General features: G+C 47.3%; 1 protein-coding gene across 2 annotated transcripts; it reads left to right on the top strand.

Annotated features, from left to right (window-relative positions):
• The first annotated feature begins 38538 nt into the window (after window positions 1-38538).
• On the top strand, window positions 38539-105688 carry LOC122937812 (C-type lectin domain family 10 member A-like). Of its 2 annotated transcripts, none has more exons than XM_044292896.1 (9): window positions 38539-38628; window positions 46542-46649; window positions 58016-58105; window positions 76095-76416; window positions 82312-82595; window positions 94266-94289; window positions 95338-95504; window positions 101858-101943; window positions 104529-105688. In XM_044292896.1, the coding sequence occupies exons 1-9, from the start codon at window positions 38574-38576 to the stop codon at window positions 104716-104718; spliced, it is 1326 nt and encodes a 441-aa protein (XP_044148831.1). In that variant the 5' UTR covers window positions 38539-38573; the 3' UTR covers window positions 104719-105688. The 2 variants fall into 2 exon arrangements, with proteins under 2 accessions (XP_044148831.1, XP_044148842.1); XM_044292907.1 differs by lacking the exon at window positions 38539-38628 and adding an exon at window positions 45807-46288 and having other exon boundaries at window positions 46341-46649.
• The last annotated feature ends 37691 nt before the right edge of the window (window positions 105689-143379 follow it).

Genomic DNA, 143379 nt, shown 5'->3' on the forward strand with positions numbered 1-143379 from the left:
TTATGTTTCCTGATGATGAGGACATGGGAATACCACCTCAGCACGTCTCTGATGATGACGAAACACAGGTGCCAACTGCTGCGTCTTTCTGCAGTGTGCAGACTGAACAGGAGGTCAGGGATCAAGACTGGGTGGAAGACGATGCAGGGGACGATGAGGTCCTAGACCCCACATGGAATGAAGGTCGTGCCACTGACTTTCACAGTTCGGAGGAAGAGGCAGTGGTGAGACCGAGCCAACAGCGTAGCAAAAGAGGGAGCAGTGGGCAAAAGCAGAACACCCGCCGCCAAGAGACTCCGCCTGCTACTGCCCGCCGCCATCTGGGACCGAGCACCCCAAAGGCAGCTTCAAGGAGTTCTTCAAACAATGTGCTGACGACAAGACCCGAGTGGTTTGCACGCTGTGCCATCAGAGCCTGAAGCGAGGCATTAACGTTCTGAACCTGAGCACAACCTGCATGACCAGGCACCTGCATGCAAAGCATGAACTGCAGTGGAGTAAACACCTTCTAAAACCAAGGAACTCACTCAGGCTCCCCCTGATACCTCTTATGATGCTGCCGCTCGGCCTCTTCTGCTGCTGCGCCTCGGCCTTTCTGCTGCTGCCGCTCGGCCTCTTTGTGCTGCCCGCCTCGGCCTCTTCCTGCGCTGCCGCCGCTCCTCTTTTGCTGCTGCCGCTCGGCCTCTTCTGCTTCTGCCGCCTCGGCCTCTTCTGCTGCTTCCGCCTTGGCCTCTTCCTCCGCCTCTGGATTTCTAAACTACTGGCCTATGAAATGCTGTCATTCAGGCTGGTGGACACAGACAGCTACAAACAGCTCATGTCGCTTGCTGTCCCACAGTATGTTGTTCCGAGCCGCCACTACTTCTCCAAGAGAGCCGTGCCTTCCCTGCACAACCAAGTATCTGATAAAATCAAGTGTGCACTGCGCAACGCCATCTGTAGCAAGGTCCCCCTAACCACAGATACGTGGACCAGTAAGCACGGCCAGGGACGCTATATCTCCCTAACTGCACACTGGGTAAATGTAGTGGCAGCTGGGCCCCAGGCGGAGAGCTGTTTGGCGCACGTCCTTCTGCCGCCAAGGATCGCAGGGCAACATTCTTTGCCTCCTGTTGCCACCTCCTCCTTCTCGGCTTCCTCCTCCTCTTCTTCCACCTGCTCATCCAGTCAGCCACACACCTTCACCACCAACTTCAGCACAGCCCGGGGTAAACGTCAGCAGGCCATTCTGAAACTCATATGTTTGGGGGACAGGCCCCACACCGCACAGGAGTTGTGGCGGGGTATAGAACAACAGACCGACGAGTGGTTGCTGCCGGTGAGCCTCAAGCCCGGCCTGGTGGTGTGTGATAATGGGCGAAATCTCGTTGCAGCTCTGGGACTAGCCAATTTGACGCACATCCCTTGCTTGGCGCATGTGCTGAATTTGGTGGTGCAGAAGTTCATACACAACTACCCCGACATGTCAGAGCTGCTGCATAAAGTGCGGGCCGTCTGATCGCGCTTCCGGCGTTCACATCCTGCCGCTGCTCGCCTGTCTGCGCTACAGCGTAACTTCTGCCTTCCCGCTCACCGCCTCATATGCGACGTGCCCACCAGGTGGAACTCCACCTTGCACGTGCTGGACAGACTGTGCGAGCAGCAGCAGGCCATAGTGGAGTTTCAGCTGCAGCACGCACGGGTCAGTCGCACTGCGGAACAGCACCACTTCACCACCAATGACTGGGCCTCCATGCGAGACCTGTGTGCCCTGTTGCGCTGTTTCGAGTACTCCACCAACATGGCCAGTGGCGATGAAGCCGTTATCAGCGTTTCAATACCACTTCTATGTCTCCTTGAGAAAACACTTAGGGCGATGATGGAAGAGGAGGTGGCCCAGGAGGAGGAGGAGGAGGAGGAGGAAGAGGGGTCATTTTTAGCACTTTCAGGCCAGTCTCTTCGAAGTGACTCAGAGGGAGTTTTTTGCAACAGCAGAGGCCAGGTACAAATGTGGCCAGCCAGGGCCCACTACTGGAGGACGAGGATGAGGAGGAGGTGGAGGAGGATGAGGATGAAGCATGGTCACAGCGGGGTGGCACCCAACGCAGCTCGGGTCCATCACTGGTGCGTGTCTGGGGGGAAAGGCAGGACGATGACGATACGCCTTCCACAGAGGACAGCTTGTCCTTACCCCTGGGCAGCCTGGCACACATGAGCGACTACATGCTGCAGTGCCTGCGCAACGACAGCAGAGTTGCCCACATTTTAACCTGTGCGGACTACTGGGTTGCCACCCTGCTGGATCCACGCTACAAAGACAATGTGCCCACCTTACTTCCTGCACTGGAGCGTGATAGGAAGATGCGCGAGTACAAGCGCACGTTGGTAGACGCGCTACTGAGAGCATTCCCAAATGTCACAGGGGAACAAGTGGAAGCCCAAGGCCAAGGCAGAGAAGGAGCAAGAGGTCGCCAAGGCAGCTGTGTCACGGCCAGCTCCTCTGAGGGCAGGGTTAGCATGGCAGAGATGTGGAAAAGTTTTGTCAACACGCCACAGCTAACTGCACCACCACCTGATACGCAACGTGTTAGCAGGAGGCAACATTTCACTAACATGGTGGAACAGTACGTGTGCACACCCCTCCACGTACTGACTGATGGTTCGGCCCCATTCAACTTCTGGGTCTCTAAATTGTCCACGTGGCCAGAGCTAGCCTTTTATGCCTTGGAGGTGCTGGCCTGCCCGGCGGCCAGCGTTTTGTCTGAACGTGTATTCAGCACGGCAGGGGGCGTCATTACAGACAAACGCAGCCGCCTGTCTACAGCCAATGTGGACAAGCTGACGTTCATAAAAATGAACCAGGCATGGATCCCACAGGACCTGTCCGTCCCTTGTGCAGATTAGACATTAACTACCTCCCCTTAACCATATATTATTGTACTCCAGGGCACTTCCTCATTCAATCCTATTTTTATTTTCATTTTACCATTATATTGCGAGGCTACCCAAAGTTGAATGAACCTCTCCTCTGTCTGGGTGCCGGGGCCTAAATATATGCCAATGGACTGTTGCAGTGGTGGCTGACGTGAAGCCTGATTCTCTGCTATGACATGCAGACTGATTCTCTGCTGACATGAAGCCAGATTGTCTGTTACGGGACCTCTCTCCTCTGCCTGGGTGCTGGGCCTAAATATATGACAATGGACTGTTGCAGTGGTGGCTGACGTGAAGCCTGATTCTCTGCTATGACATGCAGACTGATTCTCTGCTGACATGAAGCCAGATTGTCTGTTACGGGACCTCCCTCCTCTGCCTGGGTGCTGGGCCTAAATATATGCCAATGGACTGTTGCAGTGGTGGCTGACGTGAAGCCTGATTCTCTGATATGACATGAAGACTGATTCTCTGCTGACATGAAGCCAGATTCTCTGTTACGGGACCTCTCTCCTCTGCCTGGGTTCCGGGGCCTAAATATCTGAGAATGGACTGTTCCAGTGGTGGGTGACGGGAAGCCAGATTCTCTGCTATGGGACCTCTCTCCAATTGATTTTGGTTAATTTTTATTTATTTAATTTTTATTTTAATTCATTTCCCTATCCACATTTGTTTGCAGGGGATTTACCTACATGTTGCTGCCTTTTGAAGCCCTCTAGCCCTTTCCTGGGCTGTTTTACAGCCTTTTTAGTGCCGAAAAGTTTGGGTCCCCATTGACTTCAATGGGGTCCGGGTTCGGGACGAAGTTCGGATCGGGTTCGGATCCCGAACCCGAAAATTTCCGGGAAGTTCAGCCGAACTTCTCGAACCCGAACATCCAGGTGTTCGCTCAACTCTAGTTGAGATCTCAACTTGACAAAAGCGTTTTTTTTAAATTAGTACAAATAGAATATATTGTAGAAGTGGTGAGTTTAATACTGAAGCACAACTATTTTGCTTTTAATACAGAATTTTATCTACAGGAATCTCGTACCGCGATGGGCACCAGATTCGCAAATCTGTTTATGGCTAATTGGGAGGATGAATATATTCTGCCAGTACTGGGTGCGGATCTGGTGCTCTGGAAGCGGTACATAGACGATGTTATTTTTGTCTGGAGAGGTACGGATCTGGCATTGGATTCCTTCCTATCAAACATCAATTTGAATGATCAAAACCTTCAGTTTGCGGCAAATGTGAGCAAAACGGGAATCGAATTTTTGTATCTAAAAATTGATGTTGATGGGGATAAAATTAACTGCAGCACTTATTATAAGTCCACAGCAAGGAACAATTTTATTTTACATTCGAGCTGCCACCTCCCGAGGTGGCTGCTGAATGTACCAACAAGCCAATTCAGGCGCCTCAAAAGAAATTGCACAAAAAATGAGACATTTGAGGCTGAAGTATTGAGACAGCAGTTTATCAAAAAAGATTATCCTACTGACTTTATTGAAAAAGCTCTGAATAAGGTGAAGAATTTAGATCGGCAGGATTTTTTTGTAGAGAACCCAGTTGCATCTAGCAGTGATGGTATGACATGTGGGGAATTACAGGTGATTCTGCCCTTTAATACTCAATATAAGAAAATTGAGACCATCATTGCGAAGCACTGGTCATTTCTGCAGAAAGATAAAATTATAGGATCATTGATGTCGACAAAACCAAAAATAATTTATACTCACGCCAACAACCTGGGTCTAAAAATAGCACCTACGACCAAAATATCTAGAAGTAATCCCAAAAAGAAGGATAATCAATGGTTGTGTTTTGAGGGCTTTTTTAGATGTAGAACATGTTCAAATTGTAAAATAACAAATTTCCAGAGAAAAACAATTAAAATTTCCTCGACCAGCAATGACTATATATATGAAATTAAAACCTTTCTGACATGTAACAGTAAGAATGTTATATATCTGTTGACCTGTCCTTGGAGAAGGCAATATATTGGTCGTACGAAGAGGTGCCTTAAGACAAGGATTGCAGAGCATGTAGCAAATATCCGTAAAGCCTATGAAAATCATACCGTCTCAAGGCACTTTAAGTTATGTCACAATAATGACCCAACGGGTCTCACTTACACAGCCCTAACAATGGTGACGCCAGAGTGGAGGGGAGGTGATTTGTTTAAAAAAATGTCAAGGGTGGAATCAAAGTTTATATTTGATTTTGGTTCCCTAGTCCCAAAAGGACTGAATGCTGATTGGGAACTTTTTGGTTTCTTGTGATTCCATGACCCTTGACTTCCCTCCCCCAAATTATTGATGAACTGCGATGTAGTTGTGCTTTTATATGTAATTTTTACTTTTTATACATTTTTAACACTTTTTAAAAATTATATTGTAATAAAAAGTATATGACATATTATTTAATTTATATTAAGGCAGCAAAGGAACATAAAACGCAATTCATCTAAAAAACGCATTCCAAAAACCGCACTTTTAAAAATGGCACAAGAAAACGCATACAATGATTATTCCAGTTTTCCATGTTTTGGTATGATGAAATCCGTGTCCGGAATTTTCCTTTTTCCACGATTTTATATAAAACGATGTGGGGAAGCACTTCAGGGTTACCACTGAGGAAGGGGTCATTCAGAGAACCCCGAAACGCGTATGGTTTAATACCTTGTACCGGCATGCTGGAACAGTAGCTTCCCTGGACCCGTTGAAATTGATTAGCTGAGAGCGACGAACACGAGGAATCCCTGCAAACAAGGCCACAAACATAGTTTTCGTGAGTGGATATCCAGGTGACGTTGTGCCGACAGCATACTCTTTCAGGTCCGGACGCAGGATAAGAAGACACACGCAAGGTAAAGCAACACAGTTGCTCAACTAGGTAGGACGCCACCGTTGTGCACAAATTGCACTTTGCTATTACCGACTCAAGACTGAGGAGTGCCCATAAGACTTTGTTACAAAGTACGGAATTGCGTTTTTTCCTAGACTGGATCAAGGACTATAGTATTTCAAGTTGCATCTGCGATCTCAGAATATATGCCCACTAGTGCTGCTATTAGTGTATTGAAGTGATTTTAGAGTGATTTTAGAATTTATGTCTACTATTGCCGCTATTTGTTTAATGTACTGAAGTGATTTTATTGCATTTTATAGGTATATATTGTATTTTACTATTGTGGGAATAAATACTATTGATCAATTTACTCCATAGTTGAGTGCCTGGTTTATCCTCTATATTAGGTTCTTAGTGATCACCAGTTAGTAAAATAAAATACTAAAACGTTAACTTGTACTGTGAGGTCAAAAAAGGAAAAAAATAACCTAATATGTTCTTTGGAGAGAACCACTCCATACATAAGTGCCAACAATTGAAGGAGAAGTCCCCAGAAGAAAATAAAAAATTTGTGCTGGATAACCAACTGAGTTTCGGATGCCTAAGAAAAGGCCATGTTACTAAGAAGTGTAAGAAAAGGGCCACATGCAGCGTTTGCAAAGGACGCCATCCTACACCACTACATAAAGAACAGCCAAAGAAAGATAAATCCTCAATACGTAAAGATACTGAGAAAGGAAAGAAAGAATCGGTATTCTCTTGCAGAGTGAGGGAAGGAGAAAGCAACGGCACATCAATGGTTGTACCAGTCTGCATATTAATGTCACGGCTGAGGATGGGGAAAACCCTCAGCCGTGCGATGCCAGAAGATGTTATTGGCTGCTCGGCCAGAAGGGGTACAAAAACAGACCTATGGATATGGCAGGTGAACTGCACTAGTTCCACCTAGCTGCCACAGCCTTGCTGACTGGATCCCTGTGCTGACACGCTGATGTCCACACCATACTTAAATGGACACAGCCAACACACATACACACACAGGAACCCAGATCCATAGCTGCATTAAATAACAAAAGTAATACATCAACTGAACATATAAACATCTATGACCACAAGGGTGGCCCTCACTGGCAGATGGTATAAAGTAGGAGGACAACTCCAGCAGACCATGGCTGGAGTACCCCCCTGACTACTGCTCTCAGCAGAGGCTATATAGGCCCAAGTAGCCACACCCACACAGACACACCCAGTGTTCACACACACAGAAGGGAGTTAACCCTTCCTACACCAGGCATGAGAAAACAGCCACATAAAAGGGAAGAGAACAAACACCTATCACACAGCAGCTGTTACCGCCGGCAATGACATGCATGGCAACTATGTCCTGGGAGCCAGCCAAAAGGCCGAGACACTGCCACCACATGTACACAAAGAACACATTGCCGCAGACAACCGCAAGTGACGGAACAACACAGTGCACACACACATATAACACCCCGTGCACACCAAACGGATAAAAGGCACACCTATAAAGAGAGGTTGCCAGGTGCAACCGCATGCACATAGCAGCAAGCAGCCTAGCACAGCTCAGGCTGCTATACTGACAATAACAACATGTTGCCAGCGGCAACCACAAGTGAGGCAACATACTAGCGGCACTCACCTGTGGTTGAACAACAAAACCAGACCGCAGGCAACAGCATGCGGTACAGGAGTCACGACTATGACCATGGTCGTGACAATTAAATCCTAAAAGAAGGACAAAAAGGTATACACCTATGCTCTACTGGATGCCCAGAGTGATGTCATCTTCATTGATCAAGAAATCTGCAAAAAATTACAAGTGTCGACAGAACCAGTGAAGCTCAAACTCACCACAATGACGGGGAGAGACACATTAGTGAACAGTCAAAGGGTCAAAGGACTGAGAGTTAGAGGACTTCATTCAAACTGCACATTAGATCTACCTCCAGCCTATACAAAAGACAATATACCTCTAGATCGAGATTGCATACCTACCTGTGAAACAGCCAATGAATGGGAGCACCTGTCATATCTCATGAAATGTCCCCGCTGAAGGAGTTTGGTGTTGGACTGTTGATAGGCTACGATTGTCCTGAAGCCTTGGTACCACGAAAGGTAATCACAGGAGGAAAGGGCGAACCTTTAAAGGACTCATGCACACGTCTGTTGTTTGGGTGTCACGGAAGGTGTACAGGAAACAAGACAATGCAAAATGAATATATGACTCACTGGATCCAAAACTAAGGAACAAAAGGGAGACCCCTGCACAAGACCTGGCTCTTTCCCTGACTGCTCAGCCTATGCGAAAATCCCAATGGTGGATGATCGCATATCCTCGTACCTCGACTATATACCACCTGAACACCCTACATTAGTGAGGGGACACGACCACCGGCTCCCTACACTAGACACGGAGGGAGTCAGGGTCACCTGGGATCCAGCAAACAGAAAATCACAAATAAATGTACAGCACTTATCTTGAAGACTGGAAAATGGGATCAGCATGCACACACACTCCAGGAAGTTGTATAAGCCGCACACTAATGCATTATGGGGAGGAATTTAAAGGGATGCAATCAGTCCAACTACATGACAGCTGAGAGAGGCTAACGAGATGAGGAACTGAAAACCAAGACAAAAGAAAACTCAAGGAGGAGGTTCTGAAAGGCTTCTGTCAGAGCTTCTCAGCTGTCTGGTTGTGACATTGGGTCCGCATCCGAGCCTCCGTTTTTGCGGCTCGGATGCGGACCCATTCACTTCAATGGGGCCGCAATAGATGCGGACAGCACTCCGTGTGCTGTCCTCATCCGTTGCTCCGTTCCATGGCCCTGCAAAAAAAATAGAACATGTCTTATTCTTGTCCATTTTGCGGACAAGAATAGGCATTTCTACAATGGGCCGCCCGTCCAAATGGCAGAAGGCACACGGACGGCTTCAGTTTTTTGTGGATCCGCGGTTTGCGGACCGCAAAAAACTGAGCGGTCGTGTGCATGAAGCCAAACCAAAGGGCATGACAAGATTCTTGAAATGACCTTTGGGTGTATTGAAGGCCGTTTTCCACTCATCTCCTTCCTTAATTCTGATCAGATTATAAGCTCCTCTTAAATCCAACTTGCAGAACACCTTGGCTCCGACAATTTGATCAAAAAGATCAGAAATCAAAGGAAGGGGATACGGGTCACGGACCGTAATGAGATTCAATTCCCGGAAATCTACACACGGTCTAAGTGATCCGTCTTTCTTTTTTGCGAAAAAGAAGCCGGTGGCCACAGGGGACTGACATTCAGTTAAGGGTGGGTGATTCACATGTTGAGTCCATTTCTTGTTTTGTTATGAAGGGCTTGCCCGCTCCGATGGTTCTAGTTTTACTCTGGTTGATAAAGCATAACCCTACTATTGACTGGCAAACAAGACAAATCAGTAGCTGGAGTGAATTTTGTTCGGACAACTGTCTTTGTGCTTCTATCTCAGGGGTGTCAACTACGGTCTTACCTCAGTTTCTCTCTGATTTTGCGGACGTATTCTCGCAGGGTGGAGCTCATGAGCTGCCTCCCCATCGAGAATATGATTGTTCAGTCAATTATATCCCTGGAGCTAAACTGCCAAAATCTCGACTATACAACCTTTCCCAACCCGAAAGAGAAGCTATACGGAAGTATATTGCAGAGAGTTTGGCAAAAGGACATATTAGGCCATCTAAGTCCCCTGTGGCCGCCGGCTTCTTTTTCGCAAAAAAGATAGACGGATCACTTAGACCGTGTTTAGATTTCGGGGAATTAAATCTCATTACGGTCCGTGATCTGTATCCCCTTCCTTTGATTTCTGATCTATTTGATCAAATTGTCGGAGCCAAGGTGTTCTCCAAGTTGGATTTAAGAGGAGCTTATAATCTGCTCAGAATTAAGGAAGGAGATGAGTGGAAAACGACCTTCAATACACCCGAAGGTCTTTCAGCGATTTGTCAGTGATATTTTCCATCATTTAGTGGGATGGTTCATTGTTATTTACCTTGATGATATACTAATTTACTCACCCGATTTTTAGACCCATCAGGATCACGTGAACCAGGTGTTGTCGATACTTGGAAAAATGTGCATTTGCTGTCCAGGAGCTACCGCTTTTAGGATACCTGCTTTCTGACTCTGGTTTTCGCTCTGATGCTTTTTTGGGGTTTTACCAATTACTACAGAAAATTCATCTTGAATTATTCCACCATTGTAAAACCTTTGACAGATATGACTAAAAAAGGCGCCGACTTTTCTGTCTGGTCGGATGAGGCATTACAGGCATTTTCTGCTATTAAGAAATGTTTTGCATCTGCCCCTATTCTGATGCAACCTGATGTGTCTCAACCGTTCATCTTGGAGGTTGATGCATCAGAAGTGGGTGTCGGAGCAGTTCTGTCGCAGGGTCCATCCCCTAGCAAATGGCGTCTGTGTGCTTTTTTTCTCCAAGAAACTCTCGGCCGCTGAAAGATATTATGATGTAGGAGATAGAGAGTTGCTGGCCATTACATTGGCCTTTGAGGAATGGCGTCATTGGTTGGAAGGGGCTACTCATCCTATTACAGTATATACTGACCCCAAGGATTTGGCTTACCTGCAGTCTGCTAAGCGTCTGAATCCTAGACAGGCTAGATTGTCACAGTTTTTTACTAGGTTCAATTTTGTGGTCACCTTTCGCCCTGGGGTTAAAAACGTCAAGGCAGATGCGTTGTCACGTAGTTTTCCTGGGGGGAGTGATTTGGAGGATCCTGCTCCGATTTTGGCTGATGGGGTGGTGGTAGCCAGGCTGATGGGGCCTGTAGCGGAGTAACAGTATAATCCACGGTATCTCCGCTGGTAGTCCTATTCAACATACAAGATATGGGTAGCGTAAGTATAATCCCATGGTCCCAAGAACTAGCCGACACACAGTCTGGGAGTCAACAACCCTTTTATTGAAATGTAAACGTTTATATACAAGTCCCCATGCAAGGGGTTTCCATAATGGCATTCCAGGAGTTTCCACATGCAAGGAGGTAGGGGAGGGGATGTGTGGCATACACATCTGTTCATGAAGCTAGCCTAGGAATGCCCTTAGTCTTGTAGAGTGTAAAATTAACACATGAACCCAGTCTTTGATATACTGAAGTGGCTAGGTTTGCCACAGGGCCCAGGAGGAGGCTCCTGATTCTTGTCCTCCAGACAAGTTGTTTGTTCCTGCTGAACTGCGATACAAGGTGTTCAAGGAACATCATGATACGGTCCTTGCAGGACATCCTGGAAGCAAATCCACCATAGATCTTATTTCCCGGATATTCTGGTGGCCAGGAATGCGCAAGGGTGTGGAGGGTTATGTGACAGCTTGTGAGACCTGTGCACGTGCGAAGGTGGCTCACACTTGGCCTCAAGGATCCCTTCTTCCTTTATCCATCCGTCTCGTCCTTGGACGCATTTTTCAATGGACTTTATTACCGATTTACCGAGTTCCTCTGGGAAAACTGTCATTTTGGTGGTAGTGGACCGCTTCAGTAAGATGGCCCACTTTGTACCATTGCCTAGCTTGCCCAATGCCAAAACTCTTGCTCAGGTTTTTATCGATAACATTGTGAAACTACATGGCATTCCCTCTGATGTGGTGTCTGATAGGGGGACGCAATTTGTTTCCAGGTTTTGGAGGGCGTTCTGCTCTCGTCTGGGAATTCAACTGTATTTTTCTTTTGCTTTTCATCCCCAGTCGAATGGTCAGACAGGGCGCACTAACCAAAACCTGGAGACCTATTTGAGGTGTTTTGTTGCCGAGAACCAGGATGACTGGTCCTCGTTCTTGTCTTTAGCCAAATTTGCCTTGAATAACCATAGACAGGAGTCCACTGGTAAGTCGCCATTTTTTGGCACATATGGTTTTCACCCACAGTTTGGTACTTTTTTTGGGACTGGATCTTCTGGGATGCCAGAAGAGAAGAGATTCTCTTCCGCCTTGTCATCTATCTGGTGGAAGATCCAAGTTAATTTGGAAAAGATGGGTGAAAGATATAAACGGATGGCTGACGGGAGACGTATGACTGGTCCGTACCTGTGTGTGGGCGATTCGGTGTAGTTGTCCACTAGAAACATTAAGCTGAAGGTACCATCTTGGAAATTGGGTCCAAGATTTATTGGCCCTTACAAAATCTCTGCAATTGTCAACCCGGTGGCGTTTCGTCTGGATCTTCCACAGACCTGGAATATCCATAATGTGTTTCACAGGTCTTTATTAAAGAAATATGTGGAACCTGTGGAACCATCTCAATTGCCACCTCCCCTGTCCTGGTGGATGGCAATTTGGAGTTTGAAATCTCTAAGATTAACCACTCACGTGTTCTTTGGGGTTCCCTCCAGTACCTGGTGCACTGGAAGGGATACGGTCCCGAGGAAAGAATGTGGGTTCCGGCTGCTGATTTCAATGCTAGCCGCCTGGTGAGGGCCTTTCACAGGGCACACCCGGATAAAGTTGGTCCGGGGTGTCCGGAGGTAACCTGTAGAAGGAGGGGGGGGGGGGTACTGTCATGCCTTGCCCTGTGACTGTGCGGAGGTCTGTCAGACTAGCTGCACATGTCTGACTTCTCTGTTTGTTTCGATTTGGGTTTGAGCTGGTCCACCTTCCCTCAGGTGTACTGGGTTTCATTGTTAGCGTGGCTATTTATCCCTCCTTCCCCCAGAGGCCTGTGCGGGTTATAGTTCTTTACTGGGAGCTCTTCATTTGTGGTGCATCGTCTGCTCCAGCTCTGCTCAAGATAAGTCCTCTACTTTATTTACCTTTGTGTGTTTTATCTAGGCCTCTAGGGAGACGCTTGTGTCACATCACTCTGGAAGGAGAGAAAGAGAGCGTGCACCCACTAGTCTGCCACCCACGCCACTGTCCCTGCCTACTTGCACTTACCCATCCTAGGCGACGGAGCGCAACTGGGCGGCGATCCCTAACTTCAGTAAGTGCGGGAGGGACAGAGAAAAGCAGAGACACGCAACGGCGATGTGCTGGGACAGGAGCGTACAGCAGTCGAGAAGGGTCAACAAACTAGCAAAGGTCACAATGAGAGGTCACGTCAAACTACGAGGGAGATGCAAAGACAATACCAATAACAAGCCGGAGATCAAACCTGGAGGTCGCATCAGGGTACAAGGGAGAAGCAGGATTGTGGTCAAATAACTAGCCGTCGGTCAAATTCAAGAGCAATGGAACAGAGTATCAAGAGCCTATATAAACAATATCACAGGCAACCTGTGGCCAGCAGGTTGCCTGCTATATACTGAAGGGCTAAGGTCATGTGACGTGGCCAGCGCCACATGACCTGTCCCAGGAGTGTGCAGCTGGGCGCTCAGCCCAGACATATATCCTGGTAACAGAGGATGCCAGCTGCATATAGAAGGAGCGTGCGGCCGGGCGCGCTCCGCCCTCCATTGCCATGGCAGCGGAAACGCCGAGCGGCTCCCTGCTCTGCGCGGAGGGCGTCTCCTGCAGCTGCCGGAGGGGAACAGGACGTCGGCGGCGCAAGGGGAAGGACGCGCGTCGCCCTGTGACAGTACCCCTCCTCCACGGGGAGTCTCAGGACCACGGGAGCGGTTTCTCCGGATGTTCCCGGTGGAACTTTCTAACCAAAGAGGAGGCATGCATCCAATGCGCCCAGGACCTCTCCTCCGGTCCCAAACCACTCTAGTGCACTAAGTACTGCAAGGAGTTTTGAACCTTCCTGACATTAAGGACCTTAGATATAACAAACTCGTCATGGCTTTCTACTTCCACGGGAGAGGCAGGACCTTGTAAAGGAACCACAGGTGAAATGTACCTCTTTAACAGTGACTTATGAAACACATTGTGGATGTGGAGGGAGTCGGGCAATTTAAGTCTAAAAGACACTGGATTAAGAATCTCGGTAACCTCGTAAGGTCCTAGAAAACGCGGCGCAAACTTCCTGACAACCCCTTTCAGAGACAAATTTTTGGTGGATAACCACACCTTTTCACTCACTACGAAGTCAACCCCCTTGTAGCGCTTCCTATTGGCTTGAACTTTTTGAGCCTCCTGGGTCTTCTCCAGGTTCGGTTGAACCTGGGCCCAGACTATGCACATGTCTGATGTGAAGCTATCAGCCTCCAGGTTGAGAGAGGACACAGAAACATTTGAGCTAAAACGAAGATGATAACCTAGGTTACAGAAAAAAGGGGACACTCCCGTGGAAGAATTTACCCATTATTGATGGCGAACTCCGCCAACAGCAGATATCTCACCCAGCGATGCTGATTATCGGACACATAACTGTCACGGCTGGGTGAGGGGGAAACACCCAGCCGTGCGGTGCCAGGAAGATGTAAGGGTTACCCCTTGGCCGGGACCACAGAGTTAGGGAGCAGGTCACCTCCTATTGCGTCCCTAACGCTGACCCTGTCTCCTATCAGTATGAGCCGACCTTGATGGTAGGAGGACTCATACGCCGGAACCTTACAGTCCCTACGAGCCCTCAAGTCGGCCCTGTACTAGGGGACAGTGTCAGACGCCCTACTCCTCCTAGGCACGGAGGAGCCGGGGTCTCAACGGCCAAGCAACACAGGGGGAACATCAACAGACATATGGAAATGACAGGTAAGTGAGACTAGTCCTGCACTTACCTGCCACAGACACACAAACCTGGAACCCATGAACAAGTGCTGATGTCCACAGCAACATAAAGGACACAGCACACACCAGACATACATGGGAAACCAGGAAACCATAAGCTGCACTAACAAGATAACCCCACACACACCTAGATAACACCGTGAAACATAGTATTAACTGACAATGGTTTTATGACCAGAAGGTTGGTCCTCACCAGGCAGATGGAGGAGACAGGAGGCTGCTCCAGCCAGCATGGCTGAGAGCAACCTACTGAAGCCTGCAGGAGTCTCAGGCTATATAGGCCGAAAGGCCACACCCACCAGTCAACCACACCCAGTGACAACACACACACTGGGAAGGGAGTTAACCCTTCCTACACCACAGAAGGGAAAACACCAACTGAAAGGGGAATAGCACACACACTCCCTCACCTGTCACCGCTGGCAACGGCATGCGTGGCCACCGTGTCCTGCAGAACAACCAGCAGGCAGAGACCCTGCCACCACATGCACAACACCAGACGTTGCCGCGGACAACCGCAGGTGAAGGGAGGTGTCCAAGTGCATACAACCTCGTGCACAACAAACAGACAAGGAAGTGCACACAAACACAGACGAAGGACGTGCACACCAAAACACGTTGCCAAGGGCAACCGCACGCATGCCTGTTATTCGCGGCAACCGCACCTGAGGCAAACCACTAAGTGCCCCCAGCTGCGGTTGCGACAACACCAGACCGCGGATAACTGCATGCGGCTCCCAAGGAGTCACGACCATGACCAGGGGTCGTGACAATAACATTTGAGAAACTGTTTGACTGCCTGGTTTAACCTTTCCTTCTGCCCGTTGGTCTCGGGATGGAAGGCTGACAAAAAGGATAACGAAATATTACACCTTTGACAGAAAGCTCTCCAAAACTTGGATATAAACTGAAAACCCCTGTGATAAACAACATTCTCAGGAACGCCATGCAGCCGTACAATGTGGTCAAAAAATAAGGACGCTAGCATCTTGGCATTGGGTAGTCTAGCCAGCGGGACAAAATGCACCATTTTACTAAAACGGTCGACCACTACCCACACCACTGACTTCCCCTCAGAGACGGGCAAATCGGTGATAAAGTCCATGGAGATATGAGACCATGGCCTGCAGGGAATGGGTAGAGGTTGAAGTTCCCCAGTAGGGCGAGTTTTAGGAGACTTGGATCTCGCACATACCTCACAAGCGGACACATAGGAACGGACATCTCTGGACACGGTTGGCCACCAGAAAGATCTAGACACCAGCTCCATGGTAGCATTGATACCGGGATGGCTGCAAAAAACTGAGTTGTAACACTCACCCAACAGTCAAAGACGGAAGTGCCTAGGGACAAACAACTTATCTGAGGGGGTTCGTGCAGGTGCGAGATGCTGTGCAGAAATAATAATGATATCAGCCGGCAGAATGGATTCAGGAAGGGTGTCAGTAGGCTGGAAAGTGCAAAAACTTTGGGACTAGGCGTCCGCCTTGATGTTCTTACTTCCTGGCCTGAAAGTAATGGAGAAGTTAAAACAAGTGAAGAACAGGGCCCATCTAGCTTGCCTAGGATTAAGGCGTTTGGCAGTTTTAAGAAATACTAGGTTTTTATAGTCAGTAAGAACCGTAATACGGTGTTTGGCCCCCTCTAAAAAAATGTCTCCATTCCTCGAAAGCCCATTTGATAGCGAGTAGTTCCCGGTTTCCTATGTCATAATTCCTCTCGGTGGGAGAGAATTTCCAAGAAAAGAACGCACAGGGTCTTAAATTGGTGAAATTAGAAGACTCCTGGGAAAGAATGGCCCCCACCCCATCCTCCGATGCATCAACCTCAACAACGACTGGTACCTCTGGATCCGGATGAATCAAGACTGGAGCAATCTGAAAACACGTCTTAACGGATTTAAAGGCCTTGAGAGCCTCAGGTGGCCAGTTAACAAGGTCCGCTCCCTTCTTAGTTAAATCGGTCAAGGGCTTGGTGATAACAGAAAAAAATTTAATACATTTTTGATAGTAATTGGAGAACCCCAAAAAGCGTTGTAATGCTTTCAGGGAGGAAGGTCTCACCCAGAGCCTGAACCTTCTTAGGATCCATTTTAAATGAGTGTGGAGTAAAGATATACCCTAAATACTAAATTTCCTGTACTCCAAACACACATTTTTCAAGTTTGACCGACAATTGATTCTCTCTGAGGATACCAAGCACTTGTTTAAGATGGGGGACATGGGATCTCCAATCCGGAGAGAAAATCAAGATATCGTCAAGGTAAACAATAACAAATCTACCAATAAGCTCCCTGAAAATATCATTCATGAAGTTTTGGAAAACTGCCGGGGCGTTGCTAAGGCCAAAAGGCATAACTAAATACTCAAAGTGCCCCTCTGGGGTGTTGAAGGCAATTTTCCATTCATCTCCCTCTTTAATGCGTATAAGATTATAAGCACCTTTTAAGTCAAGCTTGGAAAACCAGGAAGCCCCCAAAACCTGGTTGAACAAGTCAGGTATCAACGGGATAGAATACTGATTCCTAATAGTGATCTTTTTAAATTTCCTGTAATCGATACAGGGCCTGAGACCACCATCTTTCTTTTTGACAAAAAAGAACCCTGCACCCATGGGGGAGATGGAAGGCCTAATATGTTCTTTTTCTAAACTCTCCTTTAAATATTCCTTCATGGCGTTGCGTATGGGGCCAGAAAGGTTGTAAATACGCTCCTTGGGGAACTTAGACCCAGCTTCGAATTCAATGGTGCAGTCATAGGGTCTATGAGGAGGGAGAGTCTGCAATTCAGATGAGGAGAAGACATCTTGGAACTCTTCTAAAAAAGGAGAAATTAACATTACATCAGAAGAAACCCCTGCCTGGACAAGGGTTAGACAGGAACTACAATTGGGACCCCACCTTTCTAACTCTCCTGTGGTCCAGTTTGTCGGGCATATTCATATCTGCATATTAAGGTCTGACAATATTAGAACCAAAATGGAGATTCACATTACCTTTAAGAGGCCAAAAACTCTGCTGGAATAAGCCAGAGAAGGAATGGTCACTGGCATACAATGTATATTGTTTTAAAAGTTATTGCCAACAGATGTGGTATCTTAGAGATTGTAATGGGTCTCACATGAACTGTCTTAACTACCGGGGTCAAGAGAGGTTATTGCTTAAAAACACTGGTTTCTCTAAACATATCAGTCTGAGGAACAATGGGTGTTATATAGCTAAGCCATGATCTAACAAAAGACATCCATAAAACACATCTGGTGTGGAATGGGTATCTTTTCGTATATATATATATATATATATATATATATATATATATTCCTGTGTGCATTTACTTGGCGTTTGAACTTATTAATGGTTCATATATACTATGCAATATTTAAGTATTATAACCAGACATTATTAATGTATCTTTTTGTATTGTATCTCATTGAGGGGATATAGCAAGTTGTTGTTTTTTTCTCTTAAGAAGGGTCTATTCAGAGGAGCTGAGGGTATTTCAAACATCATTATTCAAATAGCTGTGACAATTAGGTGTATACAAACCAGGGCAAAAGCTAGAAGTTTATGGTTCTCTTATCTGACCATAAATAAGGTGGTCTGTTAACTGTCAAAATGGATCCGTGATGTCTGGGAAAGTGATCCTAAAGTGTCAGAAAGAGTACCTCCTAATTGATTTAAGTTGGGAGAGACCAAAGGTTAAGAGGTGTAATAAAGCCGGATATATATGTTAATTCTAAAAATTGCTATATGATACAACAGTGCCATCAAGTGGTAGATGGGCAGAAAGAATGCCAATTAAATGACATCATCCCCATGATTACCATACGTAACACCCACCTTATCTAATTGGAAATCCCTAATCCAAGAGGGGATGGGCATAGATAAGGATGTGGATATCTAAACCAGTTTTTGGGGAGAGAAGAAAAAGAGGAAACTAAGATCACTTGAAAAATCACTTGAGACAAAGAGGACTTGAGCCAAACATCACTTGGAACTTCTTCAGGGAGAACACTTGGGAATTGATACATCAGCATCACTTCACACACCAGGAATATACCACAGGACAGGATAGATCTGAATCTTGGAAAGCTGGGTCCCTTCTAAAAGCTCTTTATCCCAAAGCAAGGGGTAATGTATAATCCATTTTATTTGCAGTAATTATAAATCCCTCCAATTGGCATATAGTTGAGACCCCATTATTAGTGGGTCAATAGTGTTAACATTAATTTTACGGGAAATTTTAATGAACGTGCACATCATTAGAATTCCTGTAATATTGCCATCAGAGTGGAATCTCTGATCGGATTTTATTATCCGTAGTTAGGTCAACGGGCGTATTTATAAGGTGTCTCTTACTGCCATATTCTCTGATTGAGCATAAGGGATTTTCCACAGATTCATTTCTATTGTTTTTTTTTTTGTTGTTGTTGCATTATAATATTTTGATTACCAGTATATTAATCGGTAATAATTTGATAAAAAGGAAAAGTAGTATTGTATTGTACTTAAGTCAGCCTGTAAACGGTGGAGCAGCATCTTATGGTCAATTTTGATATTATCTTTGTATTCATTTGTATGCCATTTGTACTGTTTGTATTTATAATAAATTATATTTTGTATAATTAACTGCACCCTGTTTCATTAGCTGCACAAATTAACTTTAGATCTCATCAATAAAAGAACTGGCGTTTATATGTCCGCCAATTAAATTTCCATTTTTTTTTTTATTTATTTTTTTCATAAAAAAAAATATGAAATCATAATTTTTATAATTTCATATTTTTATATATGATAAATACCCGACATATCTGGAGGCCCCAGCGAGAATGATTGAGATATTTCTATAACCAATTTGTGCAATTAGTGAAAATATTCCTTAATCCTTATTGGCAAGTCACATTGGTGTTGTTATTGATTATTGATCAGGATCATGAGTGTAACAAACAGCGACCCAGGTAATGGCCAGGTTTTAGCAGATAGTCCCTCTGACCCAGACAAGATAATCTCTAAGGTTATCAATTATGTTTATTCCCGTTTGAAGATTGATAAAAATATAGATGAATGGACTAATGAGCTGCAAATGAGAGCCTTTGAAGAACGTTGTGATGTATGGAAGTTAGGTGGCATGGTTGATAGATACCTGACATATATGGAGTTGGCAAATGATAATACCAAGAGGGACCAACACCTCTTATGTGCATTGCCACCTGTTTTGTATGCATTGTTGGCAGTCAGTACTCTTTCTAAAATTAGGTATGAGTCTATAATGGGTACAAAAATATATGTATCCAAAATGGAATCAGAACTAAAATCCGCAGAAGCGAAGATCAAAGATTTAGAGTACAACCTTAGTCTCAGCCTTGACGCATACCAAAAGGCAAAAAGTGATTTAGAGGATTTATATCTCCAATATTCCAAAATTAAACAGACAGATGAATCAGCCCGTAATATAGTCAATGCTGAAAGGGATCCATCTAACACTGTGAGATCTCCTGACCCTCCATTTCTTACTCCCCAATATCCAGACATGCCATCACATGCTTTTACAGCAGACCCCATCCAAAACACTCGGCAACCTGAAAGTGTTAGCATGATTAAACAGGAGGCATTAACCCAATTAGGTCGCGCATTCCAAACTGTAACCACCTTACTAGGTGTTGATATTATGGAAGCCCCTAGAAGTGTCTCTCCTCATACTCCCCTGGATAGACATGTTAGGGTTAGGGTTAAATCACCTGTGCGATATAAGTCTCATGAAAGTTGTGAAAGTGCATGTGAGTCTGACGGTGATGTAGGGAAGCGTGTGACTTATTCCTCGCCACAGAATCACAGGCGACCAACATATGCTGAGGTGGTTTCTAGGAAGAAAAATTCCCAATATTCAGAAAAGGATCAGAGCTCCTCCAGCATAATTAAGTTTTTAAATAGTACAGTATCTAAGTTTTCCAAGAAAGGTTCTTCTCAGATAGCCAATCACTTAGAACTGTATGAATCCACTATGGATTCTTTAAAATTATACTCTGATGCTGACCGGATTAGGTTCCTTCCATGGGCATTTGATGATAGATATCGTCATTATTTTACATCCTTTAAGGAGAGAGGAGTACTAGATTGGCCAAGTGTTTTGCATGAGGTTAAATTGGAATTCGGTCCATACCGAACCACTACTGCTGCAAAACGGGACATATATAGCCTTACGTGTAGACCCAATCAGAGTCCCCGTGAATCCCTCTCTGTCCTCAAAAATGCCTATGGGTTGGCATATAGATCCCCAAATTGGGAATCTGAAGAATTCAAGCAGTTATTCTGTGATGCTATGCCAACCCAGATCAAACTTAACTTAGCCAGAGATCTGGATATTGATGCTCCCTTGGATAGGTTGGTGACGGCTGCCACCATGCTGTATAATATCAGTGAGTGCCATGCAACAGGTGAGAAAAGGTTTAAAAATTCCCCAGAGAAAAAGGTAGCTGAAGCTAAGGTAAACTCTAGCTTGGGATTTGAAAGCCAGCCACGAAGATTCCCTCAATCTACAGGACCTTCTCAACAAGCCCAGCAACAGCAGGTAGGACCGCCCAAACAGACCAAACCCCTAAATAATAATGGATTAGAGGGGAATAATTCAGGTAATGGGAAGTCTAACTACCGTCCCTATTACAATTACGGTCCCCAGGGATATAGGCCCTATAACACTAGAAGTTACCAGGGTTATAGACGTTGGGATAATAGGCCCAGACAACAGAGGGAAGATAGGCAGGAATCCTTGAATTCACCCAGGAGTAGGTCACCTACCAATAACCAGGGTGCCCAACAAAGCCAAAATGTGCCCAAACCAAACAGGTTTGATCAGCTGGTAGAGCAAGTGGACCAGCTGAGCAATATGGTAAGTAAGTTGTCCCAGTTATCCCCAGAAAAACAGCCTAATCCTTTTTTAGGGGCAACTGCCGGTCCCAGCAATGTAACAGCATAAAGCAGATTCGGCCGGGTCAGAACCCAGGCCACTGTAAGGATATTAAATTGATTGTGGTAGAATCTGATGTGATTCCTAATTCTTTATTTCCTTGCAGTACCTCTGACCCTGAAATTAGGGCCAGGGGGGAAATGTCTAATATGTCATTTGTCTTGCAGTCTAAGGATGTCAATTCAGTTGACCAGATGTCTGTTCCAGTGTATAATCACATCGTCCCAGCATCTAGCCATGAGCCAGCTGTGATTTGTGATGTCACACAGCTTGTCCCAAAGGGGGGGGCTAACGCTGCTCCTCCAGCTTGTCCTGGGAGACTCAGGAATGCAGAGGTCACGGAGCTGCAGAGAGGCCAACCTCTCAGACAGGAGATGGGTAAACATCCTAACTTTCTCTGTGATTTGTTGCAGGTGGATGGCCGATACTTTGTGGACATATATCTACAAAATGAACTTATCGGACCAATCAAAGGATTAATAGATACTGGATCACAAGCCACCATTTTATCTTACACCTATTTCAAACAAGTTTCAGATTTAACATCAAAGAAGCCACGATTAAGGTCATTTGATGGCTCTTTGATAAGTGTAGGTGGAAATGCCTTACAGGTAAAAGGAACATCCTGGTTGACATTTAAGATTGGCAAGAAGACAATTAGACATCCCACATTGATTGTGGATCTTCCATATGATCGGATGATCATAGGAATCGATTTATTAAAAAGATTGAGTCCCATAGTTGATTTCATTAATGAAGCAGTATGGACTCAGGTGAAGGCACCCATTGCCTATGAATACTCTTGCAACACACAAGCACAACGCAGTTGTCATGTGATTGAAGAGAAACCTAACTCTATTGAAGTGCATTTCAGGAACAATCAAATACCGGAGGTCACAATCCTGAAGAATGGTAAGCCCGAGGAAGATATCAATGGTGCTGCTCACACCATTACCATCCAGAGGGACAAAATCAAAAAGGTAACTCTGGATGATGATATATTAACCATTTCTCTTGAAAGGGGGAATCAAGAAGTCTTGGACCTGACCAGGCACATTCAATCGATGGTACGGATTGAAAAGGTCAATGACAATTTATTGATTCCCGTACAGGTAAACAATATAGCCCGGGTGAAATATGCCAAATTGGATCTGAAATCCGAAGCGAGTTACATAAGCCTAGGACTTTTAAAACAGATCACCAACCCTAAAATGATTAAAAGTTCCTCTCCACAGGACCAATGGGTTCATGATCTGGATGGAGATTCCCAGAGTCATAATATTGTTGCAAGATGTGTTTTATCTATCTCCATAGGAAGTAAAACTACGGAGCACGTTTTCATCGTGGTAAATGAATCACGGTATCAAATGTATATAGGTAATGACCTTCTGCACCGATTTGCCATACAGATTGACATGGTAAATAACACCTTATGGTCCAGATTGCCGGGAAACCCAGAGGGGTTCCAGGATGAAGAACAAGCCTTACTATGGGGACAACAGATGCCCTATGCCGTAAGTATCATGGTTTCTGAGGAAGTTGAAATTCCTGAAGGATGCAAACCATTTCTTCTCCCCATTAAAGTAAAGAAGGGACAGAAGCTGAAGAACGCAGACGCGTTGATCTGTTTATCCAACAGAATGCAGCAACTCGGCCTAAAGGTAAAACCTACTCCACTGATAAACATCCATCAGGATCAGTTACACATGGTAATTCATAACATGGTTCCCCATAGCATTTCCCTACAAAAGGACACCGTAATTGGTTTAGCTATGGATTCGGAATACTACACGTTTGGATTCCAAAATGATGTTATTGGAATAATTCCTGATGAATACCTGACAGAGGAACAAACAGTGGAACAACATTTTTCCTCAACCCCTGAGGGGTTATTTAACATACACTCTGTTTATCCTTTCAGCTCTGAAGAAGGTACATGCCACATCGAAGAGTCATCATTAGTTTTCAACCATGAGATCGATGAAAAAGAGTATGAATCATACCAGCAAGGAAAGGATAAGGTACGCTACACCCAGAATGATCTAACTAGTGAGCTTGAAGAAGCTTATGAGTTAAGTCAGCCTGAGATTTTCCCAGAATTTCAGGAGCGGGTGGAAGAACAAATCTCCATGGCTGACGCATGCTCCGACGAGTCGAAGCGTCAACGGCTAAAGGAGCTCTTCGCAGAGTTCCAGGAGATGTTTGCCAAGGATTCTTATGACTGTGGGGAAACAAACCTACACGTTACAAGAATCCAAACAGATCCCGATGCACCCCCTGTTTTTGTCAAACAATACCGACTTCCGCTGGCGGCTTACGAGTCACTATCGGAAATCGTCAAGAACTTGGAGGAAAGGGGTATCATCCGTCCAGTACACAGTTCATTCAATCATCCGATACTTGGAGTCCTCAAACCTAACGGTCAATTTCGTCTTTGCTCGGACCTAAGACAGTTGAACAAACGTGTTTATATGTCCGGATGGCCCGTGCCATATATTGACCAAAGTTTGGCACAAATACAAGGATCCAAAATCTTCACTGCCCTTGACTGTGCACAAGGATATTGGACGATTAAGATAGATGAAAGGGATCAGTACAAACTGGCCTTTACATTTGGCAAACGACAGTATGCATGGACCCGATTGCCCTTCGGGTACATAAATGCGGGCCATGAGTTTGCAGTGTTCATGCATAAGGCAATGCCTGATGCCGCTGAACGAGGTACCTTATCCTATGTGGATGACATCCTGATCAAAAGTACAACTTTTGAGGAACATATTCAGGAGTTGAGGCATGTACTAACCCAGCTGAGGAAAGCAGGTGTAAAACTTTCTTTACAGAAGGCTCAATGGTGTCGGACCAAGGTTAATTTCCTAGGTCATGAAGTCACTGCGGATGGAATTAACCCACAGAAAAAGAAGGTGGAAGCAGTGACCAAGACAAAATCTCCTACAAATCTCAAGGAGTTGAGATCATTCCTGGGTATGATGAACTACTCACGTAAGTTCATAGATAATTATGCCGAAATTACAAAACCTCTTTTACAGTTGCTAAAGAAAGGAGTAAAATGGGAATGGAGCGAGCGTCATGAGCAAGCTGTAACTGAGCTCAAGGCCAAACTTATCCAGGCTCCATGCCTTGCTTATCCAGAAGGGGGAAAACCTTTCTTCGTGGAAACAGGTTTCACTGATAAAAGCATAAGTGCAGTTCTTTTCCAAAAACAGGAAAACCGAAACAAGATCATCGCCTATGCCAGCAAGTCATTGTCACCAGTAGAGGTAAAATTCAATAGCTGTGAAAAAGCATTATTGTCAACTGTATGGGCTTTGCAATATTTTAGGAGTTTTATCCAAGGCGAAAGGATCATTGTGGAGACCGCACACCAGCCGCTGCAATACTTGCAGAGTGATCGTATAAGAGATGGAAACTTGTCAAACAGCAGGATAACCGCCTGGACAATGTCCTTAATGGGATGGCCATTGGAGATCAGGTACAAACAAAATAATAAGAACCCAGTTGCTCAGGGATTAGCAGAACTCCATGACTGTACCAATACGGAACGTAAAGGTGAGACAACGGAAAATGATTTCCTGGAGGAACAATCATCATCACCATATAAATCTTATGAAGAAGAGTACTGCAAATCGTTACCATGTGTGTATGTAGACGGCTGTTCCTTCCACGCCGATGAAGGATCCGAACATACATTGGTTGCAGGTATTGGAGTCGTGTGGAATAATACATTCCTAGATGTATCCGTTGGATACAAAATTGGTTCCAAAAGCAGCCAGGTTGCAGAACTTACTGCTGTGTACAAAGCCGTACAAATGGCTATCGAATATAATATTAAGGAGTTTGTAATCATCACAGATTCTGATTATGTTCGTAACAGCTTTGTGGAGTACTTTCCCGGATGGAAAAGATCCGACATGATGAGAAGCAATAACAAGCCAGTAAAGCATGGTAAGATGTTTTGTAAAATTGATGAGATGGTTACCGTCCACAGTCTTATCATTTATTGGAAGAAGGTAAGAGGTCATTCAAAGTATCCAGGCATGGATAAAGAGGGGAATGACCTAGCGGATTCCCTTGCCAAGCAAGCAGCCATTGACGGAGAAGTCTTTAATGTTGACGACCTCATGGGAACTGTCCAAGTAGATGCTATGACAAGGAGTCAGGCCCAAAAGGGAGCTGAAGCCAATGTGGCACAGTGGGGCCAAGATTCCCCTAGTGAAGATCTCATTGCGAGCCAAAAGGGGGATCCGATTATTGGTCTCTTTTATAAGTACATTGAAGATCCACACAACTGTCCCATAACCACAGAAGACTGTAGGGATAAGGAGGAGTTACGAATTTTGATGAAAGGTAAGTCCCAATTCTCATTACAGGATGGATTACTGATAAGGACCTCGAAGAACGGTATCACGCAATGGGTAGTACCTGCAGCATACCGAGGTCTGATGTTGCAACATGCACATGATGCCCCAACCGCTGGTCATCGAGGTGAGAAAATAACGTACGAGTTACTACGGGACTACGCTTACTGGCCACATATGTTACAAGATGTGCGAACATATTGTCACGGATGTCTAATCTGCCCTCAATTCCAGCCACAAGGACCCACTCATCGGGCACCGCTGATGAAAAGGGGGATGTCCATGCCATGGTCAGACATCCAAATTGACTTCATTGGACCAGTAACAACCTCATCAAAAGGAAACAAGTATATGTTAACCATAACTTGCCTGTTCACCAAATGGGTGGAATGTTTGCCGTGCAAAACATGCAGTTCAAGCGTATGTGCATCTCTGCTCATTAACCACGTATTTTCTAGATTTGGTCTTCCCCAGCGCATTGAATCCGATCGTGGAAGTCACTTCACCAGTGAGGTGATGACAAAGATGTGGGAAATCCTGGGGGTAAAGAGGAAGCTCCATATAGCTTATCGACCAGCCTCTAGTGGTGGAGTAGAACGTTACAACCAGTCCATTGTAAACATCCTGAAAAAGTTTGTCAATGAATCTGGTAAGGACTGGGATGTCAAGTTGCCTTTGGTGCTTATGGCCATCAGAGCCACCCCAAGCGCAGCAACTAAGCTTTCTCCCTTCGAGATGATCACGGGAAGGAAGATGGTGTTACCCCAGCATTTACTTTACAGAACAACGGACCATAACTTGATCAATGCTACAACATCGCATCAGTATGTGGAAAATTTACGCAAGCACCTTCAGCATGCTTTTGCGTTCGCACAGAAGAATATAGAGAAAGCCGCAATGAGTGCTAAGACATACTACGATCTGAAGACTACACAGAAGGAGTATCAAATTTCCGATCGGGTATATCTCTATAACTTCGCTCGGGATCAAGTGAAGGAGAGAAAATTCCTACCTTCCTGGAAAGGTCCCTATGTCATCACTGACAAATTATCTCCAGTGGTCTACAAAATCAAAATCCCTAAGGGGGATGAGTTTATTGAAAAATGGGTGCACATTAATCAGCTACGTGTTTGTCACCCTAGTGCACGACTTCGAGAGATTGAAGGAGTTGGATGAAAAGAGGTGAAGAGACTTTATGGTTCCAGCTAAAGACGGAAATAAGGATTGGTATCGTATGAACTAAAAAGTGTTATCTGTTATTGTACATCTTTAACTCATACTAACCCATCCTGATGTATGTTTCCTCTGTAACAAAATGTCTCCTAACTCACCTCTGAAACCAGAACTTACTCTGTCCAAGAAAAGAACTTATGCCAATCAGAGGTATATGGTATTAGTAACTCTTTTCTTGCAGGATAAAGTTGAAAAGTGTATATACTCATATATGTCATACAATATTTTAGGTGCTTAAGATGTCATCAAAGTTGATTGCCATTATCTACGTCGTCCTGATCTTGGGGAAGAAGTTCCACGCTAAGCCGATTGCTGTGACAGGTCCTTCGTCCGGAATCATGCTGCAGGATACGGCGGGGTTCATCTTGACGAACAAGAGGATATTATCCCAGAAGATCTACATCAGCCTGGATCCAGGCGTTTTCATCGAAAGGCAATTCAACATGTCCGAAATCCAGTCACCGGAAATCCAAGCCTGGTACCAGATGCACATCGGATACTCCCAAGAACGGATTACCCAAATCCTGAAGCAAGCAAGGAAGACCTTGACCAGAGAACAGTTTTCTACAGACCAAAGCGATTCATGTTTGCAATCGTAGCCGCCATAATTTTTGGCATAGTGGGCACTGTTATTATTACCGGTGTGACAGTTACCGATTCCATCTCTATCAAGACATTGGAACTTGAAGTTGGTTCATTGAAAAGGAACCTATTAAACATTCATGTGGAGATGGAGATCAAAACAAACCTTTATCGAACTTATATCCCGTTTTGCAGGATCTATAGGATGTTGGAATTTGTGTCCCATCCAAGTCATGCGTTAGATAAGGTTCTCCAGAAGAACTTTAACCAAGCTATGGTTAAAACATCATAAGCAAAGCCTACGCCCAGTGAATCACGAAGAAAATATATGGAAAGCCCTTTATTACATTCCAAATGCATTCACATTTTATGGAATGTTTTGGAATGAAGGGGGATTTGTCGGGCATATTCATATCTGCATATTAAGGTCTGACAATATTAGAACCAAAATGGAGATTCACATTACCTTTAAGAGGCCAAAAACTCTGCTGGAATAAGCCAGAGAAGGAATGGTCACTGGCATACAATGTATATTGTTTTAAAAGTTATTGCCAACAGATGTGGTATCTTAGAGATTGTAATGGGTCTCACATGAACTGTCTTAACTACCGGGGTCAAGAGAGGTTATTGCTTAAAAACACTGGTTTCTCTAAACATATCAGTCTGAGGAACAATGGGTGTTATATAGCTAAGCCATGATCTAACAAAAGACATCCATAAAACACATCTGGTGTGGAATGGGTATCTTTTCGTATATATATATATATATATATATATTCCTGTGTGCATTTATTTGGCGTTTGAACTTATTAATGGTTCATATATACTATGCAATATTTAAGTATTATAACCAGACATTATTAATGTATCTTTTTGTATTGTATCTCATTGAGGGGATATAGCAAGTTGTTGTTTTTTTCTCTTAAGAAGGGTCTATTCAGAGGAGCTGAGGGTATTTCAAACATCATTATTCAAATAGCTGTGACAATTCGGTGTATACAAACCAGGGCAAAAGCTAGAAGTTTATGGTTCTCTTATCTGACCATAAATAAGGTGGTCTGTTAACTGTCAAAATGGATCCATGGTGTCTGGGAAAGTGATCCTAAAGTGTCAGAAAGAATACCTCCTAATTGATTTAAGTTGGGAGAGACCAAAGGTTAAGAGGTGTAATAAAGCCGGATATATATGTTAATTCTAAAAATTGCTATATGATACAACAGTGCCATCAAGTGGTAGATGGGCAGAAGGAATGCCAATTAAATGACATCATCCCCATGATTACCATACGTAACACCCACCTTATCTAATTGGAAATCCCTAATCCAAGAGGGGATGGGCATAGATAAGGATGTGGATATCTAAACCAGTTTTTGGGGAGAGAAGAAAAAGAGGAAACTAAGATCACTTGAAAAATCACTTGAGACAAAGAGGACTTGAGCCAAACATCACTTGGAACTTCTTCAGGGAGAACACTTGGGAATTCATTCATCAGCATCACTTCACACGTCAGGAACGTACCTCAGGACGGGATAGATCTGAATCTTGGAAAGCTGGGTCCCTTCTAAAAGCTCTTTATCCCAAAGCAAGGGGTAATGTATAATCCATTTTATTTGCAGTAATTATAAATCGCTCCAATTGGCATATAGTTGAGACCCCATTATTAGTGGGTCAATAGTGTTAACATTAATTTTACGGGAAATTTTAATGAACGTGCACATCATTAGAATTCCTGTAATATTGTTATCAGAGTGGAATCTCTGATCGGATTTTATTATCCGTAGTTAGGTCAACGGGCGTATTTATAAGGTGTCTCTTACTGCCATATTCTCTGATTGAGCATAAGGGATTTTCCACAGATTCATTTCTATTGTTTTTTTTTTGTTGTTGTTGCATTATAATATTTTGATTACCAGTATATTAATCTGTAATAATTTGATAAAAAGGAAAAGTAGTATTGTATTGTACTTAAGTCAGCCTGTAAACGGTGGAGCACCATCTTATGGTCAATTTTGATATTATCTTTGTATTCATTTGTATGCCATTTGTACTGTTTGTATTTATAATAAATTATATTTTGTATAATTAACTGCACCCTGTTTCATTAGCTGCACAAATTAACTTTAGATCTCATCAATAAAAGAACTGGCGTTTATATGTCCGCCAATTAAATTTCCATTTTTTTTTTTTTTTTTTTTTCATAAAAAAAAATATGAAATCATAATTTTTATAATTTCATATTTTTATATATGATAAATACCCGACAAGTTAATGACCGGGTTGTGGAGCTGCAACCAGGGCATCCCTAACACCATCTCCGCAGGCAAATTCTCGAGAACGAAGAACGAACACCTTTCTGAATGACATACCCCGACAGACAAGGTTAATTCGGGAGTGCAAAATTTGACGGTTCCTCCCAACAAGGGAGTGAAGTCAATGGCCACAATACAGATGGGAGTGGGCAGATTCAAGACCGGAATTCCCACCTGACCCGCGAACCTGAGATCAATAAAACTAAAGGCAGAACTGGAATCAATAAAAGCTCTATCTGATCCCCTGACAGAACCAAAGGTATCAGAAATAGGTAATAACAACTTCTTTCTTACCCCCTCAGGGAGTACCTTGCTTTTGGATCCCTCAAACTTGGGTGGTCTTCCAGAGGGAGGGATCTTTGGACATTAACGAAACCCAATGTTCCGAGTTGCCCCAGTAGAAACAAGCACCCTGTAGTCTGCGTCGTTCTCTTCGAGTCATACCCAGCTGCATAGGCTCGTCCAAGTGAGACTCCTGGCTAGGTCCCACGGGTGCGGGTTCAGGTCTGGCACGTCTGTCTAATCTAATGGCCAAGGTCATGGTCTCCTCTAAGGTTTCTGGACAGGAGTAACCCACAAGCATATCCTTGATATTCTCTGTGAGGCCTGATCTGAACTGACTTTTTAGCGCCGATTTGTTGCAGCCAGAGGGTACGCACCACTTACGGAACTGAGTACAGTAGTCCTCAACTGGTCTGTCACCCTGAGTGAGGGACTTGAGATGGAACTCGGCTACAGAAGCTCTATCCGGTTCGTCGTACAGAACCCCCAGCGCCTGGAAAAATGCCTTGACGGATCGAAGACAAGGAGAGTCCGGGGGCAAGGCGAATGCCCACTCCTGAGGGTCGCCTTGGAGGAGGGAAACAACTATCCCCACCCTCTGCAGGTCGGAACCTGATGAGTGGGGACGCAACCGAAAGTACAACTTGCAGCTCTCCTTAAAGACCAAAAAACACTTGCGATCACCAGAAAAATGGTCAGGCAATTTCACATGAGGCTCAACCTGCGGCGCAGTCGGGGCAGCAAGTGGGAAGGTTTGAGCGGATTCCTGGGCCTGTAATCTTTCCCCAAGCTCCTGAACTATTTGCGCCAGATTCTGCACGTTGTCGGTAAGGCTTTGCAGAGGGTCCATAGTGAATGTAAGGGCCTGTGATTTTGTCACGCCTCCCCGGAAGGAGAGAAGGAGAGCGTGCACCCACTAGTCTGCCACCCACGCCACTTTCCCTGCCTACTTGCACTTACCCATCCTAGGCGACGGAGCGCAACTGGGCGGCGATCCCTAACTTGAGTAAGTGCGGGAGGGACAGAGAAAAGCAGAGACAGGCAACGGGCGGCGTGCAGCGACAGGAGCATACAGCCGTCGAGAAGGGTCAGCAAACTAGCAAAGGTCACAACGAGAGGTCACATCAAACTACGAGGGAGATGCAAAGACAATACCAATAACAAGCCGGAGGTCAAACCTGGAGATCGCGTCAGAGTACAAGGGAGAAGCAGGAGCGTGGTCAAATAACTAGCCGTCGGTCAAATTCAAGAGCAATGGAACAGAGTATCAAGAGACTATATAAACAATATTACAGGCAACCTGTGGCCAGCAGGTTGCCTGCTATATACTGAAGGGCTAAGGTCATGTGACGTGGCCAGCGCCACATGGCCTATCCCAGAACTGATAGCTGAGTGCCGAGTGTGCAGCTCGGTGCTCAACCCACACAGGTATCATGGCAACAGAGGATGCCGGCAGCACATAGAAGGCGCGTGCGGCCGGGCGTGCTCCGCCCTCCGTTGCCATGGCAGCGGAGACGCCGAGCGGCTCCCCGTCCTGCGTGGAGGGCGTCTCCTGCTGCTGCTGGAGAGGAACAGGACATCGGCGGCGCAAGGGGAAAGGCGCTTGTCATCCGCGTCCTGTGACATCTTGCTTCCTCCTGGTTTGAAGAAGCAGGTTGCCTCTTCCCTTTTCCCTGCTGCTTAGGGTTTGCCCAGGGTGTTTAGGTTTAGGCACGAGGGCATGTGCATATCACCCTAAGGGTATGCATATGGGCACAGCAGTTTATGGAAAGCTTTTAGGGATCGCTAGGAGGTGACCCTTTTCTCCCTAGTTTTTGGGCCTAGTCATTTGTTCTGTTTGTTTTCCCGTGTTTGGTTATTTCCCCACTTACCTACCTATCGTGACTTGTTTATGCCATCGGAATTGCGTCACAATGTGTTTGAGGAACATCACTGTATGGTTTTTATGGGACACCCTGGGAGTAGATCCACTGCCGACCTCATCTCTCGTAGATTCTGGTGGCCGGGGTTGCGTAAGGACTATGTGGTCAGTCTGTAGTACCTGTGCACGTGCTTAGATGACACATACTCGTCCTCCCGGATCTTTACTTCCGTTGCCCATCGCGTCCAGACCATGGACTCACTCATCTATGGATTTTATCACTGATCTACCTAATTCTTCAGGAAAAAGAGTTATTCTGGTTGTGGCGAAACCAACCTCGCCACGGTGTTTTGGAGGGGGCTGTTTACCAGCCTCCTGCCCTGGGATTATGGTCCCTTAAGTTATTGGGTCTTAAGGCACTTGGGACGGAGCCCTCTGTCCCTGGATTGCATCCTTTGCCTTACTTGCTTGGATGAAGCACATGGTGAGAACAATAGATAGCGGCCATTTTAGCTCACAGACACTGTTCTGACTTTCCCACACGGGGCTATCTTGCCTGTATTTGGTGCACAGAGACATCATTCAGTAGTTTGAAACTACCAAACAGGGGACACATTTATTAGTGACTATTTTCGGTATAACTTGTATATTTTCAGTGTAACTGTATCTTCCAAACTACTGAACGGATGTGGGTGAATTTTGGACATGTGGTTCACCCAGATCCCCCGGTTCCGAGGATATATTGGTTATGGGGTTATTGCATGTTTTGGGGTTCGTGTGATATGTTTTATAAAACTGTATTTCTCTGCCTTTGATAATTATATTCGCCAGTGTGTTCAATAATCATCATCGACAGAAGGGAGGATTTTGTGTGGGTGTGTTTCTATTGTCCCATTGTGTGTTTAAATGGTGATGTCTGTCCTGTTGTCTCCACATGTGTATTGGTGATCTCCCTTTGTCCTGAGAGATAATTGGATTGTCTTCGGTCGTCTCCGGGACAGAGAGGAGGAAACCATGATGCATTGTGGGGATGTGTTGTATCTGTCCTGTATTTGCAACAACTAATAAAAACCAGGCTGGGTCTGCCAGCACTTGAGACCACTGCTAGACCCTCAAGACGGAGCCTTGTCTTGTTATTGGGGGGATTCCCTGTATGCTGTTAGAGACTGATTGCCAGGAGTGTAAGCTGACTGTATGCTTTTTTCTGTTCGTCTGCCGGCAGCTATTCGCGAGGTTCCAGTTTGGAGTGCTATTTTGTATCCAGTTCGGGAGGTTAGTGTTCTGCAGTAGCTGTGCCTGTCTCTCAGAAAGGGGCATATCGCCTAAACGGATCTTAACCCCTTGTCTGCTGAAACGGTCCGTTACATTGGTGGCAAGCAGCGGGATCGTTCCTACAGCCAGAAGGACAGCTACAGGAGACACCATTTCTGTGGATTCTACAATTTAAGGGCAACGCATGTCTCAGTACAGTGACCCTAAAAGCACCAGGATGGAACCAGCAGTGGAGTACAGATACTCTGTGGAGGAATTTGACCGTATGATGTGGTTGCGGCTGAACTTCTTCGGACCCAATCCAGCTGAGAAATACGTGAAGTTCGTGAGGAGTCTAGTGTCTAAGACCCTACTATACCGGGCAGAAGGTGACGGTCAGCTGCCACGTTGGGTGGACCTCCATCGGAAGTTACTGTTGCGGGACAGTGGGAGCCCAGTCTCCATTCCCCAGTGGCAGTGTGAAGTGCAGGGAGGGGAGAGCAGCGGCCCCCCTCCAAAGCAGCAGGCTGAGTTACAGGGGGCAGAGGTAGTTGTTCCTGCCCCCCAGCAGCAGCATGATTTTTTGGGAATTGGGAGCCTAGTCTCCATTCCCCAGCGGCAGTGTGAAGTGCAGGGAGGGGAGAGCAGCGGCCTCCCTCCCCAGCGGCAGGCTGAGTTACAGGGGGCAGAGGTAGTTGTTCCTGCCCCCCAGCAGCAGCATGATTTTTTGGGAATTGGGAGCCTAGTCTCCATTCCCCAGCGGCAGCGTGAAGTGCAGGGAGGGGAGAGCAGCGGCCTCCCTCCCCAGCGGCAGGCTGAGTTACAGGGGGCAGAGGTAGTTGTTCCTGCCCCCCAGCAGCAGCATGATTTTTTGGGAATTGGGAGCCCAGTCTCCATTCCCCAGCGGCAGGCGGAGTTACAGGGGGCAGAGACAGTCGGTCCTGTCCCCCAGCGGCAGAGTGTCCTACAGGGAATAGAGAGCCCAGTCTCCATTCCCCAGCAGCAGGACACTGTATTGGGAGCGGAGGCGGTCGGTCGCCCTCCCCAGCGGCTGGAAGTATGTATGGGAGAGGAGCACGTTACCCCCTCTTCCCAGCGGCAGCTTAACGCACCAGGGGGAGACAGTAAGCCCCACAACAGTGCAGATGGGACCGTGGTCTCTGCACTTACAGCACAGGGGGTAGGGACAGTCGGTCCTGTCCCCCAGCAACAGGGCTGTTTAGCCAAAGGGGAGACAGTTGGTTTCCCCCTCCAACAACCAGACTCCAACCAGGCTTCTTCCGTGGTAGTGCTGGCACCAGGGCAGAGTACCGCTGATACCTGCCCACAAAGCAACCTCCACTCCAAGCCAGGGAGCAACACAGAGACCGGGAGTACCAGCTACAAATATAACCTTGGTGGATTCACTGGACAGAGACAGGCTACGAAATTCAGCAGGTCCAGTATTGGGTTGTGGGTGGGCTGCCAGACTAACTCAGGTACCGACCGGCGTGAGGTCAGGTATCTGGTTAGTCTTCCCTGGGGGGGGGGAGATGTGTGGCGAAACCAACCTCGCCACGGTGTTTTGGAGGGGGCTGTTTGCCAGCCTCCTGCCCTGGGATTATGGTCCCTTAAGTTATTGGGTCTTAAGGCACTTGGGACGGAGCCCTCTGTCCCTGGATTGCATCCTTTGCCTTACTTGCTTGGATGAAGCACATGGTGAGAACAATAGATAGCGGCCATTGTAGCTCACAGACACTGTTCTGACTTTTCCACACGGGGCTATCTTGCCTGTATTTGGTGCACAGAGACATCATTCAGTAGTTTGAAACTACCAAACAGGGGACACATTTATTAGTGACTATTTTCGGTATAACTTGTATATTTTCAGTGTAACTGTATCTTCCAAACTACTGAACGGATGTGGGTGAATTTTGGACATGTGGTTCACCCAGATCCCCCGGTTCCGAGGATATATTGGTTATGGGGTTATTGCATGTTTTGGGGTTCCTGTGATATGTTTTATAAAACTGTATTTCTCTGCCTTTGATAATTATATTCGCCCTTGTGTTCAAATAATCATCATCGACAGAAGGGAGGATTTTGTGTGGGTGTGTTTCTATTGTCCCATTGTGTGTTTAAATGGTGATGTCTGTCCTGTTGTCTCCACATGTGTATTGGTGATCTCCCTTTGTCCTGAGAGATAATTGGATTGGTCTTGGTTGTCTCCGGGACAGAGAGGAGGAAACCATGATGCATTGTGGGGATGTGTTGTATCTGTCCTGTATTTGCAACAACTAATAAAAACCAGGCTGGGTGTGCCAGCACTTGAGACCACTGCTAGACCCTCAACACGGAGCCTTGTCTCGTCATTGGGGGGATTCTCTGTATGCTGTTGGAGACTGATTGCCAGGAGTGTAAGCTGACTGTACGCTTTTCCTGTTCGTCTGCCGGCAGCTATTTGTGAGGTTCCAGTTTGGAGTGCTATTTTGTATCCAGTTCGGGAGGTTGGTGTTCTGCAGTAGCTGTGCCTGTCTCCCAGAAAGGGGCATATCGCCTAAACGGATTTTAACCCCTTGTCTGCTGAAACGGTCCGTTACACTGGTGGTAGTTGATTGCTTTAGTAAAATGGTGCACTTTATAGCGTTGTCGGGCCTACCTAATGCTAAAACACTTGCTCAAGAGTTTGTTAACAACATTGTGAAACTCCATGGTATTCCCTCTGACGTGGTCTCGGATCAGGGGACTTCGTTTGTTTCCAGATTCTGGAAGGCGTTCTGTACTAGACTACAGATACAACTGTCCTTTTCTTCGGCTTTACATCCTCAGTCGAACGGACAGACCAAACGCTCTAATCAAAGTCTAGAGACTTACTTGAGATGTTTTGTCTCTGAGAACCAGGAAGAGTGGTCTTCATTTTTGTGTTTGGCAGAGTTTGCCATAAACAATCATAGACGGGAGTCTCCGTTTTTTTGAGCATATGGGTTTCACCCGCAGTTTGGCACATTTTCTGGTTCTGATACTGCTGGTATCCCTGTAAGTTGTGTAACGGGGTGGGCTCCCCAGGATACAGTGAAGTGACGAACGAGGAAAGGAACCCCAACACCAGTTTTTGCCAAAACAGAATTTTACTTAAATGTGGCAATAAACACAACCACAAATGTTGAGAACATACAATCAATTTACATACACCCAGTCCGAAGGCTGAGGCCCTTGTGCTGCATAGCACGGCGCCCTCCGACAAATGCAGGAGAAAAAGGCAGTAATTTACCTACTGGTGGGCACAACTAAACTGCCACACCTTACCTGTCACGGCTGTTTAAGGGTAACCAGAGCATACACAGTAAGAAGAGCTACTGACCGGACCCAAACTAGGGAAGAGAAAGGGTGACCCCTGTCAGACCCTCAACACTCTCCCTATGCTGCTAAAGCACATGCCCGGATCCAAATGGTGGAACGAGGCATGCCCGCGTACCTTAGACTGATGAGCCCTGTAACCCCTACAATAGTGGAAGGGGCACGGCCACCGATGCCCTGCTCAGAATATGGAGGGAGCCGTGGCCACCTCAGATCCAGTCAGGAAATCACCAGGTACACAACAAAGTCTGCACACTTAGCTGATGGAGCTGCAGCCGCAGAGAAGACGGATCCAAGGGCCGCTGGCAATATCCGGAGTGCTTGCAGCAACAGAACACAGGTCCAGAGAACTAGTAGCTAAACAAGTGAAGATACTCAAGGCAGAGCTACAACTGAAAAGAGAACTATAATCCACGCCCTGCAATAGGAGGAGGGGTGATTTAAAGGCAGGGAAATCAAACGCAGGAGAGACAGCTGGGAGTAAAGACCTCATCACAGGGGCGGAGAAACAGAACAGTGAGAACACCTCCAAACTCTAAGTGACATCATCACAGGGGTGGAGACACAGAGCTGTGAGAACGTCTCAAAGCTCTGGTAGTGACATTACCTGTATGCCACATGTGATACTGGTGAGGGCCCCCTCGTGTCATACTGGTGAGAAACCCCATGTCATACTGGTGATGGCCCCCTTGTGTCATACTGGTGAGAAACTCCATGTGATATTGGTGAGAGCCCCCTCATGACATACTGGTGAGACCCCCTCATGTCATACTGATTAGAACCCCTTATGTCATACTGGTGAGACCACATCATGTCATACTGATTAGAACCCACCATGTCATACTGGTGAGAAACCCCATGTGATACTGGTGAGGGCCCCCCCATGTGATACTGGTGAGAAACCCCATGTGATACTGGTGAGAGCCCCCTCATGTGATACTGGTGAGAGGCCCCTCATGTGATACTGGTGACAGCCCCCTCATGTCATACTGATTAGAACCTACCATGTCATACTGGTGAGTGCCACTCATGTCATACTGGTGAGGGCCCCCCATGTGATACTGGTGAGAAACTCCATGTGATACTGGTGAGAGGCCCCTCATGTGATACTGGTGACGGCCCCCTCATGTCATACTAGTGTAACCCCCTCATGTCATACTGATTAGAACCCCTCATGTCATACTGGTGAGACCACATCATGTCATACTGATTAGAACCTACCATGTCATACTGGTGAGAAACCCCATGTGTAACCCCTAGTGTAACCCCCTCATGTCATACTGATTAGAACCCCTCATGTCATACTGGTGAGACCACATCATGTCATACTGAGTAGAACCCACCATGTCATACTGGTGAGAAACCCCATGTGATACTGGTGAGAAACTCCATGTGATACTGGTGAGAGCCCCCTCATGTGATACTGGTGAGAGGCCCTTCATGTCATACTGGTGACGGCCCCCTCATGTCATACTGGTGAGAAACCCCATGTGATACTGGTGAGAGCCCCCTCATGTGATACTGGTGAGAGGCCCCTCATGTCATACTGGTGAGGGCCCCCTCATGTCATATTGGTGAGAAACCCCATGTCATACACGTGAGAGCCCCCTCATGTCATACTGGTCAGAGCTCTCTCATGTGATACTGGTGAGAAACCCCATGTCATACTGGTGAGGCCCCCTCATGTCATACTGGTGAGGCCCCCTCATGTCATACTGGTCAGAGCTCTCTCATGTGATACTGGTGAGAAACCCCATGTCATACTGGTGAGGCCCCCTCATGTCATACTGGTGAGGCCCCCTCATGTCATACTGGTGTAACCCCCCCACGATACCAGTGAGCCTCTCTTCTTCACACTTGGCCGCCCATGGCTGCAGTCACGATGTCTCTGCTTCTTCCGTTCTGTGGATTCTTCTTCTTTCCACCATTTACTTCCTCTTCTGAACTGATGAAGACGCGGTTCTGAGCGCTGATGGCCGTCGTCTATGCTGACCTGAGATTTACCAGAGACCCCTGCCGGACCACAGGTAAGTACTTCTCTAGAGACTAGAGGTTGTCAGATCCAGGCCACCGGTTAGTGGTGTCAGAGGAGACCTATAGAGAGGTTGTCAGGGCTAGGCTGCTGGTTAGTGGTGTCAGAGGAGACCTGTACAGAGGTTGTCAGGTACAGGCCACTGGTCAGTGGTGTCAGAGGAGACCTGTACAGAGGTTGTCAGGTACAGGCCACTGGTCAGTGATGTCAGAGGAGACCTGTACAGAGGTTGTCAGGTACAGGCCACTGGTCAGTGATGTCAGAGGAGACCTGTACAGAGGTTGTCAGGTACAGGCCACTGGTCAGTGGTGTCAGAGGAGACCTGTACAGAGGTTGTCAGGTACAGGCCACTGGTCAGTGGTGTCAGAGGAGACCTGTACAGAGGTTGTCAGGTACAGGCCACTGGTCAGTGGTGTCAGAGGAGACCTGTACAGAGGTTGTCAGGTACAGGCCACCGGTCAGTGGTGTCAGAGGAGACCTGTACAGAGGTTGTCAGGTACAGGCCACTGGTCAGTGGTGTCAGAGGAGACCTGTACAGAGGTTGTCAGGTACAGGCCACTGGTCAGTGATGTCAGAGGAGACCTGTACAGAGGTTGTCAGGTACAGGCCACTGGTCAGTGGTGTCAGAGGAGACCTGTACAGAGGTGTCAGGTACAGGCCACTGGTCAGTGGTGTCAGAGGAGACCTGTACAGAGGTTGTCAGGTACAGGCCACTGGTCAGTGGTGTCAGAGGAGACCTATACAGAGGTTGTCAGGTACAGGCCACTGGTCAGTGGTGTCAGAGGAGACCTTTACAGAGGTTGTCAGGTACAGGCCACTGGTCAGTGGTGTCAGAGGAGACCTGTACAGAGGTTGTGTTATGGACTATTGATACAAAATGGATACTTGCTTGTTGAGCTAAGATGGCGGCCAGGCATTCTGCCAACACCTATAAACTAGAATCTTACTTTGTGTTTTTATCATGTGTTTCTTTGTGGTTTCTGTTCAGCTCAAGCAAGCAGCTACAAAGAAAGAAGTAACGGTTTCACCCAGGGGGGAGGGAGAAGGAATTTCCTCTGGCCGTCAAGGTTACAGAAAAGTAGAGAGTTCATAGCCAATAGAAAATATATACTTTATCTTTCACCCCCCTCCCACTCCCTCCTCTCATGAAACCCATGTTGTTTTCAGAAATAAACCAGAGATACTGATTAACTCCATGTAGTGAGTTGTCTGTCTGATCTCTCCGTGCACGTATCTTAATTAATTAATTTGGAGCAGTACATCAAATCAAACTGGCAGCTTTGTCAGAACCAGAACAATTTTGGCGCCCAACGTGGGGCTCGAGGATTGGACCCTCTGTTCCCGTACCCCCAGAGACCAGACGAGGAGAGGCGCACTAACGGACACCGGGGTCGCAACCCGTGATATGAGGTAGGAAAATTTAGTCATCTTGCCTATAAAGTGTCCCCTGGTGTAGCCTCTTGGTGTTCGTCTGAGGGAGGGGTGCGGAAGCAGTCTGGGACGTCCTCGAGGGCATGAAAGTAAGAACCCCATATGTTTTCTTAAAGTCTTGATGTACTGTGTTGTGCCTATAAGTTGTGAAGACCCTGTTGACAAGTATCATTGACTGGAGACACGGAGTTCTCCTGTGTTCCTGTATCGGAGTTCAGCCCGGTGTCTGACTCAAATCTCCATAAAGGGGACGATCACAGATGGGTGGAGAGCGGTTCGCGGTAGCCCAGAGTGTGCTGACCGGAACTCAAAGGTCTTCACGTCCAGTGATTACTCTATGCAGAGGTCTTTAGGCGGCTTCAGTAGGTACGAGAGATAATGGGAAATGAGGAAAGTGTCCCGAAGGGTTACTGTTCACCTGAACAGTACGTGGCGGACAGGAGAGGCAAACGTTTCATAAAAGGATTAAGTAAGTTGGAGAAGAGTTAAAGGTGTCTGTAAAGGAGGCATCCTCATAAAAGGATTAAGTAAGTTGGAGAAGAGTTAAAGGTGTCTGTAAAGGAGGCATCCTATGTAGTGCTACCTGGCAAGTGTTGTTAAACGAGAAGAGAGGGAAGTTAGAAGATGATGAATTGACAGACATGGTCCGTGTGTGGTTGGACTGTAGTAAAGAATTTGAACAGACCGGGGGGGAACTAAATTTTGATGAGAAAAGAGAGATATTTCTGTAAGCCTGGTGTTGCATTGATACATGACTAGCCACCACCCTATAATGGCGCCGGGAAGAAAGCAGGTGGGTGGACCTGCAAAACATGTGGTCAACAGAATCCCTCCTCCCGTGATACGTGCCTTCCCTGTGGGGTTCCCCACCCACAAAACCACACCTTGGTAACTACTCCCCGGCACGTCCCATTACTTCCCGTGTTAGCTACAGCGCCATCTTGTCCCCAGGCAACGCCCATGAACGGACCTTTAATATCATTCGGTCCGGACCCCCCCGTCACTCCTATGTCACCCTTGCCCCTTCCTACTACCTTGTACCCGATGATAAACCCGGACGGTACATTCATGCTACCCCACTCACCTGCCACCCTTACTCCTATAATGGTAGGGGGGCAACCTGATGAAGCAGAACAGGGGGATGCAGACGGTGCTGCAGAATCCACAATGGGCATACAAAATGCACCGGGTAATATGCAGACTCCTTCGCGGGGTACCCCGACAGACTATGGGGATCCGCCAACTTTACCCCTGGCACCACAGTGGACTGTACCCATGACCGTGCGCCCATCACGACGTTCACAAGATCAAATACTGCAGGGTCAGATTACAGAGTTACAAAAGAACTTACAGAAAATTGAGCAGGGAAACCTTGAGACACTGAAAGAAGCCCTAGCACTTAACCGGCCACAGGGACCACCAAAATATGTGTCTTTCACCCCACAACAGTTATTCACCATAGTGAATTTACTGCCTGACCCTGAGACCCATCCCATGCCCTTTTTCAGGAAACTGTCCCAAGTGCATCAAACCTATGGGTGCACATGGTCGGACCTGCAAAGTATAGTGGAAAACAAGACAGGTGAATACTCCTCACTGATAATGGATCAAATCCACATCCCTGAACTTAAAAGGTGCTAACTTTGACCCCCAAGATCATGAGTCTGGAGAATTCTTTATAGAACAACTACAGAAATGGACAAAAGCTAAATTTGCAGATCATTCCAAGCAGATCATTTCACCACACTGCAGGACAGCTGCGGGGGATCAGTTGACCCCCACCTTTTTTTCTTTTCACAGAAATGTTGGTTTCTGCTGTGTTAGTTTAAGCTCCTCTTTCTGATAAGAAACTGTCTTGCTTCTTGGTCTTTGTGGTTTTTACTCAAATTATGTGACACCCACGGCTGCCGGATGTCTGACAATAAAATTCTGCACTGATTTATATGAGCAAGGGGATTCGCTGCAAACCATTTTGCACCTCATCCCCAATACTCTCTGGGCCAGAGGACCCCAGGATATTGGATACCTCAATGTCCCACCAGTCACTGTGACCCTGAAGGACCCCAGAGTCCTACCATACCAAGAGACTGGACCCAGTAGCCAGAGAAGCCCCTTCCTGTGTCAGAGCTATCCATGCTGCCAGCTCTCTTCTAAATGTCACATCTGACGTTGTGCTGGGTCATCCCCTCACTATTCTGGCTCCCCTTGACATTTCTGCCATCCTCCAGCAGACTCAACCTAAACACCTCACTGCACAGCGCCACCTCCGGCTTCCGTGTAGTTTGCTTCTGCCAGATAATGTCACCATTCAGAGGTGCCACATCCTCAATCCTGCTGCACTCCTTCCTCTTCCAAGGGGGGAGTATACTGGAGAATCTGAAGATTTTATTGATCTACAGGCACACTCGAGCTGACACCTCTGAAGCCAGAGGAAAAGCCCTAGCTGACCAAGCGGCCAAGGAAGCAGCAGTGAAAGAGGAAAGAGTCCAGTCAGACCAGATTATGATAACACAGGAAGACCTGGAACAAGAAGAAATCACATGGGACCTCCTGAAACAAATACAGAAACAGGCCACGCCACAAGAAAAATTGGATTGGCTAAAAGAGTCAGCCCAAGAAGAGAAAGAATCTGGACTGTGGACCCAAGGAGAGAGAGCATCTCTGCCCAAAGCTCTCTATCCTCTGATAGCTTCAATAGCTCATGGGCCCACCCACCAACCTAAGACCATCATGAAAGAACTAATAGACAATGGCCCCAGGGATAACCCCTGTCCTGGTGAGGCATACTCAGTCTTGCCTCATCTGTGCGCAGTGCAACCCGGGAAGACCTGAGCCTACACCAACCAAATGTCTCCCCAAAGCCCAGTACCCGTTCCAACGGATTCAAATTGACCACATCCAGATGCCAATGTGCCAAGGGTTTCAATATGTGCTAGTAGTGATAGACTTGTTCTCTGGGTGGCCAGAAGCCTACCCCGTCCGAAACCAGACAGCAACCACTACTGCAAAAAAACTGATGCAGGAGCTTGTCTGTAGGTTCGGAGTACCTGAGGTCATTGAGAGTGATCAGGGCCCAGCATTCACTGCTAGATTAACCCAAGAAGTCTGGAAGATGGTAGGGTCACACTTAGCCTATCACACACCCTACAGACCCCAAAGCGGCGACAAAGTCAAACGACTGAACGGGGTACTGAAGTCCAAGATGCTGAAAATGACTGGGGAGACAGGGCTCAGTTGGGTACAATGCCTGCCAATAGCACTATTTTCAGTTAGACACACCCCTAGGCCTCCACACACAAAATTTTGTTTAGGACACGGCCTAGGATGGGACAGTACTTCCCACAGCAATTGCAAATGCATTATGAATCTGTTGCTAAATATGTGATTGCCCATAGTAAACAATTGTCTAACATATGTGCACAAGTTTTCTCTTCCATTCCAGATCCTGACTCCCTAGAGGGAATACACACTCTCAAACCTGGAGAGTGGGTGGTGGTCAAGAAACACGTCAGAAACACCCTCGAACCACGATACGAGGGACCTTACCAGATGTTGCTGACTACCCCGACCTCTGTGAAACTCGATGGAGGCTTACCTGGATCCACACCTCACATTGTAAAAGAGTAAAGGCTGTCCCGACGATCCTGGAACAATAAGCCATGAGGATTCACATACTGATCATGACTTTGACAGTGGGCATATCAGCAGTGTTCACACCACTGGGTGATGAATGGGACAATTCACTGACACGGCACCATCAAATTCTAGTCCAGGGGTTGAGACACTCAGAGATTGTTGGATCTGTACCCACAGTCCCGTGAGTTCAACCAGTATGCCTTATGTTGCAATTCCCGTGGACCTTTCTGAACTGATTGACCTGTCTAATTCTACCATATTTCTCACTAGCATACACCAAGTTAAATCCAGTACAAACAAGGACAGGGAAGTAGCCTTACCTGTTGCAGGGTGGGCAGATGCCCCATGGCTCATGATAAACAGATCAGGCCCCTCGGTAGATTATAGCTCTACTCCTTGGCAAGATGGAAACTGGGCTAATGTCACATGTTTTCCTAGCTGGACACACTGATATTGTCTCCATGTACAAACCAAAGGGATGACATTTAGTCCACACATACACTCAGGTTGCAATGATTCAAAAACAGACAGCCACGTGCAGTGTATTGGTGTAGATGCTGAGAACGGAAAGGATCTGCCCTGTAACCACCGTACTGTACAGGATCTCCGGACAGGTATATTAGCTAACGACACCGAAAGTCAGTCAAAAGGATATGAGTTGGTGAAAGGGACACAATTAGCCAAACTAATTACCCGATTATTCAATGGCACAGCAGTAGCAGTTCCAGACGACATATACTTAGTTTGTGGACACAAAGTGTACAAATGGTTATCCGAGAATGTCACAGGACTGTGCACCATCGCCAGGCTTACTCCTGCCACCTTTATAGTACCACACTCTGAAATTGGCATAAATGCAGTACCTAAACACACCTTGTATCATAGGGCCAAAGATAACACACCCAGACCAAATGGCAAGCCACATGTAGTAGAGACGAGCATTACCAACAAAATTGTTAGTTCCATCTTCATATATCCCATGATAGCGCAGATGTGGGATCATCTGGTAGTAGCAACAGACCTGGATGACCAAATATGGGAAGAGATGAGACTTATGAATACCTCAAACATTGTGCAAAACCAGTTAATCATTGTCACCAACCAACACACATTAGTTCTAGATTCTGTTGCAGCTAAAGATGGAGGTATGTGCCAGGTTGTGGGACCCTCTTGTTGCCATTACATAGACCCGCAGGGTAATTTGCAAGTTAAGGTGGGTATAGAGAAAATGGCGGATTTAAGAGATAAATGGCTGGATGCACATAAAGCTGATAAAGATACATGGTGGTCTGATACCTTCTCTTCCCTTAACCCCAATAACTGGTTCAAAGGTATTGGGGGTTGGCTCATGGGAATTGTCCAGGTAATATTGCAGGTAGCCCTAATAATACTGGTGATATATGTAGTGATTAAGCTCGTTCTTATTTGTGTGACCCGCTTTTCAAAGAATGAAGAAAACTGATGAACGACCTATTATGCTCCTCTATGATGAAGAAGGACAGAAGGAAACATCGTTCAACACAGCTCCCCCTCCTCACAATGATGCCTGGCTGAGATAGGGTGAGATGAATCCCAGGGTATTACCACAAGTCCGAGCAACCGGGAGCCTACCTATAAGGGGTAGGTTGTCGCCACTGCGGGTGAAGAGGATACGAATGGTATGCCCAGGGGATTCGCTAGGCGAAGGGAAAGTCTACAATCAAGTCTCCAAGGGGGGACTGTTATGGACTATTGATACAAAATGGATACTTGCTTGTTGAGCTAAGATGGCGGCCAGACATTCAGCCAACACCTATAAACTAGAATCTTACTTTGTGTTTTTATCATGTGTTTCTTTGTGGTTTCTGTTCAGCTCAAGCAAGCAGCTACAAAGAAAGAAGTAACGGTTTCACCCAGGGGGGAGGGAGAAGGAATTTCCTCTGGCCGTCAAGGTTACAGAAAAGTAGAGAGTTCATAGCCAATAGAAAATATATACTTTATCTTTCACCCCCCCTCCCACTCCCTCCTCTCATGAAACCCATGTTGTTTTCAGAAATAAACCAGAGATACTGATTAACTCCATGTAGTGAGTTGTCTGTCTGATCTCTCCGTGCACGTATCTTAATTAATTAATTTGGAGCAGTACATCAAATCAAACTGGCAGCTTTGTCAGAACCAGAACAGTTGTCAGGTACAGGCCACTGGTCAGTGGTGTCAGAGGAGACCTGTACAGAGGTTGTCAGGTACAGGCCACCGGTTAGTGGTGTCAGAGGAGACCTGTACAGAGGTTGTCAGATCCAGGCCACCGGTTAGTGGTGTCAGAGGAGACCTATAGAGAGGTTGTCAGGGCTAGGCTGCTGGTTAGTGTTGTCAGAGGAGACCTGTACAGAGGTTGTCAGGTACAGGCCACTGGTCAGTGGTGTCAGAGGAGACCTGTACAGAGGTTGTCAGGTACAGGCCACTGGTCAGTGGTGTCAGAGGAGACCTTTACCTATAACATGCTTCACTACAGACTTTGCACAGAGGTTGTCAGGTCAGGGTTGTCAGGAGACATATGTACCTATAACAGAGACTCTGTACAGACATTGTCAGGTACAAGCTGCACAGAGGTTGTCAGGGCCAGGCCACCGGTTAGTGGTGTCAGAGGAGACCTATAGAGAGGTTGTCAGGGCCAGGCTGCCTTTCTATAATAAGGGTCTAGCTGTGGCTGAGGATGCAAGTGTGAGGTCCTGAGAGTCCTTCAAGGAATTAATAAAACCTAGAAGAGGATGCTTCCTGATCCGCACAGAGTGGCCCCTGCCTGTAAGACCGCACTTAACTACTGGACGTAATAAAGCGTAATATCGTGTATCACAGTCACAGGCGTCACCCAGGAGCCGACGGATGAAGACGGGGACATTATGTACAAAAATGTCATCGACCCGAAACAAAGGGAGAATCAGAACCAGTCACAGAGGACTAGTCCCAGAGGTAAGTGACCACGACACCATAGGTAATAACAGTATAGGGCACAAACTACTGCCCTGAAATTTGTATATAACATACAGCACAATACACCGCCCTGTAATCTGTATATAACATACAGCTCAATACACCACCCTGTAATCTGTATATAACATACAGCACAATATGCCACCCTGTAATCTGTATATAACATACAGCACAATACACCGCCCTGTAATCTGTATATAATACACAGTATAAAGCCCCATTCACTCCTGTACACCACCCTGTAATCTGTATATAATACACAGTATAAAGCCCTGTTCACTCCTGTACATCGCCCTGTAATCTGTATATAATACACTGTATAATACCCTGTTCACTCCTGTACACCGCCCTGTAATCTGTATATAATACACAGTATAAAGCACCGTTCACACCTGTACACCGCCCTGTAATCTGTATATAATACACAGTATAAAGCCCTGTTCACTTCTGTACACCGCCCTGTAATCTGTATATAATACACAGTATAAAGCCCTGTTCACTCCTGTACACCGCCCTGTAATCTGTATGTAATACATAGTATAAAGCCACGTTCACTCCTTTACACCTCCCTGTAATCTGTATATAATACACAGTACAAAGCCTGATTCACTTCTGTACACCGCCCTGTAATCTGTATATAATACACAGTATAAAGCCCTGTTCACTCCTGTACACCGCCCTGTAATCTGTATATAATACACAGTATAAAGCCCCGTTCACTCCTGTACACCGCCCTGTAATCTGTATATAATACACAGTATAAAGCCCTGTTCACTCCTGTACACCGCCCTGTAATCTGTATATAATACACAGTATAAAGCCCCGTTCACTCCTGTACACCGCCCTGTAATCTGTATATAATACACAGTATAAAGCCCTGTTCACTCCTGTACATCGCCCTGTAATCTGTATATAATACACTGTATAATACCCTGTTCACTCCTGTACACCGCCCTGTAATCTGTATATAATACACAGTATAAAGCACCGTTCACACCTGTACACCGCCCTGTAATCTGTATATAATACACAGTATAAAGCCCTGTTCACTCCTGTACACCGCCCTGTAATCTGTATGTAATACATAGTATAAAGCTCCGTTCACTCCTGTACACCACCCTGTAATCTGTATATAATACACAGTATAAAGCTCCGTTCACTCCTGTACACCGCCCTGGAATCTGTATATAATACACAGTATAAAGCCCCGTTCAATCCTGTACACCGCCCTGTAATCTGTATATAATACACACTATAAAGCCCTGTTTACTCCTGTACACCGCTCTGTAATCTGTATATAATACACAGTATAAAGCCCCGTTCACTCCTTTACACCTCCCTGTAATCTGTATATAATACACAGTACAAAGCCTGATTCACTTCTGTACACCGCCCTGTAATCTGTATATAATACACAGTATAAAGCCCTGTTCACTCCTGTACACCGCCCTGTAATCTGTATATAATACACAGTATAAAGCCCCGTTCACTCCTGTACACCGCCCTGTAATCTGTATATAATACACAGTATAAAGCCCCGTTCACTCCTGTACACCGCCCTGTAATCTGTATATAATACACAGTATAAAGCCCTGTTCACTCCTGTACACCACCCTGTAATCTGTATGTAATACACAGTATAAAGCCCCGTTCACTCTTGTACACCGCCCTGTAATCTGTATATAATACACAGTATAAAGCCCCGTTCACTCCTGTACACCGCCCTGTAATCTGTATATAATACACAGTATAATACCCTGTTCACTCCTGTACACCGCCCTGTAATCTGTATATAATACACAGTATAAAGCCCTGTTCACTCCTGTACACCGCCCTGTAATCTGTATATAATACACAGTATAAAGCCCTGTTCACTCCTGTACACCGCCCTGTAATCTGTATGTAATACATAGTATAAAGCCACGTTCACTCCTTTACACCTCCCTGTAATCTGTATATAATACACAGTATAACGCCCTGATTCACTTCTGTACACCGCCCTGTAATCTGTATATAATACACAGTATAAAGCCCTGTTCACTCCTGTACACCGCCCTGTAATCTGTATATAATACACACTATAAAGCCCCGTTCACTCCTGTACACCGCCCTGTAATCTGTATATAATACACAGTATAAAGCCCTGTTCACTCCTGTACACCGCCCTGTAATCTGTATATAATACACAGTATAAAGCCCCGTTCACTCCTGTACACCGCCCTGTAATCTGTATATAATACACAGTATAAAGCCCTGTTCACTCCTGTACATCGCCCTGTAATCTGTATATAATACACTGTATAATACCCTGTTCACTCCTGTACACCGCCCTGTAATCTGTATATAATACACAGTATAAAGCACCGTTCACACCTGTACACCGCCCTGTAATCTGTATATAATACACAGTATAAAGCCCTGTTCACTCCTGTACACCGCCCTGTAATCTGTATGTAATACATAGTATAAAGCTCCGTTCACTCCTGTACACCACCCTGTAATCTGTATATAATACACAGTATAAAGCTCCGTTCACTCCTGTACACCGCCCTGGAATCTGTATATAATACACAGTATAAAGCCCCGTTCAATCCTGTACACCGCCCTGTAATCTGTATATAATACACACTATAAAGCCCTGTTTACTCCTGTACACCGCTCTGTAATCTGTATATAATACACAGTATAAAGCCCCGTTCACTCCTTTACACCTCCCTGTAATCTGTATATAATACACAGTACAAAGCCTGATTCACTTCTGTACACCGCCCTGTAATCTGTATATAATACACAGTATAAAGCCCTGTTCACTCCTGTACACCGCCCTGTAATCTGTATATAATACACAGTATAAAGCCCCGTTCACTCCTGTACACCGCCCTGTAATCTGTATATAATACACAGTATAAAGCCCCGTTCACTCCTGTACACCGCCCTGTAATCTGTATATAATACACAGTATAAAGCCCTGTTCACTCCTGTACACCACCCTGTAATCTGTATGTAATACACAGTATAAAGCCCCGTTCACTCTTGTACACCGCCCTGTAATCTGTATATAATACACAGTATAAAGCCCCGTTCACTCCTGTACACCGCCCTGTAATCTGTATATAATACACAGTATAATACCCTGTTCACTCCTGTACACCGCCCTGTAATCTGTATATAATACACAGTATAAAGCCCTGTTCACTCCTGTACACCGCCCTGTAATCTGTATATAATACACAGTATAAAGCCCTGTTCACTCCTGTACACCGCCCTGTAATCTGTATTAAATACACAGTATAAAGCCCTGTTCACTCCTGTACACCGCCCTGTAATCTGTATATAATACACAGTATAAAGCCCCGTCCACTCCTGTACACCGCCCTGTAATCTGTATATAATACACAGTATAAAGCCTCGTTCACTCCTGTACTCCGTCCTGTAATCTGTATATAATACACAGTATAAAGCCCCGTACACTCCTGTACACCGCCCTGTAATCTGTATATAATACACAGTATAAAGCCCCGTTCACTCCTGTACACCACCCTGTAATCTGTATATAATACATAGTATAAAGCCACGTTCACTCCTGTACACCGACCTGTAATCTGTATATAATACACAGTATAAAGCCCCGTTCACTCCTTTACACTGCCCTGTAATCTGTATATAATACACAGTATAAAGCCCTCTTCACTCCTGTACACCTCCCTGTAATCTGTATATAATACACAGTATAAAGCCCTGTTCACTCCTGTACACCGCCCTGTAATCTGTATATAATACACAGTATAAAGCCTCGTTCACTCCTGTACACCACCCTGTAATCTGTATATAATACACAGTATAAAGCCCCGTTCACTCCTGTACACCGCCCTGTAATCTGTATATAATACACAGTATAAAGCCCCGTTCACTCCTGTACACCGCCCTGTAATCTGTATATAATACACAGTATAAAGCCCTGTTCACTCCTGTACTCCGCCCTGTAATCTGTATATAATACACAGTATAAAGCCCTGTTCACTCCTGTACACCGCCCTGTAATCTGTATATAATACACAGTATAAAGCCCCGTTCACTCCTGTACTCCGCCCTGTAATCTGTATATAATACACAGTATAAAGCCCTGTTCACTCCTGTACACCGCCCTGTAATCTGTATATAATACACAGAATAAAGCCCCGTTCAATCCTGTACACCGCCCTGTAATCTGTATATAATACACAGTATAAAGCTCCGTTCACTCCTGTACACCACCCTGTAATCTGTATATAATACACAGTATAAAGCTCCGTTCACTCCTGTACACCGCCCTGGAATCTGTATATAATACACAGTATAAAGCTTCGTTTACTCCTGTACACCGCCCTGTAATCTGTATATAATATCCCGTATAAATCCCCGTTCACTCCTGTACACCGCCCTGTAATCTGTATATAATACACAGTATAAAGCCTCGTTCACTCCTGTACACCGCGCTGTAATCTGTATATAATACACAGTATATAGCCCTGTTCACTCCTGTACACGACCCTGTAATCTGTATATAATACACAGTATAACACCCTGTTCACTCCTGTACACCGCCCTGTAATCTGTATATAATACACAGTATAAAGCCCTGTTCATTCCTGTACACCGCTCTGTAATCTGTATATAATACACAGTATAAAGCCCTGTTCACTCCTGTACACCGCCCTGTAATCTGTATATAATACACAGTATAAAGCCCTGTTCATTCCTGTACACTGCCCTGTAATCTGTATATAATACACAGTATAAAGCCCTGTTCTCTCCTTTACACCGCCCTGTAATCTGTATAATACACAGTATAAAGCCTGATTCACTCCTGTACACCGCCCTGTAATCTGTATATAATACACAGTATAAAGCCCTGTTCACTCCTATACACCGCTCTGTAATCTGTATATAATACACAGTATAAAGCCCCGTTCACTCCTGTACTCCGCCCTGTAATCTGTATATAATACACAGTATAAAGCTCCGTTCACTCCTGTACACCACCCTGTAATCTGTATATAATACACAGTATAAAGCCACGTTCACTCCTGTACACCGCCCTGTAATCTGTATATAATACACAGTATAAAGCCCTGTTTACTCCTGTACACCGCCCTGTAATCTGTATATAATACACAGTATAAAGCCCAGTTCACTCCTGTACACCGCCCTGTAATCTGTATATAATACACAGTATAAAGCTCCGTTCACTCCTGTACACCGCCCTGTAATCTGTATATAATACACAGTATAAAGCCCTGTTCACTCCTGTACACCGCCCTGTAATCTGTATATAATACACAGTATAAAGCCCCGTTCACTCCTGTACATCGCCCTGTAATCTGTATATAATACACAGTATAAAGCCCCGTTCACTCCTGTACACCGCCCTGTAATCTGTATATAATACACAGTATAAAGCTCCGTTCACTCCTGTACACCGCCCTGGAATCTGTATATAATACACAGTATAAAGCTCCGTTTACTCCTGTACACCGCCCTGTAATCTGTATATAATATCCCGTATAAATCCCCGTTCACTCCTGTACACCGCCCTGTAATCTGTATATAATACACAGTATAAAGCCCCGTTCACTCCTGTACACCGCCCTATAATCTGTATATAATACACAGTATAAAGCCCCGTTCACTCCTGTACACCGCCCTGTAATCTGTATATAATACACAGTATAAAGCCCTGTTCACTCCTGTACACCGCCCTGTAATCTGTATATAATACACAGTATAAAGCCCCGTTCACTCCTGTACACCGCCCTGTAATCTGTATATAATACACAGTATAAAGCTACGTTCACTGCTGTACACCGCCCTGTAATCTGTATATAATACACAGTATAAAGCCCTGTTCATTCCTGTACACCGCTCTGTAATCTGTATATAATACACAGTATAAAGCCCCGTTCACTCCTGTACACCGCCCTGTAATCTGTATATAATACACAGTATAAAGCCCCGTTCACTCCTGTACACCGCCCTGTAATCTGTATATAATACACAGAATAAAGCCCCGTTCAATCCTGTACACCGCCCTGTAATCTGTATATAATACACAGTATAAAGCTCCGTTCACTCCTGTACACCACCCTGTAATCTGTATATAATACACAGTATAAAGCTCCGTTCACTCCTGTACACCGCCCTGGAATCTGTATATAATACACAGTATAAAGCCCCGTTCAATCCTGTACACCGCCCTGTAATCTGTATATAATACACACTATAAAGCCCTGTTTACTCCTGTACACCGCTCTGTAATCTGTATATAATACACAGTATAAAGCCCCGTTCACTCCTGTACTCCGCCCTGTAATCTGTATATAATACACAGTATAAAGCCCTGTTCACTCCTGTACACCGCCCTGTAATCTGTATATAATACACAGTATAAAGCCCTGTTCACTCCTGTACACCTCCCTGTAATCTGTATATAATACACAGTATAAAGCCCCGTTCACTCCTGTACACCGCCCTGTAATCTGTATATAATACACACTATAAAGCCCTGTTTACTCCTGTACACCGCTCTGTAATCTGTATATAATACACAGTATAAAGCCCCGTTCACTCCTGTACTCCGCCCTGTAATCTGTATATAATACACAGTATAAAGCCCTGTACACTCCTGTACACCGCCCTGTAATCTGTATATAATACACAGTATAAAGCCCCGTTCACTCCTGTACACCGCCCTGTAATCTGTATATAATACACAGTATAAAGCACCGTTCACACCTGTACACCGCCCTGTAATCTGTATATAATACACAGTATAAAGCCCTGTTCACTCCTGTACACCGCCCTGTAATCTGTATGTAATACATAGTATAAAGCCACGTTCACTCCTTTACACCTCCCTGTAATCTGTATATAATACACAGTACAAAGCCTGATTCACTTCTGTACACCGCCCTGTAATCTGTATATAATACACACTATAAAGCCCTGTTTACTCCTGTACACCGCCCTGTAATCTGTATATAATACAAAGTATAAAGCCCCGTTCACTCCTGTACACCGCCCTGTAATCTGTATACAATACACAGTATAAAGCCCCGTTCACTCCTGTACACCGCCCTGTAATCTGTATATAATACACAGTATAAAGCCCCGTTCACTCCTGTACACCGCCCTGTAATCTGTATATAATACACAGTATAAAGCCCCGTTCACTCCTGTACACCGCCCTGTAATCTGTATATAATACACAGTATAAAGCCTCGTTCACTCCTGTACTCCGCCCTGTAATCTGTATATAATACACAGTATAAAGCCCTGTTCACTCCTGTACTCCGCTCTGTAATCTGTATATAATACACAGTATAAAGCCCTGTTCACTCCTGTACACCGCCCTGTAATCTGTATACAATACACAGTATAATGCCCTGTTCACTCCTGTACATCGCCCTGTAATCTGCATATAATACACAGTATAAAGCCCTGTTCACTCCTGTACATCGCCCTGTAATCTGCATATAATACACAGTATAAAGCCTCGTTCACTCCTGTACACCGCCCTGTAATCTGTATATAATACACAGTATAAAGCCCTGTTCACTCCTGTACACCACCCTGTAATCTGTATATAATACACAGTATAAAGCCCTGTTCACTCCTGTACACCGCCCTGTAATCTGTATATAATACACAGTATAAAGCCCTGTTCACTCCTGTACACCGCCCTGTAATCTGTATATAATACACAGTATAAAGCCCCGTTCACTCCTGTACACCGCCCTGTAATCTGTATATAATACACAGTATAAAGCCCCGTTCACTCCTGTACACCGCCCTGTAATCTGTATATAATACACAGTATAAAGCACTGTTCACACCTGTACACCGCCCTGTAATCTGTATATAATACACAGTATAAAGCCCTGTTCACTCCTGTACACCGCCCTGTAATCTGTATGTAATACATAGTATAAAGCCACGTTCACTCCTTTACACCTCCCTGTAATCTGTATATAATACACAGTACAAAGCCTGATTCACTTCTGTACACCGCCCTGTAATCTGTATATAATACACACTATAAAGCCCTGTTTACTCCTGTACACCGCCCTGTAATCTGTATATAATACACAGTATAAAGCCCCGTTCACTCCTGTACACCGCCCTGTAATCTGTATACAATACACAGTATAAAGCCCCGTTCACTCCTGTACACCGCCCTGTAATCTGTATATAATACACAGTATAAAGCCCCGTTCACTCCTGTACACCGCCCTGTAATCTGTATATAATACACAGTATAAAGCCCCGTTCACTCCTGTACACCACCCTGTAATCTGTATATAATACACAGTATAAAGCCTCGTTCACTCCTGTACTCCGCCCTGTAATCTGTATATAATACACAGTATAAAGCCCTGTTCACTCCTGTACTCCGCCCTGTAATCTGTATATAATACACAGTATAAAGCCCTGTTCACTCCTGTACACCGCCCTGTAATCTGTATACAATACACAGTATAATGCCCTGTTCACTCCTGTACATCGCCCTGTAATCTGCATATAATACACAGTATAAAGCCCTGTTCACTCCTGTACATCGCCCTGTAATCTGCATATAATACACAGTATAAAGCCTCGTTCACTCCTGTACTCCGCCCTGTAATCTGTATATAATACACAGTATAAAGCCCTGTTCACTCCTGTACACCACCCTGTAATCTGTATATAATACACAGTATAAAGCCCTGTTCACTCCTGTACACCGCCCTGTAATCTGTATATAATACACAGTATAAAGCCCCGTTCACTCCTGTACACCGCCCTGTAATCTGTATATAATACACAGTATAAAGCCTCGTTCACTCCTGTACACCGCCCTGTAATCTGTATATAATACACAGTATAAAGCCCTGTTCACTCCTGTACACCGCCCTGTAATCTGTATATAATACACAGTATAAAGCCCCGTTCACTCCTGTACATCGCCCTGTAATCTGTATATAATACACAGAATAAAGCCCCGTTCACTCCTGTACACCGCCCTGTAATCTGTATATAATACACAGTATAAAGCCCCCTACACTCCTGTACACCGCCCTGTAATCTGTATATAATACACAGTATAAAGCCCCGTTCACTCCTGTACATCGCCCTGTAATCTGTATATAATACACAGAATAAAGCCCTGTTCACTCCTGTACACCGCCCTGTAATCTGTATATAATACACAGTATAAAGCCCTGTTCACTCCTGTACACCGCCCTGTAATCTGTATATAATACACAGTATAAAGCCCCGTTCACTCCTGTACTCCGCCCTGTAATCTGTATATAATACATAGTATAAAGCCTCGTTCACTCTTGTACACCACCCTGTAATCTGTATATAATACACAGTATAAAGCCCTGTTCACTCCTGTACACCGCCCTGTAATCTGTATATAATACACAGTATAAAGCCCCGTTCACTCCTGTACACCGCCCTGTAATCTGTATATAATACACAGTATAAAGCCCTGTTCACTCCTGTACACCGCCCCGTAATCTGTATATAATGCACAGTATAAAGCCCTGTTTACTCCTGTACACCGCCCTGTAATCTGTATATAATACACAGTATAAAGCCCCGTTCACTCCTGTACACCGCCCTGTAATCGGTATATAATACACAGTATAAAGCCCCGTTCACTCCTGTACTCCACCCTGTAATCTGTATATAATACACAGTATAATACCCTGTTCACTCCTGTACACCGCCCTGTAATCTGTATATAATACACAGTATAAAGCCTCGTTCACTCCTGTACACCGCCCTGTAATCTGTATATAATACACAGTATAAAGCCCCGTTCACTCCTGTACACCGCCCTGTAATCTGTATATAATACACAGTATAAAGCCCCGTTCACTCCTGTACACCGCCCTGTAATCTGTATATAATACACAGTATAAAGCCCCGTTCACTCCTGTACACCGCCCTGTAATCTGTATATAATACACAGTATAAAGCCCCGTTCACTCCTGTACACCGCCCTGTAATCTGTATATAATACACAGTATAAAGCCCCGTTCACTCCTGTACACCACCCTGTAATCTGTATATAATACACAGTATAAAGCCCCGTTCACTCCTGTACACCGCCTTGTAATCTGTATATAATACACAGTATAAAGCCCCGTTCACTCCTGTACACCGCCTTGTAATCTGTATATAATACACAGTATAAAGCCCCGTTCACTCCTGTACACCACCCTGTAATCTGTATATAATACACAGTATAAAGCCCCGTTCACTCCTGTACACCGCCTTGTAATCTGTATATAATACACAGTATAAAGCCCTGTTCACTCCTGTACACCACCCTGTAATCTGTATATAATACACAGTATAAAGCCCCGTTCACTCCTGTACACCGCCTTGTAATCTGTATATAATACACAGTATAAAGCCCTGTTTACTCCTGTACACCGCCCTGGAATCTGTATATAATACACAGTATAAAGCCCCGTTCACTCCTGTACTCCGCCCTGTAATCTGTATATAATACATAGTATAAAGCCACGTTCACTCCTGTACACCGCCCTGTAATCTGTATATAATACACAGTATAAAGCCCTGTTCACTTCTGTACACCGCCCTGTAATCTGTATATAATACACAGTATAAAGCCCCGTTCACTCCTGTACACCACCCTGTAATCTGTATATAATACACAGTATAAAGCCCTGTTCACTCCTGTACACCACCCTGTAATCTGTATATAATACACAGTATAAAGCCCCATTCACTCCTGTACACTGCCCTGTAATCTGTATATAATACACAGTATAAAGCCCTGTTCACTCCTGTACACCTCCCTGTAATCTGTATATAATACACAGTATAAAGCCCCGTTCACCCCTGTACACCACCCTGTAATCTGTATATAATACACAGTATAAAGCCCCGTTCACTCCTGTACACCGCCCTGTAATCTGTATATAATACACAGTATAAAGCCCTGTTCACTCCTGTACATCGCCTTGTAATCTGTATATAATACACAGTATAAAGCCCTGTTCACTCCTGTACTTCGCCCTGTAATCTGTATATAATACACAGTGTATATACCCCGTTCACTCCTGTACACCGCCCTGTAATCTGTATATAATACACAGTGTATATACCCCGTTCACTCCTGTACACCGCCCTGTAATCTGTATATAATACACAGTATAAAGCCTGGTTCTCTCCTGTACACCGCCCTGTAATCTGTATATAATACACAGTATAAAGCCCTGTTCACTCCTGTACTCCGCCCTGTAATCTGTATATAATGTAGTAAATTCTTGCATGTGCTTTGTGTTCAGGCTTGCGGACTCTTCCGCCATGTGGTACTATCACTCTCATCCTGCTCTGCTGCGCTCTCCTGGCTGCTGTCATCGGGCTCTCTGTACAGTGTGAGTATTTCTCTAACCTGTCCTCTCAGTTTTCAGACGGATTTAACCCTTTACATTGCAGATACTCTAACTTCCACAAAGATTTTCCTGTTGCATGTGTTGAGTGACCTAGAGAGCACATGGAGAGGATTGGAGTCGTAGTTGTAGTTACAGTGCTCACGGTGGCTGGGCTTTCCTGTCAGTCCTAGGGCCTGTGACGTGAAGGGAATTAGCTTGGCTGATAGGAGTAGTAGTAGGTTCTACTGATTGGTGTGCCATTGGAGTCAGCATGTGACTGGTGGGCAGATATCTACAGATATATCACGGGTTCCTTTTTTGGTGGCAGGTCGTAAACACATCCAGACTAAGGGGAGGCACATGTTGTCACCAGACGGGGCTCATCACTGCAGTGCAGATCTCTATATAGGAAGAATGCTCATGCTATGAGGCCAGGCCGGAAGACTAAGGCTCAGTCCATGCTATGAGGCCAGGCCGGAAGACTAAGGCTCAGTCCAAGCTTTGAGGCCAGGCCGGAAGACTAAGGCTCAGTCCATACTATGAAGCCAGGTCAGAAGACTAAGGTTCAGTCCATGCTATAAAGGCCAGGTCGGAAGACTATGGCTCAGTCCAGGCTATGAGGCCAGGTCAGAAAGACTAAAGCTCTGTCCATGCTATGAGGCCAGGTCAGAGACTAAAGCTCAGTCCATGCTATGAGGCCAGGCCAGAAGTCTAAGGCTCAGTCTATGCTATGAAATCAGGATAGAAGACAAATGCTCAGTTTAAGTTATGAGGCCAGTCCTGAAGACTAAAGCTCAGGCCATGCTATGAGGACAGGCCAGAAGACTAAAGTTCAGTACATGCTATCAGTGTAGGCCAAAAGACTAAGACTCAGTTTATGCTATGAGGCCAGGTCAGAAGACTAAGGTTTTGTCCATGCTATGAGGCCAGGCTAGTAGTCTAAGGCTCAGTCAATGCTATGAGGCCAAGTCAGAAGAGTAAGGCTCAGTCCATGCTTTGAGGCCAGATCAGAAGAGTAAGGCTCAGTCCATGCTATGAGGCCAGATCAGAAGAGTAAGGCTCAGTCCATGCTATGAGGCCAGATCAGAAGAGTAAGGCTCAGTCCATGCTATGAGGCCAGATCAGAAGAGTAAGGCTCAGTCCATGCTATGAGGCCAGATCGGAAGACTAAGGTTCAGTTCATGCTATGAAGTCAGGCCAGAAGTCTAAGGTTCAGTCCATGCTATGAAATCAGGCTAGAAGTCTAAGGCTCAGTCTATGCTATGAGGCCATTTCAGAAGACTAAGGCTCAGTCTATGCTAGAAGGCAGGTCGTAAGACTAAGGCACAGTTCATGCTATGAGACCAGGCCGGAAGACTAAAGTTCAGTCCATGCTATACGTGTAGGCCAGAAGACTAAGGATCAGTCCATGCTAAGAGGCCAGGTTAGAAGACTAAGGCTCAGTCCATGCTATGAAGTCAGGCCAGAAGTCTAAGGTTCAGTCCATGCTATGAAATCAGGCTAGAAGTCTAAGGCTCAGTCCATGCTATGAGGCCAGGCTGGAAGACTAAGGCTCAGTCCATGCTATGAGGCCAGGTCGGAAGACTAAGGCTAAGTCCATGCTATGAGATCAGGCTGTAACACTAATGCTCAGTTCATGCTATGAGACCAGGCCATAAGAATAAGGTTCAGCCTATGCTATCAGGCCAGGCTGTAAAACGAAGGCTATCATCTTGATTGAAATTCTGAGCAACTCCTCCCCCTCCTTGCCCAGTGTCCGTCCTTTATTGACTAAACAAAAAGGTGTAAAAGGGGTTGGCCCAAGACAAGGATACAGGAAGTGATGACACACAGGAAGTGATGACACAGGAAGACAAGACACCATCATTTAGAATAACATAGCCAGCTAACAAACACATGTATACAATAATCTACTATCACCACTGGAGGTAACGTTATCCAGCCTTGCTCAGTGATCAATGCCAGATAAAGTTACTATGATCCACATGCAGATTTATTTACAGGACAGCGTCATTATCTCCAGCGGCTGATCAGGCGCACTAGAGACAACAAACGCACATTCCTTTACAGGACATACACGGGAAGATGTCCACTCCAATGGTTTACCCTGACACTGAGAGACATGATGACAATACACAATATATTAAATACACATCCTAAAGTAAAATGTCCACATAATAAAATTTCCACAACAGTCCCTCCTCTTTGTCATATGCTCCCCAGTGTCCCTTGACGAATCTTGATCTTCTTCTTTAAAAAAAAAAAAACAGTCTTGTCTATGAAAAGTCCTGAATCCATAAAACAAAACAGATGATGGAAAACAGAACGTCAATCTTGACACGTAGCTTCTTTTCTTCGGGAGGTGACTTAGGAGGTGGCGTTTCGCGTTGGTCGCCGGCTGGTTTGGGATCCTCTGCATCTGGTCCATGGTTTGGTCTTCAGGGCGTCTTGTCTGTTCAGGCTTCGGTATATCAGTCGATTAGACATCAGGAACATCTCACTCCGGCGTATAGAAGGAATGGAAACAAAAAAACATAAGTATATGTCCTATTTCCTTTCGCCCGGATCCAATGGAAAACCAGTGAGCCCCAAGACCTCCCAAAGCTTTAAAAAGGATTCCGACTCTCACTAATCATAGCTCCGCCCCTGCCCTGCTCCTGTCAGTATGGGCCTGACCCTTGTCAATGGTGTCTGCTAGCCTGGCATAACCATATACTTTCCTCACAACTGGAGGATCCCACATCTACGGGTCGCCTAGCTGCCCAGACACCCATACAGGATTAACAAGCGAGGAGCAGGAGCCAGAGCTAATATTAATATCGTCTATCAACAAATGCCTCCTTGTAACAAATAAACAAAAGTGATACTCTGCATTCTTTGACTTAGTTGAGCAGCTTCTTGCAGTGACCGGTGTGGATCCAGTTGTCTCGTCCCGCGAACTTCAGAGAGATTGGCGTCATCAGCAGCACCTGGAATGGCCCAAGATATCTTGGCTCTAGTCCTGTCCTCGGATGTTTCTTTAGCATGACCCAATCACCTGGTTGGCTAGAATGAACACTGGTTATTGAGTCTGGGTCCGGGAGCAATTCCCGAACCCGGTGGTGGACATCGGGTGATAACCCGTGGGGCTGCCTGGAGGGATACCTGATGGAATAAAAGGGTTACAGCGGAACATTCAGGCCATGGATCGGCCGAGGTTTTTACCTACTTTGCAAAAATCTGACCCAAGTACCAGCAAAAAAAGGCAGTTGTGTTTGATTGACATTTGAGAGGTTAGAAAGTTTGAAGATCGTTGTTTTCGGCACTACTTTACCCCTTTCTCATCGTCCTTAAAACCAGGACGAAGAGAAGCTGGATTAAACATGGTGCATCGTCTCAAGGTTAGATGGAGAGATGACGGAGGGATGAGAGAAAGAGAAAGAGAAAAGCGCTTCTCTTGGACTCTGCAGACTTAGCGGGGTGGGAGTACATGACAGTGTTAGTTCGCACTGTCTGGGACTTTTGAATGTCCTGAGGCTGGAGATTGATGGATTCGTGCAGCCACAGTTCTGCTTTCTGGAGGGAACCATGGCTTTGGAGTCTAGTGGGGAATTTACGGACAAACGTTTTCCCAATCCAGACCTCAAAGGTCCCTTCTTTGGGGATGGTCCACTCTGAACCTACAGTCCCTTGGTGCCAATCTTTGAGGGGCTTAACAACTCCTCCTCCATAGATGGATTTCATGTACTGCTTGGCTGTCCTATAGTCAGAAGTGGTACCCTTCTGATCCCTAATTTTCCCTAAACCCATGCTCGAGCATAAATTTTCCCGCGACCTACGCTAGGACTGCCCTGCGACCTACGCTGGGCGGCTGGTACCCCCCTCCGTTCGTCTCTGAGTTGCCTTAGGGTTTCTGGTACCGACACACGGACTCCGTTCACCCTAGTTAGACCTCAAGAAAATGAGTAATCAGTGTGAGGAAAAGGGCTCTCGCCGACACACGGTGGCCCTCTGAGTCTCCTAATGAGATATACCAGCCTCGGTTTTGGCTCTGAATAGTGACCTGACCACAGGATAGGGCTTCCAATTGACCTGGAGTGGAAAAAGGGGTGCACAGAGAACACACAGTACCTTCTGTGGGGACGAAGGGTGCACAGAGAACACACAGTACCTTCTGTGGGGACGAGGGGTACACAGAGAACACACAGTACCTTCTGTGGGGACGAGGGGTGCACAGAGAACACACAGTACCTTCTGTGGGGACGAGGGGTACACAGAGAACACAGTACCTTCTGTGTGGACGAGGGGTGCACAGAGAACACACAGTACGTTCTGTGGGGACGAGGGGTACACAGAGAACACACAGTACCTTCTGTGGGGACGAGGGGTGCACAGAGAACACACAGTACCTTCTGTGGGGACGAGGGGTACACAGAGAACACAGTACCTTCTGTGGGGACGAGGGGTGCACAGAGAACACACAGTACCTTCTGTGGGGACGAGGGGTACACAGAGAACACACAGTACCTTCTGTGGGGACGAGGGGTACACAGAGAACACACAGTACCTTCTGTGGGGACGAGGGGTACACAGAGAACACACAGTACCTTCTGTGGGGACGAGGGGTACACAGAGAACACACAGTACCTTCTGTGGGGACGAGGGGTACACAGAGAACACACAGTACCTTCTGTGGGGACGAGGGGTGCACAGAGAACACACAGTACCTTCTGTGGGGATGAGGGGTACACAGAGAACACAGTACCTTCTGTGGGGACGAGGGGTGCACAGAGAACACACAGTACCTTCTGTGGGGACGAGGGGTACACAGAGAACACACAGTACCTTCTGTGGGGACGAGGGGTACACAGAGAACACACAGTACCTTCTGTGGGGACGAGGGGTACACAGAGAACACACAGTACCTTCTGTGGGGACGAGGGGTACACAGAGAACACACAGTACCTTCTGTGGGGACGAGGGGTACGCAGAGAACACACAGTACCTTCTGTGAGGACGAGGGGTGCGCAGAGAACACACAGTACCTTCTGTGGGGACGAGGGGCGCACAGGAAACAAACACACAGTACTCCTGTGGGGACGAGGGGTACACAGAGAACACACAGTACCTTCTGTGGGGAAAGGGGTTACTCACACAGCTATTGGTATGCCCGGGTGATATATATCACCATGCTCATCAACTCACTTTCCTTTGCCGATATGATTCTATATTATAGTCAAGCTGAACAGCACACGAAGCCCTTTTTGCAGTGACTGATCAAAAACCTCTCGCTCAGCAGCAGCCCCTGAATTCAGACAGTAGTTCCCACACAATATCCCGAGACCCCCAGTACTCCCAACCAAATCTACAGAGAAAAGAGAGGGAGCGAGAGAAAAGCACCAAATATGCAATAAAAACCTAAAAAATAAAAATGAGTAAAAGAAGAAAAATGTAAATATAAATTAATCAATCAAAGAAATACCCAAACAAAAATAGACAAAAATAACTGAAAAATAAAAAAGGAGAAAACACTTGATTACATACATTGAGCTTCAGTAAAAAGTTAATTTTACGTTAAAACCCAAAACACATACAAAACCTAAACCCTTAGGAACACATACAATTGTGTAGGACTGAATTAACAAATCAATGTCCTGGAGGTTCCCCTGAAACCGTACAGGAGAACTCCTACCCACCCAGTCATTGAAATGTTAATTTGCCCCCAGCCCCAAACAGCTTCAGATTCATTTGACCAGAGAAGCAGGACTTAACATCACAAGGTCCCAAAACCGGTTTCTTTCACATTTTAACCGTTCATATTGGGATTTAAAATCCGCTTCCTGGATCCATGACCTTGGCTGTCCCTGGGTTCCATGTCTGGGACCATTACCCCACCTTGCTGAATAAACCACTTCACTTCTAGGTGTGGTTCTGGGGTACTTAGCAAACCTGTGTCTGTTGCCATTAGCAACGTCACAATATCGTGTAATGTGCCCGTATTCCCTGCATGCAAAACAACGAAGAGCTCGCCTCCGGGCACAATACATTGTCTGGGCACATGGCGATCTGACTTGGCGCACAACATTAACCATCCTAGCATGAGTAGCTCCCACACTACTATCTGTATTGAGTCCACTTACCACGGACTCATCTGAGGAATCTTCTGGCCTTGTGTTAATACGTCCAACTCCAGGGTCAGACACATTGTCCATCTCCATCCCTGAGTCGGTTCCACCATGCGACCCACAGTCCTCAGACTTCTCCGTGCTTACAGCCCATACATGGCCTCTAACCCCAGACACGTTACTCTCCAACGGTTGTTTCACTGACTCCGGCTGCACTAAGCACTGAGAATGTTCATCCTCTGTCCTCCTGCAAAGAGCAGACAATTCCCTTACAGCACCCTGTGCATGCGTCAGGCTTTCAGATAAACCTTCATTCTCCTTGCACAGCGCAGTATTACACCTCACAGCACATTCATACTCGGGGCTAGCTTCAGCTGCCTGTGCATGCGTCAGGCTTTCAGATAAACCTTCATTCTCCTTGCACAGCGCAGTATTACACCTCACAGCACATTCATACTCGGGGCTAGCTTCAGCTGCCTGTGCATGCGTCAGGCTTTCAGATAAACCTTCATTCTCCTTGCACAGCGCAGTATTACACCTCACAGCACATTCATACTCGGGGCTAGCTTCAGCTGCCTGCTGGACAAGAGATCTCAATTTAACAATTTCCACTTTTAAATCTTCCACTTCTCCTTCCAAACTCAGCTTCAGCCTACAAGACTCCTGATATTTATCCGCTATCCACCCAGCAGCAAACATCCGAGCAAACTTGCCTTTCCTTTTGCGCCATTTTCTGGTACCGATCAGGTTTGCTACACAATTCTGGGCCTGCAGCCATGGATCAGTAGATCCCTGCATAGCCTGAAGAATGGCCGCCGTGTCCTTCAACTTTGCTACTTTGCTACTTCTTTAAAAATACTTTCCATTGCACAAGAAACAAACACCACAATGGTTGCTACAAAATACACCATACTGGTACCGATCTCTAGGAGTTGTCCCAATACTTTTGGCACAGAACCTTTCTACACTGTAGTACCCGTAGTAAATATGCCAAACAAGTCTACAATTCAGTGTAACAGCCACAGATATACAAACATTAAGCAGAATCATCAACTACAGGACGATTTCACCACTAAACTGCCACTAACGCTCACACGATGGTTCCTGTATCAGACTGGTCACTGCGCTATAGCATAACCGAACACTCAACCGATATCAGCACAAAACTTATCAAAACAGAATCAAACTGTACATAGAAAGGTTACAAAAAGACAAGATACCTATCCGACAAAACTAACATTTCAGGCAAAAACAATCAAATCGACTCCATAGCAAACTAACTAAGATGGCCGACAAACTTAAAGATGGCCGACAAGCATGGTCAAGATGGCCGACAAGCACATGGTCATAAAGATGGCCGACAAGCACACAGTCGTACACACACTAAAACCAATTGCTGCCTTTATAAACCTCTATAAAATCACCTCTTACAAAATCACAGTAACATAAAAGTTAAGAAGTTACAAGAAAACACAATACTCTGTCCTGCTCATCATACAATCTCTGTACAATCAACACAACGGAAAAACACTCACCTTATCCCTACACCCCCCGATGCGGCGGACAACAACCACACAGGTTGTTTGAATAGATTTTTCCTGATAGCAGCAGATTGGAGGACACAGATTTCAGTTCACAAAGAGCAAAACTTTCTCAAAAATGAGAGTAAGGGAAAGGATATTACCTTATGTCGGCCTTTTTTGCTTTTTGAAAATTAAATTGTCTCCTTTTAAGTTCTGCTGATAACAGGGGAAAAAATGATTTCCTTCCTGAGCTCGCCATCTGTTGTAGAAAATATCAATAGTTGTAATCAGCTCGCATCAAAGTTTGTGTAAGGAAAAAGGTAAGTCCATCTTCCATCAGCTGCAGCTAGAGAACCACCCAAGTGCTACCATCTTGATTGAAATTCTAAGCAACTCCCCCCCGCCCTGCTCAGTGTCCGTTCTTTATTGACTAAACAAAAAGGTGTAAAAGGGGCTGGCCCAAGACAAGGATAGAGGAAGTGATGACATACAGGAAGTGATGACATACAGGAAGTGATGACATAGGAAGACAAGCATTTAGACTAACATAGCCAGCTAACAAACACATGTATACAATAATCTACCATTACCACTGGAGGTAACGTTATCCAGCCTTGCTCAGTGATCGATGCCAGATAAAGTTACTATGATCCTCATGCAGGTTTATTTACAGGACAGCGTCATTATCTCCAGCGGCTGATCAGGCGCACTAGAGACAACAAACGCACGTTCCTTTACAGGACATACACGGGAAGATGTCCACTCCAATGGTTTACCCTGACACTGAGAGACATGATGACAATACACAATATATTAAATACACATCCTAAAGTAAAATGTCCACATAATAAAATTTCCACAACAATACTATGAGGCCAGGCCAGAAGACTAAGTTTAAGTCCATGCTATGAGGTCAGGCTAGAAGACTAAGGCTTAGCCCATGCTATGAATCCAGACTAGAAGACCAAGGCTTGGCCCATGCTGTGAAGCCAGGCCAGAAGACTAAAGCTCAGTCCATGCTATGAGGCCAGGCCATAAGAAATTTGCTCAGTTCATACTATGAGGTCAGGCTGTATGGCTAAGGCTCAGTCCATGCTATGAGGTCAGGCCAAAAGACTAAGGCTCAGTCCATGCTATAAAATAAGGCCATAAGAAAATTGCTTAGTCCATGTTATGGGGCCAGGCCAGAAGACTATGGCTCAGTACATGCTATGAGGCCAGGATGGAAGACTTAGGCTCAGTCCATGCTATGAGGTCAGGCTGTAACACTAATGCTCAGTCCATGCTATGAGACCAGGCCGTAAGAATAAGGCTCAGCCTAGGCTATCAGGCCAGGCTGTAAAACGAAGGCTCAGTTCATGCTATGAAGCTAGGCCACAAGACTAAGGTTCAGGCCAGGCTGTAAAACAAAAGCTCAGTCCATGCTATAAGACCAGGCCGGAAGACAATGGCTCAATCTATGCTATGCGGCCCATATCTGAGAAGTTCTTCTCTCAGTCCGTAACTTGAGTCCTCTTTAGGCTGGTCCCTCTGATTAGGTCAGTTACATACTGTGAATGGCTAGGCTGGGAGACTAAGACATTGTCCTGGGCCATGAGGCCTGTGACCTCTATCCTCTACTTACAGATGTATCACTGGACTGACTGAACTAAACTGGACACAAAGCAGAAGCTCAACTCATTTAACCTCGATCCTCCTTCCAGATTTTTTTGTGTAGATCCAATAAGACAGAGAATCAGTGAGAAAGAGGGGATCATGACTCCGTCCTGCGACACACACCCAACACATTTCTAAAGACACATCACAGCTTCTTTCTGCTAGTACATATAAACAATGGGGCATTCTGCTGCAAGGGTAGAAATACACTACTCACAAAAAGATAGGGATATTTGGCTTTTCGGTAAATTTTATGGAAAACATAAAAAGTTCCGGCTCCAGTGATATTACATCATGAAAGTCGGGCATTTAAATGGAAGCAGCAATGGTGATTTCCTCATCTCAAACAATTTATTGACTCAGAAGCCGACCCCAGTGCTGGGTACACCGCCACAAAAAGTTAGTGTCTCAGGAGCTTGTCATGTGGCCTTGAGCATCAATTCAAGATTGACAACAATGTCTCCTGCTGTTCACAAGTCACCTTATTGTCTGCTGAGGCATAGCATCCCACTCTTCTTGGAGGGCGGCCTTCAGGTCATTGAGGTTCTGAAGTACAGAGTTACGCGCCTCTACACGGTGACTCCATTTGAGAAAGTGCAGGCCACTCCATGTGAGGTCCCCCAGTCTCCAGCAGCCGTTCCCTAATGATAAAACCTCCATGAGCTAGCGCATAGTCCTCCATGAAGATGACATTAGGCCTGTGTTGTTCAAGCAGAGGCATAATGACTGAATTAATGATGTTCTTCAAGTAGTCTGGGCTTGTCACTGGACCAGTCACACAATGTAGGGCAGTTCTGTACTGACTAGACACCCCTGTCCACACCTCACCACCACCAAAGGCTCGTCTGGTGACCATAGTGGCTGATACAGAGCGCTCTCCTTGACGTCTCCAACATCATTGGTGGCCATCATTTCTGCTCAGCGTGAATCGACTTTCATCAGTGAACAGCACTGAGGCCTACTGGTCCCTCAACCAGCGTATATGCTCCCTGGTCTATACAAGATGCCTGTGCCTGGTGGTGCGGTCAGGTACCCTTGCAGGTTGTCTAGCACGCAGAGCATGCTGATGTAAATGGTTTCCAATGGTCTGATGTGACACTTGGGTGCCTCTCACCTCCCTTACATGTGCCTGGAGTTGTGTGGCATTCATCATCCGGTTCTGCAGGGCATTCTTACATAGAAACCTAGAACGTGTCGGCAGATAAGAACCATTTGGCCCATCTAGTCTGCCCCATATACTGAGTACTATAGATAGCCCCTGGCCCTATCTTATATGGAGGATGGCCTTATGCCTATCCCATGCATGCTTAAACTCCTCCACTGTATCTGCAGCTACCACTTCTGCAGGAAGGCTATTCCCTGCATCCACTACTCTCTCAGTAAAGTAATACTTCCTGATATTACTGTTAACCCTTTGCCCCTCTAATGTAACACTCTGTCCTCTTGTAGCAGTTTTCCTTCTTGTAAATCTTCTCTCCTCTTTTACCTTGTTGATTCCCTTTATGTATTTAGCCGTCTCTCTCATCTCCCCTCTGTCTCGTCTTTCTTCCAAGCTCTACATGTTAAGGTCCTTTCATCTTTCCTGGTAAGTTTTATCCTGCAATCCATGGACCAGTTTAGTAGCTCTTCTCTGAACTCTCTCCAAAGTATCAGTATCCTTCTGGAGATATGGTCTCCAGTACTGCGCACAATACTCCAGATGAGGTCTCACTAGTGCTCTGTAGAGTGGCATGAGCGCCCCCCTCTGTCTACTGGTAATGCCTCTCCCTATACACCCCAGCATTCTGCTAGCATCTCCTGCTGCTCTATGACATGGTCTGCCTACCTTTAAGTCTTCTGAAATAATGACCCCTAAATCCCTTTCCTCAGATACTGAGGTTAGGACTGTATCACTGGTTGTATATTCTGCTCTTGGGTTTTTACGCCCCAGGTGCATTATCTTGCACTTATCAACATTACATTTTAGTTGCCAGATTTTTGACCATTCCTCTAGTTTTCCTAAATCCTGAAGTGGTCATCAGTGTGGGATGTGTCAAAGAACGTCCACTTCTCTGCCTTTCTGTGACTCTTCCTGTAACAGCGGCTGCTGTGCGCCGCTGTTCTGCTTACCACCGCGGTCCCGGGGCGCCGTGTTCAGCGGTGATCTGCTGCTCGTGCTTTCCCATTTACCGCTGCAGTCCTGGGCTCTGTCCTTGCAGTTACTGTTTGTTCTGGGATCCGCTCCACAGTTTCCTCTAAGCCCTGCCACAGCATGCTTGCTCTTTGTTTCTTGCAGCACTTCCTTAAGGGCCCGACACTCGTCACTTCCTGTGCTTTATGGGTTAGATCATGTGACCTCGCTGACCAATCCTAGCCCTCCTGCACATATATAAGTAGCTCAGCCCCCTTCCCAGATGCCTGAGCGTCAACGTCCTTGTGTCCTGCTAGGTTGCTGTTATCTCTGCTTGTGTTCCTGTGTACCTGACCCTTGCTTGTGTTTCTGGACTCTGCTACCTGTTAGATCCCTGCCGGCTTGCCTTGACTCTCCTGTTGCCGACCCGGACTGCCTGACCTGTACCTGTGCCACCTGCCCTGATCTATTGCCTGTCTGACTTTACCTCTGCCTCATCCTTCGGTCCTACACTATTGCTCCTGGTTACAACTTGGCTTGCTGACTACATCTGTACCTCTGATACCTCCTGGTCTGCCTGGACCAACTGCCTTGTGTGCCAACCCTCCTTAAGAGGCAGCGACCTGGTGTTCCCCTCAGGAAAGTCTATCCAGGGCTTGGGGGGGGCAAACTTGGCAATTGCCCAGGGCCCCCATCGTCTAAAGGGCCCCCTACTTCAGTGCTGCTGTTCAGCAGAGCGTCCGTGGAAGCAAACGGGCGGACAGCTGCTCTTTACAATGCAGTGTAAGGTCTCCTCCCTCACATATAAGAGAAATCATTACCACAGCGCTGACAGCTCCGGACACCAGCAGCGCCTTCTACTGGAGCTGTAGGATCTGCCATGACGTCACGTGCAGGAGGTGGAGCTCAGCACAGAAGAGGGGATGAAGGACCTGTGATGACCTCACCATGTGACCAGAACAGGAGGCGGAGCTCAGCACAGAAGAGGGGATGAAGGAACTGCCATGACCTCACCATCATGTGGTCAGCAATGAAGTAAAGAAGAAGACCAGTGATGCATGGGAAGAAGTGAAGGATTCAATGTAAGAGCCAGGGAAATGCTGAGAGCTGTAGTCCTGTCCTCTTATATAATATCAGAGTACATTACAAGATGAGGTATGAGGAGAGGACTACAACTCCCAGCATGTCCAGGCCATTATTATGTAATATCAGGGTACATTACAACAGGCCAAGGAGGTGAGCTGGATAATACTACTTTATATACAATACAACACTCTGGATATGCTGGGAGTTGTAGTTCCATCCTCTTATAAGTCCCCCTGTAACTATGCTATGATATTAAATAATATGGCTTAGACATGCTGGGAGTTGTAGTCCTCTCCTGTTATACCTCCTGCGGTAATGTGCTCTGAATTAGGGCTGGGATAATGGATAGGTGAGGGTCGTCGTCCATCTAGGGCTCCACTTTGCTACACATAAAGGGGGGCGCACTCATGGCCAACCTCACGAGTCTCAAGCCTGTGAGGCCTCAGAACAGCGCAAGAAGCCGCAATGACATCACTGCAACCTCCTGCGCTGGGTCTTGCATTATGACGTGGTCACGTGAGACCCGAAGCAGGAGCGGTGATGTAATTGGGACCACATGCATCGGGACAAGCCACAGATAATACTGTGGTCTGCATCGCAGAGAGCAGCGGGGGGGACGGAAGGGAGGTGTCCGCACTGCCGGGGGCACCAGGGAAGGAGATCATTATATATACCGGGCACTACTGGATACAATATATATATATACTGCCACTACGGGGTACATTATATATCACTGAAAATAGAGCACTACAATGGTAAATGCTATTGACAATATATGGCTAAAGCCTCACGCTGATATTAGACTTCCGCCAATATATTCTTATATCAAGAACATACATTATACAAACTGTATATATACTGGCACTACGGGGTACATTATATATATATACTGGCACTATGGGGAGAATTATATACTGGCACTACGGGGTACATTATATATATATACTGCCACTATGGGGGGAGCATTATATACTGGCACTACGGGGTACATTATATATACACTCACCTAAAGAATTATTAGGAACACCTGTTCTATTTCTCATTAATGCGATTATCTAGTCAACCAATCACATGGCAGTGGCTTCGATGCATGTCGGGTTGTGGTCCTGGTCAAGACAATCTCCTGGACTCCAAACTGAATGTCAGAATGGGAAAGAAAGGGGATTTAAGCAGTTTTGAGCGTGGCCTGGTTGTTGGTGCCAGACGGGCCGGTCTGAGTATTTCACAATCTCAAAGAACGGTGTGAAAAGGGAGAAACCTCCAGTATGCGGCCGTCCTGTGGCTTGTTGATGCGAGAGGTCAGAGGAGAATGGGCCGACTGATTCAAGCTGATAGAAGAGCAACGTTGACTGAAATAACCACTCGTTACAACCAAGGTCTGCAGCAAAGCATTTGTGAAGCCACAACATGCACAACCTTGAGGCGGATGGGCTACAACAGCAGAAGACCCCACCGGGTACCACTCATCTCCACTACAAATAGGAAGAAGAGGCTACAATTTGCATGAGCTCACCAAAATTGGACTGTTAAAGACTGGAAAAATGTTGCCTGGTCTGATGAGTCTCGATTTCTGTTGAGACATTCAAATGGTAGAGTCCGAATTTGGCGTAAACAGAATGAGAACATGTATCCATCATGCCTTGTTACCTCTGTGCAGGCTGGTGGTGGTGGTGTAATGGTGTGGGGGATGTTTTCTGGGCACACTTTAGGCCCCTTAGTGCCAATTGGCCATCGTTTAAATGCCATGGGCTACCTGAGCATTGTTTCTGACCATGTCCATCCCTTCATGACCACCATGTACCCATCCTCTGATGGCTACTTCCAGCAGGATAATGCACCAGATCACAAAGCTCCAATCATTTCAAATTGGTTTCTTGAACATGACAATGAGGTCACTGTCCTAAAATGGCCCCCACAGTCACCAGATCTCAACCCAATAGAGCATCTTTGGGATGTGGTGGAATGGGAGCTTCGTGCCCTGGATGTGCATCCCTCAAATCTCCATCAACTGCAAGATGCTATCCTATCAATATGGGCCAACATTTCTAAAGAATGCTATCAGCACCTTGTGGAATCAATGCCACGTAGAATTAAGGCAGTTCTGAAGGCAAAAGGGGGTCCAACACCGTATTAGTATGGTGGTCCTAATAATTCTTTAGGTGAGTGTATATACTGGCACTATGGGGGAGCATTATATACTGGCACTACGGGGTACATTATATATATATACTGGCACTATGGGGGAGCATTATATACTGGCACTACGGGGTACATTATATATATATACTGGCACTATGGTGGGAGCATTATATATTGGAACTAGTGGGGGGCACTACAGGCGGACATTAGAGCCACTGGGCGCATTATGGTTGTATTATTACTACTAAAGTACTGTAGGGGCGTTATTATTATTTGACACAATATGGAGGGCATTGCTACTAATGGGGGCTGTTTTGGGGAGTATTATCACTATTGGGGGAACCATTACTAATGAGGGCAGTGGGGGTGTATAGTATAGTGTTTGTAGGCATGGGGGGAGCACAGCAGGCACAGTATTAGGAGTATTAGGAGTCACTTCAAGAGGTTCTCTGGTTTTCCATATTGATGACCTGTCTCAGGATCGGTCATCGGTATCAGATTGGCAGGGGTCTGACACCCAGCGCCCCTCTGAACAGCTGTATGAGGAGCCGGTGCGTGCTGTACGCACGTGTCGTCTCTCTTCCTGCGCGCTGCTGTATGTCTGTGGGACAGCAGCAGTGAACAGCACGCTCCGTCTCCTCAAACAGCTGATCGGCTGGGCTGCTGGGTGTCCAACGTCGGACTGTGTTTTTAGCACATTATTACAAGATTTGGGGCCCTACTTTTGATTTTGACCAGGGCCACATTTTGTCTAAAACCGGCCCTGAGTCTATCCCCACCATCATGGGTACTGTGAAGAACGAAGGGTTCACTTAGATAAGACAACGCCCTTAGAGGAGGTAGGACACGTGGCAAGGTGGGTTCACAACCACCGGTTTGTGACACTTTCAGTCTCTGTATCTCTGACACAACCTGCTGATGACTCTCTGCGACACCCTGAGCTCAGGGGCCACTTCTATCTGAGAACATCCTGCTTGAAGCCTCGCAATGGCAAGGTACTGTTGGGTGTTGTCTTGGTCTCATGATGTCACAATGTGAACAGCATGATGAGAAGGACTGTTTAATGTCAATTCTAATTGAACCAGGATTTTTTTTGGGCGATTTATGGATCAAACACCTGTTGTGAATTTTGCTGTTAAGGGTACTTTCACACTAGCGTCACTGGATTCCGGCAGGCAGTTCCGTCGCTGGCAATCTGTATGCAAGCGGATAGCATTTGTAGACAGATCCGGATGCGGATCCGTCTCATAAATGCATTGCAATACCAGATCCGTCTCTCCGGTTGTCATCCAGAAAAACTGATCCGGTATTTATCTTTTTCACATTTTTAAAGGTCTGCGCATGCGCTGACCGCAAAACCGGATCCGTTTTTCCAGAACACTTAGGGCCGGATCCGGCATTAATGCATTTCAATGTAAAATGGCAAGTGGTATTTTCTCCGTCCAAAAACCGTACGGTGACTGAACTGATGCATCCTGATGCAAACTGAGCGGATCGCTCTCCATTCAGAAAGCATTAGGATAAAACTGATCAGTTTTTTTCCGGTATTGAGCCCCTAGGACGGAACTCAATACTGGAAAAGAAAAACGCTAGTGTGAAAGTACCCTAAGCTCCTTGTTGTGCAAAAAGTCCTGACACATTGAGCAGTTGGACATGTGCCTTCAGAAGGTTAGAGAAGGTCACATTAAGTTCTCCTGTAAAGGTTAGAGGGCATTTTTGGTTCATCCTGAAATTTCACCCACAAGCCAAATATGCCGAACTTTTTGTGAGTAGTGTACCTTAAGATATGTCAAACAGCACAAATCTTTAACCCTTGCCTTCTAGTGTGACCCTGCGTGTGGATGAGTTTTCTGACCCTCATTTGCTTTATGCTGTAAATTGTTGCAAATTTTTTCCACTAGAAATAGGCAAAGTGTAAACCGAACTTTATAATATGAATCCATCAGCAGATTCTTACGCAATTAGTCCTCATCCTGTGTCATGCTGGTATCTCAGTTGTCCAGATGTCTCTTCAGCACAGTATTTCCTCTCTTGTACGATGTTCTCATATTGTGTCATGCAGGGCCATCTTTACCAAGGGGCAAAAGGGGCAGCTGCCCCGGGCCAAGTTGCTCCTGGGGGGCCCAAGGCAGCTGCCTCTTGAGCCCTGCTAGCTACTGCCCCGGGTGTCAGGCTGTCAGCTACACAGGCATCGTACTGTGTTAAAGTTGTGATCTAGGACCTTAATGACATCATCACCATGTGACCAGTAACCTAGCAATTACTGGTCACATGGCTATGAGGTCATCACAGGTCCTAGCAGGAGTGTTGCAGAAGTTAACTGTGGAGCTTTTTTGTGTGAAGATTACATCATCAGAAAAAGGTGACAGGGGCTGTTATGTTAATATACTGTAAACTACTGTATAGTGGGGTGCTGTATACTGTGTGGGGGGCTGTATATTGTGTGGGACTGTATACTGTGTGGGGCCTGTATAGTGTGTGGGGGGTGTAAAGTGTGGGGGGCCTGTATAGTGTGGGGGGCCTGTATAGTGTGTGGGGGGCTGTATACTGTGTGGGGGCCTGTATACTGTGTGGGGGCCTGTATACTGTGTGGGGGCCTGTATACTGTGTGGGGGCCTGTATACTGTGTGGGGGCCTGTATACTGTGGGGGTCTGTATACTGTGGGAGCGGTATAGTGTGGAGTGCTATACTGCTCTACTGTATAGTGGGGGGGCTGTATCGTGTATATTTTGGGGTGCTGTATACAGTGAGGTGTTGTATACTGTGAGGTGTTGTATACTGTGGGGTGCTGTATACTGTGGGCTGCTATACTGCTCTACTATATACTGTGGGGTACTGTATAGTGTGGGGTGCTATACTGCATACTGTGTGGTGCTGTATACTATAGGGTGCTATACTGCATACTGTGGGGTGCTGGGGTGCACTGTAACACTAGGGTGAGCCGAGCCCTGGTCTCCTTCCTGCTGAGCGGTGCCCACTTCCAGCCCAGAGCACTGATCCTGAGCCGCTGGAGTCTTCAGAACTGGAAGTATTTACAGTCATTCACTGTACTCTACCAGGTGTGTGGATTTTTTGTGTGTGTTGTGGTGGAGGCCGTGATTGCCTGCTAAGGTGTGGGAAGGCGGGATCCAGGGGCCCAAGTACATTTTTGCCCAGGGTACAATCAATATTAAAGACGGCCCTGGTGTTATGTCAGTATCTGGAAGTCTCCTCAGCACAGTATGTCGTCTCTTGTGTGATGTCCTTTATTGTGACCAGTCCTAATCCTGTGTCATGTCAGTTTCTCAGCTTTCCTGAAGCCTCCACCGCACACTATGTCATCTCTTGTATGATGCTGTTTATTGTGACCAGACTTCATCCTGTACCATGTCAGTATCTCAGGTGTCCGGACGTCTCCTTAGCACAGCAGCCACATTACAAGAACTACAGGGAGATCATGAAGACCTCGGCTCCAGATTCACCGAGAATAACCAGAGAACAGACTCCATGCTCCAAATGCTTCAGAAGAACCAGAGAGAACTGGAGAAGACCAAGGCTGAGCTGCATGAGGTGCAGGAGAAGTGGAAGACCTCCACACAGGAGTTACAGAGAATGAGAAGGGAGAAGGAAGACACAGAGACCACACGGAACTCCTTGCAAAATCTTCTCCTGATAGCCAAAAATGAGCTGAGAGGGAAACAGGAGGAGCTCACACAGTAAGTGAAGCCACTCACATTGCGCAGATTGTTGTTACAGGCAGTGGGTATAGAACCACTGTGTAAACCAACCGGTTTGATTTTAGGCTAAACCTAAGGATGTTATCCTGCCAGTCCCATGGTATTCAAACTTCAACCCCTATACAGGGATCTGTACTTCACTGCGGGTGAGCCACCAGGCCGGTACTGCACTGGCCGAGTTTGAGATGGCCCCAATGCTAAGCTGGGTCTCCCGGACACCGTCAAGGTGTCACCACGTGCTGCTGCTCCCGGAATGAGATAGTAAGGCGTGGCGCAAGCCAATGGGAAATAAGTCCAGAGAGTCAGGGTCTGCAGTAACCAGGGGACTTCTTTACTGGAAGAATTCAGGTGCAAAACAATACAGACAAGGCATAGGGCTAGCTTCTTCAGTCTCCTCCCTGAGATGAGGCATAGGGCTGGCTTCTCCAGTCTTCTCCCTGAGGTGAGGCATAGGACCGGCTTCTCCAGTCTCCTCCCTGAGGTGAGGCATAGGACCGGCTTCTCCAGTCTTCTCCCTGAGGTGAGGCATAGGGCCGGCTTCTCCAGTCTCCTCCCTGAGGTGAGGCAAAGGGGGCTGGCTTCTCCAGTCTCCTCCCTGAGGCGAGGCATAGGGCTGGCTTCTCCAGTCTCCTCCCTGAGACGAGGCATAGGGCCGGCTTCTCCAGTCTCCTCCCTGGCAGAAGATGAGTTAGTTGCTGAGGAAAGGCCTGAGCTGGTTGTCCCTCTCTCTCTCTCTCTCTCTCTCTCTCTCTATCTCCTCTCAGAAGGCTGGTACCCTAGTCCAAGGCTGGTGATCCAGGGTCTATGGCTGAGCATCCCCATCTCAGCATCTTCTTCTGGTCACTCATGCAGACTGGCAGAGTCTTCCCCTCCAAGCACTTTTGCCAAACTGCAGCACACTAGGGGCTCTGACTGCTCTCCTCATATACAGTTTTAGCTAGACTGGAACCTTCTAGTGGGAGGGGTGGAGTGGAGAAACTCAGCACAAAAGATACATTGTTTCAGCTCCCGTCTGATATAGACTTACATTAAAGCTTCAATGATACTCAATGGTAATGATGCAGCAGTTTTTCCAGACAAAAACAAGTTTCCAGACATAACGACCTAAACCAGACATTCACAAGGTCAGTCTGTCTGGTTTGGGTGGTAAATGTCTGGCTTTTTCCCTCTAAAATAGAATCTTCTTTAAACTCTATGACAGCTGTGGAAAATTACCAGCTTCTCATTCAAAGTCCCCAAAGTATTTCAGTATTCATTAACCCTTTCCACAGTGCCTTGAAAATACAGAGCGAATGAACAGGATATATATCACAACATATAAAATGCAGTTGCACAGTAGTAAACCATGCACATTAACCCTTTCAAGTGAAATAACGTAAGAAGATTATAATTTTGCATAGGGTAACAAGGGAAAATGTCTATAAATGTCCAGATTTCACAGTACCACTGCTCAAGGACACTACACTACTTGCTGTAGTCCTCCCTGTGTGGTTGATAACTGACCCATGGCCACTGGTGTGAAGCACCAAGAGTAAGGCAAAACAAAATCACTAACAGGCAGAGGTCAGGGTAGCAAAAGTTCATGCAAATCCGTAAAATAAGTCCAAGGTCAGGGCAGGCAGCAGAGTGAGAAAAATGCAGAGGGGTACACGGGCAGAAAAACAGAAAAAAGCACATCTTTACAAAAAACTAGCAATCTAGACAACCTATGACTCAGGCTTGTTTCCCTATGAAAGTTACCTAGGTACCCCCAAGTGTCTATCCATTGAGTGGTGGAGATTAGTACAAGAGTGCACTGGCCCTTTAAGAGATGGAAAGCGCATGCACACATTATGGGACAGAGAAGGAGGACTAGCTGCCAGGTGCCAGCTGCGGCCCTTCAGCAGGGGACATAGAACTCCACTGGTCCAGAAAATGAGCAGCAAGACAAGCCCGCTCTGCAACCATCATCTTCTCTTTCTCACCATTCTTGATGAAATTGACCCTTCGTTCGGTCGGTTAATTCCTCTCCAATTTTCCGGAGGTAGAACTAATTTCACCTTCAGCATAGAGGACACTTACCCCGAAATCTGCAGGTGTAGTTATCATATAATCTGTCCCCTAAATCATTGGTAATTAGTAAGAATAATAATCTGGGAAAGAATCTGCTCCATATGGAGCTGTAATCAGAAAGACAGATCAGATGCCCCCACTAGGTCTCCCGCGATTCTCCTCTTCCAGAATAAATATATAGAGGTAAGTTACATCAAAAGTTCCAGTCAGTAAGAAAGTCACTGCTTGCAGCACCTTCAGTGGACTACTGAAGACTGGAGGAAGGTCTTTTGGACTGCCGACTCAAAACTGGATGCACCTGTTACACCACACAGGGCTGTTGTACACCGGGGATGCCCAACCTGTGGCCCTCCAGCTGTTGCAAAACTACAACATCCATCATGCCTGGACAGCCTACAGCTATCGTGGCATGCTGGGAGTTGTAGTTTTGCAACAGCTGGAGAGCCACAGGTTGGGCATCCCTGTTGTACAGTATAGAGTAGGTGAAAGGATGGTTCTTCAGTGTGACACCACTGTCAAACATGGAGTAGGGAGGATGAGGATGGTCTGGGGCTTTTCTGCTGGATCCAAAGTTGGCATCTTGCACATGGTGACTGGCACACTGGACTAAAAGGGCTACCACAGCGTTTTGAAGCTCTATGCAATACTCTCTGGTGTATGTCTAGGTGGTCAAGGCAATGACCCAAAAAAAATTTCTAGGTCAGTAATGGCCAACCTCTGGCACTCCATCTGTGGTGAAACTAGGAACATGCTCAATTCATTTCTATAGAGTTCTGAGAACAGCCAAGCAAGTGTACATCTTGGGAGTCGTAGTTTTACCTCAGCTGGAGTTACGGAGGTTAGCCATCAAAGTTCTAGGTTATGTCAGATCTACCATGGAAGACAAGAGCAAGGAGGTTGGCTTCAAGGAATGGAACAGCCTCACTGTTTCCAGACTCCTGGAGTGACCAGGAATGGGTAAGCTGACCCCACTTTAATGCAGTTGCCGGGTCAGGTGGGTAATAGTCTGTATTTGTTTGTGACGCCAATTGCAGCGTGCGCAGGGTACAATCACAGGGCCCTCCAAGATGTTATAATGCACGTCCCAGATTAGGAATGCCAGAGTAGTGTAATGGCCTATAATGTCTCTATAGGGTGGTGATAATGGTGTCCTACCTGGGTACGGCTGGACTCCTGACTTACTTGCAATAGATTTGAGTGTAGTGATAGGAGGAGTAATAGAGGAATTTTGCAGCAGAAATGATGTCCAGACCTTTAGATGAAGTTCAAACGTTTCTTTACTGAAGATAACTTGTATCCAAGCAGTATACAGCTTTGGTCTCTGGTCCCAGCAGGTTGTAGCAATGATTGGCAGGAATGAATGCTTCTGCTTTAAAGGTGCGGAGCTTGCAGGATAAGTTGTCTGCTTGGTAGCTCTGTAATTGTGGCAGGGATTAATCTTTTGCACTTTTCTATAACTTCTGCTGTATTGGGACAGACTAGCTGAGGAGGAAGTGACTTCTTCTAGGTCTCTGGACTTGACTCACAGATTCTCAGGGGATGCTTTCTTCCTGGAACTCTGGAGGTTGTACTTTATGCTTTCTTCTTCCAGCTGAGGCTGAAGGTGCTCAGTCTGGGAATGTGATCAGGTCTCAGCCGAGACAAGATCCTTGCTGTCTTTCCTATGCAGGGGATCTCCTCACACACACACCCTACCCCTAGCAGGGGGTGGGCAACACTAACTCTAACTTCCTTCTCCACCCATGCTGCAGGATGTGGTCACAGCCCACTTCGAGAGGGGGAACTAAGCTGGAATAATCCATTCCAGCCTAGATTCACTAAACTGGGACTTGTACCTGGCCAATGTGTTGCTGCCACCTGCTGGTAACCTGGAAAATTACAAGAAACAATTATATTTAACATGGCTTTAGATGCACAGTTGTAGAGGACATAAGCTAAATCACATCTGATGACAGTGTAAAAGCTCTTAGAAGATAGTAGCGGGGTAGAGGCATGTAGTAACACAACTCTGGGGTGTTACACTTACACAAAAAGCTAGAGTCAATTTTGTCAAGCAAAATTATTCCATGATTTACTTTCATCTTACATTCTTTATTTGTGCTACGCTTTTTTTTCCCCAACGACCTTATTTACCTTTCCCTCTATAAGACTTGGTCTGACCCTGGCCAGAGGCTCTACGAAAGGGCTGCGTTTTTTTAATTTTTCTTCAGGAAAGCCTTTTTTGTTAGCAGCCACGGTTTGGAGGATGGAGTCCAAGACTGGGCCGAACATAAAGGAGCCAGAAAAGGGTATAGAGAAGAGTCTGTTTTTAGATGCTACATCTCCAGACCAGGACTTAAGCCAGAGGGCACGTCTAGTAGTGTTAGTCTGTGACTGCGACTTAGCTGCAAATCTAATAGATTCCGCTCAGGCGTCAGCCAGGAAACTTGAGGCCATCTTTAGAAAAGGGAGTGACTCTAGGATCTCTTCCCTGGATGTCTTAGCCCTGAGGTGATTCTCCAGTTGATTTATCCATAGGACTAAGGCTCTGGAAGCTGAAGTGGCAGCGATGTTAGTATTAATTGCAGCCGCCCCTGACTCCCAGGATTTTTTCCGTAAACCATCCAACCTCCGATCCATGGGATCCCTTAGCTGCGATGAATCCTCAAACGGGATTGAGGTTTTCTTTACTACTTTGGACTACTTTCGGGCCCTCGTCCCAGAGTTTAGTGTCCATCAGATCAAAGCGCAGCCTGTTTATAAATTCTCTGGGAATGAAGAGTTTCTTTTCTCCATCTGCCCATTCTTGTGTAATGAGGACTTTTAAGTTTTTATTTACCGGGAAGACCTTTCTTTTCCTGACTTTTAGGCCGCCAAAAATCTCGTCCTCAACAGAGCGCGCCTGTTCCTCCTCCTCAATAGCAATGGTTTGTCTTATAGCGCTGAGTAGGGGTCTAGATCCTCGGACGAAAATAAATATCTTCTCTGTTCTTCCTGAGGATAGGACACTGAGCCCTCATCTTCCATTTCATCTGAACCACATAATCCCTCTTCCTCTGAATCAGAGTCTAACTGGATCCTGGTTCTTTTGGAGGCGGGGAAGATGGTACTGGGTCTGGGTTCTGGTCTGAGGTTGCCGCCTGTACCTCCTCTCTTACAATAGCTCTCAAATCCGAGAGTAGAGATGACCACTCGTCCTTAAGAATTTTGGAAAGGCATTCTGGACATAAAGGTTTTTTATATGGCTCCAGAAGCCTTGTTTGGCAGGTCGCACACATTCTTCCCTTCTTTTTCGGGTCTCCATGAGATTTGAGCCCCGACTCTTTTGTGGTCTAGGTTGAAACGAAATAGAGACTATCTTTAGTGTCGTAGTTTCCCATAAACCCCTGCTTAAGCCCATAAAGAAGCTACTTACAGGGGCCTGGACGGGGGAGTCTAAGCAAGTCTCCTGCTTGTTAGACGCCTGGACCTCCATGATGCAACCTCACCAGGTTGCCAGACAATTAAATAGGGTCTTACTTACCGGTCCGCCCGTCACAGCCTGGCTCCGCCATCTCCTGCTCGCATGTCTAGGGGGTCGACTCTTCCTAGGCTGCAGAGGAAGGGACCAGAGGCACGACCGTTTACTGCCGGCACAGCGAAGAAGACGCCCCACGTGCTGGCAATGAACGGCCGTGCCTCTGGTCTCTTCCTCTTCAGCCTCAAAGACTTGCCAAAGGGGTCCATAGAACCCCAAAACGCGTTGTCTTCCATTAAACTTCATGACATTTTACATCTGGTTGTGATCCTGCGCCTTACAATGGATTATTTTAGGCTGGTCTCATATCTTGCTTTCTTCTCTAGATGTGAGGACAACCTCAGATCAGTCCGTACAGAGAAGACGACATTAGAGAGGACGCTGACTCAGACAAAAACCTCTCTCGCAGAAACCAAGAGGAAACTCTACTCAACAACAATGACATTAAACCAAAAGATTACAGAACTAAACAATGTAAGACAATCCCTCCAAGAGACAGAGAGGAACCTGGACAACAACAGAAGAGGATATTCAGAGCAGCAGAAGAAGAGGCAAGAAGACCTGGAGCAGAGACTGAGCGAGGCTGGAAGATGCTTAACCAGTAGAGCCTGTAAGTGTGAGGGGCGGAGGTGTACCTACAGTGACCGTGTGAGGGGCGGAGGTGTACCTACAGTGACCGTGTGAGGGGCGGAGGTGTACCTACAGTGACCGTGTGAGGGGCAGAGGTGTACCTACAGTGACCGTGTGAGGGGCGGAGGTGTACCTACAGTGACCGTGTGAGGGGCGGAGGTGTACCTACAGTGACCGTGTGAGGGGCGGAGGTGTACCTACAGTGACCGTGTGAGGGGCGGAGGTGTACCTACAGTGACCGTGTGAGGGGCGGAGGTGTACCTACAGTGACCGTGTGAGGGGCGGAGGTGTACTTACAGTGACCGTGTAAGGGGCGGAGGTGTACGTACAGTGACCATGTGAAGGGCGGAGGTGTACCTACAGTGACCGTGTGAAGGGCGGAGGTGTACCTACAGTGACCGTGTGAGGGGCGGAGGTGTACCTACAGTGACCGTGTGAGGGGCGGAGGTGTACCTACAGTGACCGTGTGAGGGGCGGAGGTGTACCTACAGTGACCGTGTGAGGAGCGAGGTGTACGTACAGTGACCGTGTGAGGGGTGAGGTGTACCTACAGTGACCGTGTTAGGGGTGGAGGTGTAATTACAGTGACCGTGTGAGGGGCGGAGGTGTACCTACAGTGACCGTGTGAGGGGCGGAGGTGTACGTACAGTGACCGTGTGAGGGGCGGAGGTGTACCTACAGTGACCGTGTGAGGGGCCGAGGTGTACATACAGTGACCGTTGTGGGGATTCTCTTTGGTAGGCAGGGTAAGCGGACGCAGTACAGAGGCAAAAACAAGGTTTAAATCATAGTTCAGTGTTTATTCACACATAGCAAGAAAACAAGCCAAAATAAAGTGTTCAGTTTTGGTGCCTGTTCACACCACACAAAGTTCACAGTGCAAAAAAGACGTCACCTGGTCAGCAGATGATTTTCACCCAGGGTCCGCAGCAGTCTTTAGTGGCCTGTTTCCCCAGCCTATGGCTCACACAAACAGACAACTCAGTGTCTCCAAACCACAGACTCCTCAGCTCCTCTGTCATGGAGGATAATCCACCACCTGAACATGCTGGCTGGGTTTTTTATATTCCAGCCAAAACCCGGCCTGGAACCGTGGGGAACAGCCACCCACCCTGCTCTTTGGCTGCTCCCAATAAGAACCGGCCCGGATTGGCTTTACAGCCATTCTAACAGTTGAAGTGTCAGATTGCACTACAGACCTGACACTTCAGGAAAAAACCCGGTTCTTACCTCACCGAGGCCAGGAACCTCGGTGACACGTATCTTCCGTCAAAGACGGCTCCTTGTTCCTTCTTACATACCCCCCCCCTTTGTTAAACCCTGAGGGAGTGAACACTTGCCAGACAGTGTACGCGGGATAGGGCATCCGCGTTTTCCTGTAACCTGCCTGCCCTGTGTTCCACGGAAAACTTAAAATTCTGCAAAGATAAGAACCACCTGGTGACCCGAGCATTCCTCTCTTTGGCCTGGCTCATCCATTTCAAAGGGGAGTGAACCTTCTCCCCAAAAGGTAGTAGCGGAGAGACTCGAGTGCCCACTTGATGGCCAGGCACTCTCTCTCCACTATACTGTACCTAGTCTCGGCTGGGGTGAGATTCCGGCTGAGGAAGACAACGGGATGCTCCTCCCCGTCAAGATCTTGAGATAGTACAGCACCGAGACCTACCTCAGAGGCATCGGTCTGCACTATAAACTCCCTTTTGAATTCGGGCGTCACCAAAACCGGGGACCCACACAGGGCCGACTTCAAAGCGGAGAAAGCCTTTTCCGCCTGCTCATTCCAGTGGACCGTCACTGACTTGCGTCCCTTCAAAAGGCCTGTCAATGGTGCGGCGACTGTAGCAAAATTGGGGACAAACCTCATATAGTACCCCACCATACCCAGGAACGATTTTACTTACAGGTCGGGGCCAATTCCTAATTGCCTCAATTTTGTTCACCTGAGGTTTGATCACTCCGCGCCCAATGACATACCCCAGGTACTTGGTCTCTTCTAACCCTATCGAGCACTTTTTTGGGTTAGCGGTTAAGCCAGCCTTCCTAAGGGAGTCCACTACAGCCTGGACTTTAGGTAAATGACTTTCCCAGTCGTTGCTATGGACAACGATATCGTCCAGGTACGCTGAAGCGTATCGACGATGTAGACGGAGTACAATATCCATTAACCTTTGAAACGTGGCGGGAGCGCCATGTAGACCAAAGGGTAATACCTTGTACTGATACAGCCCCTCTGGCGTGACGAAAGCCGTTTTTTCTTTGGCAGCCTCCGTCATGGGTACCTGCCAGTACCCTTTGGTGAGGTCCAACACAGAAAAATACCGGGCTTGGCCCAACTTTTCAATAAGCTCATCCACTCGGGGCATGGGATACGCGTCAAACTTGGACACCTCATTAAGTTTGCGGAAGTCATTACAAAACCGCAATGTCCCGTCTGGCTTGGGTATTAATACTATCGGACTGGCCCACTCACTTTTTGACTCCTCGATGACACCCAGCTGGAGCATTAGCTGCACTTCCTCCGTGATGGCTTGTCACCTAGCCTCGGGTACCCGGTAAGGTTTTAACCGGACTTTCGCCTGAGGCTCAGTGACAATGTCATGCCGGATTACGGACGTGCGTCCAGGGAGGTCTGAGAACACATCCGTATTCCGACTAATGAACTCCCTGGCTTCCTGAGCCTGTTTAGAGGAGAGGCTGTCAGCAATTTTCACTGTGACAGCCGCTTCCCCTGCTTCAGACTGAGGGGCCAAAACCGCTTACCCTAGGAACCCTGGTCGTGGGCTGTCTTCCGTACAGGTTTCCCTTTCCTTCCACGGCTTGAGCAGATTCACATGGTACACCTGCTCCGGCTTTCGCCTCCCTGGCTGGTGTACTTTGTAATCTACTGGTCCAATTTTTTCTAGTACCTCGTAGGGCCCCTGCCACCTAGCTAGGAACTTACTATCTACCGTTGGTACCAAAACCAACACCCGATCACCCGGGTTAAAGTTTCGGACCCGAGCCTGCCGATTATAGACCCTACTCTGGGCTCGCTGCGCTGCCTCCATAAGCTCCCTAACCAGAGGTAACACTGTTTCCATCCGTCCCTGCATCTGGGTGACATACTCAACTACACTTTTGTGCAGTGTGGTTTGTTGTTCCCACACCTCTTTGGCGACGTCTAATAAACCACGAGGGTGTCTGCCGTATAGTAGTTCGAAGGGCGAGAACCCAGTAGAGGCCTGGGGCACTTCTCGCACTGCGAACATGAGATAGGGCAGAAGAAGGTCCCAGTCCCTCCCATCCTTAGACACCACTCTTTTCAGCATATTTTTTAACGTCTGGTTAAACCTCTCTACCAGGCCATCCGTTTGCGGATGATACACGGATGTCCGTAACTGTTTTATTTGGAGCAACTTACAGAGTTCCCTCATGACCTTGGACATAAATGGGGTCCCTTGGTCAGTCAGAACCTCCTTAGGCAGACCCACTCTAGAAAAAATTTCCATTAACTCATTAGCTATGAGTTTGGCTGACGTATGACGCAGTGGCACCGCCTCCGGGTACCGCAAAACTCTTCTACCTCTCTGAACACACTGGGCCAGTAAAACCGCTGTAAAATCCGGTCCTGCGTTTTCTGCTGGCCCAGGTGTCCCCCAAGAACATGTTGGTGGGCTAATTTCAACACGAGCTTGCGATATGCCTGGGGCACCACCAGCTGTTCAATATGTTCACCCCATAGTTTATTTACCCGGTACAGCATCTCCTGTTGAACCACAAAACGGGGGAACATAGATTCGGCCCCCGGTTGTTGCAGCTCACCCTCAACTACTACCACATTTTCCCAGGCTCGAGATAGAGTCGGATCCTGGTGTTGTGCTGTACCGAAATTATCCCTAGAGACATTGAGGTCTGCCAGCTCAGGACCCGGCGGCAAATCCTCTATGTCTCCCACCATCAAACTTAACGGGGTTGTCTCCCCCTCTTCCACCGAAGTGGCGGTCACCCCTACAGCTGGTCCTTCTGACTCCGGTTCCCAAGGTTCTGGCCTCCCCCTTGAGTCAGGCCACTCTGCTAGGGGTACATCTGTCTCCCGGGTAACTTTCGTATCCGGCCAGAGTGCCGGGAACCCGGGGAAGTCTCTCCCAATGATCAATTCATATGGTAGCTTTGTGGCGACGGCCACCTCATGCATCCACCTGCCGGCCACCATTGACAGAGAGACCAGGGCGGTGGGATACTCCTTTAAGTCCCCATGTATGCAAACAACACCGACTCTTCGGCCAGTATACTCAGCCGGCCGCACCAGGGCAGCTCTTACCAGGGACACCAGGCTCCCTGAATCCAGCAGAGCCACCGCCAGAGTGCCCCCCACTTCCACCTGGCACAGGTGGCTATTGTCCATAGTCTCTGAAGTTCCTGTGGCACACAACATCCTGGCATATAATGAGTGGCGGAAGCCATAGTTGGTGTCCATGGGTTCCCCCCGATAGGGACAGTCAGCCCTTATGTGTCCAGGCTCCTGACAACGCCAGCAGACCACCGGGTTGGGGTCGGCAGGGGGTACATCCCGGGCGGGTCTAGCTGGCACCGGCCGCCTGGTCTGGGGTGGAGTTTTCCGGGGTTTGACTGGCCCCTTCCCAAAAGAACCCCCCTGTAGATTTCTGGTGGCCTCATAGCGCTCCACCAGGTCGACCATCTCCAGGGCATTATTCGGAGACACCTGGCCGATCCAGTGCTGGAGAGGGTACGGCAAAGCCCTCCAAAACACATCCGCCAACAGCCGATCCAACATAGCAGTGGGAGTCAACATGTCCGGCTGCAGCCATTTTTGCAAACGGTGCAGCAGATCATAATATTGTGGTCTAGCGGGTTCAGCCGGGTTAAATTCCCACTGATGCACCCTCTGGGCCCGGACCAATACATTCACCCCAAGTCTCGCCAGGATCTCACCTTTTACTGTCGGGTAGTCGGCCGCCTGATCATCGGGGAGATCAAACAATACTTGCTGGGGACCGGACGCCAGGAACGGAGCAACAACCTCAGCCCACTGGTCTCGGGGTAACTTTTCCCTCATGGCCACTTTTTCGAAGACCGCCAGATAGGTCTCGACGTCATCCGAGGGAGTCATCTTCGGAATCGCCACGCGGACAGCTTTCCAGGCATCGTGGACATTCTGGGACGCTCCTGACGTCTGCAACGCCATCACATGTTGCAATAGCAGCTGGTTCGTTTCTTGTTGCTGCTTGTTAGTCTCCCGCTGCTGCAAGTTAGCCTCCACGAGGGCCTTCACGACCGCCTCCATTTTGTCAGGGGATACGGGTCGTAACCTTGCCGGCTTAATGTAGGACATGCACTTGTGCCCGGATAAACAAAAACTTTTCGGCCTTCAGGCCTGCCTCACTGCGTTTGCCCGCATCCGACACCAATTGTGGGGATTCGCTTTGGTAGGCAGGGTAAGTGGACGCAGTACAGAGGCAAAAAACAAGGTTTAAATCAAAGTTCAGTGTTTATTCACACATAGCCAGAAAACAAGCCAAAAGAAAGTGTTCAGTCTTGGTGCCGGTTCACTCCACACAAAGTTCACCGTGCAAAAAGACGTCACCTGGTCAGCAGATGATTTTCACCCCGAGTCCGCAGCAGTCTTTAGTGGCCTGTTTCCCCAGCCTATGGCTCACACAAACAGATCCCTCCGTGTCTCAAACCACAGACTCCTCAGCTCCTCTGTCATGGAGGATAATCCACACCTGAACATGCTGGCTGGGTTTTTTATATTCCAGCCAAAATCCGGCCTGGAACCGTGGGGAACAGCCACCCACCCTGCTCTTTGGCTGCTCCCAATAAGAACCGGCCCGGATTGGCTTTACAGCCATTCTAACAGTTGAAGTGTCAGATTGCACTACAGACCTGACACTTCAGGAAAAAACCTGGTTCTTACCTCACCGAGGCCAGGAACCTCGGTGACACGTATCTTCCGTCAAAGACGGCTCCTTGTTCCTTCTTACACCGTGTGAGGGGCGAGGTGTACCTACAGTGACCGTGTGAGGCACGGAGGTGTACATACAGTGACCGTGTTAGGGGTGGAGGTGTAATTACAGTGACCGTGTGAGGGGCGGAGGTGTACCTACAGTGACCGTGTGAGGCACGGAGGTGTACATACAGTGACCGTGTTAGGGGTGGAGGTGTAATTACAGTGACCGTGTGAGGGGCAGAGGTGTACCTACAGTGACCGTGTGAGGGGCGGAGGTGTACATACAGTGACCGTGTGAAGGGCGGAGGTGTACCTACAGTGACCATGTGAGGGGCCGAGGTGTACCTACAGTGATGGTGTGAGTGGCGGAGGTGTACGTACAGTGACCGTGTGAGGGGCGGAGGTGTACGTACAGTGACGGTGTGAGGGGCAGAGGTGTGCCTACAGTGACGGTGTGAGGGGCGGAGGTGTACCTACAGTGACCGTGTGAGGGGCGGAGGTGTACCTACAGTGACCGTGTGAGGGGCGGAGGTGTACCTACAGTGACCGTGTGAGGGGCGGAGGAGTACCTACAGTGACCATGTGAGGGGCCGAGGTGTACCTACAGTGATGGTGTGAGTGGCGGAGGTGTACGTACAGTGACCGTGTGAGGGGCGGAGGTGTACGTACAGTGACGGTGTGAGGGGCGGAGGTGTACGTACAGTGACCGTGTGAGGGGCGGAGGTGTACGTACAGTGACCGTGTGAGGGGCGGAGGTGTACCTACAGTGACCGTGTGAGGGGCGGAGGTGTACCTACAGTGACCGTGTGAGGGGCGGAGGTGTACATACAGTGACCGTGTTAGGGGTGGAGGTGTAATTAAAGTGACCGTGTGAGGGGCGGAGGTGTACGTACAGTGACGGTGTGAGGGGCGGAGGTGTACCTACAGTGACCGTGTGAGGGGCGGAGGTGTACGTACAGTGACGGTGTGAGGGGCGGAGGTGTACCTACAGTGACCGTGTGAGGGGCGGAGGTGTACGTACAGTGACCGTGTGAGGGGCGAGGTGTACCTACAGTGACCGTGTTAGGGGCGAGGTGTACCTACAGTGACCGTGTTAGGGGCGGAGGTGTACCTACAGTGACCGTGTGAGGGGCGGAGGTGTACGTACAGTGACGGTGTGAGGGGCGAGGTGCATGTACAGTGACCGTGTGAGGGGCGGAGGTGTACCTACAGTGACCGTGTGAGGGGCGGAGGTGAACATACAGTGACCGTGTGAGGGGCGAGGTGTACCTACAGTGACCGTGTTAGGGGCGAGGTGTACCTACAGTGACCGTGTTAGGGGCGGAGGTGTACCTACAGTGACCGTGTGAGGGGCGGAGGTGTACCTACAGTGACCGTGTGGGGGGCGGAGGTGTACGTACAGTGACCGTGTGAGGGGCGAGGTGTACCTACAGTGACCGTGTGAGGGGCGGAGGTGTACCTACAGTGACCGTGTTAGGGGCGGAGGTGTACCTACAGTGACCGTGTGAGGGGCGAGGTGCACGTACAGTGACCGTGTGAGGGGCGGAGGTGTACCTACAGTGACCGTGTTAGGGGCGGAGGTGTACCTACAGTGACCGTGTGAGGGGCGGAGGTGTTCCTACAGTGACCCTGTGAGGGGCGGAGGTGTTCCTACAGTGACCCTGTGAGGGGCGGAGGTGTTCCTACAGTGACCCTGTGAGGGGCGGAGGTGTACGTACAGTGACGGTGTGAGGGGCGGAGGTGTACGTACAGTGACCGTGTGAGGGGCGGAGGTGTACTTACAGTGACCGTGTGAGGGGCGGAGGTGTACCTACAGTGACCGTGTGAGGGGCGGAGGTGTACGTACAGTGACCGTGTGAGGGGCGGAGGTGTACCTACAGTGACCGTGTGAGGGGCGGAGGTGTACCTACAGTGACCGTGTGAGGGGCGGAGGTGTACGTACAGTGACCGTGTGAGGGGCGGAGGTGTACCTACAGTGACCGTGTGAGGGGCGGAGGTGTACCTACAGTGATCGTGTGAGGGGCAGAGGTGTACCTACAGTGACCGTGTGAGGGGCGGAGGTGTACGTACAGTGACGGTGTTAGGGGCGGAGGTGTACCTACAGTGACCGTGTGAGGGGCGGAGGTGTACCTACAGTGACCGTGTGAGGGGCGGAGGTGTACCTACAGTGACCGTGTGAGGGGCGGAGGTGTACCTACAGTGACCGTGTGAGGGGCGGAGGTGTACGTACAGTGACCGTGTGAGGGGCGGAGGTGTACCTACAGTGACCGTGTGAGGGGCGGAGGTGTACCTACAGTGATCGTGTGAGGGGCAGAGGTGTACCTACAGTGACCGTGTGAGGGGCGGAGGTGTACGTACAGTGACGGTATGAGGTGTGGAGATGTGTGTAGTGTCCCTCAGCTCTGTATTTCAGGGGGCGCTGTAGTCTACAGGGGTGCCGTACTCCACTGGGCGCTGTAGTCTACAGGGGTGCCGTACTCCACTGGGCAATGTATTCCAGGTGGTGCTGTTCTTCCCGGGGCGCCTTACTCCACTGGGCGCTGTATTTCAGGGGGTGCTGTACTCCACGGAACTCCACACATAGGGCTTTTCTATGGTCCCGTATTTTCCATGTTCCCGTTGGCTCCCCTATAGGACAGGAGACATACACGGCAGGATATTGCTGCAGCGGTTTGTATGTATAGACTTTATACATTGTGTGATTCACAGAGCGCTAGGTAAGTGAGACCCCGCTGGAGATTATAATACTGTCCATTATAACCCAGCACAAAGAAATGGCATAAAAGTGATAAGATCTTCATGACACAGACTGACGCACCACAAAACGAAGAGTAAGGTCCGTAACCACCAGTATGACGGATCACCCCAAGAAGAAGCCAAACATACGTGTGGCCGGGGGTGCCATACTGGTGGGTGTCTAGGCCTAATAGGGCTGCGGGAGTGTGGACTGTTTTAGAGCCCCCATCCTGGGAGCGTGGACTGTATCCCAGCCCCCATCCTGGGAGCGTGGACTGTATCCCAGCCCCCATCCTGGGAGCGTGGACTGTATCCCAGCCCCCATTCTGGGAGCATGGACTGTATCCCAGTCCCCTTCCTGGGAGCGTGGACTGTATCCCAGCCCCCTTCCTGGGAGCGTGGAGTGTATCCCAGCCCCCATCCTGGGAGCGTGGACTGTATCCCAGCCCCCATTCTGGGAGCGTGGACTGTATCCCAGCCCCCTTCCTGGGAGCATGGACTGTATCTGGGCCCCGTTCTGGGAGTGTGGACTGTATCCCAGCCCGCATCCTGGGAGCGTGGACTGTATCTAAGCCCCCTTCCTGGGAGTGCGGACTGTATCTGAGTCCCCATCCTGGGATCATGGACTGTATCCGAGCCCCTGTCCTGGGATCATGGACTGTATTCGAGCCCCCGTCCTGGGATCATGGACTGTATCTGAGCCCCCTTCCTGGGAGTGCGGACTGTATCTGAGCCCCCATCCTGGGATCATGGACTGTATCCGAGCCTCTGTCCTGGGATCATGGACTGTATTCGAGCCCCCGTCCTGGGATCATGGACTGTATCTGAGCCCCCGTCCTGGGATCATGGACTGTATCTGAGCCCCCTTCCTGGGAGTGCGGACTGTATCTGAGCCCCCATCCTGGGATCATGGACTGTATTCGAGCCCCCGTCCTGGGATCATGGACTGTATCCGAGCCCCCGTCCTGGGATCATGGACTGTATCTGAGCCCCCTTCCTGGGAGTGCGGACTGTATCTGAGCCCCCATCCTGGGATCATGGACTGTATCCGAGCCCCCGTCCTGGGATCATGGACTGTATCCGAGCCCCCGTCATATGACCGCCTTATTTATGATTGGTTATTATAATGCAACAAGCCCACTACATGCCGCCTGGGGGATCCCTTAAGAAGTATTTATGATTATATCTCCCTCTGCTAGAGTAAGTAGTCGCGACGCCAGCTGCGATAAAGCAGCGGAAGCGCAAGGCTCCATTTTAAGTGATGTTATGATACCCATAGGTAGGAAGGCCAGAGTGGTGATAAATAGGCCACAATATCCCTGGGGATGTTGTGTCTCACTTGTCACGGTGCTCCTACCTTTGGATATGGTTGGATCCCAGACGAGTGTGGTCCGAAGCAGTGCAAAGGGGGTGGTCAACTTGGATGATGAAGAAATAAAGTTGAGTCCAGACTTGGTAAACGGTTGAACGGTTACTGTACATAATCCTAGGAACTTCTCGTCCTGGCTTTGAGTACCTCAAGCTCTAGCTTGGATTTAGGCAATGGATTTAGCTTGGATTTAGGCAATGCAAGCCCAGGAGGGGACATGCAACCGAAATGCACAACCTCTTGTGATAAGGTTGGCTAGGACAGGCAGAGCCTGTCCTGACAGGACAAAGCCTGCTTCCTTCCCCTAGCAGGATTTGTGTCTGCTGCTAGCTCTCTGAGTGGCATTGACCTGGTCTCTAATCTGAGCTGCTGTTACCCTGCGATTTCTGAGGCTGGTGACTCGGGTGAACTTATCCTCCGCAGCAGAGGTGACTCTTGGTCTTCCTTTCCTGGGGCGGTCCGCATGTGAGCCAGTTTCTTTGTAGCGCTTGATGGTTTTTGTGACTGCACTTGGGGACACTTTCAAAGTTTTCCCAATTTTTCGGACTGACTGACCTTCATGTCTTAAAGTAATGATGGCCGCTCGTTTTTCTTTACTTAGCTGCTTTTTTCTTGCCATAATACAAATTCTAACAGTCTATTCAGTAGGACTATCAGCTGTGTATCCACCTGACTTCTCCACAACACAACTGATGGTCCCAACCCCATTTATAAGGCAAGAAATCCCACTTATTACACCTGACAGGGCACACCTGTGAAGTGAAGACCATTTCAGGTGACTACCTCTTGAAGCTCATCAAGAGAATGCCAAGAGTGTGCAAAGCAGTAATCAAAGCAAAAGGTGGCTGCTGTGAAGAACCTAGAATATGACATATTGTCAGTTGTTTCACACTTTTCTGTTATGTAAATAATTCCACATGTGATAATTCATAGTTTTGATGCCTTCAGTGTGAATCTACAATTGTCATAGTCATGAAAATAAAGAAAACTCTTTGAATGAGAAGGTGCGTCCAAACTTTTGGTCTGTACTGTAAATATTAGCACATAAATCATTGCATTATTGATATTTTAAGGTCCAAATTGCACCAAATGATAAAGTTCTGGTCTAATCTACAGGTAGAAACCATGCGGAGCAATTTAGTAAATGTATTAATGCACGTTTAAGCTTTAATTCCCCAGGTCAAAAAGAGGGACAAAGGGACATGGGTAAAAGGAGGGACACTTAGGAGGCATGTTATTACGTGACACGGCTTAGTAACGATTGTCTCTGCCCATGTTGAAGCACTCTTGGTTTGTGGAGGAGAGCACCCCCGTTATACAGCGCTGGACTGCACAGCCGCCAGATGGCGCCCTGTACTGTACTGGCTGTTAATCACAGATCACTTAAGTGGCCTAATAATGCACTACCACTTTAAGAGAGTGGAGGCTAATGTGTGACCTCCTGCCCACCAGTGGGGCGGTCTGTGGAGGGGGGGGGGTGATTACGGGTAATTACCTCCTTTCCTCCAGGTTTTCACCCTTACACTTTGCTCGGATCTAATCATTCAGTGCATATAACGCTCTCACTCAGGATGTTGTTTTCTGCTCTTTCTCAGGTTCAGACATCGTGAACATTGACGGTGAGTACCACGATCCACCAAACAGACATGTACCATGTAACATATACATACCACCAACCACATGGCAGACACCACAATCCACCAAACAGACATGTACAATGATCCACAAAACAGACATGTACCACATTCCATGTTATCAACATGTGCCACGTTCCATGTAACAGACACGTACCACAATCCACACAGCAGACACTTATCACGACCTACACGACACCACAATCCACGTAACTAACATGTACCACAATCCATGTAGCACATGTACCACGATCCATGTAACAGACATACCATGGTCCACGAAACAGACATATACCACAATCTACACAACAGACATATACCACGTTCCACAGAGCAGAGACGTACCACGAACTACAGAGCAGAGACACACCATGATCCACAGAGCAGACTTACCACGATCCATGTAACAGACATGAACACGTTCAACACAACAGACATATACCATGATCCACATAACTAACATGTACCACGATTAACGTAATACAAGTGTACCACGAAACATGCCACGATCCACACAGCAGACATGCACCACGAGCCACGTGACAGACGTACCGCAATCCACACATCAGACATGCATCACTATCCAGGTAAGAAAAAAGTATCACGATCCACACGTAACAGACATGTACCGCTTACCATGATCCGTGTAACAGAGCATGTAGCATTACAAAAGCCCACTGCGCCAGGCCCACCAAGGAGGCGTGGCTAAGTGTGAAAGAGGCGTGACTTATTTAGAAAGGGGTGTGGTCTACAATGATATATTTTGTGCCAGAATTGTGACGCAAAATTCTGTAGCAAAGAAAGGCGATCAATGGGAAAGGCTAGACAGGAGTACACTGTACATATATATACACTGTATACCACGTTTCATTGGAAGCACCTACCACCAGCGTGGCTATGGCTGGCAGTTTGATGCCCCGCCTGCTTGTGTTACCACCACCTGCAGTCGCTTTAGACCCATCTAAATATTAGGCCATTTTTAGATTTTTTTGCTACCTCTGAATACTCATTCTCCACCTCCTTGTGCTTCCAGAAAATACATCTGACTCCTTTAACTACTGCCCCTTGTGGTGGCATCAGATTGATGAGATGTGTTACTACTTCTCCAGTCAGAAGAAAGCGAGAATTGATGCTGAAGTAGACTGCACAAGCCAATCAGCCTCACTGGCCAGAGTGGAAGATGAGCTCATCGAGCTGCAAGTAAGAGATACTGAAACCCTCCTGAGGAGCATTGTGGGGGGAGGTATCAGTGGAGACAGGAAAGGTGAGGAACATTGTGAGGGTAGATATCAGTGGAGGAAAAAAAGGTGAGGAGCATTGTGGGCTAGATATCAGTGGAGGAAGGAAAGGTGAGGAGCATTGTGGGGGAGATATCAGTGGAGGAAGGAAAGGTGAGGAACATTGTGGGGGGAGATATCAGTGGAGGAAGGAAAGGTGAGGAGCATTGTGGGGGAGATATCAGTGGAGGAAGGAAAGGTGAGGAACATTGTGGGAGGAGATATCAGTGGATGAAGGAAAGGGGAGGAGCATTGTGGGGGGAGATATCAGTGGAGACAGGAAAGGTGAGGAGCATTGTGGGGGGAGGTATCAGTGGAGACAGGAAATGTGAGGAGCATTGTGAGGAGAGATATCAGTGGAGAAAAAAAAGGTGAGGAGCATTGTGGGGTAGATATCAGTGGAGGAAGGAAAGGTGAGGAGCATTGTGGGAGGAGATATCAGTGGATGAAGGAAAGGGGAGGAGCATTGTGGGGTGAGATATCAGTGGAGACAGGAAAGGTGAGGAGCATTGTGGGGGAAGATATCAGTGGAGGAAGGAAAGGTGAGGAGCATTGTGGGGGGAGATATCAGTGAAGATAGGAAAGGTGAGGAGCATTGTGGGGAAGATATCAGTGGAGGAAGGAAAGGTGAGGAGCATTGTGGGGGAGATATCAGTGGAGGAAGGAAAGGTGAGGAGCATTGTGGGGTAGATATCAGTGGACGAAGGAAAGGTGAGGAGCCTTTTGGGGGTAGATATCAGTGGAGGAAGGAAATGTGAGGAGCATTGTGGGGGAGATATCAGTGGATGAAGGAAAGATGAGGAGCCTTTTGGGGGTAGATATCAGTGGAGGAAGGAAAGGTGAGGAGCATTGTGGGGGAGATATCAGTGGAGGAAGGAAAGGTGAGGAGCATTGTGGGGGGAGATATCAGTGGAGGAAGGAAAGGTGAGTAGCATAGGTGAGGAACATTGTGGGAGGAGATATCAGTGGATGGAGGAAAGGGGAGGAGCATTGTGGGGGGAGATATCAGTGGAGACAGAAAAGGTAAGGAGCATTGTGGGGGAAGATATCAGTGGAGGAAGGAAAGGTGAAGAGCATTGTGGGGGGAGATATCAGTGGAGCTAGGAAAGGTGAGGAGCATTGTGGGGAAGATATCAGTGGAGGAAGGAAAGGTGAGGAACATTGTGGGGGGAGATATCAGTGGAGGAAGGAAAGGTGAGTAGCATTGTGGGGGAGATATCAGTGGAGGAAAAAAAGGTGAGGAGCATTGTGAGATAGATATCAGTGGAGGAAGGAAAGGTGAGGAGCATTGTGGGGGAGATATCAGTGGAGGAAGGAAAGGTGAGGAACATTGTGGGGGGAGATATCAGTGGAGGAAGGAAAGGTGAGGAGCATTGTGGGGGAGATATCAGTGGAGGAAGGAAAGGTGAGGAACATTGTGGGAGGAGATATCAGTGGATGAAGGAAAGGGGAGGAGCATTGTGGGGGGAGATATCAGTGGAGACAGGAAAGTTGAGGAGCATTGTGGGGGAAGATATCAGTGGGGGAAGGAAAGGTGAGGAGCATTGTGGGGGGAGATATCAGTGGAGATAGGAAAGGTGAGGAGCATTGTGGGGAAGATATCAGTGGAGGAAGGAAAGGTGAGGAGCATTGTGGGGTAGATATCAGTGGACGAAGGAAAGGTGAGGAGCCTTTTGGGGGTAGATATCAGTGGAGGAAGGAAATGTGAGGAGCATTGTGGGGGGAGATATCAGTGGATGAAGGAAAGATGAGGAGCCTTTTGGGGGTAGATATCAGTGGAGGAAGGAAAGGTGAGGAGCATTGTGGGGGGAGATATCAGTGGAGGAAGGAAAGGTGAGGAGCATTGTGGGGGGAGATATCAGTGGAGGAAGGAAAGGTGAGGAGCATTGTGGGGGGAGATATCAGTGGAGGAAGAAATGGTGAGGAGCATTGTGGGGGGAGATATCAGTGGAGACAGGAAAGGTGAGGAGCATTGTGGGGGGAGATATCAGTGGTGGAAGGAAAGGTGAGGAGCCCTGTGGGGGGAGATATCAGTGGTGGAAGGAAAGGTGAGGAGCATTGTTGGGAGAGATATCAGTGGAGGAATGAAATGTGAGGGGCATTGTGGGAGAAGATACTAATGAAGGAAAGAAAGATGAGGTGAATTGTGGGAGAAGAAATTCACCATCCTCAGTGACAACACAAGGGCAGGGTCCCCATCAGCTTAGCTCTATCAATCAGCAGCGGTGGCACAAATGACTTACAATGTATCAGTCTCGAGTCCATGATGTTTAGCTCACAGAGCATTGTCTAGAGACTGGATAAAAGTGTAGCAAACCCTCAGCTGAGAGCAGGATAAACCAAAAACAAGCCTCAATATTTGAAACTGTAAATCTGGGCAAAAGTTTAGAAGACCAAAATATACCTACAACGTTGTTTACAAACAAACAACGACAAAATGCCCAAAATGATCATAAATAGAATTCATTTTATTACAACAAATTCATAACGTATCATAATGTACACAATAAAATAAAAACAGCGGGGAACACCAGCAGAAAGGCAATGCCAACCTCCACGGCCTCTGCCGCTATCACCCACCAATAGCTGATAAACATGTTGTAACGGCACCGTTTCAGCAGACAAGGGGTTAAAATCCGTTTAGGCGATATGCCCCTTTCCGGGAGACAGGCACAGCTACTGCAGAACACCAACCTCCCAAACTGGATACAAAATAGCACTCCAAACTGGAACCTCACGAATAGCTGTCAGCAGACGAACAGGAAAAGCGTATCAGTCAGCTTACACTCCTGGCAATCAGTCTCCAACAGCATACAAGGAATCCCCCCAATAACGAGACAAGGCTCCGTGTTGAGGGTCAAGCAGTGCTCTGACTGTACTTCAAGTACAGCCTCTTTTATTGATAAAAACCAAACATAGTACTGCCCACAGGGTTTTGAAATCCAACCAATCAGTAATTCACAACACACACAATGTAAATACAGCAACCAATCGTTCCCGCCCCCTAGAGGACCAGAAGGGAGACTGCGACACAGGACAGATACAACATATCCCCACAATGCATCATGGTTTCCTCCTCTCTGCCTGGGAGACGACCGAAGACAATCCAATTATCTCTCAGGACAAAGGGGAGATCACCAATACACACGTGGAGACAACAGGACAGACATCACCATTTAAACACACAATGGGACAATAGAACCACACCCAGCATATTCCTCCCAAGCTGACAAGTTACACTTATTATAAGTTGTTACAACTTTGTGAGGTTACATTGTCCATACATATAACTTACATCAATTTAAACAGTATAACTTGGGGACAAACCTATCCAAAATTCCCTGGAATAGGTTCAGGGGTTTAAAAGTTACTATGGGCCATAATCCTGAGGCAGGAAGCTTTTAAACAGTCCCTTCCAAAACCCAGTGGCGAGGTTGGTTTCGCCACACATCTCCCCCCCCAGGGAAGACTAACCAGATACCTGACCTCACGCCGGTCGGTACCTGAGTTAGTCTGGCAGCCCACCCACAACCAAATACTGGACCTGCTGACTTTCGTAGCCTGTCTCTGTCCAGTGAATCCACCAAGATTATATTTGTAGCTGGTACTCCCGGTCTCTGAGTTGCTCCCTGGCTTGGAGTGGAGGTTGCTTTGTGGGCAGGGATCAGCAGTACTCTGCCCTGGTGCCAGCACTACCACGGAAGAAGCCTGGTTGGAGTCTGGTTGTTGGAGTGGGAAACCGACTGTCTCCCCTTTGGCTAAACAGCCCTGTTGCTGGGGGACAGGACCGACTGTCCCTACCCCCTGTGCTGTAAGTGCAGAGACCACGGTCCCATCTGCACTGTTGTGGGGCTTACTGTCTCCCCCTGGTGCGTTAAGCTGCCGCTGGGAAGAGGGGGTAACGTGCTCCTCTCCCATACATACTTCCAGCCGCTGGGGAGGGCGACCGACCGCATCCGCTCCCAATACAGTGTCCTGCTGCTGGGGAAAGGAGACTGGGCTCTCTATTCCCTGTAGGACACTCTGCCGCTGGGGGACAGGACCGACTGTCTCTGCCCCCTGTAACTCCGCCTGCCGCTGGGGAATGGAGACTCGGCTCCCAATTCCCAAAAAATCATGCTGCTGCTGGGGGGCAGGAACAACTACCTCTGCCCCCTGTAACTCAGCCTGCCGCTGGGGAGGGAGGCCGCTGCTCTCCCCTCCCTGCACTTCACACTGCCGCTGGGGAATGGAGACTGGGCTCCCACTGTCCCGCAACCGTAACTTCCGATGGAGGTCCACCCAACGTGGCAGCTGACCGTCACCTTCTGCCCGGTATAGTAGGGTCTTAGACACTAGACTCCTCACGAACTTCACGTACTTCTCAGCTGGATTGGGTCCGAAGAAGTTCAGCCGCAACCACATCATACGGTCAAATTCCTCAACAGAGTATCTGTACTCCACTGCTGGTTCCATCCTGGTGCTTTTAGGGTCACTGTACTGAGACATGCGTTGCCCTTAAATTGTAGAATCCACAGAAATGGTGTCTCCTGTAGCTGTCCTTCTGGCTGTAGGAATGATCCCGCTGCTTGCCACCAATGTAACGGCACTGTTTCAGCAGACAAGGGGTTAAAATCCGTTTAGGCGATATGCCCCTTTCCGGGAGACAGGCACAGCTACTGCAGAACACCAACCTCTCGAACTGGATACAAAATAGCACTCCAAACTGGAACCTCGCGGATAGCTGCCAGCAGACGAGCAGGAAAAGCATCCAATCGGCTTACACTCCTGGCAATCAGTCTCCAACAGCATACAGGGAATCCCCCCAATAACGAGACAAGGCTCCGTCTTGAGGGTCAAGCAGTGGTCTGACTGTACTTCAAGTACAGCCTCTTTTATTGATAAAAACTAAACATAGTACTGCCCACAGGGTTTTGAAATCCAACCAATCAGTAATTCACAACACACACAATGTAAATACAGCAACCAATCGTTCCCGCCCCCCAGAGGACCAGAAGGGAGACTGCGACACAGAACAGATACAACATATCCCCACAATGCATCATGGTTTCCTCCTCTCTGCCTGGGAGACGACCGAAGACAATCCAATTATCTCTCAGGACAAAGGGGAGATCACCAATACACATGTGGAGACAACAGGACAGACATCACCATTTAAACACACAATGGGACAATAGAACCACACCCAGCATATTCCTCCCAAGCTGACAAGTTACACTTATTATAAGTTGTTACAACTTTGTGAGGTTACATTGTCCATACATATAACTTACATCAATTTAAACAGTATAACTTGGGGACAAACCTATCCAAAATTCCCTGGAATAGGTTCAGGGGTTTAAAAGTTACTATGGGCCATAATCCTGAGGCAAGAGGCTTTTAAACAGTCCCCTCCAAAACCCAGTGGCGAGGTTGGTTTCGCCACACATGTCAAGCACAACTAAGTTATGAACGCAAACATGGTCAAATCAAAAAAGTAATATCAATAATTGTTTGGCCCAGTAGAAGAAGAAGCTAAAAATGTAGCCTATAAGAACATCACACTAAACGTGTACAAATCCCTAAAAAGAACAAAACTCTAAGGTGAAACCTATCACTCAATAGAACCAATATCCAAAGACAGAGGTACAGCAAAGACGAAGCTGAGGCGAAACGCGCGCCGAGGTTCCTATCCTGACCTGCGCTGCTCTTCTCACCCCCATCATGTCCTGGCGTATACATTGATTTGATTACAACTATTTTCTTGGCTCATTTCACCCTGATCAGTCAGAGAAATGCATTGAAATGCCGGATCCGTCTTTCCGGTGTCATCCGGCAAAATGGATCCGGCATTTATTGTATTTCACCTTTTTTTCATGCGCAGACCAGAAGGATGGATCCGGCACTAATACATTCCTATGGAAAAAACTGGCGGTTCCCGCATTCAGGCAAGTCTATAGTTTTTTTTGGCTGGAGACAAAACCGCAGCATGGTGCAGTTTTATCTCTGTCCTAAAACGTCAAAAAGACTGAACTGAAGACGTCCTGATGCTTCCTGAGCGGATCGCTCTCCAGTCAGAATCCATGGGGACAAAACTGATCCGTTCTTTTCCAGTATTGAGCCCCTAGGACGGAACTCAGCGCCGGAAAAGAAAAACGCTAGTGTGAAAGTGCCCTAAGCCATGTCCAGGGTTACTGCCACTAATTAGAAACAAGAGTCTCTAATTCACTGAAACAAGCAGAGATCTTGAAAATTTGAGAAAGTTCTGAAAAGTTCTTGTGATTTCATTGGTTTCAGAATCTGATTGAGAGCACTGGAGAAAGTTACTGGATCGGTCTACATAGAGAGGATGACTCCTGGAAGTGGCCGGACGGATCCATCAAGTGAGTGACGGCGGGAGAGGCAGCAGGGAGAGCCGGGAGTATATATAGTGTTATATCTGACAGTATATACCACACCTGGTACTATATATATATATATATCACTGCTCATCCCCGGTACATTATAGGAGCCTCATACATACAGTATATACAGTGTTATATCTGACAGTATATACCACACCTGGTACTATATATATATATCACTGCTCATCCCCGGTACATTATAGGAGCCTCATAATACAGTATATACAGTGTAATATCTAACAATATATACCACACCTGGTACTATATATATATATATATATATATATATATATATAATATAGTACCAGGTGTGGTATATACTATCACTGTTCACCACCCCAATACATCATAGGAGCCTCATACATAGTGTATATAGTGTTATATCTGACAGTATAAATTATACCTGGTACTATATATATATATATATATATATATATATATACAGTATATAAATATATATATATATAGTGCTGATGCCAATTTACTGCCCCTAGTAATATTACTGACAGTGCGCCTATCCCTGACTGCCCATATGTGTGTTAGTGATGGTGTCTCTGCCCCCGAGCTTCCCCCTAATAATGTTACTGACAATGCGCCTATCCCTGACTGTCCATATGAGTGTTAGTGATGGTGTCCCTGCCCCCGAGCTTCCCCCTAATAATATTACTGACAGTGCTCCTGTCCCTGACTGCCCATATGTGTGTTAGTGATGGTGTCTCTGCCCCCGAGCTTCCCCCTAATAATATTACTGACAGTGCACCTGTCCCTGACTGTTCATATGAGTGTTAGTGATGGTAGCCCTGCCCCCGAGCTTCCCCCTAATAATATTACTGACAGTGCGCCTGTCTCTGACTGTCCATATGAGTGTTAGTGATGGTGTTTCTGCCCCCAAGCTTCCCCCTAATAATATTACTGACAGTGCGCCTGTCCCTGACTGTTCATATGAGTGTTAGTGATGGTGTCTCTGCCCCCGAGCTTCCTCCTAATAATGTTACTGACAGTGTGCCTGACCCTTACTGTCCATATGATTGTTAGTGATGGTAGCCCTGCCCCCGAGCTTCCCCCTAATAATGTTACTGACAGTGTGCCTGACCCTTACTGTCCATATGAGTGTTAGTGATGGTGTCCCTGCCACGGAGCTTCCCCCTAACAATATTACTGACAGTGCGCCTATCCCTGACTGTCCATATGAGTGTTAGTGATGGTAGCCCTGCCCCCGAGCTTCCCCCTAATAATATTACTGACAGTGCGCCTGTCCCTGACTGTTCATATGAGTGTTAGTGATGGTAGCCCTGCCCCCGAGCTTCCCCCTAATAATATTACTGACAGTGCGCCTGTCCCTGACTGTCCATATGAGTGTTAGTGATGGTAGCCCTGCCCCCGAGCTTCCCCCTAATAATATTACTGACAGTGCGCCTGTCCCTGACTGTTCATATGAGTGTTAGTGATGGTGCCCCTGCCACGGAGCTTCCCCCTAATAATATTACTGACAGTGCGCCTGTCCCTGACTGTCCATATGAGTACTAGTGATGGTGTCTCTGCCCCCAAGCTTCCCCCTAATGATATTACTGACAGTGCACCTGTTCCTGACTGTCCATGAGTGTTAGTGATGGTGGCCCTGCCCCCGAGCTTCCCCCTAATAATATTACTGACAGTGTGCCTGACCCTTACTGTCCATATGAGTGTTAGTGATGGTGGCCCTGACCCAGAGCTTCCCTCTAATAATATTACTGACAGTGCGCCTGACCCTGACTGTTCATATGAGTGTTAGTGATGGTGTCTCTGCCCCCGAGCTTCCCCCTAATGATGTTACTGACAGTGTGCCTGACCCTTACTGTCCATATGAGTACTAGTGATGGTGTCTCTGCCCCCGAGCTTCCCCCTAATAATATTACTGACAGTGCGCCTGACTCTTACTGTCCATGAGTGTTAGTGATGGTGTCCCTGCCCCGAGCTTTCCCCTAATATAACTGACAGTGCACCTGTTCCTGACTGTCCATGAGTGTTAGTGATGGTGGCCCTGACCCAGAGCTTCCCTCTAATAATATTACTGACAGTGCGCCTGTTCCTGACTGTCTATGAGTGTTAGTGATGGTGTCTCTGCCCCCGTGCTTCCCCCTAATAATATTACTGACAGTGCACCTGTCCCTGACTGTCCATATGAGTGTTAGTGATGGTAGCCCTGCCCCCGAGCTTCCCCCTAATAATATTACTGACAGTGCACCTGTCCCTGACTGTCCATGACCCCAACCCTCAGCTGCCCTCTAGGAATGATCTTGAGAGTGCACCCGTCCCTGACTGTATGTCTACAACTACTGATTTCAGCGTTTGCATAGTAAAAAGTGATATCTGGAGACAGATCTGCAGCCAAATGGAAACTTTCCATAATGAAAATCTGCAAGGTGTGAACTATGTGAAAATCGTTCTCTTGTATAGAAGCGAGCGTCCTCTCCTGTGTCATGTTGTGCTCCACTGCATGGGCGAGGCAGAGGTGGGCCCTCCCTGGAGCTGGATTTATCATGGTGTCTTCTCTCTTCTATTTCTATGTTTGTCCCCTCACACAGAGATGATTTCCAGAAGACAGGCAGCCATTATTGTGTGAAAGCAAGTCCCCGGCTGGACCTGGCCACGTGCAGAACTAAGCTGCCCTGGATCTGTGAAATGAGGGCCAAGAGATGCAGCTGCAAGGCTGAGGCGGTGCGCTGTCTGTGGGAGAAGATTGGAGCATTCGGACAGGATCGCCAGGAGCTATAATTCTCTGATAATATACATATTACACAGATGGGTAATAAGTATGTGCCCCCATCCTGATGTCTCCTATTACTCCTATGCTGCCAGGGGCGTAACTAAAGGCTCCTGATGGAAAACTTCAACCACCCCAACTGCACCACCCCAACTGCAGCCCATCCATACTTTGTCAGCAGCATCTCTGGGTCTCTGAAGTGACACCTCGAGGCAGCACTAGCAGAGAGCTTCATGACTAGTCATAAATGATAAAGGGGAATGAGCCTCAAGACATAGGTTTTGACCTTTTTTTCCTCCCAAAGGGCATAACTATGAAACAACTTTTCGAACATAAGACCAATAAAAAATGCCTGCCAGCAGAGGTACTGTTCTGCCCAGCAGGGCTAGAAAATTATCTTGGTTCATTTTCCAGAGTTTAAGAATCATCTCAGATCACGTCTATTTCTTCCCTAATTCATTCTGCCGCAATTCCTGTATTTCTGTAGTTATTAGGTTACAGCACCATCTAGCGGTGGTAAAAATGTACTGCACTTTGTTTTCTTGGTAATAAAGATTATCATATTGTGGGTGGTGCTAGGCATTGTGGGTGGTGCTAGGCATTGTGGGTGGTGCTAGGCATTGTGGGTGGAGCTAGGCATTGTGGGTGGTGCTAGGCATTGTGGGTGGTGCTAGGCATTGTGGGTGGTGCTAGGCATTCTGGGAAAGAGAAGCCCAGTCTCCAAACTTCATGTTGCAGGACATCAGCAGAGCGGTCTCCTGCATATCTCCTTTTCAAACCTCACCATCCTTGTGCAAGCATATCTGGTAAGAGACCTATCTCTGTCTCAGGAAAGAGGTAGTAACTGTTTGTTAGCTATGCAATACTATGTATAGTATTAGGGTTTCTCTGTTAATGTTGTAATGTTATCTATACTTCTACAACTTCCTGTATTGTTTTCGTTTTTCCACACATCAAATGCTCCTGTTTTACCAATAAACGAGTTAGACGACAGAGCACAGTCCTCTTATTTGGAAGACCGGAATGGTTTATACTGAATATCAGACTGCACGCTGTGGGAACGTGTATGAAGACAGAACAGGTGCCATGTTCCAAATTGCTTGATATAAATGGCCGCCCTATATACATGGCAGTGACATAGTACCGTAAGTAGGACTTGCATAAAGCAATACCTATGGCAAAAATAGCTTTATACTAAACCTACAATAAATTGCCAGTCCGCGTAATATATAAAGTGTATGAGATCACTTTATTAAGACATGTATCAAATACAATTAAAAGATAACAGTGCAGGAAAGAAATGGCGACATCACTGGAGGAGATCACATGGGCAGTGACACGTGTGAGGACAATCCACATACAATACCATGAGGAAAGTGCAACTGCAGCATGGTAAACATAGTCCTTCCTGTCGAGATAATTTACCCATAATGTGTCTGCCGTCCAGGATGGCACCAACCCAGACACGCGCTTCGGTGATCCTTCGTCAAACATGGCCGGCTTAGATACAGCGGCTCAGCATTTTGCATGGAGATATAACTCTGTGATGCAGCCACCAGATAATCGTCAGATACCATCTCTACACAAGAGATTACAGTGCTCGCACCTTCTCAGTGTCCTCCGCTACTCTCCGGGCAGCTCAGCAGTCTGTCATACAGACATTGTAACCCTCATAGCCCTTCTCCACAGCCTCCTTTCCTTTTGCCAGTAAAGAGTTAATGATGAGCAGGCTTTATCGATTGCCCTAGCCGTTTTAAAGATAAGAGCAGCACTAAAGACCGCCCATTAGTGCCAGTGACGTCACCGGGCTCACTGCTAGGCGGAAGCCTCCATCTAGCTTACCCTATGGAGACCCACGGATCTCCAGAAAAAGCCCTTTCCCTATGCAATTCAGTGCAGGGCCAAGGCGAGCATCATGTCAGAGGGCCGTGGAGGAAGAAGGGGATATGTCCGGGTCAGCTCTATATCCCACTGTAATGACTTTATTTTGGAGTTTTTGTATTCTCTGTGCTGCTGCAACAATGTGAATTTCCCCTTGGTGGGACTATTAAAGGAATATCTTATCTTATCGCACTTAGTAAATATTTTCATCACTTAGCCTGCCTAAGCCGATTTATTCTCAAATCGTTGAATTCCCTATAGTTTGGCCTCTGCATCTTGACTGCTTACACATAGCCTTGTTCTCAATCAGGTACACTCCAAGTAGAAAAACTGGTTTGTCCCCTTATGAAATCCTCCTTGTGTCTGCCCTTCGTATTTTCCACAAGTATTGGCCATGACACCCAGCTCATTGTCAGAGTATGTGCAGGCCCTGCAGGCACAATTACATAAGGTACATAAACAGGTGTTTGCATCTAGTCCAGATACCAACTGTCTTGAAGAGAGCCACACTTTGGAACCAGGAGACTGGTTGGTCCTGAGGCGACACGTCAGGAAAAGCCTCGATCCCTGGTTTGACGAACCCTTCCAAGTCCTTCTGACAACTACCACTTCAGTGAAATTGCAAGGAAAGACAAACTGGGTCCATGCCAGCCATTGCAAGAAAGTGTTGAGACTGGAAGAAATGATGCCTCTTATCCCCCTTGTGTGGCTATTGATCTTGGTGCAAAGAATGGACTCTTCAAGAGATGCTGAAGGAGGACGGGGACAATACGTTTCTTAAACACTTGAATGAAACTAATCTTAGGAATTGCTGGATTTGTACCCACAGTCCTGTGAGCTCAAGGACTATGCCTTTTCTCGCAATTCCTCTGACTTTTTATGAACTCGCCCATATGTCTTGCTGGCAGTTTGCCTCAAAGAGGAGAGAGGGACAGGATGGCCAAAATGATAACTCTATAGCAGTGCCCCTCCGCGTAGCTGGGTGGGTAAATGTTCCTGCTGCAGCCTACATACTACTATATCATTCGACTTAGAAGTACACTTTGCCCGATGACCTCTTCTTTGTGGAGTCGCAGCCTACAAGCGGATCCCTCCTGGGGACTGTGGAACATGCGCCCTGGTCCGGCTGACACCTGACACTTTCATCTTACCACATGATAACGTAGACATTAATGAGGTCCCCAAGCACACCCTATATAAGAGGGCAGCTGATAATCACCCCAGACCAAGCGGGAGGCCAAATGTAGTAACGATGGGGGCCAAATAGATTTTTTAGTTCACTATTCTTACATCCTATGGTGATGAAGATGTGGGACAAGTTAGTGGAAGCAACAAGTTACTTAGATGATAAAATCTGGGGGGTTTTGGTGATGCCTAATCAGACTAGTACTGTACAGGCTCAGCTTGTATTACTAACTAATCAACACACAATAGCGCTAGAGTATGTGACTGCAAAAGATGGGGGGATCTGCCAAACTATCGGGCCGACCTGCTGCCACAGGGAAATCTCCAGGTGAGGGCCCAAATCAAAGTTGTTAAGGAAATGCGAGAAATGGCTTGAAGAGCATGATGATGCCAAAGATTCCTGGTGGGGGAATACATTTTCATTTCTAAATCCAGCAAACTGGTTTCAAAGCCTTGGTGGGTGGTTTATGGGAATTTTACAGAGTATAGTACAAGTAGTAATACTTATATGTAAGAGAAAAATATTTTTTTTTGGTCATAAGAAAACTGTAGAAAAGGAAAAGGAAAACTGTTACAGTCAGATACTTCTAGCCAAACCACTATGGTTCACAGACAGTATAGTCATCATTTTTAAACTGGTTTTTCCATCAAGCAAGATCTCCCACTGGAAAGATCCAGGATGTGTAATTGTGATGTAATTTGCAGGATGCTCAGGAGGGAATCAGGAGAAGAGGTAGAAAGTCCGGGATGTGTGATCAGCACATGTCAATGTTTCCTTCCGAGCAATACCTGAAATTATTCACAAAAGGGGGGATTTATGAGGGAAAGCATAAAGGCGTCCATTTTGTATACATATTCATTTTATATCTATGTATAACCTGCACTTACGCAAGAGGGGGATTTAGCTTTGGAAGGCAGAAGTACAAACTCCACAGTGGGCCCCTACTCCCCCTATGCTGACCATTTTCTTATCTGAAACCAAACATAGTAACTGGAAGCTGGTCTCCACTAGGACACGGTTACTGCGTTTGTCTGCTCATTATAATAAAGGGGGCATTACCAGCTACACATCTTGTATGAAACCTCGAGCCGGCTCACTCAACTTCAGAACTATTAGGAGACCGAATCACATCAGAAGGTCGGTTTGTGACCACAGGGGCACTAAGAGGCCCTAACTACTGTGTAGGGGCACTAAGGGGGCCTAACTACTGTGTCTGGGTCACTAAAGGGGAATAACTACTGTGTGGGGGCACTAAGGGAGCAAAACTACTGTGTGGGGCACTAATGGGGCATAACTACTGTGTGGAGGCACTAAGGGGGCATAACTACTGTGTGGGGGAACTAAGGGGGTATAGCTGTGGTGTGGAGGCACTAAGGAGGCATAACTACTGTGTGGGGGCATAATTACTGTGTGGGGGCACTTAGGGGGCATAACTACTGTGTGGAGGCACTTAGGGGTCATAACTACTGTGTAGGGGCACTAAGGGGGTCTAACTACTGTGTCTGGGTCACTAAAGGGGAATAAATACTGTGTGGGGGCACTAAGGGAGCAAAACTACTGTGTGGGGCACTAATGGGGCATAACTACTGTGTGGAGGCACTAAGGGGGCATAACTACTGTGTGGGGGCACTAAGGGGGTATAACTGTGGTGTGGAGGCACTAAGGAGGCATAACTACTGTGTGAGGGCATAATTACTGTGTGGGGGCACTTAGGGGGCATAACTACTGTGTGGAGGCACTTAGGGGTCATAACTACTGGGTGGGGGCACTAAGTTGGTATAACTGTGGTGTGGGGGCACTAAGGGGGCATAATTACTGTGTGAGGGCACTAAGGGGGCATAACTATTGTGTGGGAACACTGAGGGGGCATAACTACTGTGTTGAGGCACTAAGGGGGTAGAACTACTGTGTGGGGGCACTAAGGGGACATAACTACTGTGCAGGGGCACTAAGGGGGCATTACTGTGTGGGAGCATAAATTGAGCATAACTACGGAACTGGGCCCTAAGGTTGCATAACTACTGTGTGTGGGCACTAAAGGGGTATATCTACTGTGTGTGGGCACTAAGGGGGCATATCTACTGTATTGGGGAACTAAGGGGGCATATTTACAGTGTGGGATCACTAAAGGGGTATAACTACTGTTTGGGGTCACTAATTGGACATAACTAAAGTGACTGTGGAGGCACTAAGGGGACAAAACTACTCTGTGGGGGCACTAGGAGGGCATAACTACTGTGTGGGGTCACTGAGAGGGCATAAATACTGTGTCGGTCACTAAGGAGGAATAACTGCTGTATAGGGACACTAAGGGGACATAGGTACTGTGTGGGGGCACTAAGAGGGCATATCTACTGTGTGGGGGGCATTGAGGGGAAATAACTACTGTGTGGGGCTCTAAGGGGGCATAACTACTGTGTGGGGCTCTAAGGGGGCATAACTACTGTGTGGGGGCTTTAAGGGGGCATAACTACTGTGTGGGGGCACTAAAGGGGCATAACTGCGGTGTGGGGACACTAAGGGGGCATAACTACGGTATGGGGCACTAAGGGGCATAACTACTATGTGGGTCACTAAGGGGGCATAACTACTGTGTGGGGGCACTAAAGGGTCATAACTATTGTTTGGGATCACTAAGGGGACATAACTACTTTGTGGAGGCACTAAGTGGGCATAGCTACTGTGTGGGGGCATTGAGGAGGAAATAACTACTGTGTGGGGGCACTAAGGGGGCATAACTGCGGTGTGGGAACACTAAGGGGGCATAACTACTGTATGGGGGCACTAAGGGGCATAATTACTGTGTGGGTCACTAAGGGGCATAATTACTGTGTGGGGTCACTAAGGGGGCATAACTACTGTGTAGGGGCACTAAGGGGTCATAACTATTGTTTGGGATCACTAAGGGGACATAACTACTGTGTGGAGGCACTAAGGGGGCATAGCTACTCTGCGGGGGCACTAAGTGGGCATAGCTATTGTGTGGGGGCACTAAGGGGGTATATCTACTGTGTGGGGGGCACTGAGGGGACATAACTACTGTGTGAGATCACTAAGGGGGCATGAGTGCTGTGTGGGGTCACTAAGGGGGTATGACTACTGTTATGGCTCTAAGGGGGCATAACTACTATGTGGGGGCACTAAGGGGACATAACTACTGTATGGGGGCACTAAGGGGGAATAACTACTGTGTGGGGGCACCAAGGGAACATAACTACTGTGGGGGCAGTAAGGGAACATAACTACTGTGTGTGGGCACTAAGGTGGCAAAACTGCAGTGTGTGGCCCTAAGGGGGCATAACTATGTGGGATCACTAACATGGCGTAACTACTGTGTGGGGGCACTAAGAGGACATAACTACTGTGTGGGGGCACTAATGGGGCATAACTACTGTGTGGGGGCACTAATGGGGCATAACTACTGTGTGGGGGCACTAATGGGGCATAACTACTGTGTGGGGGCCTAAGGGGGCATCACTACTGTATTGGGCAATAAGTAGCAGAATGACAACGACAAACATTTGTAATGCACTTTTTCTCGCAGGGACTCAAAGCACAGGGATCGTTACGTGTTCGGGAAGTCAGTGGCTGCCATACAGGCGCTCGAGCCCAACCCACACTAGGACCCCAGAGCTGGTGCTAACCACTGAGCCACTGTGCTGCCCGTGAAGCTGCAGCCAATACAGTTTGGGGAAGGCTCCTTTCTTCTCCTCCATGACTGCGCCCCAATGCATAAGCTCCATGACGTCTGGTTGGGGGAGTCTGGAAGAACAAAGCCCCAAACTCAACACCATCCGAAACCAGAATAAAGAGTGCGAGCCTCATAGTGGGCTGACTATTCCCATAGCCTCGTGGACTCCCCTGAACTCCTCAGTGTACACGATACCTGGACAGGCCTGCACCGGTCACCACTTTCTGACCTTCAATGGCTATTTCTCATGGGTTACCAGGTCATGACCCAATCCAGCAAACCACGTGGTATCCTACATACCGTACTATTGATGGGCTCCCCTGTGTCCTGGAGGATTGGTACTAGAATCTTCCTAGACAGAGTAAGGTGTGTCCATTAATACTGTCCTCCAACTCTGAGCCTCCACACATTCATGCACATATACACAGCGCACTGCAGCCATGCTCCAGGCCACCTCTACAGTAGGACATGCAGTATTGTCTGTAGGGAAGGTTCACCCTCTGGGTGTCCTAATCCTGGGACTGCTGTCGTCATCCTACTTCTGGCTCACGTATGTTTCCCCTCGAGGCAACAAGTTCTGGAAAGACTTCTTACCTCAGAGGACACCTGCAGACTTGGCAGAGGGTAATATTTGACTTCAGTGTTTCTAAGTGTTTGTTACTGAACCTGAGACGTTGCACAGAAGTTATTTCTGAGATGAAGGCGACAAAGTCTCAGGTAGGACATCTGCTTACATGTGTCTGGGGCATAGGAGATGGGGTCCCAGCACGAGGACAATGACTGGGGTCCTGCAATCCTTATGACCAGGGCTCAAGGATTGGAGGAGGAGTGTATACTGCCCAGGGCACAATGAGCAGGGAGGGCTCCAAATGAGCAGTGAGGACCCCCATGCCGGATACTCAGTGTATGGCCCTGGTCACTGGGGGTGCTCATCTCCCTGTGATCCCTATGGTCTCTATAGTCCCTGTGATGACTATGGTCTCTATAGTCCCTGTGATGACTATGGTCTCTATAGTCCCTATGATCACTATGGTCTCTATAGTCCCTGTGATGACTATGGTCTCTATAGTCCCTGTGATGACTATGGTCTCTATAGTCCCTGTGATGACTATGGTCTCTATAGTCCCTGTGATGACTATGGTCTCTATGCTCCCTGTGATCACTATGGTCCCTATAGTCCCTGTCATCACTGTGGTTTCTATGCTCCCTGTGATCACTATGGTCTCTATAGTCCCTGTCATCACTGTGGTTTCTATGCTCCCTGTGATCACTATGGTCTATATAGTCCCTGTCATCACTGTGGTTTCTATGCTCCCTGTGATCACTATGGCCTCTATAGTCCCTGTCATCACTGTGGTTTCTATGCTCCCTGTGATGACTATGGTCTCTATAGTCCCTGTGATGACTATGGTCTCTATAGTCCCTGTGATCACTATGGTCTCTATAGTCCCTGTGATCACTATGGTCTCTATAGTCCCTGTCATCACTGTGGTTTCTATGCTCCCTGTGATCACTATGGTCCCTATAGTCCCTGTCATCACTGTGGTTTCTATGCTCCCTGTGATCACTGTGGCCTCTATAGTCCATGTCATCACTGTGGTTTCTATGCTCCCTGTGATCACTATGGTCTCTATAGTCCTTGTCATCACTGTGGTTTCTATGCTCCCTGTGATCACTATGGCCTCTATAGTCCCTGTCATCACTGTGGTTTCTATGCTCCCTGTGATCACTATGGTCTCTATAGTCCTTGTCATCACTGTGGTTTCTATGCTCCCTGTGATCACTATGGTCTCTATAGTCCCTGTCATCACTGTGGTTTCTATGCTCCCTGTGATCACTATGGTCTATATAGTCCCTGTCATCACTGTGGTTTCTATGCTCCCTGTGATCACTATGGTCCCTATAGTCCCTGTCATCACTGTGGTTTCTATGCTCCCTGTGATCACTATGGTCTCTATAGTCCTTGTCATCACTGAGGTTTCTATGCTCCCTGTGATCACTATGGTCTCTATAGTCCCTGTCATCACTGTGGTTTCTATGCTCCCTGTGATCACTATGGTCCCTATAGTCCCTGTCATCACTGTGGTTTCTATGCTCCCTGTGATCACTATGGTCTCTATAGTCCTTGTCATCACTGAGGTTTCTATGCTCCCTGTGATCACTATGGCCTCTATAGTCCCTGTCATCACTGTGGTTTCTATGCTCCCTGTGATCACTATGGTCTCTATAGTCCCTGTCATCACTGTGGTTTCTATGCTCCCTGTGATCACTATGGTCTATATAGTCCCTGTCATCACGGTGGTTTCTATGCTCCCTGTGATCACTATGGCCTCTATAGTCCCTGTCATCACTGTGGTTTCTATGCTCCCTGTGATCACTATGGTCTCTATAGTCCCTGTGATGACTATGGTCTCTATAGTCCCTGTGATCACTATGGTCTCTATAGTCCCTGTGATCACTATGGTCTCTATAGTCCCTGTCATCACTGTGGTTTCTATGCTCCCTGTTATCACTATGGTCCCTATAGTCCCTGTCATCACTGTGGTTTCTATGCTCCCTGTGATCACTGTGGCCTCTATAGTCCCTGTCATCACTGTGGTTTCTATGCTCCCTGTGATCACTATGGTCTCTATAGTCCTTGTCATCACTGTGGTTTCTATGCTCCCTGTGATCACTATGGCCTCTATAGTCCCTGTCATCACTGTGGTTTCTATGCTCCCTGTGATCACTATGGTCTCTATAGTCCCTGTCATCACTGTGGTTTCTATGCTCCCTGTGATCACTATGGTCTCTATAGTCCCTGTCATCACTGTGGTTTCTATGCTCCCTGTGATCACTATGGTCTATATAGTCCCTGTCATCACTGTGGTTTCTATGCTCCCTGTGATCACTATGGTCCCTATAGTCCCTGTCATCACTGTGGTTTCTATGCTCCCTGTGATCACTATGGTCCCTATAGTCCCTGTCATCACTGTGGTTTCTATGCTCCCTGTGATCACTATGGTCTCTATAGTCCTTGTCATCACTGAGGTTTCTATGCTCCCTGTGATCACTATGGTCTCTATAGTCCCTGTCATCACTGTGGTTTATATGCTCCCTGTAATCACTGTGGTCTCTATAGTCCTTGTCATCACTGGGGTTTCTATGCTCCCTGTGATCACTATGGCCTCTATAGTCCCTGTCATCACTGTGGTTTCTATGCTCCCTGTGATCACTATGGTCTCTATAGTCCCTGTCATCACTGGGGTTTCTATGCTCCCTGTAATCACTATGGTCTCTATAGTCCTTGTCATCACTGTGGTTTCTATGCTCCCTGTGATCACTATGGCCTCTATAGTCCCTGTCATCACTGTGGTTTCTATGCTCCCTGTGATCACTATGGTCTCTATAGTCCCTGTCATCACTGTGGTTTCTATGCTCCCTGTGATCACTATGGTCTATATAGTCCCTGTCATCACTGTGGTTTCTATGCTCCCTGTGATCACTATGGTCCCTATAGTCCCTGTCATCACTGTGGTTTCTATGCTCCCTGTGATCACTATGGTCCCTATAGTGCCTGTCATCACTGTGGTTTCTATGCTCCCTGTGATCACTGTGGTCTCCATAGTCCCTGTCATCACTGTGGTCTCAGTGTGACACGTGCCCCGATCATCCGGGCCTCTGCATTATTGGTTGCTTCAGGGAGTACCACACTTCCATGGAGTACAAAATGTTTGAGACACTAAAACTAAAAAAATGTTTTTTCAAAAATATTATTTAGTGAAACTAAAATAAATAAAAAAAAGTTGATATATTAGGTATCTCCACGTCCATAAGAATCTGATCTATAAAAATACCCCATGACCTAACCCCTCAGATGAACACGGTAAATTTTTTAAAATAAAAACGGTGCAAAAAAAGGTATTTTTTTGTCACCTTACATCACAAAAATTGTAATAGCAAGTGATCAAAAAGTCATATGCCCCCCAAAATTGTGTCAATAAAACCGTCCTCCCATCCCGCAAAAAATGAGCCTCTACCTAAGATAATCGGCTAAAAACGAAAAAAAATGGACTAGTGTAAAACATAAATAAATAATAAAGTAGATAAATAAAAAGTTGATAAAAAGTAGGTATAGCCGCGTCCGTAAGTATCTGCTCTATAAAAATACCCTGTGACCTAACCCCTCAGATAAACACAGTCAAATTTTTTTATAAAAACGGTGCCAAAACAGCAATTTCTTGGCAAATCTTCCATTTTAATCCTTTTTTTTCAGTAACAAAGCAAGGGTTAACAGCCAAACAAAACTTAATATTTATTACCCTGATTCATCAGTTTACAGAAACACCCCATATATGGTCGTAAACTGCTGTATGAGCAAACGGCAGGGCGCAGAAGGAAAGAAACGGCATTTGGTTTCTGGAAGGCAGATTTTGATAGCTTTTTTTTTTTTTGGGCACCATGTCCCATTTCAAGCCCCCCTGATGCCCCCCTAGAGTAGAAATTCCATAAAAGTGACCCCATCTAAAAAACTACATCTCTCAAGGTAATCAAAACTGATTTTACAAACTTTATTAACCCTTTAGGTGTTCCTCAACAGTTTATGGCAAATGGAGATGAAATTTCAAAATTTCTATTTTTGGTAACCTTGCCTCACAAAAATGTAGTATAGATAAACCAAAAATCATATGTACTCTAAAAATAGTCCCCAAAAAACTGCCACCTTATCCCGTAGTTTCCAAAATGGGGTCACTTTTATGGAGTGTCTACTCTAGGGGTGCATCAGGGGGGCTTCAAATGGGACATGGTATAAACCAGTCCAGCAAAATCTGCCTTCCAAAAACCACACGGCGCACCTTTCCCTCTACGCCCTGCCGTGTGCCCGTACAGCAGTTTACGGCCACATATGGGTGTTTCTGCAAACTACAGAATCGGGGCAATAAATATAGCAGTTTGTTTGGCTGTTAACCCTTGCTTTGTTACTGGAAAAAATTAATTAAAATTGAAAATTTGCCCAAAAATTTTAATTCTCAAATTTCATCTCCATTTGCCAATAATTCTTGCGCAACACCTAAAGGGTTAACAAAGTTTGTAAAATCAGTTTTTGATACCTTGAGGGGTGTAGTTTCTTAGATGGGGTCACTTTTATAGAGTTTCTACTCTAGTGGTGCATCAGGGGAGCTTCAAATGGGACATGGTGTAAATAAACCAGTCCAGCAAAGTCTGCCTTCCAAAAACCACACTGCGCACCTTTCCCTCTACGCCCTGCAATGTGCCCATACAGTAGTTTACGGCCACATATGGGTGTTTCTGCAAACTACAGCATAGGGGCAATAAATATAGCAGTTTGTTTGGCTGTTAACCCTTGCTTTGTTACTGGAAAAAAAATGATTAAATTGGAAAATTTGCCCAAAAATCTAAATTCTGAAATGTTGTCTCCTTTTGCCATTAACTCTTGTGGAACACCTAAAGGGTTAACGATGTTTTTAAAATCAGTTTTGAATACCTTGAGGGGTGTAGTTTCTAGAATGGGGTAATTTTTGGGGAGGTTTTGTAACGGACCGTTTCAGCAGACAAGGGGTTAAAATCCGTTTAGGCGATATGCCCCTTTCCGAGATGCAGGCACAGCTACTGCAGAACACCAACCTCCCGAACTGGATACAAAATAGCACTCCAAACTGGAACCTCGCAAATAGCTGTCAGCAGACGAACAGGAAAAGCGTACACTCGGCTTACACTCCTGGCAATCAGTCTCCAACAGCATACAGGGAATCCCCCCAATGACGAGACAAGGCTCCGTGATCAGGGTCAAGCAGTGCTCTGATGTGCTGGCACACCCAGCCTGGTTTTTATTACAGTTTGTTGCAGATACAGGACAGATACAACATATCCCCACAATGCATCATGGTTTCCTCCCCTCTGTCCCGGAGACGACCGAAGACAATCCAATTATCTCTCAGGACAAAGGGGAGATCGCCAATACACATGTGGAGACAACAGGACAGAAATCACCATTTAAACACACAATGGGACAATGGGACAATAGAAACACACCCACACAAAATCCTCCCCTCTGCCGATGATGACCATTGAACACAATAACGAATATAATTATCAAAGGCAGAGAAATACAGTTTTATAAAACATATCACAGGAACCCCAAAACATGCAATAACCCCATAACCAATATATCCTCGGAACCGGGGGATCTGGGTGAACCACATGTCCAAAATTCACCCACATCCGTTCAGTAGTTTGGAAGATACAGTTACACTGAAAATATACAAGTTATACCGAAAATAGTCACTAATAAATGTGTCCCCTGTTTGGTAGTTTCAAACTACTGAATGATGTCTCTGTGCACCAAATACAGGCAAGATAGCTCCGTGTTGAAAAGTCAGAACAGTGTCTGTGAGCTAAAATGGCCGCTATCTATTGTTCTCACCATGTGCTTCATCCAAGCAAGTAAGGCAAAGGATGCAATCCAGGGACAGAGGGCTCCGTCCCAAGTGCCTTAAGACCCAATAACTTAAGGGACCATAATCCCAGGGCAGGAGGCTAGCAAACAGCCCCCTCCAAAACACTGTGGCGAGGTTGGTTTCGCCACACATCCCCCCCCCCCCAGGGAAGACTAACCAGATACCTGACCTCACTCCGGTCGGTACCTGAGTTAGTCTGGCAGCCCACCCACAACCAAATACTGGACCTGTTGACTTTCGTAGCCTGTCTCTGTCCAGTGAATCCACCAAGATTATATTTGTAGCTGGTACTCCCGGTCTCTGAGTTGCTCCCTGGCTTGGAGTGGAGGTTGCTTTGTGGGCAGGGATCAGCGGTACTCTGCCCTGGTGCCAGCACTACCACGGAAGAAGCCTGGTTGGAGTCTGGTTGTTGGAGGGAGAAACCGACTGTCTCCCCTTTGGCTAAACAGCCCTGTTGCTGGGGGGCAGGACCGACTGTCCCTACCCCCTGTGCTGTAAGTGCAGAGACCACAGTCCCATCTGCACTGTTGTGGGACTTACTGTCTCCCCCTGGTGCATTAAGCTGCCGCTGGGGAGAGGGGGTAATGAGCTCCTCTCCCATACATACTTCCAGCCGCTGGGGAGGGCAACCGACCGCCTCCGCTCCCAATACAGTGTCCTGCTCCTGGGGAAAGGAGACTGGGCTCTCTATTCCCTGTAGGACACTCTGCCGCTGGGGGACAGGACTGACTGTCTCTGCCCCCTGTAACTCTGCCTGCCGCTGGGGAATGGAGACTAGGCTCCTAATTCCCAAAAAATCATGCTGCTGCTGGGGGGCAGGAACAACTACCACTGCCCCCTGTAACTCAGCCTGCCGCTGGGGAATGGAGACTAGGCTCCCAATTCCCTGCAGGACCGGTGGAGAGACCTCGGTCCCATCTCCACCGGCCACCTGGGGTTCTTCCCAGTAAACATCAACAATATCCTCCCAGCTGAAGGGCTCTGGACCTGGGTCTGACTTCTTGCTGTCCTGCTGAGCCTTCCCAATGGAGTGGAAGAGATCTCGGTAGTCCTGCTCCAGTTCCCACTCCAGGGTTGCTAGGTGAGCCAGGTCTTCCTCTACCTCATGGGGGTCATCCCACTGCTGCCACCAATGTAACGGACCGTTTCAGCAGACAAGGGGTTAAAATCCGTTTAGGCGATATGCCCCTTTCCGAGATGCAGGCACAGCTACTGCAGAACACCAACCTCCCAGCTGGATACAAAATAGCACTCCAAACTGGAACCTCGCAAATAGCTGTCAGCAGACGAACAGGAAAAGCGTACAGTCAGCTTACACTCCTGGCAATCAGTCTCCAACAGCATACAGGGAATCCCCCCAATGACGAGACAAGGCTCCGTGATCAGGGTCAAGCAGTGGTCTGAAGTGCTGGCACACCCAGCCTGGTTTTTATTACAGTTTGTTGCAGATACAGGACAGATACAACATATCCCCACAATGCATCATGGTTTCCTCCCCTCTGTCCCGGAGACGACCGAAGACAATCCAATTATCTCTCAGGACAAAGGGGAGATCGCCAATACACATGTGGAGACAACAGGACAGACATCACCATTTAAACACACAATGGCACAATGGGACAATAGAAACACACCCACACAAAATCCTCCCCTCTGCCGGTGATGATTATTGAACACAAGGGCGAATATAATTATCAAAGGCAGAGAAATACAGTTTTATAAAACATATCACAGGAACCCCAAAACATGCAATAACCCCATAACCAATATATCCTCGGAACCGGGGGATCTGGGTGAACCACATGTCCAAAATTCACCCACATCCGTTCAGTAGTTTGGAAGATACAGTTACACTGAAAATATACAAGTTATACAGAAAATAGTGACTAATAAATGTGTCCCCTGTTTGGTAGTTTCACACTCCTGAATGATGTCTCTGTGCACCAAATACAGGCAAGATAGCCCCGTGTGGGAAAGTCAGAACAGTGTCTGTGAGCTACAATGGCCGCTATCTATTGTTCTCACCATGTGCTTCATCCAAGCAAGTAAGGCAAAGGATGCAATCCAGGGACAGAGGGCTCCGTCCCAAGTGCCTTAAGACCCAATAACTTAAGGGACCATAATCCCAGGGCAGGAGGCTGGTAAACAGCCCCCTCCAAAACACCGTGGCGAGGTTGGTTTCGCCACAGGTTTCTATTATGTAATCCTCACAAAGTGACTTCAGACCTCAACTGGTCCCTAAAAATGTGGTTTTTGAAAACTTCTAAGGTTTGTAACGTCCCCAAAAACTAAAATGGCATTTCCAAAATGATCCAAAGAGGAAGTAGACATCTGGGGAATATAAAGTAATAACTATTTTTGTAGGTATTACTATGTATTATAGAAGTAGAGAAATTGAAACTTTTTCAAAATTTGGGTAGATTTGGTATTTTTTTATAAATAAAAAAGATTTTTTTTAACTTCATTTTACCAGTGTCATGATGTACAATATGTGACGATTTTTTTTTATCATTGCCTGGATAAGTAAAAGCTTTTTAAAGTTATCACCACATAAAGTGACACTGGTCAGATTTGCAAAAAATTGCCTGGTCCTTAAGGTGAAAATGAGCCGGGTCCCTAAGGGGTTAGGAAGTGCATTCCTCCTGTGATTCCTCCACCTAAACTTCCTGATCCAGTGGTCATTCTAGGCGAGGTTGAATATGAGGTGGGAAAAATTCTTCACTCTCAGAGAGTTCATGGCTCCCTGCAGTACCGTATCCATTGGAAGGAATATGTTGCTGAGGAGAGAGCATGGCTGCCGGCTTAGGATGTTCATGCTCCTAATTTAATAAGATAGTTTCACCTTTCCTCAGAAGCCTGCTCCCCATGTTGAGGGTGCGGTGGCCCCTCTTGAAAGGGGGGGTAATGTCTCAAACTTACCTGTCTGGGCTCCAGCAGTAAGATCTCCAGCTTCGGCGTGACCGCGTCAAGAGAGATGTGCGGCCAAGCCACAACCCCTGGTGCTGCAACAGCGTCATTAGCGACAGGATGGGAAGCCTCACAGCGGCCATGTGCTGGAGGAGACTAGCAGTGGGCTGATTGCTCAGCTGCTCTATTACTGTGTGCTAGTGTTTCTGACTAATGGAGCGCTGAGTCATGGAACTATCAGGTTCTGATCCAGGGACTTGGTCCTCTATTTAAACCCCTTCCTGGCCATAAAGCAGTGCCGTGATAGTCTTTTTTGTGCTCTCTAGATTTGTTTGTCCTTTTGACCTCAGCTTTTTATTTGACCACTCTTTGTCTCATGTGATTTGTAATGTGCATCCCATCTGGTATTTGATCTCAGCTTGTCTTTTGACTACTTTCTGTCTCTTGTTTTTGTACTGCGCTTTCCACCTGGTTCTGACCCATTTTTGTACGACTATCCTTTTGTGTTGTTTTTGTCTCTTGGTGTTTCTTTGTCTCTGCATCTTAGTAGCATAGGGACCATTGACCAGTTGCGGTCTTGCTACCGAGGGCTTGAACTGCAAGTGGGTAGGGAAAGCGGGCTGGGTTTCAGGTCAGGGCTCACTGTCCATGTCTGTCCCTACCTACAAGTGTTACAGTAGCCATAGTAAATGCCAGACCTCTGACCCCAGTCCCAATGTCTCTTCTATTCACTCTTGCCACTCTTCTCACAAAGAAAACTGGAACATTCCTAGCTCCTTCAGGAGAGTTTGATACCAAAGACCTGTAAAAAAAATATCAATGGAGACAGGTGCAAACCTGGCAAATACCTTCTTGGATAGGTGGCATAAGCAGTACTTATACACACTGCAGCCACAAACCAGTGGCAAACCACTATGTCCAATCTAAAAATTGGTGAGCTTGTTCTTGTGAGGGATTGTCAAGCTCAAAGAAACCACTGAACCATTGACTTAGTAACAAAAACATTTCTAAGTGATTATGGAAATGTCCGCAAAGTGGAAATGAAGATAATCAGAGGAAGTGAACCCAGGTGTTCCTCAGATCAGTCTCTGAACTGATCTTACTTCTGCCTTCTGAAAACTGAATTGGCGGAGTCCATTGATATCAGGCAAGGAGTGCCTCCAGCATCATTGTTCTTCATAGTTCATTCTGAGTGCAAACATAGACGGCAGTATTTTGCTCCTCTGGTGTTCCCATTGTTCACTACCATTTCTATCACTTATATTCACACTATGGTCTCCATAATCACTATGGTCTGTATGGTCATTATGGCCAGGGTGGTCTGTAGTAGTGCCCATGTTGGCCTGGGGTCGCTGCTACTGTTTTCTATGGGTTTTCAGGTCATTCATATCATTGATAAAAGTATTTTCTTGTCCTTCTTGTCTAGATTTTCACCATTCTTGGATCCTTACTTCGAGATGGCTACACTGGATCTATTCGATATGTTATTTCCATGTTTATTGCCTTCCTAGCCTTGGTTCTTAGTTTCTTTGCTGTGGATGGCCAGTTCCCCAGGGCCTGCACCACTGACTGGGCATTAAATTGTAGAATATGCTGCCCTCCATGGAATGGAAGCCCCTGTGGTGAACATGCTGGACGTGGAGAGTGCCCTATTAAACACGTTTCCATATACAGCCAAGTCTCAGAGATCGCTCATGGGGGTGATCAATGCCGCGATGACCGCATGAATTGGCCTACAGGTTATTATCAGTATTTTTGTAGATGCAAAGGAAATTATACGGGTTTCAACTGTGGGGAATGCAAATATGGACATTATGGAGAGCAATGTGATCAGAAGAAGATACTGGTTAGGAAAGAGATCCGGAATCTCAATGTACCTGAAAGGGAAAGGTTCCTCAGGTATCTCACTCTGTCCAAATCTACCACCAGCAAAGACTTTGTCATCCTTGTGACCGCTGACAGGTACAACCCTGAAACATTTCAGTTTCGGGATGCCTCCATTTATGACTTGTACGTCTGGATCCACCACTACTCCATGAAGCCCATTGTTCTGAACTGCACAGATATGTTTGACCGTAACTTTGGCCACCAGGGACCTGCCTTTCCCACCTGGCACCGTTTGCTGCTCCTCTTTTTGGAGAGACAGATCCAGCTCTTGACCGGAGATGAAGACTTTGCTTTTCCGTATTATGACTGGAGTCAGGATGGCAACTGCTCAGTCTGCACCGATGAGCTTTTGGGAAGAAATGATCTTGAAGGAAATATTCTGAATAATTCCTGTTTTTCCGCCTGGGGGGTAAGTGTCACATGCATAATGGTCTGAGTAATTCATAAGGGAGGGAAACTGATGACGACACTTTTCCCAGAGTTTTCTGTGTGATCAGTATACAAAAACAAGAGGCAACCACACAAGTAAGAACATTTGTGTGAGAGATGAAGCTCCAACTATCAGCGAAGGAGAAGAGATTACACAACGATTGTCCATAAAACCACCACCTGGCATCTCGTGCTCTCAATACAAGTGGAAGGAGACAGTAGAAAGACTCGATGGACAGTTACTAGATATTTAGCAGTGGAGGGAGGTGAAGATCTCTTACAGTACATACAGAACCCTACAGTATGGGTCACCCTGGCTGAGGCACTTCTTCAACCACACGTTCAGGCACACTATTACAGGGTATCTAGAGTTTACTTTGGGGAGGTTGGGTCCAGTAAAAGAGGGTCATGTGTAACGGTTTTTATGAGGGTAAAATGTTGAAGGCCACACCATTTTCAGTTGGGTCTTGTCGCTTGTTTTTTAGATGATGTGTGCTAATAGTAAGTACCCACGTAACTACTGCCAGTCAGCTGCCAGCAATGCCTACAGAGACATTCTGCACCGGAGCCCAGGCATGAAGGAGAACACCAGCCTGCCAACACACCAAGATGTGCAGAATGCTCTGAAATGGAAGTACTATGACACCTACCCATACGACAGGACGGCACAATACAGCTTCCGCAATGCTGTTGAAGGTGAGCTTGATTCCCAGGTTGGATGAGGTGTTGTGAAGAAGAGTATGGGGTGTGTCACAAAAAGTGAGATAGTAGAGGACCCCACCTCTGGGTCCTTCACATATAGGTAGAATGAGGTGTCCTCTGATCTTACCTGTGGGAATAAACCGATGGCTGTCAGATAAAGGCCAATTAAAATATTATACAAGCTCTGCGCCATTACTGCTCCATACTAGCCCAGAGCGGAGCACATTCCAGACCATGCCCGTTACTCCTCCTCCAATCCGTCATGTGTCAGGAGTAATACCAGTTGACTATGTGTCTTCTGTATGAAGGATATTTCAGCAGTTTTCCCCTCGACAGGCTTCAGCTCTGATTAGCAGTTTTTCCAGTCTCTGGATCCTGACTGTCACCAATTACTGGGCACTGTGCCTGATACCATAAAGCAGAAGGTCTCCACGGAGGCTAAATTCCATCTCCAGTCCCAGCACACCAGTCTGCGCCTTCCACAGGAAGCCAATCTTATTGAATGGTCTGTCATTGTGGCTGAAGAGGAAACCTAGGTCCACCAGGCCCACCACTGATTCTTGAGCCACAGAATCCGCCTTTCCACAGTCAGGAGGGTTTAGTATGGATCAGAGGACATACAGAATCGGGGATCTCCACACGTATGACACGTGACAATGGCTGTACGGCAGTTTCCTGGTATACAAAACTCATATTTGTGCTCAAGCGTTTTTTTGCTTTCTTCGTCAAGGTGCGGGGTTTAGTGGTAGGGAGTGTGGTCTGCAGCCAAGACTGAGATCTAAGATCTGGCTGAGATCTAAATGACGATCATATGCCGGGTCTGGTGGGGGGGGGCGCTGGAGTTACGGCTGCAGCCGAGAGCTCATCCAGCTATTTCCATAACTTCGCTCATGACCGGCTGCAGCCATATTGGAGATGGGAATAACCCTTTAAGAGGCGCATCTTACTCCAGTACATTTTAGGTTAAAAGGGTTTCCAGGCTGACGACATTGATGAGATATCCTCAGGATATGTCATCAATATCATATCGGTGGGAGTCCAACCCCCAGCATCCTCACCAATCAACTTTTACTTGCAGGCCCCAGCACTGGGATTACCACTGAGAATGGGGCAGGAAGCACACAGCGCCGTTCACAGTGTAGTGGCCATTGTGGGTTACTGCACCTCAGCTCTCGTTCACTTCAGTAGCACCTGAACTGCAATGGACACTGCACTTTGACCCGACAGGTGCCTCCAGCTCCTGCAGGTAACAGTTGATCGGTGGGGATGCTGGGTGTTGGACTCCAATCTGATATTGATGACCAATCCTCAGAATAGCTCAGTAATATTCTCAGCCGGAATACCCCTTTAGATTCGGCGTATGAAAGAACGGTGAGACCCCGTGTTCTCTGCTCGAGCTGCGGTCCAGTGAAGGATTCATGTGGTAAGAACTGATGAAGATTATGAATGAAATACCAACACGAGAGTGCCAGGGGGCAAGACTCCACTCTACCCGAAGCCGCAGAAGAGTCCGATTAAAAAATGTGACCAAACTGCCTGAAAAGGGGCGTTTTTAGGGGGCACGTAAAATTGTGGATGTTGGATATTAGTCTGATTGCCGAAATAGTGCATTCCAGAAAACTGGTGCAGCACAAGAAAGGTCTTGGAGAGCAGAGCCTGAGAGGGTCGGAGCGAGGAGGACGCCGGCTTTACATCAGTAGCAGAAGGGTGGTGGACAGGAATGACTGCACAGGATGTGGGCATGGGTGCAGTGACTAGCACAGGGTACATGTAAAAAGATGAAGGGCCACAGCAGCATATCACCGAAATCCTGCTTTATTAGGAAAACACCTCACAGCAAAGCATAAAAAATATTTTGCAGCAACGCTTCGGCTAGGAGTAGCCTTTGTCAAGCAGGCTTGACAAAGGCTACTCCTAGCCGAAACGTTGCTGCAAAATATTTTTTATGCTTTGCTGTGAGGTGTTTTCCTAATAAAGAAGGATTTCGGTGATATGCTGCTGTGGCCCTTCATCTTTTTACATATGCCTTTGGATCGCGTTGGATCTGTGATCCCTTGCCCAGCTGCTGCATGACCACCATCCTCGCTCTTCACAAGCCGCTCGTGTTGCTGCTCCTGAACAAATCTACTTCCTTGGCACAGGGTACAGACATCACTGCAGTTAGTGGCACAGGGTACAGACATCATTGCAGTTAGTGGCACAGGGTACAGACATCATTGCAGTTAGTGGCACAGGGTACAGACATCATTGCAGTTAGTGGCACGGGGTACAGACATCATTGCAGTTAGTTGCACAGGGTACAGACATCGGTGCAGTGACTGGCAAAGGGTACAGACATAGGTGCAGTGACTGGCAAAGGGTACAGACATTGGTGCAGTTAGTGGCACAGGGTACAGACATCGGTGCAGTGACTGGCAAAGGGTACAGACATAGGTGCAGTGACTGGCACAGGGTAAAGACATTGGTGCAGTGACTGGCAAAGGGTACAGACATCGGTGCAGTGACTGGCAAAGGGTACAGACATAGGTGCAGTGACTGGCAAAGGGTACAGACATTGGTGCAGTTAGTGGCACAGGGTACAGACATCGGTGCAGTGACTGGCAAAGGGTACAGACATAGGTGCAGTGACTGGCACAGGGTAAAGACATTGGTGCAGTGACTGGCAAAAGGGTACAGACATTGGTGCAGTTAGTGGCACAGGGTACAGTCCTGTGTCTGCACTCTCATCCTACGTCTGCACTCCCGTCCTGTGTCCGCACTCCCGTCCTGTGTCCGCACTCCCGTCCTGTGTCCGCACTCCCGTCCTGTGTCCGCACTCCAGTCCTGTGTCCGCACTCCAGTCCTGTGTCCGCACTCCCGTCCTGTGTCCGCACTCCCGTCCTGTGTCCGCACTCTCATCCTACGTCTGCACTCCCGTCCTGTGTCCGCACTCCAGTCCTGTGTCCGCACTCCCGTCCTGTGTCCGCACTCTCATCCTACGTCTGCACTCCCGTCCTGTGTCCGCACTCCAGTCCTGTGTCCGCACTCCCGTCCTGTGTCCGCACTCTCATCCTACGTCTGCACTCCCGTCCTGTGTCCGCACTCCTGTCCTGTGTCCGCACTCAGTTGCATACAGATTAGGAATGCACAGTGTATAGGACATGGACAGAAATGCATAATATGACGTTTTATTAGCCCAATAAAGACAGTAGCAGGTAACACCACTCTGGGGTGTTACACCTGCACCCAACCTCCGATCCTGCACCTACATTCCTATACACTCCAATCAACGGGGGTGACATAGATGTGTGTGGATGGCCAAGGGCAGAGTTGTGCTTTTTGTATGGTCAACCTGTAATGGACATGATTTCCTACACTGATGTTCTGCATACCTAGAGCAACTCAAACAAAACTTGTAAGGAACGTGCCACGATTTGCTGCTGTTACAGTTGTTACAGTTACACTCTGGCTGATACTTTGTTGCAACCATGTATTTCGGTTATTTAAGACATAAAAGCCGGGTCATTTGGTACTTGCCCGATTTGAACAGTGATACCCCAGATTGATATGCCATGGAGCCCATTCGGATAACGAAAGACTATGTGACAGTAAAGACTTTGGCTCCATGGCGATTCTACTGTATTCGTGTAGTCTATGTGCCATTCACCTAATAATATGCACTCAGACTTGAGCTATCTGGGGATGTGTTACATGTCTATGTTTACTGTAAGGGTTGTGACATTGTATGTTTAAATGGTGATTTCTGTCCTGTTGTCCCCACATGTGTATTGGCGATTTCCCTTTGTCCTGAGAGATAATTGAATTACTCCTCGGTTGTCTCCAGGGCAGAGAGGAGGAAACCAGGATGCACTGTGGGGATGTATTGTGTCTGTGTGTCCTGAACAGTTGTTTATCTGTTCTGTGTCACAGTCTTCCATCTGGTCCCCTAGGGGAGTGTCCACCAGATGGGGACCTGCATAAATACAGGCGGGTAGCCCTCAGTAAAGAGAGATTCTGCTTTTTACCCTCAATTCGTGCTTTGACTCGTTTTGTAGAGCATCACTAATCACTAGCCCTTGTCAGAGCTCTCGGGATTTCATCTACACCTACAGGAGCATGGATGACTGCTAAAAGGAACCTAACAACGCTCTCTAGAATTCGGGGACAAGGACATCTAAGCGGTTTAACCCTCAGGCAACCTGAGGCAACCGTAACAATTGGCGGCACAGTGGTGGGATGGTCCTTTATTTCCCAGGAGAGTAGCTGAATGGATGGAAAGTACTTATGACAAGTTGAAAAGGAGCTACCTTAAAAGATTTTTTGGAGAGCCGTGGAGGAATTGCCAGCAACCGGCCCAGGAGAGAGCTGATTGCGGAGTTAACCGAGCTGGACCGGAATTATACCATGGCGGAGGCATCATCACCAGGGGAGGATGAGGCCACCCGAATTGTAAAAGCCAGGATGCTGACGTACGGACCGAATATCTCAGAGGAGAGGATTGCCGCACTGTATACTGAAGCAGCTAGAGATACAGGATCAGAGGGACCATGAGTACCATATGTATACAACACCGCCCCCTGTTGTGCCCACAGTAATGACAACTATCCCCTCTAGTCCTGGGAAGAAAAAGATCCCTTATGCTGCGTTTAAAAAATTTCAAGAGACTGAGGGGGGGGGGGGGGATTGATAAATACCTGGAAGATTACGAAAGATTGTGGGCCCAACATCAAGTAACCACCGACGATTGGATTACATTGCTTACGGGTTAATTAACTGGTAGGGCTGCTGATGTCTTCCGGGATATGCCAGCTGAAGAAGTTACCCAATTCATATGGATAAAAGAGGCATTATTAAAAAGGTATGCTGTGACACCTGATACGTACCGCCGGCAGTTCACAGAAATGGCCAAGAAACGCAGCGATACACACACAGAATGGGCCAACCGATTGCACCGAGCTGCTAATCATTGGATTACGGGCAGTCAAGCGGTAACCGCTGAGGAAGTGTTACAATTATTTCTGCTAGAACATTTTTACAAAGGATTGGAGCCAAAATCCTTACTATGGTTGGACAAGCAACCCACCACGCTCAAGACAGCTGCCCATCTCGCTGACGAATACGCAAATCGGGTACTACACGAACTTCCAATCTCCAGACCCACTCCACCCACAGAACCATGGGATACTTACAGACCACCTCCTCGCAATGAATTTCGGGCTCTAATTCCACCAGGCCCCACCAGGTACCAGAGACCAATTAATACCAGTTATGACAGAGCCAGAGGAACCTGTCACAACTGACACGAACCAGGACATTATGCCAGGCAATGTCCACTCAACACGGAATGCCCCTACTGGAACCGACCAAAGCCACAAACCACTGCTGTACCAGCTCACCACACTAGTGCCATGTGTGTGTCATCACCTTCCGCTCCAGAAGAATACCTAGGGAAACTCCATGAGGCCAACCCTAACTACGCAGCATCAGATGACAACCGTCAACACCACAGACAGCAGGTACAATTAGAAGGGCGGTCAGTGAAAGGACTACGTGATACTGGTGCCACCATCACGCTAGTTAAAGGAAGTCTTATTCCGGCTCACAAAAGGTCTGGGCAAACTGTGGCTGTACGAGTGGCAGGAGGAGCAGTATACCAGGTACCCACAGCTCGAGTACATTTGAATTGGGGTGCAGGGGATGGTCAAGTGAATGTGGGCATCATGGACAATTTACCAGCGGAAGTTTTATTGGGCAATGACTTGGGGCCGATGACATCTGCCTATGCCCCCTCCTATGGTGCAACAGCCCATCCTGTAACCACCCGGTCGCAAGTTAGGACTGAGAGAGAACCTTCACTAGTGCGGGAGCCACAGGTAGGACAAACTCCCACCCTGACTTTCCATAAGCCCCCAGTCCAATTGGATACTCCTGAGACATTTGAAGCTGAGACTAAGACTGACCTGACGCTACAGAAATATAGGGAGAATGCTGAACACGGCATAGGGGGGTTAGATAATGAAATGTTTGTTTGGGAACAGAATAAATTGTACAGATTAACAGAGAAAAAGAGAAACCCAAAACGCCAGTTGGTAATTCCGTTAAAATACTGCAAGGAGATATTAAGAGTAGGGCACAACATTCAGTTAGCAGGGCATCTAGGAATGACCTGTACGTTACATAGGATCACCCACACCTTTTTCTAGCCGGGAGTACATAATGATGTGCGTACTCATTGTAGGACCTGTGATGTGTGTCAAAGGGTGGGAAAAAGGGGAAATCATCCAAAAGCTCACCTACCCAATCTGCCCATTATTGAAGAGCCGTTTAGTAGGGTGGCCATAGATTTAATAGTACCTCTCGCCACCCCTAGCCCCTCGGGAAAGAAATACATCCTTACGTTAGTTGATTATGCCACCCGGTACCCAGAGGCAGTAGCGCTATCAAACATTCAGGCCGGTACTGTAGCCAATGCCATGGTACATATTTTTCCTATGTTGGGTTTCCCAGGGAAATCCTATCCGATAGAGGCACACAGTTTACAGCAGAACTAACCGAACAGCTGTGGCACGTGTGTAACATAAAATCTTTACTCAGTTCTCCCTACCATCCCCAAACAAACGGTTTGTGCGAGCGATTCAATGGAACGCTCAAGCAAATGCTCAAGACCTTTACCAGTGAGTATAGGAATTGGGAGTGGTTCCTGCCACACCTCCTGTTCGTATATCGGGAGGTGCCGCAGGAATCCACGGGTTTCTCCCCGTTTGAACTACTTTATGGGAGAAAAGTGCGAGGACCCTTGGGCCTTATTAGGGAACACTGGGAGGGAGCCACTGAGAGTGAGGAGGTCCCTATCGTGCCATATGTATTAGAGCTTAGGGATCGGATGGAACAACTAGCCAGATCTGTCCAAGCCAAGCTCCAGACCGCACAGAGACGCCAGAAAGTATGGTACGATAAGGGAGCCCGGCGCCGTATTTTTCAAATAGGACAGAAAGTAATGGTACTTAAACCAGTTAGGCAGGACAAGTTACAAGCCTCTTGGCAGGGTCCTTATAAATGTGTGACACTACCTATGTCATTGCCAACTGTCACGATGAAAGGCTACGGAAAACTTTCCATATAAATATGCTCAAGGAGTACAATGAGAGACCTGAGGAGGTGACTGCAATATGTAGTCCAGCACATGAAGACCCTGATAATCTGCCCATACCTGATCTCTTAAATAGGAAACTGCACCCCGACATACTCAGCCGATTGGTGCAGATTGGAGAAAAGTTAAGTACCGTTGAGAAGGGCCAGTTAAGTGACATGCTATACCAAAAAGAGGTTTACCTTTTCCTAAGACCCAGGGTATACACTCCTCACCACCCATCAGGTGGACACCCCAGGTCAGATGCCCCTTCGCCAGGCCCCTTACCGAATCCCTGAGGCAGTTAGAGTCGGGATGAAAACGGAAATATCTGAAATACTATGATTAGGAGTAATTGAGCCCTTCGACAGTCCCTGGGCTTCCCCAGTAGTGTTGGTACTGAAAAAGGACGGTGCGACTAGATTTTGCGTAGATTATAGAAAGCTAAACGGTTACTGATGCATACCCAATGCCCTGGGTAGATGAGTTCCTCGCATAGCCAGAGGGAATTACTTAACTACCATTGACCTCTGTAAAGGTTATTGGCAGATCCCTCTGGCCAAGGAGGCTGTCCCCAAGTCGGCCTTCGTCACCCCGTTTGGCTTCTACCAATTTAAGGTCATGCCATTCGGGATGAAGAATGCCCCAGCTACGTTCCAGCGCTTGGTAGACAGACTCCTTGATGGCTTCCAGGATTTTGCTTGCGCATACCTGGGTGACATCGCGATTTACAGTGAGTCCTGGGAGGAACACTTAACTTAAGTAGGAACTGTTCTGGATCAGATCCAGGCCGCTGGCCTGACTCTGAAGCCAGAAAAATGGCATTTTGGGATGGCCGAAGTGCAGTACCTGGGACATAGAGTGGGATGCGGTAAACAACCCCCTGAATCAGCAAAAATAGAAGCGGTAGCTAACTGGACAATCCCACTTACTAAGACACAGGTACTGGCATTTCTGGGCACTGCAGGGTATTACAGACGGTTTGCACCCAACTATAGCACCATTGCAAAACCCCTGACCGATTTGACGAAAAAGAACCTCCCCAGACAAGTCCTGTGGTCTCCCCACTGTGAAGGAGCCTTTCAAGCTCTGAAAAAGGCTCTTGTGAATGCTCCTATTTTGCCCCAGGCCCTAACAAACACTTTATTGTCCACATTGACACTTCCATGTTCAGGCTGGGGGCAGTTCTAAGCCAAGTCGGAGAGGACGGGGGGAGCATCCTGTTGCCTACATCAGTAGAAAGCTCCTACCACGGGAGGTCAGTTATGCCGCGGTGGAAAAGGAGTGTTTGGCCCTGGTGTGGGCCTTAATAATATGCACTCAGACTGGAGCTATCTGGGGATGTGTTACATGTCTATGTTTACTGTAATGGTTGTGACATTGTATGTTGGAGTAGTGATTTCTGTCCTGTTGTCCCCACGTGTATGGTGGCGATCTCCCTTTGTCCTAAGAGATAATTGAATTACTCCTTGGTTGTCTCCGGGGCGAAGAGGAGAAAACCAGAATGCATTGTGGGGATGTATTGTGTCTGTGTGTCCTGAACTGTTGCTTATCTGTCCTGTGTCACAGTCTTCCATCTGGTCCCCCTAGGGGAGTGTCCACCAGATGGGGACCTGCATAAATGCAGACGGGTAGCCCTCAGTAAAGAGAGATTCTGCTTCTTACCCTCAATTCGTGCTTTGACTTGTTTTGTAGAGCATCACTAATCACTGTGACGGTATCATCCGTGTCACCGTCTAGTATTCCCTTCTTCCCTTGAAATAGCACCGCCAAGTAATCCACAGAGCAATAAATTGCTTTTATCGCTAGTATCGCTGGTATCGCCAAATAAGTCTATACATGAGCCCAAGCTGAATGCTAGAAATACTTTACTGGAAGGCCTACATTCAAAAATACAATTTATTTTATCCCCTGCTCCCATGCAAGGGAGACACCCACAACAACCATACATCAACCAATAACACAAAGGTTACAACCCACATAACATCCTCCCCTCTGCCTGTGATATAATCATGGTACAATGGTTAACATAACTATCCCAGGCAGGACAATGCACAATGTCTTCTGTCCCAAAATGGCACGAATTACAGTAGACCAGGAATTCAAAAGTTAGTACAAGTCTCTTGGGCCTGGCTGTACTCATGGCTTTTCTGTCCAAAACCGGTTCTACACAGTCTTTTGTCCTGGAGACAATTGAGAAGTGATCCACTTATCTCCCAAGGATAGAGGCCAGACTCCATTAGCCACATGGTAGCAAAAGACAGCAAAATACATGAACTTATATAACTATGCCGCTATTGCATAAAACCGGTGCATACAACATGGGACCGTAATCACATGGTAAGAGGCTGGCAAGTAGTCCTCGTAGCACTCGTGGCAACCTCAAAAGAGGGGAGTTTGTCACATATCTTCCCTTTGGGGTTAAGACTAAACAGGTATCTGACCTCCTGGCGGTCAGTACCTAGATTAGTCGGGAAGCTCCCCCACAAAGAAATATTAGCAGAGTTGTCCACCCACGGTAAATAGTTAACAGGGTAGCTCACCCACCAGGGACAGTGCTGGTCTGTAGGTCCCAGGTTGTGGTGAAACAGTTCCGCATCCTCAGTCTCCCTGGTGCAGCTAGGCAAACCGCTGGGGCTACTTGGGGAACAGCGGCCAGCGGTGTTCTGCACTGATGCCAGCTCTTCTGCTGGGGCGAGGGGGGTGCAAGCCAATCCTGTAACAAGGGGGTCGGTGGAGAAGAGGCTAGCGGCGCTCTGCCCTGATGCCAGCTCTTCTGCTGGGGTGAGGGGGGTGCAAGCCAGCCCTGTAACAAGAGGGTCGGTGGAGCAGAGGCTAGCGGCGCTCTGCCCGGATGCCAGCTCTTCAGCTGGGAAGGGATCAGTGGGTATCACAGGCTCATCCCCTGCCCCCAGAACTCGGTTGGAGGGATCAGTGGGTATCGCAGGCTCATCCCCTGCCCCCAGAACTCGGTTGGGAAGTAGCTGGGAAGGGGAGGGCTCGCTTACCTCCTCCTCCTGGTATCCCTGCGGAGATGGCTAGGGATCTGGACCGACCGTCCAGCATCCCTGTAGGACTGGCACAGAGCCCGCGGTCTCATCTGCGCCCGTGTAGAGGGGTTCGTGTTCCCCTTTTCCTGGTATCTCCGGCTGCTGTTGGAAGGTGAGGCCGGTTGCCTCTCCTCCCCAGGACTCTGGTTGCTGTAGGGCAGAGGGACCCAGCATCTCCTCCCTCTGGAACTCAGGTTGCTGCTGGGGAGAGAGACCGGTTGTCTCCTCTCCCTGTGATATGCACTGCCGCTGGAGATCTGGGCAGACGGCCCAGCATCCCTGTAGGGCCGGTAGAGAGACCTCGGTCCCATCTCCACCTGCCATCTGTGGGTCCTCCCAGGACAAGTCTATGAGGTTTCTCACCTCTGAGGTTGGTTGGGCAAAAGAGGGTATAATTTCCAGGCAATCCTCTGGGCTGAGGGATGGTGGTTGAGCTAGGTTGAACAGTTGACGGTAGCTCTGCTCCAGCTCCCACTCCATGGTGACTAGATGAATCAGGTCTGGCCCAAGGTCGTCCGCTCAGGGAAGGTCCAGCTCAGTTTCCCTGATGTTGTGTATGTCCCAGAACCGACATTCTGTGGGGCACCCAAAGTCATCGCCCTCATCAAAGGCTTCCCACAGTAAGCCCGGACCATTATAATCCTCTCCCTCCGGCAGATAGTGGTTAGTCATCCATGGGTGGCGCTGAGTGGCATACCATTTTAGTGCCCGGTACGCTTTGTCCAGCCACAACTCCCTCCAAATCAGGGTCCACAGTTCTGTCACCCACTCAGCCAAGGGTTGCTCTCCTAGGAAGGGTGACCGCAGGGCCACAAGTACCTGGAACCTCTGTTCCTCATCGGGCAGGCCCTCTCTCCGCCGCCGATGTACCTCCTCTAAGGCGTCATACCACAGCCCCTTTCGAGTGGCATCTCTGTAGTCCAGTATGCCCTCCTCTGATACAGGCCCATCCTCTTGGGCCAAGTACTGCTGCAACTTCCAGCGAAACTCCTCTTCCATGTTGCTGTGGATAGGAACGCTGCCCGGTAGCTAGCTCTGTCCCTTGAGCTCCTTCAAAGCCATCACTCGTGGCAACCGTCGCTGCATGAGTGCCAGCGTTGCCCTCCATGCACCATACACTAGTGCCTTCCTTGAATCCTCTGTGCAGGGAAAAAGAAGGGAAAATCCCGCTGCTTGCCACCAGTTGTGACGGTATCATCCGTGTCACCGTCTGGTATTCCCTTCTTCCCTTGAAATAGCACCGCCAAGTAATCCACAGAGCAATAAATCGCTATTATCGCTGGTATCGCTGGTATCGCCAAATAAGTCCATACATGAGCCCAAGCTGAATGCTAGAAATACTTTACTGGAAGGCAACTACATTCAAAAATACAATTTCTTTTATCCCCTGCTCCCATGCAAGGGAGACACCCACAACAACCATACATTAACCCATAACACAAAGGTACAACCCACATAACATCCTCCCCTCTACCTGTGATATAATCATGGTACACCATGGTTAACATAATTATCCCAGGCAGGACAATACACAATGTCCTCTGTCCTGGAGACAACCGAGGTGTAATTCAATTATCTCTCAGGACAGAGGGCAATCGCCAATACACACAGAGAGACAATAGAACAGACCTCCCTACTCAACTTATACAATGTCCCACCCTTTACAATACACATAGACATTAAACACATCCCAAAATGGCACGAATTAGACCAGGAATTCAAAAGTTAGTACAAGTCTCTTTGGCCTGGCTGTAGGTTCTACACAGTCTTTTGTCCTGGAGACAATTGAGAAGTGATCCACTTATCTCCCAAGGACAGAGGCCAGACTCCATTAGCCACATGGTAGCAAAAGACAGCAAAATACATGAACTTATATAACTATGCCGCTATTGCATAAAACCGGTGCATACAACATGGGACCGTAACCACGTGGTAAGAGGCTGGCAAGTAGTCCTCTCCAAGCACTCGTGGCAACCTCAAAAGAGGGGAGTTTGTCACAATCACTAGCCCTTGTCAGAGCTCTCTGGATTTCATCTACACCTACAGGAGCATGGATGACTGCTAAAAGGAACCTAACATCTAAGCGGTCCAACCCCCAGCCAGCCTGAGGCAACCGTAACAGCTGCCATCTATGTCAGGAGGTTTGGGGAGTAGATTGCGCTGCTTTGTAGTTTAATGATTTGTGAGTTTGAAAGTTTTACGTTTTGTGACCATAAATCGGGGGAGAGAGGATTAAATAAAGTGAGTAGAGCCAGAAGAAAACCAGATGAAGTGTTTCATTGTGTAAGAGAATCTGGAGGGTGTGGAAGGCATAGAAAGGAATAAGATCAGGTCAAGTGTATTGAAACTCAGTATTACACAAGAAGGCAGGGACCATGGGGGGGGGGGGACAATGGCCACTCAAAAGGAGAATGGGTGGAAGTGTCTGAGGATGTGGCCCTTAAAGAGTTTGTCCAGTTCCCCCCCCCCTTTTAAACTTCATGGGCAGCATGGTAGCACGGTGTCTCGGTGGTTAGTGGTGGCTCAGTGGTTAGCACTGGTGCCTTGCAGCGCTGGGGTCCTGGGTTTGAATCCGACCAAGGACAACATCTGCAGGGATTGTGTATGTTCTCCCCGTGTTTGTGTGGGTTTCCTCCGATTTCTCCCCTCTCTCCAAAGACATACTGATAGGGATCTTAGATGTGAGCTCCTTGGGGAGTGTACAGCGCTTTGGAATATGTCAGTGCTATATCAGTGAGGAAAAGAAAGAAATGAAAATCACCAGTCTACTTCCTCGCTCCCCTGCTCCTCATCAGTCCAGCTTCCTCACTCCTTAGTTCCCTTCACTGGTCTACCGATCCTTTCATGCAAACGTCAGGATGTCTGTGAAGGTTCTCATTTGTCCAGGTCATGGTATCTGTAAAGAATAAATCAAGGCAACTGGACGTCCTGTAGATTCTCGTTCTTCCAACGAGCTTTCTCAATTCTGAGTGACTGTACAAGAATTCTGGGAATAAATTGATTCAGTTACATATTTATTCCCATAATTCTTGTATAGTCACTCAGAATTGAGAAAGCTCGTTGGAAGAACGAGTGAAACGTTTTCAAGAAATCTACAGGACGTCCAGTTGCCTTGATTTATTCTTTACAGATAAACTTCAGGATGGACGTGGTCACAGCAGTGTAACTAAGGGGCTGGTCACAGCGGGGTCACATGAAGCTTGGATACATATCACCACTGAGGCCAGTCATTGGCTGAAGCAGCACACCATTCACATGCAGCTTGGATACATATCACCACTGAGGCCAGTCATTGGCTGCAGCAGCACACCAGTGAAGGGAGTGGCGGGGAGCACAGGGGGGAATGTGAGTGAGAGCACAGGGGGGAATGTGAGTGAGAGCACAGGGGGGAATGTGAGTGAGAGCACAGGGGGGGAATGTGAGTGAGAGCACAGGGGGGAATGTGAGTGAGAGCACAGGGGGGAATGTGAGTGAGAGCACAGGGGGGAATGTGAGTGAGAGCACAGGGGGAATGTGAGTGAGAGCACAGGGGGAATGTGAGTGAGAGCACAGGGGGAATGTGAGTGAGAGCACAGTGGGAATGTGAGTGAGAGCACAGTGGGAATGTGAGTGAGAGCACAGTGGGAATGTGAGTGAGAGCACAGGGGGAATGTGAGTGAGAGCACAGGGGGAATGTGAGTGAGAGCACAGGGGGGAATGTGAGTGAGAGCACAGGGGGGAATGTGAGTGAGAGCACAGGGGGGAATGTGAGTGAGAGCACAGGGGGGAATGTGAGTGAGAGCACAGGGGGGAATGTGAGTGAGAGCACAGGGGGGAATGTGAGTGAGAGCACAGGGGGGAATGTGAGTGAGAGCACAGGGGGGAATGTGAGTGAGAGCACAGGGAGGAATGTGAGTGAGAGCACAGGGGGAATGTGAGTGAGAGCACAGGGGGGGGGATGTGAGTGAGAGTAGAGGGGGGAATGTGAGTGAGAGCACAGGGGGAATGTGAGCGAGAGCACAGGGGGGATGTGAGCGAGAGCACAGTGGGAATGTGAGCGAGAGCACAGGGGGAATGTGAGCGAGAGCACAGGGGGAATGTGAGTGAGAGCACAGGGGGAATGTGAGTGAGAGCACAGGGGGAATGTGAGTGAGAGCACAGGGGGAATGTGAGCGAGAGCACAGGGGGAATGTGAGCGAGAGCACAGGGGGAATGTGAGTGAGAGCACAGGGGGAATGTGAGTGAGAGCACAGTGGGAATGTGTGTGAGAGCACAGGGGGAATGTGAGTGAGAGCACAGGGGGGATGTGAGTGAGAGCACAGGGGGAATGTGAGTGAGAGCACAGTGGGAATGTGTGTGAGAGCACAGGGGGAATGTGAGTGAGAGCACAGGGGGAATGTGAGTGAGAGCACAGGGGGAATGTGAGTGAGAGCACAGGGGGAATGTGAGTGAGAGCACAGGGGGAATGTGAGTGAGAGCACAGGGGGAATGTGAGTGAGAGCACAGTGGGAATGTGAGTGAGAGCACAGGGGGAATGTGAGTGAGAGCACAGGGGAATGTGAGTGAGAGCACAGGGGGAATGTGAGTGAGAGCACAGGGGGAATGTGAGTGAGAGCACAGGGGGAATGTGAGTGAGAGCACAGGGGGAATGTGAGTGAGAGCACAGGGGGAATGTGAGTGAGAGCACAGGGGGAATGTGAGTGAGAGCACAGGGGGAATGTGAGTGAGAGAACAGGGGGAATGTGAGTGAGAGCACAGGGGGAATGTGAGTGAGAGCACAGGGGGAATGTGAGTGAGAGCACAGGGGGAATGTGAGTGAGAGCACAGGGGGAATGTGAGTGAGAGCACAGGGGGAATGTGAGTGAGAGCACAGGGGGAATGTGAGTGAGAGCACAGGGGAATGTGAGTGTGAGCACAGAGGGAATGTGAGTGAGAGCACAGGGGGAATGTGAGTGAGAGCACAGGGGGGAATGTGAGTGAGAGCACAGGGGGGAATGTGAGTGAGAGCACAGGGGGGAATGTGAGTGTGAGCACAGAGGGAATGTGAGTGAGAGCACAGGGGAATGTGAGTGAGAGCACAGGGGGAATGTGAGTGAGAGCACAGGGGGAATGTGAGTGAGAGCACAGGGGGAATGTGAGCGAGAGCACAGGGGGGAATGTGAGCGAGAGCACAGGGGGGAATGTGAGCGAGAGCACAGGGGGAATGTGAGCGAGAGCACAGGGGGAATGTGAGCGAGAGCACAGGGGGAATGTGAGCGAGAGCACAGGGGGGATGTGAGCGAGAGCACAGTGGGAATGTGAGCGAGAGCACAGGGGGAATGTGAGCGAGAGCACAGGGGGAATGTGAGCGAGAGCACAGGGGGAATGTGAGCGAGAGCACAGGGGGAATGTGAGTGAGAGCACAGGGGGGAATGTGAGTGAGAGCACAGGGGGAATGTGAGTGAGAGCACAGGGGGAATGTGAGTGAGAGCACAGGGGGGAATGTGAGTGAGAGCACAGGGGGGAATGTGAGTGAGAGCACAGGGGGGAATGTGAGTGAGAGCACAGGGGGGAATGTGAGTGAGAGCACAGGGGAATGTGAGTGAGAGCACAGAGGGAATGTGAGTGAGAGCACAGGGGGGAATGTGAGTGAGAGCACAGGGGGGAATGTGAGTGAGGGCCCTGGAGGAATGTGAGAGATGGTACCGGGGGATTTGTGTTAGGGTGTGAGAGAAGACCACTATAACTCGGAGCAGTAGGGAAGAGGTGACGGACGAGTGACTTCTACCATCAAGATCAGAGCATTGGACAGAATCACTGCAGTCAGCAGATATGTGATTATAAAAAACACAAGATGTCTGACTACAACCCCTATCATCTGTCCTCCCTTTTCAGGCTTCCTGAACCCATCAGATGGGAAGATGTATGGATCTTATATGCACAACAGAGTCCACAACTACATGGGAGGAACAATTGGAGACATCTCCACATCTGCCAACGACCCCATGTTCATCGTGCACCATAGCTTTGTTGACCTGTAAGTACCTGCAGCTATCGGTTCTCACGTCTCTAGTTCTCCATTTCCTTCTCTGTCTTCTTTCTTTTTATATCGCTCTCTCGCTATTTCCCTCTTTATCTCTTTTTGTCTTGCTCTCTCATTTCTTTGAATTTCTTTCTTTCTCTCTCTATTGTTTTCTCTTTTTATCTCTTATCTTTTTGTCTTGTTCCCTCTCATATATCTATATCTGCAATGCCTTCAGAAAGTCCTCAGACCCTTTCACTTTTCTCACTTTTTGCTATGTCATGGTTTGTGCTAAAATCAAAAACAATAAAACGTTTTCTCCATCAGTCTGCACTCAACACCCCATAATGAGAATGGGAAAACAGAAAATTAGACATTTTTGCAAGTTCATTAAAAAGGAAAAACTAAAAGTTGGCCTAGACTAAAGTCTTCAGCCCCTTTCTCCAAGACAAAAGTCTTCAGCCCCTTTCCCCAAGACATAAGTGTAACACCCTAGATTGGTGTTACCACTTCTGCACCTTGCTACTGTCTTTATTGGTCTAACTTCATGTTATCTTATGAATTTTCAGGTCCTATACACTGTGCATTTCTAATGTTATGTAACTGTTCATGTAATGTGCCTGGTTCATCAGCAGGTGGCATCAAACACGGCAGAGCTGTACTTAGAATGGAACCTTCCATTCCATTCTGGAGAGAGGTGGGCGAGTCCTACTTCCTGCAGGAGGTGTGGGGCAGGAGTTCTAGACAGTCTAGTTTACCCCCAGCTAGGGGAAAGCTGTGCAGGGGCACATCTCTGCTGGACATGCCCACTTCAGCCAGAGCACCCTAAGCTCTGCTGGCCATGGAGACCAAAGCTTAAAGCCTCAGGAGCCAGGAGGAAAGTTCCCTGACATAACCTAGAGTCAGACTACAAGATGAAGTGCAGCATACAGAAGAAGTGGAGTTATACAGCCAGCTTGTCAGTACAGCAGAGTCAGAGAGAAACAGATATAGCAGAGTGGAGTTTGCCTGCCAGTTTCATGCTAAAGCCTGCTGGGACCAAGACAAAGCCTGTAAACCGTTTTGGAGAATGTTTATGCAAAGTAAAGCTGCCATTGAACGTCATCTAAAGGTCTGGAGTCCGGTTATTTTTTTTATCCCTCAATTATTCCCCCTATTTATTGCTTCGGAGCCAAAGCCTGGGGTCCAGTGGTATCCAGGTAGGAGCACCGTGACACACATAAAAGAGACATTTTAGGCCACACTATACTACTCGGCATTCCTACACCTGGGTGATGCTATATAGAGGGCCCTAGGGGGAGGTGCCCATTGCATAAGTCTTCAGACTAAAGATGAGGGACTCAATTCACAAAAATGTGTCTGACAAATGAACCCGAAGCATTTCAGGTTCTCTTCAGCTGAATCCAGTAAAACCACAGGCAGCACCATTTTACTGCACATGCCGGTGGGAAAATCCATAAGAAAAAAAGGATAGTCACATGACCCTGAGAAGACGTGTGGGGGGGCTTGCTCTGATTGGCTCCCAGTCTGACAGACAGCATGGATGACCCAATCAGTGGGGCAGCAGGCAGGGAGGTGCCTTAGCGGAAGATGAGTCTGAGCTGTTGATGATGGTGCTTGGGTCTATGCAGAGTCTGCCACACTATACAGAGACACAAGCATCTTCTAGTGCAACAAGGACAGTAAAGGGAAAGAATAGAAAGAAATAATTGTGTAGATACTAGGGACTTTCAGCAGGGAAAGCTTTGTGAGGGACTGAGAGGCTGGGCCAAAGGGCTTAATAATACTCCAGAATCTTATTCTAGCCGTTCTGCATTACAAAATCAGCCACCTTAAGATTTTTTTTCTTTTCATTTGACCAGATAGATAGTTGTTGGATTTTTCCTAAAACCTCAAGTTTCTACATAGCCTTATTGACAGCACAGCACCCCAATAGCATTCTGCTGCGGAGCATTTGCACAATTGTTTCAAACATGCTTTTTAAATGTGTTGCATTAAAGCAAAAGTATTTTACAGCAATAACACCATTTTTATACCAGTGAAATTAAATGCAAACTTGAAAAGAAAGTTCATTCCAGCCTCCGGATAAAACAATGGAATCCTTTATTGAGAAATAGTCATAAAATCCAGGTTTGCCAAACACAGAAAAACACACCTCCTGTGACGCGTTTCGGATGTATATAACACCCTTAGTCATAGCAATGAAATTAAATGCAAACTGCACTGTAGACAGAAATACTTTTCCTGCATTGTTATATTGGTGATGGTGGGGGAATAATTGCATTACAAGTTTGCAACATATGTTTTAACTGTAAAGAACGGTCTGTAGTAGGCAGAAATCTTACCGGCACCAATACCGCAATATTCCCAAAGCAATTTTTCTATAACTGTTCCATAATTTGTGTGACTGTACCAAACCCAGTAATATCCAAGTTAAAATCAGCACTACTGTTAGGTCCTAGTCGGACAGTCCATGGGGTGGCGGTGCCAGCACTGTCAGGCCCTAGCCCAGCGGGCCCCTGGTAGTCAGGAAATGTGGACAGAATACTGCATGTCTTCAATGTAAATTCAGGGTTTATTCTCCAACAGTGCAACGTTTCAACTACAATGAGTCTTTTTCAAGCAGAATAATTCTCTCCACGTTTCCTGTGTACCAAACCTATGACTTTTCATTTAGGAAAATCATAAGTTTTCATTAATCATCATAAGAAAATGTCTGGAATATGGAAGAGTTCAAACCAAGAGACACAGGCCTCGTACCTCCCACCCATCTTGGATCAAGCAGGACAGTAACTGATTTTGGTGGCTGAAGTATGCCCCGTTCTCAAGTGACTCTGTGTCCTTAGAACACAGACAGTGGATTGCAATGGTGAGACATTGTGCTCCCAGCAGGCAGGATGTGGTCACACATCGTACTGCTGGACAGTGTAGGAGGAGCACAGACTCTGATTTCAATCGGAGACCATGATCGTACCAAACACTCCTCTCCAATTGCAGATCATGATCCTACCAACCACTCCTCTTCAATCGCAGACCATGATCCTACCAAATACTTCCCTCCAATCACCATCCACTCCTCTCCAATCACATACCATGATCCTACCAACTACTCCTCTCAAATTGCAGATCATGATCCTACCAAGTACTTCCCTCCAATCACAGACCATGATCCTACCAAATACTCCTCTCCAATCACATACCATGATCGTACCAACCACTCCTCTTTAATCGCAGAATCATGATCCTACCAACCACTCTTCTCAAATCACAGACCATAATCCTATCAACCACTTCTCTCCAATCAGAGACCACGATCTTACCATCCACTCCTCTCTAATCACATACCATGATTTTACCAACCACTGCTCTCCAAATGCAGACCATGATCCTACC

This window comes from Bufo gargarizans, chromosome 1 (genome assembly GCF_014858855.1).
Source record: "Bufo gargarizans isolate SCDJY-AF-19 chromosome 1, ASM1485885v1, whole genome shotgun sequence".
NCBI lineage: Eukaryota > Metazoa > Chordata > Amphibia > Anura > Bufonidae > Bufo > Bufo gargarizans.

Excerpts from the sequence above, each read along its gene's own strand:
- LOC122937812 (XM_044292896.1), top strand. The coding sequence starts at position 38,574 with ATGGCCGTCGTCTATGCTGACCTGAGATTTACCAGAGACCCCTGCCGG. Across the intron at positions 58,106-76,094 it reads CATCGGGCTCTCTGTACAGT|TATCTCAGGTGTCCGGACGT; the intron begins GTGAGTATTTCT and ends GTACCATGTCAG. Across the intron at positions 94,290-95,337 it reads AGACATCGTGAACATTGACG|AAAATACATCTGACTCCTTT; the intron begins GTGAGTACCACG and ends TTGTGCTTCCAG.